The sequence below is a fragment of the Protomyctophum parallelum genome (genome assembly GCF_964188405.1).
Source record: "Protomyctophum parallelum genome assembly, chromosome: 23".
Taxonomy (NCBI): domain Eukaryota; kingdom Metazoa; phylum Chordata; class Actinopteri; order Myctophiformes; family Myctophidae; genus Protomyctophum; species Protomyctophum parallelum.
The window spans coordinates 26,861,704-27,005,882 of record NC_139715.1 but is presented as its reverse complement, the minus strand read 5'-3'; the positions used below and the strand labels follow the sequence as shown (position 1 = coordinate 27,005,882).

At 43.8% G+C, this 144,179-nt stretch overlaps 1 protein-coding gene and 1 long non-coding RNA gene across 4 annotated transcripts in view; one reads left to right on the top strand and one right to left on the bottom strand.

The window, feature by feature from the left end:
• Positions 1-1,348, bottom strand: part of LOC310854245 — a 5,325-nt gene extending 3,977 nt beyond the window's left edge. Inside the window, exon 1 of the long non-coding RNA XR_014568881.1 lies at positions 1,274-1,348. This is a non-coding gene — a long non-coding RNA (uncharacterized lncRNA). The remainder of the gene's footprint in view (positions 1-1,273) is intronic.
• Positions 1,349-49,476: 48,128 nt separating this feature from the next.
• xirp2a (xin actin binding repeat containing 2a) lies at positions 49,477-130,829 on the top strand. Of its 3 annotated transcripts, none has more exons than XM_083758532.1 (10): positions 49,477-49,720; positions 85,416-85,524; positions 103,785-103,972; positions 113,562-113,711; positions 116,014-116,103; positions 116,267-116,327; positions 117,774-117,880; positions 118,401-128,355; positions 130,221-130,354; positions 130,690-130,829. In XM_083758532.1, the coding sequence occupies exons 1-9, from the start codon at positions 49,484-49,486 to the stop codon at positions 130,313-130,315; spliced, it is 10,992 nt and encodes a 3,663-aa protein (XP_083614658.1). In that variant the 5' UTR covers positions 49,477-49,483; the 3' UTR covers positions 130,316-130,354; positions 130,690-130,829. The 3 variants fall into 3 exon arrangements, with proteins under 3 accessions (XP_083614658.1, XP_083614657.1, XP_083614659.1); XM_083758531.1 differs by having other exon boundaries at positions 130,218-130,354; XM_083758533.1 differs by lacking the exon at positions 116,014-116,103 and having other exon boundaries at positions 130,218-130,354.
• The last annotated feature ends 13,350 nt before the right edge of the window (positions 130,830-144,179 follow it).

Sequence of the window (144,179 nt, the reverse complement as noted above, 5' to 3'; positions counted from 1 at the left end):
TTTTAATAATGTTTTCTACTTTCCCCATGTGCTTCCCAACTTTACAGCCAGGTGTAAATTATAAATGCTTACTAGATTTAAGGTCACATGGCAACACAGGTTTCTAGTTTTCTAGATAAAGGGGGTGGTCCAACTTGGACACTAGTGGCTCATTTTACCCCGTTCTCCCCTATGGCAGTTTTGTTCCTCGTTTTTGTGATAGATTAGATAGCATTCCATTTTGCTATGATCTTTGGTAGCTGTAACTGTCCCAGCAATGGGATTTTCTATTTCTATTTTTCTATTCTATTTTCTATTCTATTTTATTACTTACCTTTCGGCAAATACAAGATGGGAAAAAGGTTTCGGTACACATTGTATGTGCATGCCGTGTGTGGTGCCTGGTCTCGAATGCTGTTCATATTATGACCGGATGAGGGCATGCAAGGAGAGCCCTGTGGCTGTGAGTAGCATTAATGGAACCGGTGTGAGCAACTCAGACAGATCAACTGAGTTGCAGGGAGAGAGGAGCTCTTCTCACGCCACAAAGAGTGTCCGTAATAATAAAATAAAACATAAGAGAATTGATAGTAGCTCCTAAAAGAAGCGGCAGAAGGCGCACACGGTACGTTACATGTTGTTGGTCTCTGTGTTTGTAAATAGTGTTGTAGTTCCGTCGATTGTTTGATTGTTTGTTTACGTTTCATCTTGTTTGTTTACCCATAATCCGGAAGTCATGATTGACCGACAGTTACAACAAGGACATTCACATTGCATATTTCATGGTGGTTAAGAGAATATTGTATGTTTTGTGTTACAGTTTTCACGGCGTCTAAAAGGAAAAATAAAACCACCTTAAAGACATCTGTTGGAGCGTTGTCATATTTCTGCTGGCTAGGAGCCACTACAGTAGTCTCTTTCCAGTAGGCTATGTCACTGTAGGTATCTTTCTTTTAGTTTTCTTATAATCTGGTTAGGTACGTAACGTTTGTGTATAGTCCCTGTACTGGACCAACTGACTAAGGGGGCATCCCTGTCGGGTTTCTCCATGATAGAGGGCTATATTATGGACTCTATCACAACGCGTCTTTGCATCGTCTCATCTGCCCGAGTGAAGGTACCGCTGTATAGTTGCTTGCGACTATAGCTGACCATTGTTAGCTATAGTAGCTAGCTAACACAATAACATTTATTTCAAACAACTCAATATTCGGTCAGAATGTTAATCGAAACGCAAACAAGACACCATAACAATGTATTCAACCATTCAAGAGCATACATGCTCGTTTTGTACCTGAAAAGTGGAGAGTTCAACTTCAACGAGGATTCTGGAACAATTATCTGCCTGTGTTTAGCTGCAGCCTATTAGGGCACTGTTTTCTTTTTGCAAATCTAAGGGCACTGTCTAGTGAGCTAATCTAGTGAGCTAATTTAAGACTTCCGGTGGACGATCTCTTCAAAATAAGAGTATTGAAAAAAAGATTACTTACCATACAGCGATACATAGAACTTATGTATCGCTGTATGGATTGCCAATTTTTTCTATGATAGAAGGAGTTTTTGTCCAGCGTCCACTTTAGTCCACTTTAGTCTGGAAATGGGATGGGTTTTTTTTACCTCTGACCTCGCTGTACGTACGGCCTCTGCTGCTTAGCGGAGGGTGTGGTGTTGTAGAGGAGGTCTCCCCGGACATGTGCGTATGTCACACTAGTGACTAGTCGATACATAGAAGGGATTTTTGTCCAGCGTCCACTTTATAAAGTCCATGCACTCCAGTGAATAGCATTTATCCATTTATATAACTTTTTACGTTATTTAATTACTTATTGTTACACAGAAACATAATGTGTGTCTTTACAATAACTGTAATGTAATAATAATAGGCTACTAATAATGTAATGTATTAATTATAACTGGACTAGTTTTACAATTATTTAATTATCAACATTTTTATTCTGAAAGCAACCGGGGGTGTCTTAGATTTGCTAGCTCTCACACAGGAAGCTCTAGATTTGCCAAAAAGACGGAGCCCAGAGGAGCTAGGTCAGTGTGTTTGTGCGTATTGTTGTGCATCAGTGCATGTTAAACCAGCCAATAGAGGACCGACCTACACTGTAGCTTCCACTCAAAACCATAACGCATTCATTCAGTGATGATGGCCTATATGACATGCCCAATATAGCATATAGTATAGGGATGTCTACCAGGTTGAAAGTGGTTAAACCAATGCTGTGATAGGCTATATTGTGTCACAGGGAGATGAAAAAAAAACTATTTGCTTTTCTGTTTGATATGGTAAGTAAAAAGACCTGAATTAAAAATTGACTTGAGTAAAAAAGTATTGGTATCAAAATGCACTTAAAGTATCAAAAGTAGAAAGTACTCATTGTGCAGAATATGCCCCATTTACATTTTTTTAAATAAATAATTTGAAAATAGCAAATCGATGGATGAGCTTGTAGACCGGCTATGTTCAAATGGCCGAAATGTATAGTGCTGAAGTGGGTATGTTTTGTAATATTAATAAAAATCTACAAAGTAAACTAGAAACTAAAGTTTTCAAATAATTGTAGTGGAGTAAAATTACAATATTTGCCTCTGAGATGTAGTGGAGTACAAGTAAAAGTATTGGAAATTGGAAATACTCAAGTAAAGCACAAATACCTCAAAATTGTACTAGTAGGCTACAGTATAGGCCTTCTCAAGTAAATGTACTTACTTTCCACCACTGCTATCAACAATAAACACCACAATAAATCTCTTTTCACTGGCAATGCCCTTTCAGAGGAACGTTATATTAGGTGTCCACAAATGGTCCTCTTTCACCTATTTTTGGACTTATGTACTGTGAAAGGTCAACTATTTATGGTTTGGACAAAGAGCGGCTTCTGTGCATCGGCGGGCAACGACACTTGTTTCAGACACTTGTCTGAAACAAGTACACATGCACACACGGTCGCACGTGCACAATGTGCGCTCACACGTTTCTACAGTACACTATAGGCTAGTCTACTTGTGAGGACATGAACATTTTAGGACGGCACATTTCTGAATGCCATTTGTAGTTTTGGGACATTTCTTAAAGAATCCCCAAACCGTAAATCTATATGTGCTTGTAGATCAGCTATTTCCAGTGCACCAGCACGCGCTGAAATTAGATATAAAATATAAACTCCTATAACCCACATCCTAAACCTAAGCTCTTAGATGCCTAATCCTGACACCAAAATCTATCCTTGTTTATTTGTTTACATTAATTGTGGGCTCGTTGCAGCAGCAGTGAGCACACATAGATATCCTGCATTTTTCATGGCCTCAAAACTTCTGCCACCTATCTACTCCTACATAATACACTTTCACTCAGTAACTTTGTTCAGCTTACTGTGGAATCGTGGGGGTGTACATGAAATGGAATGTTTTGCAGTTTAAAAAAAAGATTATTTGAAAAGTTCAGAAAGTAGAGCTCAGAGATAGCTCTACTTTGGTTTTGTGAGTGTGTGTTTCAGCTCCTATACAATATTTTCATATTGTATCTATTTGCCTGTTTTTTCTCTGTGCGCGCGCACGGCACGCACACACACACACACACACACACACACACACACACACACACACACACACACACACACACACACACACACACACACACGATGCCAGTGGTAAACTAAATCACTTTAATTATGTCTCCCAATGTTCTAGTTTTACCAGCAGGAGAAACTGTGTGAAAAGAGTGGGATCTGGAATAGTTTTGTTTTTCACGAGGTGAGTAGACAGAGTACCGTGTTTTTATGGATCCATTTTGTACAGTCAAGGGAGTAAAGACTATTACTTTGCCACAACTGTGTTGAACCTGATATATTGTTACATAACATAGATGACATTTATCCCTCAGGGGAAATGTGTTAAGATTCAGAGAATTACAACGTAAAATCTGGGATTCAAATACAGTACCAGTCTCCTGAACAAAAGACCAGGCAAATGATTGGGGTGGGGGATAGATTAGAGCAGTGGTTCTAATTTATCTCGCAAAATAAACTAATAAAGCATTAGAATCAGTTTAACCAGTACAGTACATTGGCTATATTTGAAAATACACTTGTCCCGTGCCATTATGTGCTAGCCGGCATCCCTCCCCCGCACATCAAACGACTTTGTATATGAACGGAGATTAGAACACAGTATAGACATTATCTGGCCACGTAGCACCCCCACACAAGCTTTGATCTAGAGCCAGTTTCGTGCAGATAGTCCTGCCCCTCCAGACACAACCAAACAACGTCTGGCAAGATGAACGGCAAAGCAGAGACACACACGCTCTTGAATGGCCGGACAGAGGAATCACACCAACAGAAAGCCTCGCTCGTGGCCACGACCTTGGCTGGACAACCTGGAAGTCACTCAGTAGACTGTGTGTGGAACAACCTCAGATAGATCAGCTATCTGAGGTTGTAGATAGCTGATCTACAACCTCAGAACACATCGCGCTTGAAAGGGTCTGGATCGCTGGCCTACAGGGCTAGTGGTATACACACAGATTATTATGGTGCGCGTACACGCCTGGGCGGCCATTCCGGCCTAACAGACATGACACACTGGACAAGAGCATAGCACAATAGTAGACACTAGACAGCCAAGAAGTAGAGGAGCAGAAGGAAGGGAGAGGGGAGGGAACTTATAGCAAAAGAGGGAATGAGATATGAAACAAGATCAGATCGATTCCTCATTGGCCGCTGCAGTTCATTGAGCAATGTGTCTCCAGCGCAAGGAGGAAGGCACGCTGGGGAAGTGACTACTGGTCAATCACAGCTCATCTTTTCCGGGATTTACTAATTCAATCCAAGGGAGTTTACATGCTATATAGGGAGCTATATCCTCCAAAGAGGATGATCTCCCACCATGAAACAGCACATCACAGGCATCTAACTCGATAGACATGGGCTTTTCCCCTTGGGCTTTCTGGATTGAATTTGCACATCGTTGAATAACTGGTTCAAGTTGTTGCCACAAAATATGCACAGCTTTCGATTGTAGCCAAATACTGAATGACAACGGCATCATTCTGGAAGATCTGCAGAAGGCGTGTTCAGCTAGCAGTTGGTCTCTGTGTCAAACACATTGATATTATTTATCAAAAGTAGGAATTGGAGAAATCCCAAAAAGGCAGAGCGCATCCAAAACGTATTATTATTATTATTGTAGACAAAGCGGTCCCTCGTGAAAAAAAAACACATCTATATAATAAAAACGTATTTAAACAACACTTTTTAAAAAGGTTTTGATAAAAAGGAAGTGGAACCAAAACCATCAAAACTCAGTACTGCTTCTCACAACAAGATCTATTTTCTATATCACACGGTTCACAGTTACACCACACTCGTGCATCCTGTTAATGCTACCGGTCTCTGCAGAAAACATTAAGCAGTGAGGTTTGTGTCTATACTGTCTATTTTGGTCTACTGATTTATGTTATATAATTACAGTTTTGGAGTAATGTGACCACCAGTAGGCTATATCTATGTACTTGGTCAGTACTCCTGGACTGTGGCATGTGCGCATTGCTTTATGTTCGGTTGTCAAGGAACCCTGAGACAAAGCACAGCATTCTACGTATCCCTTACTTGCTGGTACAGAGTTTCTTGATCCCAGAGTTTCTGGGAGCTAGCTGTGCCAAAGAGAAAACCAGAAATGACACAACCATAAGCATTACTACATCTGATACTGTGCTTTTCAAAGGTAAACTGTGGTACCAGGCCTCTAAATCCTGACCTAAGGTTTCTGAAAAACTTCAAATATTTATATAGCAGCATCAATGAATGAATTGAATGTACTCTTTATGGAATGTCCCAATTCCAGTTTTCAAATGTACGTATAAGTCTTTTGAAAATAGCAGATCTATACAAGCTTACTCAAATCTAAAATGACAAGATGCTTTCCTGTTTTCTATGGGTTAAAGTATTAGAAATCATCAGTATTGGAGGGACAGCGAGTGAACACTGCCACGGCAGAGGAAACACTGCCACGGATGTTGGCGGCGTCGCTGTGGCTGCTGCCGCTGCCGGAGAATGCACTCGCTGCTTCTGCAGTAGCCTAGTGTGTTTTTACAAATTTTAATATAAACATAGGGTTTATAACCCTTAGGCAACCCTAAATATTCCTGACACCCGCATGTCATAAATGCAGAATGTGGGAGCTGGGAGGGGTCTAATATGATTACGTGGACTGTGTGATCATCGACTGTTCAATAATGTTTAGTAGGAGGGCTGCTATCTTATTACAAATTATTACTTTCAAGGCTGTGTGGACCAGCCAGGAGATTGATGAACCACATTCATTTTCAATAAAGTTATATAGTATATTTAGACACCTGAATTTAATTTAGTACATTTTTATTTAGATTTTGATTGTTCTCAATTAAAACACATTAGCCTCTGGTGAGTTGATACATTGACACATCTCACTACATAGCTGTGTGCTCACAGTGCTGTGTGATGATCAGCGCCCACTGTGTCACAAGTGAAGATGGTTTATGCACCCTGGATGTAGAGATCAAAGGATTACAACAGTAATGCCCATGAGTTAAACTTCTTCTTCCTCAATTTTTTCTCTGACACAACTTGACATTGTGTGTTTGTTATGGTTATTTTCAGGAGCAAAGACCCCCATGTTCCCACCTACTGTATGATGGACTTCACAAGCTGATGAGACAGCAGTGCAGAGCAGTGGCATTTCCCCCAGGAAATATTAAATAATTATTTTATATAAAAACAAAACAGTCAGTTCTGACTTTTAAATGAATGATAAGACAAGACAAGACAAGTATTTGAATATTCTGAATCTGTGTTCAACTAATTATTGAGCTGGGGATATCTCCTTAGTAGGCTGGAGGGAAGACACTGACAGCGAGAAAGAAAGGTGCCATTTATTAACAGAAAGTCCACAAATAATCCAAATAAATTGGTAACTGCTTGCTTGCCATGGCTAAGTTCCAACTTACAACATCAGAACATAATTTATGATATACTGTATATATATCAAGACAAACGTGGTGTACAACAATATGTCGGTGTGGTAGGCCCCGGTCTCACTGTATGCACCAAAGACAAAAATTGGTCTATGAGCCCAACCAGCCACAGGTGCCGTGGTGGAGGAAGTAAACATAACAACCCCATTACTTCTGCTAAAATATCCACTGTATAAAAACAGTTTAGGTGAGAACTGGGCTTCTTTATTAAATGAGCTTTAAGAGCTGATGTCTCAGATTAATGTGTTGAATAAACCAAGTCTATCCATGACCCACCACAAACATGCACCGACATAAAACACACAAACCAAGGACAAATATAAAATGTTGAATTAACATGAATTAAACAGCTACTCAAGCTAAACTCCCTGTACAATTTGATTTAAGTTCTGTTGTCTCTTGTACTTATTTGTTGTAATTGTGGAGCAGGGAAGTGCACTCTCTTTCAGGGTGGGTTGAGGAAAACAGTTTAACAACATTCTTCTATATATTCTAGAGCAATCAATTTGAAAAGGAACATGGTGTCATCGTGTCAAGTCCAAGTCCCTCATTTCCCACCTTCCATTTAGTCAGACCTGCAGGGAACAGGGAACTGCTCTTTATTTGCCAGGTTTAAGAAGGCTTGTTGGAGGAATCCTTCATCCTCCTCTTCTCCATACCTACGTCTCCTCCATAACCTGTTAGGGCACAAAAGTCACTGTCAAACCCAGTTGATTGGGCTGAAAATATCCTTGCTGTAGGTCTACAGGTATTATTCGATACAGATTGCTACAAAAAATAACATCCTTGACATCTATACCGTCTAAAGTAAGGCCTTCTTCAGTTAGTAATACTACTACTAATAATACAACATGTTTTTATCTCTCTTACCGTCACCCAGACTTCAGTGGGGGTGTTTCGGCTCTTCTTCTTAGCAGGACCTTCATCAGCATTTAACTGTAGACTAGCAGAATATTGCACAATAAAGAGTATAATAATTTACAGAATATGGAAACAATCTTACACTGAATATTATACTCTCTTAAATACTATACACAAATGTGTCTTAATGCTGAACTGATTTTATTGGAGGGACATTTGGAATAGACTGTTCTAATTCGATTCATAGAGTAGAACAAATATTTATTGGTATGGAAGAAAAGACAGACATAACAGCCGAGATAACGACAGTGGAATGCCAGGCCAGAAAGGTTATTAGTGAGTGAATCTAGGATGTTGTGTAATTGTATAAGAAATAAATTACCTGCTGCAGGAAGGAACTGTGGGGTCAACAGTGGTTCCATCAACCTCCTTATCCTGCACTGCATCTGCACCTGAAGGACACATCAAGGTCATTATAGTGAATGAAAAGTAAAACAGATCTGTCTGATTTGTACTCAAAACTCTAAATTAGGATGAGCAACAATTCTGTTTTCATAATGGTTTAGGAATAATGTATGATGAAGACGAGCTGTAAACAACGAGAAGAATGAGAATGAGATGGAGCAAAATGAGATGATTAGACAACACAGAGCATTGTCATTTACATTGAACACAATGCCTCCAAATGTGCCTCAGTTTGGTAACTTCTCTGTTACAGAAAACACAGACTGAAATGCGACATAATAATTATTACTGTTAAGTGCACGAGATCAGAAGAATGGCATTTGGGAATATTTTTTTGAGTCGAAAATGCAATGCAAACAAGTTAGTGTAGTTACCATAATAGAACATAATCAGAAGGAGATAATGTTGACATAATCAGATGTTTGATTCCGTTATATACTTTTTGCATGTGTCAGCTCAGATAACTTACATGCTATAGTAAATGCATGTATGCTGTTCACCTCACAGATTTCTTTCTGTATGAGAACCCATTTCAAAAGAGTTGCACAAACTAGAGGGTAGCATGTGTCCATAAATTTAGACCCGGTCCGAAACTGGACCCAGAAACAGAGACGATTAAATTAGGATGCGATCCTAAGTAGACCGAGGTATATTCCGGCTGGGTCTTTTGGACCCATAGTGTGTCCGATGCTATATTGCTGCGATATTATGTGTATTTTCACCATGACGTTGAGACTGCCTGCCTAGGAACATTTAAAGCTCAGATCCTCCTGGGTCCTTACAGGCAAATGCCAGGAAATTCATCCTCAGTTCGGCTCTCTGACCTGTGAGCCAGTCTAGCACAAACTACAACACTTTTTTTTCCTCACCTGTATGAGTCCTCATGTGTGTCTTCAGGTGTGCATACAGACTGAATCTTTGTTCACAAACTGTACAAGTGTAGGGTTTTTCCCCTGTATGAGTCATCTTGTGACTCTCCAGAGCACCATTACGGGTGAATCTTTGTTGACAAACTGTACAAGTATATGGTTTTTCCCCTGTATGGGTCATCATGTGTTCCTTCAAATGACCATTTTGTCTGAATCTTTGTTGACAAATTGTACAAGTGTAGGGTTTTTCCCCTGTGTGGGTCATCATGTGTTTCTTCAGATCTCTATTTTGACGGAATCTTTGTTGACAAACTGTACAGGTATATGGTTTTTCCCCTGTATGGGTCATCATGTGTCTCTTCAGATCTCTATTTTGACGGAATCTTTGTTCACAAACTGTACAGGTATATGGTTTTTCCCCTGTATGGGTCATCATGTGTCTCTTCAGATCACAATTTCGAATGAATCTTTGTTGACAAATTGTACAAGTGTAGGGTTTTTCCCCTGTATGGGTCATCATGTGTTCCTTCAAATGACCATTTTGTCTGAATCTTTGTTGACAAATTGTACAAGTGTAGGGTTTTTCCCCTGTATGGGTCATCATGTGTTCCTTCAAATGACCATTTCGAATGAATCTTTGTTGACAAATTGTACAAGTGTAGGGTTTTTCCCCTGTATGGGTCATCATGTGTTTCTTCAGATTACAATCTAGGCTGAATATTTGTTGACAAACTGTACAGGTATATGTTTTTTCCCCTGTATGGGTCATCATGTGTTTCTTCAGATCACCATTTCGAATGAATCTTTGTTGACAAACTGTACAGGTATATGTTTTTTCTCCTGTATGAGTCCTCATGTGTTCCTTCAGAGTATAATTATGATCGAATGTGTGACTCTTCATGGATGGAGTATGTTTCACTGATTTCAAGTCCAGGGACAGCTTGTTGCTTAAAGACAATCTTTGTCCTTCCACATGTGTCTTGAGTGATTTCAGTGTGTTTAAAGCCGACTGGTGTTGCCTGGTCTCCTCCCACTCATCACTGTCTTCAGTGATGTCAGATTCAGAACCGTGTGAAGAAAGGAGCTGTTTCTCACTAGTTGGCTGCGATACTGAACAGTCGGCAACATCAGTTGTAGTTTTCATGTGTTCAGTTGAGATGATGGATAGAAGCGCTGTGTCTCTGTTTTCATCATCATTTTCACTTTTTACTGTTAGTAATGTCAACATGGACCCGGCAGCCTCCTCTGGTATTATAAGTGGCTCCGCGGGCTCCTCTTTAATCTGGTGGGGTTCTGGTTTCTCCTGGACCAGACTGGGGATCCTCTCCTGCTCCTCTTTACACACAGGAAGGAGTGTGACATCTAGAAGGAGGAGAGAGGAGGTAAGGAAAGGAAAGGTACTATGTTTACCCAGGGTAACTGGACTAAGCTCAAGAACTTGTTTACAGCCAGGCCCTGCTCTGAACATTTCATGGTAGAGGTTCAATGCCTTGTCCAAGGGCACTTCAGCAGTGGTCATTTTAACGTGCCGGTCCGGGGATACGAACTAGCGACCTTCCGATATCAAGACCGCTCCACAAACCGTTCGGCCACCGCTGCCTCTAAGGTGACATCAGCATCGCGCAACTCAAATAGGTGATTCTCTCAAATAGACTATGTGTTGTAGCGACTACTTCTTCCCATCAAATCAAATAGTAGTAGTGCTATGAGGCTGAGCTGTCGGCAGGAACTGTATGACGCGTTTCCAATCAAATCCAGAAAGGTTCTTATTGTAGTTTTAGATTTATTGACAAATAAACAAAGTCCAAGAATGTACTGAAAATGTTGATAAATGAAAACGTACTCTGTTGGTATAAACGATCAAAAGATAAACGGTCAAAAGATAAACGGTCAACAGAAAATATTGAGCCTAGAGCTCACCCCCATTCTCTCACTGAAAAGCCACTGCCCAGACACACAGCTGACATAAGTAAAATGATTAGCAGACACACAGCAGGAGCTCATCAACCAGGTAAGGGCTGTGGCACATCGAAAACCCAAGCGTGGGGAAAAATAAACAAATAGAATAAACAAACAAAATGTATATTTTGGCTCCTACAATACCGGCCCCTAATTATTAAATAACAAATAATAATTATACAATCATGAATGGCAATCAAATCGATTTTTTTCTTTTAAACGCAAAGTCTTCTTTCTCCTTTCTTCAAGATGTGTATGTATAGTTCATAGTGAGTGTAGTGAATCAGTGTAGTGTGCAAGGGGCAAAAAAGGGGCAAAAGTCAGCGGCAAAGGGGAAAAGGTGAAATCCAAAGTCAATTTTCTTCCGCCTCCTGTAGCAGGCAGATTTTGGTGATGGGTCTGTTCAAAAATCCAGTCTTGTGGCTTGTTTTCTTTTTCTGATACGGCTGAGAAGCAGTCCTTTAAATCTGAGCATCCATGCTGCAGCCTTCTTCAAACGAGTCCAGGATGAGAAGTGATGAATGAAGCGTGTTGTTGCATCCACTTCTTCAGATGTTATCTGAGCAGCATTTACAGTCATGCTTCTTACTTCAGTGTCCTTGGCTGAGATTTCTTCCAACCTGTCAGGATTCTGAGGCCACTCTTCCTGGGGATGAAGAAGAAACTGAGGACCGGACACCCATGTGGTTTTCTTCAGAAAGGATTTAACTGTCAAGCCTCTCGAAGCCATGTCTGCTGGGTTGTTAACAGAGTTAACATATCTCCACTGGTGTGCATGTGAGACTTTGACAATTGTAGCAACTCTATTTGCCACAAAGGTTCGAAATCTTGCGGTCTTGTTGTTGATGTACTTGAGCACAGATGTGCTGTCGGTCCAAAATACAGAGTCTGCCAGTTCCATCTGCAGCTCTTTTCTCATTAGTGTGTCCATTTTGCTTGCCATGGTAGCAGCAGTCAACTCCATTCTAGGGATAGTAGCTGGTTTTAAAGGAGCTACTCTTGCTTTCCCCAGCACAAAACTACAGTGTACCTGGCCACGGTTATTGTACAGTACAAGGTACGTGACAGTTCCATAACCGTCTTCACACGCATCGGCGAAATGATGCAGTTGAGCAGATGTCACTGTTCCAAAGCTTGTGGGTTTGAAGCATCTGTCAACTTTGAAATCTTCCAATAGATGAAGATCTTGAATCCAATTAATCCATTCCTCTGTAATAGAATCTGGAATTGCATCATCCCAACCAATCTTTTTCCTACACAACTTTTGCAGGATCTTCTTGGCAGTTAAGACTACCGGAGCCAACATTCCTAGGGGATCATATACAGAACTGACTGCAGAGAGGATTCCCCTTCTTGTGAGAGGTCTGTTTTTCAAGATGATTTTAAACTTGAATACATCTGATTGGACGCACCATTGTACTCCTAACACTCTTTCCACAGGTAAATCATCATGATCTAAATCAAGATTCTTCATTTCCTTTGCTCTTTCGGTTTCAGGTATGCCGTTCAAGACTTGACGACTGTTACTCATCCACTTGGTAAGTATAAAGCCTCCCTTGAAACAGATTGCTCGTAGTTCATGATACAGAGCTATTGCATTTTCCTCTGTAGCTGTTGATGCCAGACAGTCATCAACGTAAAAGTTGTTCATGATGGTATTTACAGCCTGAGCACTGAACTGGTTGACGTTGTCCTCAGCACATTTCCTAAGGGAAAAGTTTGCACAGCTAGGCGAGGAAGTTGCTCCAAATAAATGTACAGTCATTCTGTATTCCATCATGTTCTGACTGTAGTCTCCATCTGGCCACCAGAGGAATCGTAACAAGTCACGATCTTCAGTTGGTACTTTCACCTGGTGGAACATTGCTTCTATATCAGCAGCGATGACAACAGGCTCTTTACGGAATCTGGCCAAGACTCCAATTAATGAACTGGTCAGGTCTGGCCCCTGTAAGAGCTGAGAGTTCAGTGAAACTCCTCGAAACGTAGCTCCACAGTCGAACACCACTCTGAGCTTTTTCTTTTGTGGATGTAGAACACCGTGGTGTGGTAGATACCATTTTCCTCCATCACTGCGTCCCAAGACGTTGTCTGGTACTTTCTCGGCGTAACCTTTAGATATCATATCAGACATGAACTTGGTGTATTCAGAATGAAAAGAAGAATCTTTCTTGAACCTTTTCTTCAAGTTCAGTGTGCGTTGTTCAGCCACACTTCGGTTGTCAGGCATGAATATCTCCTTTTGCTTTAACGGCAATGCAATGCAATAATGCCCATTGACAAGCTTAGCCGATGTTGAGACTGAATTCAAGAACTGCTGGTCTTCTCTTGAGTGTTCTTGTTCGTCTCTGCTGCACTCTGGAAAGTCTGTCTTGAATTGTTGTTCCCATAGTTGATCAAGTTTCACAACTGATATCCGGTTGGCACTTATAACTGACTGGTCTTGCGCATAGTCAGTCTTTCCATCTAATGGCCCATTAACTGTCCAACCAAGCATGGTTTTTACAGCGTACGGTCCATCTCCCACACTCCGGATGACATCAATAGGTTCCAGTGCCTTGGGTACATCTGAGCCAATCAGCAGCTCCACCTCAGAGTCAAGTTCAGGTAGGTGAATATTCCTCAAATGAGGCCACTGATTGATGTCATTTTGCTGTGGTATGTTTCTTTTGTTCACAGGCATAGTCCTCTGCGTATACATGCCTGGAAGAATACAAAATTCATTGCTGTTCAATCCAGCCACTTCTAGGCCTGAAACGATTTGCGTTTCAATAACCTTCTTTTGTCCCATAGTTCTCAACAATATGTTGGATTTTCTTCCATGAAGGTTTAGTTTAGCCATGAGCCTCTCTGTGCAAAACGATGCCGTGCTACCTGGGTCGAGGAATGCATATGTATGTACTGTCGTGTTCCCTTTCCTGGCCTTTACCTGAACCGGCACGATCGCAAGTTTGCATTTATCTTCACCGGCCCCAGTTAGACCACTTGTCAGCACGGAAGCTACTGCTTTTTCTTTAGTCTCCTTCATTTCAACTGAGTCTTTGTTCCATTCCTTCGTTCTTTGGTAGATATGCAGCATTTTGGGGTGCCTTAAGCCGCAAATGCTGCAATTGAGTCTCTTTCTACATGTAGCACTGACATGTCCTTTACACATACATCCAAAACAAATTCCGTTTTCTTTTAGAAATGTGAATTTCTCATTATGTTCCCTCTTCTCAAGCTCTGGGCACAGTTCTAGAGCATGTTCACCCTGGCAGAATAAACATCTCTTCATCACAAAACGACCTTCCTTTTCCTTCTCTTTTGCAGCCGTCACTGTGGTTGAAAAATTACTTCCCTTTGTTTTGTGAAGAGGTTGTGACCTGGACCTTCTTGTGTCTTTGCTTTCTGGAGTGTCTTTGATGTCACCAAAAATGGGATCCGTTACAATCTTGACTTGTTTCTCTAGAAAAATGACAATGTCTTTGAAACTTGCTCTTCTGCCGTGGTTCTCCTGGAAATCACATACCACAGATCGCCATTTATCTCTCAAACGGTAAGGCAGCTTCTTTATAATGGTCAACAAGTTAGATGGCATATCCAGCTCGTGCATGTAGTCAACGTCCTCCATTGCATTAGAACATCCTCGTAGGAAGAGAGTATACGCTTGCAGAGCTTTAGTGTCATCGGCTTTGATTGACAGCCATGAAAGAGCCTTCTCCACATAGGCTGTAGAGATCTTATGCTCATTGCCGAAGTGCTCTTTCAGTAGAGCTTTAGCCTTCCTGTAACCTCTGTCCGACACCATATGAAGACAACTCCTCACCAGTTCCCTGGGTTGTCCTTGGGTGTATTGTTCCAGATAGTAGAGACAATCTGTCGGATTTGGGTTTTTGGTTTCAATGCTGTGTTCAAAGGATTTTATGAATGTGTGATATTGAAGTGGGTCACCATCAAAAACATGAATCTCCTTCTTCGGCATAGAAGACAGACATTGATGTTGAATGAGTAAAGCTGTGAGTTCATTTTGCTTCTCCATGACAGAATATATATTATTGCCCTGTTCAACTGTACCTCTGGGGCCCATTTGGCTTTCCACGGGTGCTGCTGTTGTGCGAGATCGTACAGCCTGATTTATAGCTCTGCCTGTGGCAGTGCCCGCTGGCGCCGATGCCCCAACAGCTCTCTCTGTAGTTGTATTTGCTGTCAGTGAGTGGAGCGGAGCCACAGCGCCACCTGTTGTTATAGGTGCTGGTGCCTGCCTGCCAACAGTGGGTTGTGAGGGCACATGAACTTGATCTTGAGTGGGTTGTAAATGTGTTGTGTAAACGGCAGCCTGCTTTGCCTTCTCAAAATAAGACATCATTCCATCTGTCACGTAAGATTGAATAGTAACACCAGATCTCTTTGAGCCTAAAACCTTCATTTTTGCCACATTAGCAGCCATGTTCGTTTCCAGCTCCAGATTTTCCTTTTGTCTTCTCAGGTGCTCCATTTGCTCCTCTAGGGCATGTCTATTCTGGATCATTTTTTGATGAACAATGAGAGCAGCCATTTCTGCCTCCGCTTTCAAACGTGCGGATTCTGTACTTGAAGCTTTAGAACCCTTTGTTTTCTTGGTTATGTTTGACACACTGTCACCAGGTTGGATTGTTTCCTGTAAGTCAGCTGACTCTGTTGCCTGTTGTGACTGCGTTACATGTTGTGATTGTGTGTGCCTTTGAGCATTAGTGGGTAGCAATTTGTCCTGCTGCCCATCAGTAATTTCCACAGTTTCCACCTCCTGTCCAACAGGTATTTCAATATGTTGTGCATGTCCAGCATTAATTTCCACATGAACAGATTCAGTAACTGGCTCGGCTTCAGTTACTGATTGTGCAGGAATTGATTCATTCACAATAATCGTTTCATGAATTGACATTTCAACCCTTGGCATTTCATTCATTGGCATTTCAATCATATCAAACCACAGTTTTACATCATCCCTGAAATCTGAATGGTGCTTTATGACACGTGAAAACCACAAATTTTGATTTTCCTGCTCCTCCTGTGGAATCAAGACAATTACTGAATTATGTGCTGCTTTTGCATTTTCATACATTTCATTCAGTTTCTCCATTGTGCTTTGCACATCCCTTACATTTGCATCATTTTTCATGAGCCCTTTTATTTCCTTTGTGAGCTCTTGCATTTGTTTCACATAAGATTTACGGTCTTTCTGATCCTTTTCAATTTTATTTGACAGCGCTTTGGCCGTGAGCTTGACCGTCCTCCTCCGTGACTCCTCCTCCATTTGATCCTCCAGATCCATTTCGTTTGTGCCTGTACTTGTAACGTTTGTGTCACTCATTTTGACATTTCCATCCAATATACAAGAAAGAATTCACGGCAAGCAACCACAGTGAAACGAGCAGCCGTAACCCCAGTCAATTGCGTCAATCCAGCGCAGCAGCGCACACACACCAGCCAATTCAATCAATAGTCCCCAATGGACCAGCGGCAGCACTTCTTCCAACTGTGTTCAATTCAACCAAATACACAGAAGGAATTGGCGTGCTAATACAATTGTATCTCACCGCTAATGGCTGTGATGCGCTGTTGCGTGTTCAAACATTTTCACTGCTGCGGCGGTTCATCTCGCTCCAATCCGAGTCACTGAGGCGCCACTCAAAGTTCAACTGTTGCTGCGATGTTCTCCATGTTCCAATGTTTCCTTCCAGATCTTATTTTTCTGTTGACAATGTTGTAGCGACTACTACCAGCGAGGTGGTCACTGTTCATCAGGTAGTAGTGCCAACTGAATATAGACCACAGGTACTTAGCATTGCCCATGATTCCAGCTTAGCTGGACATCTGGGAATAAAAAAAACATATTATCGAGTGTTGCGTAATTTCTATTGGCCGGGGCTGAAAGCCGACGTAGCCAAATACTGCCGGTCTTGTCACACTTGTCAAATTGTAGGGAAACCCAACCAGCCTGTCCCACCCGCCCCTCTACATCCAATTCCTGTGATTGGGGAGCCGTTTGAGGAGGTGATTATAGATTGTGTGGGTCCACTACTAAAAACCAAGTCTGGAAACCAATATTTGTTAACGGTGATGTGCGCTGCTACCCGATACCCGGAGGCCATCCCGTTGAAAAATATAAAAACCAAATCTGTATTGAAGGCCCTTATCAAAAATTTTTCCACTTTCGGGCTACCGATTTCGGCCCAAACAGACCGAGGAACGAATTTTATGTCTAAAGTGTTCGCACAGGTTATGGGAGAACTGAAAATTAAACATAAAACGTCAAGTGCTTACCATCCAGAGTCTCAAGGTGCGCTGGAGAGGTTTCACCAGACACTAAAGTCCATGTTACGAAAATATTGCCTGGAATCCGATAAAGACTGGGATGAGGGCGTCCCTCTTTTATTATTTGCTGTGAGAGAAACCATTCAGGAGTCGTTAGGGTTTAGTCCCTGTGATCTGGTGTTTGGACACACTGTGCGCGGCCCGTTACAACTGCTTAAAGAGAAGTGGTTGTCGGAGTCACCAAAAATTGAACATAAGGTGCTTGACTATGTGAATGCTTTCCGTCAGCGCCTCCATCATGTGTGTGAGTTGGCTCGTGAAAACTTGAGCAAGGCTCAGTCTAAAATGAAGCGGCGCTACGACAAAAAGTCAGTGCTCAGAACGTTCCAATCCGGAGATAAAGTGCTATTACTGCTCCCCTTTGCCGGTTCAAGTCTTCACCCACGATTTTCAGGCCCGTATGTGGTGGAACGAAAAATGAGTGATACTAATTACGTGGTAAAAACGCCAGATAGAAAACAAAAGGCTCGGGTATGTCATATTAATATGATGAAGAAGTATGTTGGTAGAGATTGTGAAGTACAACCACCTCCCGCAGCATCAGTGGTCCCAATGTGTGTTGCTGCTCCCCCGAAGTATAATTTGGCTGAGGATGGATTAATTGAAAAGAGTGGATCGATGCCCGTGGCTCGTTTGGGCAACTCTGATGTACTGCGTAATTTACAGTCCTTTTTGGCTCATTTGTCTGGGTCTGCTCGGGCAGATATCATTCGGTTAATCGAAAACAATTTATTACTTTTTTCCGACCATCCTCGCCAGACTTCCGTTTTGTGCCACGACATTGATATAGAAGGGCATAACCCCATTAAGCAACACGCATATCGTGTTAACCCCACAAAGAGAGCACTGATGCAGCAGGAGGTACAATACTTGGTGGAAAATAAATTGGCTGTTCCTAGTAACAGCGCATGGAGCAGTCCGTGCCTGTTGATTCCTAAATCTGACAACACAAAACGTTTTTGTACGGATTACCGAAAGGTTAATTCAGTTACCAAGCCGGACTCTTTTCCGCTCCCGTTGATGATGGATTGTATTGACAGAGTCGGTTCTGCGAAATTTGTAACAAAGTTGGACTTGTTAAAAGGTTTCTGGCAAATCCCCTTAACCCCGCGAGCGTCGGAAATATCCGCATTTGTGACACCCGATGATTTTCTCCAATATACTGTTATGCCGTTTGGGTTGCGTAATGCGCCCGCCACGTTCCAGCGCCTGATGCGTAATGTCCTGGCTGGAGTGGAGTGTTGCGAGGCCTACATGGATGATGTGGTGGCGTACTCTGATACATGGTCTGATCATATGAAAACGGTTGCTCTTATTTTCAGCCGCCTCCGGGAAGCAAACCTAACTCTAAACCTCGCTAAGTGTGAATTTGGTAAAGGCACGGTAACATATTTGGGTAAACATGTGGGCCAGGGGCAGGTTCGTCCGGTGGAAGAGAAAGTGAGAGCTGTCGTTGAGTTTGCTGTACCAAAGACAAAGAAATGTTTGCGCCGTTTTATCGGTATGTGTGGCTATTATCGGGGTTTTTGCAGAAACTTTTCTGTGGTCGTGGCTCCTCTCACAGCAATGGTTAGCCCTGTAAAACCGTTTGTGTGGTCACCACAGGCGGCATTTGAAGCTGCTAAAGCATTGCTGTGCAGCACACCCGTCCTTGCGGCACCTGTTTTCAGTAAACCTTTTAAATTAGAGGTTGATGCGAGTGGATATGGGGCAGGGGCTGTTCTTCTGCAGGAGGATGAGCAGAATGTGGATCATCCCGTGTGCTATTTTTCTAAGAAATTTAACAAACACCAGTTGAATTATAGCACAGTGGAAAAGGAGGCTCTGGCGATGTTGTTAGCCCTGCAGTATTTTGAAGTGTATATTGGGTCTACCCCCGAAACTGTTAAAGTTTTTACAGACCATAACCCTTTAGTATTTATAGCCAGGATGCAGAACTCTAATCAGAGGTTAATGCGTTGGTCTATTGCATTGCAGGAATTCAATCTGGAGATTTGCCACAAAAAAGGTACCGATAATATAATTGCAGATGCCCTATCAAGAGGATTTTGATACAACCTCGGAAAGGATTGAGCACTCTAGGGGAGTGCTAAATTCTTGAGGAGGGGGGTGTTACGACTGGGGTCGTATTCTTATACTTATTCTTATACTGTGATGTGGTCCTATATGCTGTGACATGTCTTTCTGCCCTGGTGTGGAGTGGTGCGCGCGCCCCGTGCATCGCCCAGATGAAGATGGCATAGTGAGCCTGGGCGTGATTGAGGATGCAGAGCGCGGTGGACAGCCGTGATTGGCGGAGGAGGCCTGAGTCCCACAAGACACCTCAGTCAGTGGCTAACGAGGGTGGCCTTTCCTCTACATAAGAGAGGAGCAGAGGAGAGTGCGGCACGCAGGGGACAGACCTGTCTTCCTCGGCTCCCAACCGGCCACCGCCCTTCCTTATGTTGTTATGTTTTGTTACTCTGAGTTTTGTTGCGTTGTGTCCAAACCTATATCGGAGATTTTGAGTTAAAGTCCTGTTTTCGTTAAGGAGGTAAGCCCCATGTGTTTTGTTTTGTTAGGGAAGATTATTTTGTTTCTAGTTATTTTCTTATTTAATTTATCCGTTGCCCTAAACCCCTTTACCTCTGTTGTAAATATAATTTCCGTTAATAAACCCATATTTGCTTTTCAACCTTTGTTCGAGTGGCTGCTTGGGAGTTGGGGAAGGCGGGAGCGTCATATTTCGTGTTGGGTACCAGATCCCCTAGACTGGTGCATAACACCATCAAATCAAATAGTAGTAGTGCTATGAGGCTGAGCTGTCGGCAGGAACTGTATGACGCGTTTCCAATCAAATCCAGAAAGGTTCTTATTGTAGTTTTAGATTTATTGACAAATAAACAAAGTCCAAGAATGTACTGAAAATGTTGATAAATGAAAACGTACTCTGTTGGTATAAACGATCAAAAGATAAACGGTCAAAAGATAAACGGTCAACAGAAAATATTGAGCCTAGAGCTCACCCCCATTCTCTCACTGAAAAGCCACTGCCCAGACACACAGCTGACATAAGTAAAATGATTAGCAGACACACAGCAGGAGCTCATCAACCAGGTAAGGGCTGTGGCACATCGAAAACCCAAGCGTGGGGAAAAATAAACAAATAGAATAAACAAACAAAATGTATATTTTGGCTCCTACACTATGTATTGGAAACACTGGTTACTACTGTATGGATTTGTAGGTCTGTTCAGTTTTTGCATAGCACATATGAACACCAGCATTACAAAACCAATGCAACAGGGTGGTGATCCATATTGAACGGTATCAGGCTTGGTTTTCAAAGCAGTGAGTGTAGGTTTGTTCCCACTAGTTTTCTTCACCATTCAAATAATATTCAATTAATTTAGATTTTCACAGACATATCGGTAGGAGGACATCTGATGATTTGACTACGGTTAAACTGATTGAAAACAGTCTGATGTGTGTTTCACACTCAATATGGTCAATATTCACAGCAGTGTATTCCATAAGCACTGGAATCTGGCTGAACAGCTACGTTATGTCATGTGTGAACAATATAGCCGGTCTAAATGTCCTGTTTTTAGTTCAAATTACATTATTTGGTGGTTAATGCAACACATCAATGATAAATTAAATAATTGGATAACTTGTTCATATGGATTGGAACAGGCAAAGTCACATGATAGATGTGTTTTACTAGTTTATATTGTTTTCCACGCTTGGTACACATCAGATAACCATCTGATTTATTACCACACTAGGTGTTGATTCAGATACACAAGCAGCATGAGTCATCTCATGTGCCAAATATAATTGATGTAGAAACCACCCCTAAAATATGCCAATGTGTCAGTCAGGTCATGGAGCAAACCTGATGTTGTTCTCCCTTCATTCACCTAGCCTTGTTTGCACAAGCCATTAGATCCCTACACAGGCTGCACCACGATCTCATTAATGTCCTACACCTACTGTGTTCCGTTGACCCATCAGCTTCCTCTGGTCTCTGAACAGACTCCTCCCGTTCTTCTTTAATCTGTGGAGGTTCTGGTTTATCCTGGACCAGACTGGAGCTCTCCTCCTGTTTTTCTTTATTCTGTGGAAGTTCTGGTTTCTCCTGGACCAGACTGAGGCTCCTCTCCTGCTGTTCAGGGGAAACCTCCTCTTTACACATAGGAAGGAGGAGAGAGGAGGTAATATTAGGAGAGAGCAACTCATTGCGTTTTCTGTTGGGATCAGATTTATTCTTCTACTTATTCTTCTACTTATAGTGAAGGGACAGCTAGGCTTCTAGCCAGAGCTAGGCTTCAGTTACACTCTTGAGCCAAGGATAGATTAAAAAGCCTGTATTATCTAGACAGGGCTATACATATTAAAACAAATAGAAAAACACCAAACGCCCGTCCCGATGGGATCCCTCTTCAATGCAAACTAGTTTTTAACTTCATCACATCATCACCACAAGGACTGGAGTCTTCACCTTTTTTGTATCTCAGCAGCACTCGGCTCGCCTCTGTTCTTATTTTTGTGTGTACCCCATATCGATGTTTTGATTGGCTGAGCACGGAATGTGAGGATAAAAAGTGAGGACAGAAAAGTGAGTAAAAGTTATTGGCCCCTCACTTAACACGGGTGATTTAAAAAGAATACTCAATACTTTATTAACTACACAAAACTCACATTAAAGCAACTAAGCATGCAGTACATGAAATCATTACTTAATACTAGCCTCAGTTCCATATAGGCTACACTGTATATACACTGACACGGAACAAGACAGGAACGCCCAAAAACGTCACATCCGGTTTTTTACCCTGGGCAGAATTTTCTATGGCTGCCAATGCAACTTTTTCCAATCCTTAATCACATACGGACAAACATCTATGCCGATAATATCTAACTTGCAGAAGTAGCGTGCCTTGTCCACGGGCAACAGATCTTTCAACGTATGGCATTGCAAATACGTTTGATAATCGCTACTCAATACGCAATATTGTTTTGGAAATGCCGCAAATTGCATTGCAGTGAACGAGAGCAAATCACAACTTACCCTGGGGGTGGTGACTCCGCCCTGAATACGCGTTTTCGTGTCAGTGTATAGAACCCTTACTATTTTACGGTATTAATTATATTTTATATACTATAGGCCTATAGACTCCTGTTTATAAACACTGCGTCATAGTATATACATGTAATTATTTGTATTATTTGCACAGTGTACAGTATACAGTACACAGTATACAGTTCCCCTTTTTTCCATGTTATGTTCCTTGAAAGTTCATAGATTAATAAATGATTGCTGCTACAGCTTATAAACAAAGTTTATACAGGCTGATTAGGTTCATACTCTCACTGCTTTGACCCAGTGTTACATCGGAATAAATCAGTGACTTAACAAGACCCTTTTAATTAAAGGTAGGGTAACTGATTTTCTTTGGTTAAATAAGAGTTAAATAGCTATATTCTGACAGTAAAGGCCTATTCATAGACTGGATTTTCGGTGGTGAGGTGACCACCGCTCCGGTGGTGAGCTGACCACCGGAGCTGAAATAACGTTGAGCGGTGGTGAGTAAAAACAGAGAGAAGGGCTGGAGCGGTGGCGGTGGTTTGCTCTTCACCGCGGCTCGTGACGTCATGTTGTAGTTCGGTGGTCACCTAACCACCGAAACTCCAGACTATGTATGAGCCTTTAGAGAACTCAGTCAGGAAATAGATTACATATTAAGTGAAATTGGAAGTGATGACACAAAGAAATATGCAGACAAACTTGGAACAGGAACACTATAGCTGATCCAACTCTCTCCTGATTGGTTGAACCTAAGGGAGACTGCTGTTACTGAACAAACACTGTTTTGCTGTGTGTAGAAGATCTGACGTCACTTTTGTTTATATATATATATATATAATATATATAAACAAAAGTGAACGGAGCATAATATTATTAGTGCTGTCTGCCGTGAGACCTGGCTTAATATGGTCAATAGGCTACTCAATACTGAATCAATGCTCTATTAGTTGGCTGCCAAATAAACCAGTATAGTATTAGTGACATCATCTGTGTCTGTGTGAAATACCTGGACTGACATCTATTAATCTGCTGTATCCAGTCCACCATAGTCTACTCCCTGCTCAACACATCACATCATATGATGACAGTAGAATTCAAAGACACATTCATGCAATACAAATAAATAAATAAAACATTTTCTTCTTTGATAATTTATGGTTAATGGTCCCAACCTGCTCTGTGTAGCATGATGACTGCAGGTTGTAAAAGGCAGACATCTTCTTCCTCATATTCTCTGATCATTCTTTTAACTTCACAAAATAACTCTTCGGCAACCACAGATAGTCTGTGGTTGATAAATGACTTCACTGTTTCTAGTAAAGTCATATTATTAGTCTATTAGTCTCAGAATAGATTACTAAACTAGTTTTCATTGTGTGGCCACGTTTCTGACAGGTCAAAGTTAAACACTTCCTGGTTGTGATTTGAGCTTTGATGCCAACACCGCCCCCTTCTGGTGAAGAGCTGCACAGCAGTCTTCAAATGGTTTTAATATAACATTCAGAACGCGATGGAGCAGCTCAGCTTCTTGAAACTAACTAATAAGTAGCTTCTAACAAACCGGGAGAAGAGGATATTTTTGGTAGAGTTAAGAGGATGTAATTTATATGACTTAAAGGAATGAGACAAATAATTCAGGCACAATAGAGGGAAAAAAAAAATCATTATATGCAATTGGCAATGCCATAGCCTATAGGCCTACTAACATGATAGTCTACTATACATTGCCATAGCCTTCTTCTGTGACTTGCAGCCAAGTGAATATAGTTAAAAATATTCAAATGAATAATAAACTAAAGTAATGGAACACAGGCGTTGTTATTTAGCAGTCAGGAAATTAGAGAAATATCTTTTTTATTCTGTATATTATTATGTTGCCATACATTCTCTCATTCGCTATTGCCCATGTGGACATGGTGACATTTTGTAGTTCATGCCAAAAGGAGAAATTAAGTGAATCTCAAACAACCACAACAGCAACTTGCTGAAATGTTTTTGGTAGGCTAAAGCTTGATGTCTTCTAAAGTGGTTCACAAACCTTTTCATGTAAAGGACCCCCAAAATGATACTCATTAGCCTGCGGACCCCATTAAAAAATATATCAAGGACCCCCATAAGAGATGTTTATGGTTCTAGCAGTGCCATTTTCATTTCAAGGGGCCCCCGGTTTGACCTGAATTAGGTTACAGTCCCCAATGTAATGGCATTTAAAATCTAGTGTACATTTGGTTCCATTTGTACACTCTCAGAGTTACAGATCCATAAGGGTCCATTTGGTTCCTAAGTATCATTTAGCTGGGCACCCCCTGGAACTCCTTCAAGGACCCCTAGATATATAAGATAAGACTATATTGACCCTGTGGGGAAAGTATTAGGACACAGTGCTGCTGTGCAAATATTACACGCGGAAATTACATTGTATCTAATGTATCACATGAATACAGATATGACCATCATGACTGACAGGGACATTCACACATTGCAGCATTGATAAGGAATTAACGAGTCTTTGAACCATTTAATCTGCACCTGGGCAGTTGATATTCATAAATGCAGAATGTGGGAGGGGTCTGATATTATGTGGGCCTGTGTGATCATTGACTGTTCAATAATTAATGATTAGTCCTCCGACTAATCAAGCTGATATAGGCTACATTGTTTATGTCACTATATACATAGCTGTGTACTCACACTCATAATAACTAAGGCCTATGAGTGTGACTTCACTGTGACACATAGTGAAGATATGGTTTATACACCCTGGATGTACAGAGAAGGGTGACAGACAGCGGCCTTGTGGTTAGAGTGTCCGTCCTGAAACTGGGAGGTCAGGGGTTCAATCCCCAGCCGGGTCATACCAAAGACTGTAAATGGGACCCTATTTGGCACTCAGCATCAATGGGTTGGATTGGGGGTCAACGAATGATTCCCGAGCACAGCACAGCTCACCGCTCCAAGAGATGGGTCAAATGCGGAGAACAAATTTCACTGTGGTAACTAACCGTACGACTTTGACTCAGTAATTTCCACGAGTTAAACTTCTTCTCCCTTTCTTCTGTTGTTTTCAGGAGGAAAGACCCCCATGTTCCCACCTATGATATGATTCACAAGCTGATAACAGAGCAGAGCAGTGTTGTTTCCCCTGGTCTGCTTAGTAGGCTGGAGGGAATTAAGACATTGACAAAGGTGAATGCCATTTGGCGTAGGCTATTTATTAATAGAAAGTTCACAAATAAAACAAATAAATTGTTAACTGCTTGATTGACATGGCTAAACTTACAGCATCAAAGAAAAATTATATATATATATATATATATATATATCTCAAGACAAGCATGGTGTGGTGTAGGCCTACTGTACATCAATATGTCGGTGTGGTATCCACTGTATAAAAACAGTTTACTGTAGGTGAGAACTGGGCTTCTTTATTAAATGAGCTTGAAGAGCTGATGTCTCAGATTAATGTGTTGAATAAACCAGCTCTAAAAGTCTATGTCCATGAACCACCACAAACATGCACCGACATAAAACCAAAACCAAAAACAACCGAACAAATATAAAACATTGAATTAACATGAATTAAACAGCTATAATCAAGCTAAACTCCCTGGACAATTTCTGTTGTGAGTCTATTGTACTTATTTGTTGTAATTGTGGAGCAGGGAAGTGCACTCTCTTTCAGGGTGGGTTGAGGAAAACAGTTTAACAACATTCTTCTATATATTCTATAGAGCAATCAATTTGAAAAGGAACATGGTGTCATCGTGTCAAGTCCAAGTCCCTCATTTCCCATCTTCCATTTAGTCAGACCTGCAGGGAACAGGGAACTGCTCTTTATTTGCCTGGTTTAAGAAGGCTTGTTGGAGGAATCCTTCCTCCTCCTCTTCTCCTCACCTACGTCTCCTCCATAACCTGTTAGGTCACAAAAGTCACCGTCAAACCCAGTTGATTGGGCTGAAAATATCCTTGCTGTAGGTCTACAGGTATTATTCGATACAGATTGCTACAAAAAATAACATCCTTGACATCTATACTGTCTAAAGTAAGGCCTGTGAATCTATAATTTTACTATGTTTTCGTTCTTCAGTTAGTAATACTACTACTAATAATACAACATGTTTTTATCTCTCTTACCGTCACCCAGACTTCAGTGGGGGTGTTTCGGCTCTTCTTCTTAGCAGGACCTTCATCAGCATTTAACTGTAGACTAGCAGAATATTGCACAATAAAGAGCATAATAATTTACAGAATATGGAAACAATCTTACACTGAATATTATACTCTCTTAAATACTACACACAAATGTGTCTTAATGCTGAACTGATTTTATTGGAGGGACATTTGGAATAGACTGTTCTAATTCGATTCATAGAGAGTAGAACAAATATTTATTGGTATGGAAGAAAAGACAGACATAACAGCCGAGATAACGACAGTGGAATGCCAGGCCAGAAAGGTTATTAGTGAGTGAATCTAGGATGTTATGTAATTGTATAAGAAATACATTACCTGCTGCAGGAAGGAACTGTGGGGTCAACAGTGGTTCCATCAACCTCCTTATCCTGCACTGCATCTGCACCTGAAGGACACATCAAGGTCATTATAGTGAATGAAAAGTAAAACAGATCTGTCTGATTTGTACTCTAAATTAGGATGAGCAACAATTCTGTTTTCATAATGCTTTAGGAATAATGTATGATGAAGACGAGCTGTAAACAACGAGAAGAATGAGAATGAGATGGAGCAAAATGAGATGATTAGACAACACAGAGCATTGTCATTTACATTACACAATGCCTCCAAATGTGCCTCAGTTTGGTAAATTCTCTGTTACAGAAAACACAGACGGAAATGCGACATAATATTACTGTTAAGTGCACAAGATCAGAAGAATGGCATTTGGGAATATTTTGAGTCGTTTAAAAAAGGCAATGCAAACAAGTTAGTGAAGTTACCATAATAGAACATAATCAGAAGGAGATAATGTTGACATAATCAGATGTTTGATTCCGTTATATACGTTTGTTCTGCATGTGATAGCATGTGTCAGCTCAGATAACTTACATGCTACAGTAAATTCATGTATGCTGTTCACCTCACAGATTTCTTTCTGTATGAGAACCCGGGCTATCAGCTATCAAGTATCAGGTCTTATTCTTAACTTGAGTAAACTAAAGACCTGGAGGCGTGATCAATGCCATTTGGCTATTCTGAGTGGCCAAAGAGCATTGATCACGCCTCCAGGTCTTTAGTTCACTCAAGTTAGGGAATAAGACCTGGTACTTAAGACACGCAAAATACAGCCCCCCATTTCTAAAGAGTTGCACAAACTAGAGGGTATAATAAATTTGGACCCGGTCCGAAACTGGACCCAGGATATTTGGACCGACCCGACCCGACCAGAGAAACCGTGCCTGGCCCGAAACGGCACAGAGAAGGATTATTTGGATCTGTTCAGAAACAGAGACGATTAAATTAGGATGCGATCCTAAGTAGACCGAGGTATATTCCGGCTGGGTCTTTTGGACCCATAGTGTGTCCGATGCTATATTGCTGCGATATTATGTGTATTTTCACCATGACGTTGAGACTGCCTGCCTAGGAACATTTAAAGCTCAGATCCTCCTGGGTCCTTACAGGCAAATGCCAGGAAATTCATTCTCAGTTCGGCTCTCTGACCCGTGAGCCAGTCTAGCACAAACTACAACACTTTCTTTTCCTCACCTGTATGAGTCCTCATGTGTGTCTTCAGATGTGCATACAGACTGAATCTTTGTTCACAAACTGTACAAGTGTAGGGTTTTTCCCCTGTATGGGTCATCATGTGTTCCTTCAAATGACCATTTCGGCTGAATCTTTGTTGACAAATTGTACAAGTGTAGGGTTTGTCCCCTGTATGGGTCATCATGTGTTTCTTCAGATCACCATTTCGAATGAATCTTTGTTGACAAACTGTACAGGTATATGGTTTTTCCCCTGTATGAGTCCTCATGTGTTCCTTCAAATGACCATTTTTTATGAATCTTTGTTGACAAATTGTACAAGTGTAGGGTTTTTCCCCTGTATGGGTCATCATGTGTTTCTTCAGATCACCATTTCGGCTGAATCTTTGTTGACAAATTGTACAAGTGTAGGGTTTTTCCCCTGTATGGGTCATCATGTGTCTCTTCAGATCACAATTTTGACTGAATCCTTGTTGACAAACTGTACAGGTATATGGTTTTTCCCCTGTATGAGTCCTCATGTGTGCCTTCAGATGTGCATACAGACGGAATCTTTGTTCACAAACTGTACAAGTGTAGGGTTTTTCCCCTGTATGGGTCATCATGTGTTCCTTCAAATTACCATTTTGTCTGAATCTTTGTTGACAAATTGTACAAGTGTAGGGTTTTTCCCCTGTATGGGTCATCATGTGTTTCTTCAGATCACCATTTCGAATGAATCTTTGTTGACAAACTGTACAAGTGTAGGGTTTTTCCCCTGTATGGGTCATCATGTGTTTCTTCAGATCACCATTTCGAATGAATCTTTGTTGACAAATTGTACAAGTGTAGGGTTTTTCCCCTGTATGGGTCATCATGTGTTTCTTCAGATCACCATTTCGAATGAATCTTTGTTGACAAACTGTACAAGTGTAGGGTTTTTCCCCTGTATGGGTCATCATGTGTTCCTTCAAATGACCATTTCGAATGAATCTTTGTTGACAAATTGTACAAGTGTAGGGTTTTTCCCCTGTATGGGTCATCATGTGTTTCTTCAGATCACCATTTCGAATGAATCTTTGTTGACAAACTGTACAGGTATATGTTTTTTCTCCTGTATGAGTCCTCATGTGTTCCTTCAGAGTATAATTATGATCGAATGTGTGACTCTTCATGGATGGAGTATGTTTCACTGATTTCAAGTCCAGGGACAGCTTGTTGCTTAAAGACAATCTTTGTCCTTCCACATGTGTCTTGAGTGATTTCAGTGTGTTTAAAGCCGACTGGTGTTGCCTGGTCTCCTCCCACTCATCACTGTCTTCAGTGATGTCAGATTCAGAACCGTGGGAAGAAAGGAGCTGTTTCTCACTAGTTGGCTGCGATACTGAACAGTCGGCAACATCAGTTGTAGTTTTCATGTGTTCAGTTGAGATGATGGATAGAAGCGCTGTGTCTCTGTTTTCATCATCATTTTCACTTTTTACTGTTAGTAATGTCAACATTGACCCGGCAGCCTCCTCTGGTATTATAAGTAGCTCCGCGGGCTCCTCTTTAATCTGGTGGGGTTCTGGTTTCTCCTGGACCAGACTGGGGATCCTCTCCTGCTCCTCTTTACACACAGGAAGGAGTGTGACATCTAGAAGGAGGAGAGAGGAGGTGACAACAGCATCGCGCAACTCAAATAGGTGATTCTCTCAAATAGACTATGTATTGGAAACACTGGTTACTACTTTTTGCATAGCACATATGAACACCAGCATTACAAAACCAATGCAACAGGGTGGTGATCCATATTGGAACGGTATCAGGCTTGGTTTTCAAAGCAGTGAGTGTAGGTTTGTTCCCACTGGTTTTCTTCACCATTCAAATAATATTCAATGAATTTAGATTTCCACAGACATATCGGTAGGAGGACATCTGATGATTTGACTACGGTTAAACTGATTGAAAACAGTCTGATGTGTGTTTCACACTCAATATGGTCAATATTCACAGCAGTGTATTCCATAAGCACTGGAATGACGTTATGTCATGTGTGAACAATATAGCCGGTCTAAATGTCCTGTTTTTAGTTAAAATTACATTATTTGGTGGTTAATGCAACACATCAATGATAAATTAAATAATTGGATAACTTGTTCATATGGATTGGAACAGGCAAAGTTACATGATAGATGTGTTTTACTAGTTTATATTGTTTTCCACGCTTGGTACACATGGTAGATAACCATCTGATTTATTACCACACTAGGTGTTGATTCACAAGCAGCATGAGTCATCTCATGTGCCAAATATAATTGATGTAGAAACCACCCCTAAAATATGCCAATGTGTCAGTCAGGTTATGGAGCAAACCTGATGTTGTTCTCCCTTCTTCATTCTCCTAGCCTTGTTTGAACAAGCCATTAGATCCCTACACAGGCTGCACCGCAATCTCATTAATTTCCTCCACCTACTGTGTTCCGTTGACCCATCAGCCTCCTCTGGTCTCTGAACAGACTCCTCCTGTTCATTTTTAATCTGTGGAGGTTCTGGTTTATCCTGGACCAGACTGGATCTCTCCTCCTGTTTTTCTTTATTCTGTGGAAGTTCTGGTTTCTCCTGGACCAGACTGGGGCTCCTCTCCTCCTGTTTTTCTTTAATCTGTGGAAGTTCTGGTTTCTCCTGGACCAGACTGGGGCTCCTCTCCTGCTGTCCAGGGGAAACCTCCTCTTTACACATAGGAAGGAGTGTGGCATCTAGGAGGAGAGAGGAAGTAATATCAGGAGAGAGCAACTCATTGCGTTTTCTGTTGGGATCAGATTTATTCTTCTACTTATTCTTCTACTTATAGTGAAGGGACAGCTAGGCTTCTAGCCAGAGCTAGGCTTCAGTTACACTCTTGAGCCAAGGATAGATTAAAAAGCCTGTATTATCTAGACAGGGCTATACATATTAAAACAAATAGAAAAACACCAAACGCCCGTCCCGATGGGATCCCTCTTCAATGCAAACTAGTTTTTAACTTCATCACATCATCACCACAAGGACTGGAGTCTTCACCTTTTTTGTATCTCAGCAGCACTCGGCTCGCCTCTGTTCTTATTTTTGAGTGTGTGTGTACCCCATATCGATGTTTTGATTGGCTGAGCACGGAATGTGAGGATAAAAAGTGAGGACAGAAAAGTGAGTACGCCAAAAGTTATTGGCCCCTCACTTAACACGGGTGATTTAAAAAATAAATACTCAATACTTTATTAACTACACAAAACTCACATTAAAGCAACTAAGCATGCAGTACATGAAATCATTACTAGCCTCAGTTCCATATAGGCTACACTGTATATAGAACCCTTACTATTTTACGGTATTAAAGGTTTTATGACATTCATTCATTTCTTTTTCTTTTTTCTTTTAGGTTTTATGACCTCAATTACACCCAAAAAACCTGAACTTTGAACATTCAGTGGATTTTCTGTGGTCTGAAGTTTTCTTTGGGGTTTGGAAGCCTTTTGAGCTACAATGAAAACAGGCAAACAGTGAAAACAGTGACATCTGCTGGCAAATCCCATTGACATATATGGGATTTGCAGGGTCTTACATCACTTACTGCCGGCAAATCAGAGCACCTGTTTGAGCCAGAAAACCCCAGATCACAGAAAATCTACTGAATGTTAAAAGTTCATGTTTTTTGGGTGCAATTGAGATTAGAAAACCTAAAAAAAATAAGAACAATTCCAAAACCTTTTTTTAATGTCACAATCCCTTTAATTATATTTTATATACTATAGGCCTATAGACTCCTGTTTATAAACACTGCGTCATAGTATATACATGTAATTATTTGTATTATTTGCACAGTGTACAGTATACAGTACACAGTATACAGTTCCCCTTTTTTCCATGTTATGTTCCTTGAAAGTTCATAGATTAATAAATGATTGCTGCTACAGCTTATAAACAAAGTTTATACAGGCTGATTAGGTTCATACTCTCACTGCTTTGACCCAGTGTTACATCGGAATAAATCAGTGACTTAACAAGACCCTTTTAATTAAAGGTAGGGTACTGATTTTCTTTGGTTAAATAAGAGTTAAATAGCTATATTCTGACAGTAAGAGAACTGATCAGTCAGGAAATAGATTACATATTAAGTGAAATTGGAAGTGATGACACAAAGAAATGTGCAGACAAACTTGGAACAGGAACACTATAAAAATGAAGCTGATCCAACTCTCTCCTGATTGGTTGAACCTAAGGGAGACTGCTGTTACTGAACACTGTTTTGCTGTGTGTAGAAGATCTGACGTCACTTTTGTTTATATAGCCTATAATATGTATAAACAAAAGTGAACGGAGCATAATATTATTAGTGCTGTCTGCCGTGAGACCTGGCTTAATATGGTCAATACTGAATCAATGCTCTTATTGCCTTATTAGTTGGCTGAAATACCTGGACTGACATCTATTCTGCTGTATCCAGTCCACCATAGTCTACTCCCTGCTCAACACATCACATCATATGATGACAGTAGAATTCAAAGACACATTCATGCAATACAAATAAATAAATAAAACATTTTCTTCTTTGATAATTTATGGTTAATGGTCCCAACCTGCTCTGTGTAGCATGATGACTGCAGGTTGTAAAAGGCAGACATCTTCTTCCTCATATTCTCTGATCATTCTTTTAACTTCACAAAATAACTCTTCGGCAACCACAGATAGTCTGTGATTGATAAATGACTTCACTGTTTCTAGTAAAGTCATATTATTAGTCTATTAGTCTCAGAATAGATTACTAAACTAGTTCTCATTGTGTGGCCACGTTTTCTGTCAAAGTTAAACACTTCCTGGTTGTGATTTGACCTTTGATGCCAACACCGCCCCCTTCTGGTGAAGAGCTGCACAACAGTCTTCAAATGGTTTTAAAATAACATTCAGAACGTGATGGAGCAGCTCAGCTTCTTAAAACTAACTAATAAGTAGCTTCTAACAAACCGGGAGAAGAGGATATTTTTGGTAGAGTTAAGAGGATGTAATTTATATGACTTAAAGGAATGAGACAAATAATTCAGGCACAATAGAGGAAAAAAAAATCATTATATGCAATTGGCAATGCCATAGCCTATAGGCCTACTAACATGATAGTCTACTATACATTGCCATAGCCTTCTTCTGTGACTTGCAGCCAAGTGAATATAGTTAAAAATATTCAAATGAATAATAAACTAAAGTAATGGAACACAGGCGTTGTTATTTAGCAGTCAAGAAATTAGAGAAATATCTTTTTTATTCTGTATATTATTATTTTGCCATACATTCTCTCATTCGCTATTGCCCATGTGGACATGGTGACATTTTGTAGTTCATGCCAAAAGGAGAAATTAAGTGAAGCTCAAACAACCACAACAGCAACTTGCTGAAATGTTTTTGGTAGGCTAAAGCTTGATGTCTTCTAAGACAGTGGTTCACAAACCTTTTCATGTAAAGGACCCCCAAAATGATACTCATTAGCCTGCGGACCCCATTAAAAAATATATCAAGGACCCCCATAAGAGATGTTTATGGTTCTAGCAGTTGGTTCCATTTGTACACTCTCAGAGTTACAGACCCATAAGGGTCCATTTGGTTCCTAAGTATCATTTAGCTGGGCACCCCCTGGAACTCCTTCAAGGACCCCTAGATATATAAGATAAGACTATTGACCCTGTGGGGAAAGTATTAGGACACAGTGCTGCTGTGCAAATATTACATGCGGAAATTACATTGTATCTAATGTATCACATGAATACAGATATGACCATCATGACTGACAGGGACATTCACACATTGCAGCATTGATAAGGAATTAACGAGTCTTTGAACCATTTAATCTGCACCTGGGCAGTTGATATTCATAAATGCAGAATGTGGGAGGGGTCTGAATGTGGGCCTGTGTGATCATTGACTGTTCAATAATTAATGATTAGTCGGAGGGCTGATATAGGCGACATTGTTTATGTCACTATATACATAGCTGTGTACTGTACACTCGTAATAACTAAGGCCTATGAGTGCGACTTCACTGTGACACAGTGAAGATATGGTTTATACACCCTGGATGTACAGAGAAGGGTGACAGACAGCGGCCTTGTGGTTAGAGTGTCCGTCCTGAAACTGGGAGGTCAGGGGTTCAATCCCCAGCCGGGTCATACCAAAGACTGTAAAATGGGACCCTATTTGGCACTCAGCATCAATGGGTTGGATTGGGGGTCAACGAATGATTGCTCCAAGAGATGGGTCAAATGCGAAGAACAAATTTCACTGTGGTAACTAACCGTATGACTTTGACTCAGTAATTTCCACGAGTTAAACTTCTTCTGTTGTTTTCAGGAGGAAAGACCCCCATGTTTCCACCTATGATATGATTCACAAGCTGATAACAGAGCAGAGCAGTGTTGTTTCCCCTGGTCTGCTTAGTAGGCTGGAGGGAATTAAGACATTGACAAAGGATTGATTGATTGAAATATTTATTAACAGTTTGTAGAATTTACAGTACATTTTAAGCACACACTCAATACAAAGACTGTTAACTGTGAGTGGACGACCCAATTAAGCATTACACTTGTTTACAACAGGGTCCACATTGTTCAATTCATCAGGTGTGAATGCCATTTGGCATAGGCCTAGGCTATTTATTAATAGAAAGTTCACAAATAAAACAAATAAATTGTTAACTGCTTGCTTGACATGGCTAAATTCCAACTTGCAGCATCAAAGAAAAATTATAATAATTATATATATATATATATATATATATATATATATATATATATATATATATATATATATATTTTATATATATATATATATATATATATATATATATATATATATCTCAAGACAAGCATGGTGTGGTGTAGGCCTGTACCGAAACTGAACCGAAAGAGCACATCTGTATTGGATCTGTTCTGCACATTACAACTATAACTTAAGCATTTAAACGATGCTCTACGACACACATTGTTTGTTTCTTTGTCAAAACAATAACGAAATTATGATTGGCTCATTTGGCTGCCAATCAAACAGCCGGGCACAGAGGGGGGAACTCAATGCGCGCTTTTGCGCAGCTGGTTTAGTGAACGCCCACCAAAACAAACACAACAACACACGAAACACAGCACGAGTTGCCACAAGTTAGCAACTTAGCATCCTAACGAAAATCATGATGAATGAAACAGGAGGTAGGAACTAGGAAAGGGAAGAAAATATGACTATGGCAAAGAAAAGGAAATGCGCAGGACTGGGAAACTATTTCGTTTCTGATAGTCATTTCTCAAACAGGTGAATACGACGTGAAGCGACACAGACAATGCGAGACTCACGTCACAAACAAACAACTCAAAAGGAGGCTTCACGGTGTATGGACACTAAACCAAAACAAGATTCCAACGCTGATAAGGTAACAGGGCAGCTGAAATAACTAGCCCCAATATGTTCCCTCAGCCCCTACGCTCAGCTACAGAATGAGCGTAGGGACTGAGGGGACATATTGGGGCTATTGAAATAACTGGTGTTAATACCACACGTGTGGTAAACACACTGTACAGTGCAACATTACACTCCATGCAGCCTTACAGATGAGAAGACTGTGGCAATAAGCTCTCAGTCATACTTCCAGACTGATATTACAAAGAAAATGACGTGGTGCTTAAGTAAACATTTATTTATTGGTTCCTTATTGGTATAGGTATATTGTCCAGTTGTATTAATTGTTGGTAGGTGTATTGTCCAGTTATATTGTTGGTTGGTTGGTATGTATTGGTATGAAGTGTTTTCGTTCTATTATAGTTATTATCATAGTCCTATGTCTGCTACTGAATTAGCCCTAGAACGGCTCTTGTTGTTACATACAGTATGTACAGTATTTCACATACAAGAGCCATAGAACACAGCCATATATTTGTGGTAGACCGTTGCATGTGCGGCATAAATGTGATAAATGCTCCGTTTGTACTCACCCATTAAATTATTCCAAAGACGTGGAGTGAAAAATGGTCCTCTAGTTTTATATCCATGTGAAAGTTCTGGCACAAAACGCGTATTTAGTGAATTATCTCCACTTTTTCAAGAGATGCACACGGACATCTTTCTCTCCGCGCGAGGGGGGGCACTGGAATATCGATGAACCGATTTTAGATACTTCCTGTTGTCATCACAAATTCACCGGAGAAACACAAAAGTTTGGGTCACACAATTGGCAGGTGCTTTGCGATAGGTGCTGGGTAATTAATCACACCACCTGCCAATTGTGTGACCGCAAACTTTTGTGTTTCTCCGGTCAATTTGTGATGACAACAGGAAGTATCTAAAATCGTCCCCTCGCTGGAGAGAAAGGCGTCCGTGTGCATCTCTTGAAAAAGTGGAGATAATTCACTAAATACGCGTTTTGTGCCAGAACTTTCACATGAATATAAAACTAGAGGACCATTTTTCACTCCACGTCTTTGGAATAATTTAATGGGTGAGTACAAACGGAGCATTTATCACATTCATGCCGCACATGGTAACGGTCTACCACAAATATATGGCTGTGTTCTATGGCTCTTGTATGTGAAATACTGTACATACTGTATGTAACAACAAGAGCCGTTCTAGGGCTACTACTGAATCAACCATAGCAGTTCTATTAGTTATTATCATCATAGTCCTATTATATGTGCTACTGAATCAACCAGATGGCAATAGTGATAGATAGATAGATAGATAGATAGATAGATAGATACTTTATTTGTCCTTTCGGAAATTTGTTTTGTGCACAGCAGTCATCAGATATACATAAAACATATGCAAACAAACAGATCACACGGTACATAGACAATAAAGAAACAGTGCCAACAGAAGGCCACCAGTCATAGTTCCAAGAGGCATCACATCACACTTTATGCACGGAACTGAGATGGGGCCTGCTTGTTCATAAGTCCTATACTTATGGGAACAAACGATCTTGAGGCCCTATAGCCTGCAGGGAAGGTACCATGTACCGTCGCCCTGATGGTAAAAGATGGTATTGGCTGTGTAACGGGTGTGTGTTGTCCCTAGTAATAGCTTTCCCCTTCCTGAGTACCCGGGTCTCATACATTGAGGTCATACTCTCAAATCGTACCCCAGCTATTTTGCTGGACACGCTGATGATTTTATGGAGTTTGTTCTTATTGACCAATGATAATGAGCCATACCATGAAACAAAACAAAATGTCAATGCACTCTCCACAAAGGATCGATGAAAAAGTGCCATAATATTTTTTTCAACGTTATACTGTCTCAGTCTGCGCATAAAATGCAGCCTCTGCTGACCTTTCTTGTAGATGGAATGAGTGTTGGAATTCCATGTCAGCTTGGAATCAATCGTTGTACCCAAGTACTTATATTCCTCCACAATCACTACCCCATTCCCACCAATTGCTATTTCCTGGTGTGCATGAGCACCAGTCCTAAGGTCCAATATGACCTCCTTAGTTTTTTTATATTAAGCTGGAGGAAGTTACTCCTGCACCAACCGGCAAACTCGTCCACTGTTCTTCTATAGCTTATCCTCAATCAGACCAACAATAGCTGTGTCGTTTGTGAATTTAACAATGCAGGTGTTGTCTGACTCACTCCTACAGTCGCTTGTGTACAGCGTGAACAATACAGTTGAAATCACGCTCCCCGTGTTGGTCGTAATGGGGAGAGATATTGCTTTATTCACCTTGACCTGTTGTACCCGCTCAGTCAGGAATTACTCCACCCACCTGATGATATTGGTGTTACACCCATATCAAAGAGTTTCCTCATCAAAATATGAGGTCTCATTGTGTTAAATGCAGAGGAGAAGTCTACAAAGAGTACCCGAGCATATCGTTTCTTTTGAGGTTTATCTAGATGGTAGTAGATTTTATTAAGCATAAATCAGTGCCCCTCCCTTTTCTATATGCAAATTGCAAGGGGTCCATTTCATGTTGCGCATTATTAAGGAGGTTATTTAAGATAATGCGCTCCAAGCTTTTTATTAACAATGTTGTCAAGGCAACTGGCCGATAGTCGTTAAGGACTTTGGGATTAGACATTTTCGGCACTGGAACTATAAGCAAGGTCTTCCACGCTTTTGGTATATAGTGTGTATCTAGCGATACCAGGGGGGCAGTCCACAAACTGGCCCCAAGGACCCCCCATCAGTTTGGGGGGTCCTTGACTTGAAAATATTTGAGAACCACTGGTTTAAACATTAGGAAGCAACTACACTTTAGAAACAAGAGCTTTGTTTATTTACTAAAGTCGGAAGCCCACGTACGGAAGTGGAATCTTCTTTCCATTATTATTATTATTGTTATTGTTATTGTTATTGTTATTGTTATTGTTATTGTTAATATATATATATATATATATTCTTCACATTTCTTCACATACAAAGTGACATGTGTTCCGCATGAGTCAAGGCACATGTGTAAACAAGTTCCATGGCTTTTGACCACACGAGGCACTGTTCAAAGTGTCTGTTATCGCTGCATTCACATACAAACTCTTAACTAATTAATTATCTGGTGCCATTTGAGAGTACTGCTCAGGCTGAACGTTGCGCCACAGTGGTAGGGTTTCTCTTTTGTATGACTTCTCTCTGGTGCTGTTCGAGATAACATTTTTGTAATGATGTCACGGCGCGCTCATTGCCGTCTGTTGACATCAGGGGGGCAGTCAGCCAGATATTTCGTGAAGCCTCATTTGAAATCGGTAGTTCATATAATGGCCTGTTGTGGCGCTGGACTGGACCCAAAAAGCCCCATAGCTCCATAGAGGCCCATGTATTTTGGCCCAACTTCACCTAGACTGTATTACCTTAATAAACATGGTCATGAATACTTTCTTCTTCCAGTCACTAGTTTAAAGTCTCATTTCTAATGTCATAATATTCTTTTTGGAAAATTATGGTCCCATTAATTAAAAAAATGACCATAAAGTCGCGTATGTTCTGAGGGGCGTGGCTACCGTTACAGTCTATGATCGGGATTCCCCTCCCACTCAAGAGTCTTCTCCTCCCACTCGAGTCAAAATAAAAACCAACGGAGAAGAAGGGGGGAAGTCCCGCCTCGTTGTCTGGGCAGCCAATGACCAGCTGGTACAAAACGGAGCCAGCCAATGGCCAGCTGGTACCAAAAGATGGCGACTTACATCAGGAATTAGCATATCATTACAGGCTTCATTTTACGTTCATGTTAGACCCGGGGAACGCTTTGTCCATATTTTTTACAGTCTATGGTTGACATGCACAAAATAGCAACGGCCAAAATAGCAACGGCCACAAGTTTAGTTCAAAAGTGTAAAAGGCATACTATTTGCCCTAGAAATGATGTACCACTGCCACTGGAGGCTGCTGTTTCATGCATTTAAAAGTTAAAAAACCTGACAGAAGTAGCCTCCTAACCCACCTGTTTCTCATCAGATGTACACTCCACGGACCAATCAAATCCACCCGTTTCCCACCACTCCAAGGGCCAATCAAATCCACCGAAGGATGACAACGAGCCGCCACAGCAGTCAAAGTCTGGATTCCATAGCCGAGGAGGGCAGTGGCAACGCGATTGGTTAGTTCATGGTTGTCATGGATTCATACAATATTATTTAAATTCATAATCTGCTCTGTATATTGATTGTTTGATTGAAAATGTTATTCACAGTATGTATAATGGGTACATGTAAAACGAAAGTACAGGTCAATACAACGTCTGCTGCAAGGATTAAACCAGAAAAAGCACAAAGACTCGTTTACATCAGTGTTTCAATTAATCAGAAAAGGCCACCACAAGCACAGTGGCAGTGCTAAACTGAATGTTTTAGACAAATTTTTGAGTATCTCTAAAAAGAACATTTATACTTTATAAACCCAACTGAGATTTGCCTTGCCTTGGTACAAGCAATCATGAACACACTTGTGTTCCTTTGCTGCCATGTTAAACTTCAACAAATCCATACCATTTTGTTTTAATCAATTTAATCAATGCGATTATATATCTTTAGTATCTCCAGTACCTTTTTCTTGATTACTATCACACCGTGGTGGAAAGTAACTAAGTCCTGTTCTGTACTTAATTACACTTTACTTGAGTGATATACCATTTTCAGAAGCCTACTTTTACTTCAACTCCTCTACATCTCAGATCCAAATATTGTACTTTTACTACAATTATTTGTAAACTTTAGTTACTAGTTAATTTTGATTATTACTACAAAACATACATTAACCACTTCAGCCTTGTATACATTTCGGCCATTTGAAAATAGCCGATCTATAAGCTCACAATCGTGGCGCATTGTGAGCTTGTAGATTGCCTATTTTCAAATGGCCATTTGAAAACTTGAAATGGGACATTCTGCATAATAAGTACTATTCGTACTTGAAGTACATAAATGCATACTTTTTACTCAAGTACATTTTGAATTCTGGACTTTTACTTGTAATGTAGTAGTTCTACATTGCAGTATTGGTACTTTTTCCCACCACTGACACTGTGACACACCAATGTACCAATATAGGCCTACACATGTTTTACTGCTTGGCTCTATGATGTGAATTCTACTAATGGGCAGTAGAGGGCAGTATCTGCATTCTGGAAGCAGTTTAGCCACTGCTTCTGTGCTTTGCTTGCCTGTTAGATGGATTAGGGTGTTGATAAAACCATGCACTAAATGAGCTTTGATGATGTTTTAAGTGGTGTTTTCATGCATCCTCAGCTCAGGAGGTACATTTCTAATATATCTTTGCTGTGGGACCAGGCAGTAAAGCAGAAAGCACTTTTATCTTTCACCTTTTGAACAGCTGTGTTGTTGCCAGCTGTGCTTAAAGTGAAGAGACTTTCTGCAAATGTCTTCTGCCCAGAGGAGATTTAGTGGTTATTCTAAAAATATATGCCCAACAAATGCCAGATTTTGGGTGCAATTACGTTACTGTTTTTTGGAGAGTCCTAGACCGGTCAAAACATAAGTAATTTGAAAAAGCTTTCTATAGTTTCTATTTAGCCTAAAGTAAGCAAACAAAAACAAATAATGTCCATAATGATGGATACTATTTTTGGCTACATAATTGCCAATACCGATTTAGTCAAAAGGTAACATAATGGCCGGTATATCAGCCAAATCCTTGTATGGGTCTGGCTGATCACAGCTGGTTTATTGCACAAAAGGGGGCTCTTTCACCCCTCACCCTTCCTGTGGGAGGTGTGAATTTATGCCAGCAGAAGAGACCCCTGCTGAGCAGAAGCTCAAAGACCAGCATGGGGCCATACTCAAGCATGGTGGTACTAGTGGTACAGTGTTGGCTGACAAAACTGACACACATCCAGCTGGAAAATGTGTCGCCATCAACTACTTTTACTTCTACTCCACTACTTCTCAGAGTACAAATATTGTACTTTTACTCATCTACAATTATTTGAAAATGTTAGTTACTAGTTACTTTGTAGATTTAGATTATTATTACAAGACATACATTAATCACTTCAGCCCTATATACATTTTGGCAATTTAAAAATAGCCGATCTACAAGCTCACAATGTGTCGCGATGTGACACATTGTGAGCTTGTATCATCCCCACAATATGGACTGTGATCTGGCCTAGTCCTGAACGTCACCAGAGGACGTCGTCATGATGTAATTTGGCTGTCTGCAACGTAGAGTCTGTGGGGGCCACGGGGCCACAGCCCCAATGAAGATTCCCAGGGCCCCTTTAGGCCCCCATGAAGATTTTCGTGGACATTTTACATTTACATTACATATTTTCTGGGAATTCCGAACATTTTGGACCTCTCCGCCGGCAATCTGAGAATCCCATCGTCAAATATTCAGGAAAACAGCGCCTCCCCTGTTGTTCCTCAATTGTTGCGAGACACCGGCCGTCCAAGAGGTGTTAAAAAGTGCTAATAATAGTTGTTCTTGAGGCGTGACATAATAACACTGATCAAGAATTCACCAAAGAGACCTAACCCTACACAGACTGCGGGGGTGGGGGGGGGGGCCCTTGAGGATTGATCAAACTCTTCGGCTCTGGCTGTCTGGGTAACCTACAAAGCCACCCTGAAGACGAAAACATGTACCCCTTCCCCCGTCCAGATGATGCACACTCACAACGCTGCGGTGGGAGCGACGGTAAACCCACTCAGAAATGTCCTGGAAGATGCTCGCTTTCATATCCCAGCTGTTTAAAGTGTTTTCATCTGCACAGCAAGAGGACGGAAAACAAACGCTAGGGCAGGGGTACTCAACTGGCGGACCGTGGTCCGCGACCGGACCGCGGACCACCTCTTTGCGGATTATTTTTTAGTTAATAATATAAATAACATCAGATGGTACATTTCTCATGTGAAATTGCTGCAGTGTGGCCTGCCAGGGCGTATAACTCCCGGCCTGATTTGGAGTTCCACTCCGGGCCTGTACTCTGCACCCCATTATTGGTTGGGTGGAAGGCGATCTGATTTGTATAAGCTTGGCTTGACCATACTAAACGGGCATAGAGCCCCGCTCTCCGATGGATGCCGCGCATGGGACCGGACCTCGGTCTTATTCAAAAAAATATTTGTGGACCTTCATCATTTCTAGTTGAGGACCCCTGCGCTAGGGGATTGACCTTTCACATCAACAGACGGTTGATAATCTAATACAGTGGTTTTCAACCCTTTTTCAGGTCCATTATTTGTTCAGCATTTGAGCCATGGACCACCATTTCATGACATTTAGCCTCTTAGACCCAACACTAAAGAATATTTTGACCACAATTCCATGCTGTATTGATGTTGGTACTATAGGAGAGATAACAGGCAAACGTTGATCAAAATAACAGTTACATTCTGTAATTGTATTATAGACTAAGCAACTCAGATGTTTAACAATAATTTAACTCTTGAGAGAGTAAAATGAAAACAAATAGACCCGTACGGGTCCATTTGGTTTCATCTTATGCTCTCAAGTCTCAAGTGTTGAAGATCTATAAGGGTCCATGTGGTTACCAACTCGCCATGATTTAGCTCGGGACCACCTGGAACCCCCTCAAGGACCACTGGTGGTCCCCGGACCATTGGTTGAAAACCTCTGGTGTACAGTACACAGTGGTCCCATACTTTGGTCAAAACAATAAGTCCATTCCCTTGGTGGTGAAGGCATACGATCTCTTCTTTTATTTTTTTGCTTGCCCCTGCTATATTCAGCTATTAGTGTAGATTTTCGTCTTACATTGGTAAATGGTGCATTTATATAGCGCCTTTATCCAAGGCGCTTTACAGAGATTGTGCATTACATTCACCCATTCACACACACATTCATGGCAGCGGAAACCATGCAAGGCACCAACTAGCACATCGGGAGCAATTAGGGGTTCAGTGTCTTTTGTCCTACACAAACATTAAAATCCCATTGACAGACAATGAATGGAGAAGTTTACATCGTAGTGTCTGAGCAAATATGAATAGTGTCTATTTTACGTCATGATGATAAGAGCTACCCCTCACTTCACTGATTTATTTTTGGTCACGTCACTTAGGACCGTTTATTATCAAACAACAATGAGCGAACAAATGACTTCAGAGCGCTTCATGCATTTTTTAAAAGTTACATTGAAGCACACACGAGCCGCGCCGTGTTTTGTGTTTCCTCGTTGTGGGGTCGAGTTACTACATTATGCTTAGAGTGTATTCTCTCCTGGCGGTCCTATCCGGTGACTGGATGTGTCGCAACGAACGCTAGGCGGGTTAGAAAGTAAATCTCTGGGTAACTGACCTGGAGCGCCGCACAGCTGTCACCTGATCCACCTCGGAGTGGAGTCACAGTCACAAACTGTGTTGGGCAGTAACAAGTTACTAGTAATATATTGTTGTAACATTATTACTTTACCCAGTAAAGAGTAAAGTAAGGTATTACTTTGCCAAAACAGTAATATTATACCATATTACTTAAATACATACAAAGAAAATAGCACATATCTTCTTAATTATATTTTTCAAAACAATTGGATTCAGTTTTAAAATAAGCTGACTAAACATATTGTGTACATCCCTTTTTTGCGGTTGGGGTGGGGGGGCGTAAAAGTAATATATAATATTATATACTATATAATATATTAGTCTTCCAAGTACTAAGTAATATAATATTATAAATGTTTTAAGGAGTAATATGAAATTAGTAACATTGCTCGCTTGAGTAGTATTGCCTAACTGGTCACAAAGCACTCAGTTTCTCTGACTGCGCCTAGAAAGTTATAAGTGGAACGCAGGCAGTGGTGGAAAAAGTACTCAAATGTTTTACTTAAGTAAAAGTAATAATACCGCACTGTAGAAATACTCTGTTACAAGTCAAAGTCCGGAATTGAAAATGTACTTGAGTGAAAGTACAAAAGTGTTGGCATCAAAATATTTCTGAATCTAGATCATTTCTTGCTGGCTGCTCCGCAGATTCCTGGCGTTGGATAATGCTGCGTTGAGACCTTCAGTAGAGCTCTCATATCTCTCATCCCATTCCCGCGTGACACAGTCATATAAAACTCTTCAAACCTACTAAGAGCAATTTATTGTACTGCTTGCTGTCTGTCGCTTTACTCTCAGTTACACTTTGCTGTTGTCCAAACTTCCTGTGTCTCACAACAACCCACCCCCGCCCCACCGGACTATCTGTTCCTTTTATAGAAAACCTTTCTCAGTTCATAAAGTGTCACTATGTGAACGATTCGTCAGGCTTGATGTATCGATATAGGGTGTTTGTTTGTAATGTTCGTCTGCGACGAATCACGATATTATTTACAATACACGACAAAAAAGTGAGTTCCCTTATGAGTAAAGTTCTTATTTGGCTCTTTGGTCTAAACAAAAATCTCAGACTTTATCGGCAAGAATGAACAACATCAGATTGGAGACTAAGATGTATGTGAAATGCATGTTTTGTCATTTCAGGATTCATCGAGGGAATCATGAGGACCTTTGACCCCAGAAGTGGATGCTTGTTATGTAAGCAATGACTAGGCTGGAGACGACCTACAGGCGCCCCCCGTGCCCCGCTGGCTGGAAGTCATTTCCCAAGACCTTAAAGCATGTAACGTGACTTTGGCACAAGCCCAACACCTTGCCCACGACAGACCCAGATGGAGAAACCTGGTGGCTTTGGTTGGCTGTACGCGCCCTGAAGAAGACTAAGTAAGTAATGCCTAGGCCAGGAGAACACAGTACAGTATCTGTGTTCTCTACAGCAGGAGTCCTGCAACCTTTTCGACATGAAATGCTGTGTCTTTATTTTCTTGATAGTCGGCGTGCCATATCGACGTTTAATTATGACACCACATCCAAACTATATATTTCCATCCGATTTTGATTGTTCATACACACATAGCAACCTTTATTTTTTCTCTTCTTCTTTAGAATTTTTTTTCTTCAGCATCAGCATCAGCATGTATGATTTTTAGACTCAATTATTACTTTTACCACTGTCTCTCCAGTCAGAGTTCAATGAATGTGAGTCTAAATGGATGTAGAATTATGTGCAGGATGTAATTTGCATACAGATGTGAGTGGATGTAACTGTAAACCTTTTTTTATATACATTTAAAAGAAAAATCATCTCACACTTGTTCCAGTGTGCCAGTGATCACCCTCTGCTGTGCCAATGTTGGCACCCGTGCCTAAGGTGGCCTACCCCTGAAACACAGTACAGTATCTGTGTTCTACTTAACTACAGTAACTTAAACACAGCTTCTGCAGCAGCACCAGTCCTGTCTAACAACAAGAAGCTCGTTTGCCAGTTGGCAATGAGCTCTGGTTTTGGTGACAATTTTAAGAAGCTCTGGTTTTGATAAGGAGCTCTGGTTTTGATAAGAAGCTCTGGTTTTGATAAGAAGCTCTGGTTTTGATAAGGAGTTCTGGTTTTGGTAAGGAGCTTGATTTTGGTAAGGAGCTCTGGTTTTGGTGACCAAAGACCTTTGGGTACTCTGAGAGGGGTGTGGCATATCTGTGAGAGACAGGAGAATTCCCCCAAAATTGAGGCTAGCTAGAGGAAAGACGGTAAATGTAATGCTTCTTCTTCTTCTTATAATTATTTTCTTAAAAGGATGGGAACCCCTTTTTGTAACTAAACCTTTCAGGACAGGAACCCCTTTTGGGGTAGTTGTTGCAATGGACAGTATATAGCAAGTAGCAACCTATATTTATTGTCATTTTTGAATAAATAATTTGAAGGTTTCCAGAAAACTTACTGTAGGTCAGGATTTAGAAGGCTTTTTTAATCGTCCTTAGTCTTAGTCTTAGTCTTAGTCACGTAAAGTCTAGTTGACTTTACGTGGGAGTGGATTGTGCCTGATCTGACCAACATTATACAATTAATGTTAAATATTTAAAAACATACAAGTCAATTGTATGTGTATGTGATTCGTCCTGTGGTAGGCAAGATCACAGACAGACAGATGGACAGACAGACACACACACACAGACAGGCAGGCAGGCAGGCAGGCACTGACTGACTGACTGACTGACTGACTGAGCGAGCGAGTGTATAAAGGTGTCTCTACGTCTCATGGTCTTATCCTAGTCACACGATTCCACAGGATAACCAGTCTGTATTATTATTGTGTAACTGCAGTGCATTCCTGTGTGCGTGCGTGCGTGTGTGTGTGTGTGTAGCAACACAATGTAAGCTGAGTGGATGTGCACGGGGACACAGGATCCAGCTGAAAGTGACACACACACACACACACACACACACACACACACACACACACACACACACACACACACAGTCCCTTATGAACCCTCCGCTGAATAATGGATCCCTCTACAGTTATCGGGACAGAGCCAGGTGATATACAGTGTCCCGGATGCATCCCTCAATGGGACAGAGCACTGAGGCGAGTGTGACACACACACACACACACACACACTCTCTCAATGGGACAGAGCACTGAGGCGATACCGTAGCCTGAATGATGTATTCCTGAATGGGACACAGGGGGAGCGAGGCGATACCCTGTCCTGTAGAACTATACTATCTGACACGGCTATCATGACCGTTCATTCATTAAGACTGGTTTATCTGGCTCTCTCTCCCTCAGTCCCATTCATTCTCTCTCTCTCTCTCTCTCTCTGTGTGTGTGTCCCTGTCTCCATTGTGTCTCTGACCCCGTTGTTCCAGCCTTATAATGATTCGGTCCTTGTAGCAACTCTGCAGTCCTTGTTCAAACTGACGTGCCAGTCTGTCTGGCTCATCCATCTCAGTCTTGTCTTTTTTCTGCGCGTGACATCATCATCGTGCCCGGAAGTTATGCGGGAACTCCTATACTGAGTGGCCAAAAAAAACCAAGACTTTCTGGCCTTGACAGCCCATTCATCCAAACAGAAAAGTCATTGGATTGCATTAGACGACGTTAAACAACGTTAAACTCACTTTGCCACTCGTGCATACACACACGCTATAGTGTACCTGTATATGTTCTGAGCTTTCCCTCCTCCTTGCTCGCGGCTCACGTTGGGTTTACATAACGGTTGCGCGTCGTGAACGTTTTTCATCACAATTTGATGTGGTGGGTGTGAACTCCCCCCACCTTCCCCACACCCTCGCCCAACCTTCCCCACACCCTCACCCAACCCCCGGTGGCTAGAGGCTACGGGGAGAAAAAAAAAAGTGGCATTGCGTGCGCCGGCTGTCTAAATGAGTTGGGCCTATAGCAGGACAGGGGGGGCAGCCAGGGGAATGTGTGCGTCATAATCGCACACGTTCGGGGGAAGCTGACATTGTTAATGTAGCATTTCCAACCCTCTCTCTGACTCTGACAGCACCAAAAGGCCCAGGAAAGCGCACGGCACGCCCTGCTGGGAAGTGTGGTCGTTCTTATGAACAGCAAAACAAGGCGGATGGGGTCAGTCTCGGCTGGCCGGCCGGACCCTTTCCTCGATTTGTATGGGCCAGTGGTATGAATGAAGTACATTCCTGAGCCCACATTTGCTTTTACTTGAGTATTTCCAATTCTTTTACTTCTACTACACTACATCTCAGAGGCAAACATTGTACTTTTACTCCACTACGTTTATTTGAAAACTTATTAGACTACTTATCGCAAAACATACATCACTTCAGCCCTATATATATTTCAGCTATTTGAAAATAGCCGATCCACAAGCTCACAATGTGTCGCGATGTGACGCATTGTGACACCCTCAACTCCAGACCTGTTTCCTGGAACGTCCAGAGAGGGACTTAACAGTACCTTAGATTCCAAGGGCCAGATTTGGACAGAGAGCTCATGACCTGTTGATGGAAATGTATCATTAAATTATTTGGACCTGTCTGTGAAAAGTATCATTCTCTCTTCCAGTCCAGTCCAGTCTCTCTCTCTCTCTCTCTCTCTCTCTCTCGCTCTGTCCCTCTGTTTTTGTGTTGAAGTCTTTCCTCTCATTCCCACATGGCCTCATGTAGCTGTCATCATTACTGTGGTCAGGCCTCTCTCTCTCTCCCTAAAACTCCCTCCCTCCCTTTCTTTCTTTCTTTCTTTCTTTCTTTCTTTCTTTCTTTCTTTCTTTCTTTCTTTCTTTCTTCCTTCCTTTCTCTCTTTCTCTCTCAATCGCAGATATAGCCACATGTCGCTGTCGTTACTGTGGTTTGCCTCTTGCGACATCTTAATTCACTGACTCCTGACTTGAGTACCCATGTGGGATTGCGCAGGAGTGCGTGCGTGCGTGCGTGCGTGTGCGTGCGTGAGAGAGAGAGAGAGATTGCAAGGAATGGAGGGTGGGAAGAAACGTTTTTCCTTCTCCTCCTCCGTTGGCTGTGCCTTCAGACGGAAAGCTCTTTCTACAGCGGTCCAACCTCAACCCTGCATGCTCTCCTCTCCTCTCCTCTCCTCCTCTATACCTCTGCTCTCTTTACCTGAACCCTGCTCTCCTCTCCTGTTCTACTCCTCTGCTCTGTGTCAGCCTCCGTCTCCACTCCCCTTTCTATCTTCTTTCTATCATCCCCCCTATCTTCTTACACCCTCTCTCTCTCACACACACACACACACTCTCTCTCTCTCTCTCTCTCTCTCTCTCTCTCTCTCTCTCTCTCTCTCTCTCGTTTCCCTGCCTCTATCTGATTCAACTGTACATAATAGACTTCCTCTCCAAGCGCCTCTGCTCCGAAGGAAACCAGGGGGGGCAGAGTGCGGAGGAGGGGTGTGTGCGTGTTTGTGTGTGTGTGGGGAGGGGGGGGGATTCGGTTTCCACAACAATGGAAATTCAATCAGGAAATGGAGAGGGGGCGGCGGTGGCCGCGACCTCGACGGGCCCGTCGTGCGGCGGTGGGACAGAGCAGACGGACCGGGGAGAGCTCCGAGAGGACCTGCCGCACGCAGCGCGCACCGTGGAGAGAGAGGACCTGAGCGCAGCGCGCACCGTCGAGAGGTTCGACATCCCCCTGGATAGCCTGAGGAGGGTGTTTGAGAACCCCGGAGCCGGGGCGAGCACGGTGAGTGAGACGCCCATGGATTAAAGTTCTCAGTCGCCACGACTGATTTCACTCATTTGGATTCTGTACAAGCCACAAGCGTGTCTTCTGTGAGAGCAGGCTCCGCACTGGAAATAGCCGGTCTACAAGCTCACAACACAGTTGTGAACTTGTAGATTGGCTATTTCTGGTCATTAGTTATTTGCAGTGATCAAACTAGCAATAGAATACAAGTTGTATAGTAGCATCTTCCAGAAACGTGAATGGTCTCAGAAAGGTCATGAGTTCTTCAGCTGGTCAGCAGAATTATTCAAAATCTTTATGAGCTTTGTGTGTTTGTGTGATTTGATTGGCTGAGCACAAGGACATATTGAGGATAGAAAGTGAGGGCAGAAAATTGAAGACGCAAATTGTGATTGCCTGGAATGATAAGATGTATGATGATAAGAGCGCCCCTCATTTCACACGGGTGCTTGCTCGATACAAGCTTGTATATCTACTATTTCTTTTTGAGTGGCGCTATATATATATAGCTTTTGTCCCCACAAAATATCCGCAACACAAACATTAAATGCCATTGACAATGAAGGGAAGTTCTACGTCATCTTGTCCCCACACGTCTCATATTTGCCATCGACAATGAAAGGAGAAATTAGGTCAAATGTCTGCCAAATATGACGTAAATGTGTGGCAACAGGCTTTCTGATTGGCCAGTATGAGATGATGCAAGATGATGTGCGATGATAAGAGCGTCCCTCACACAGGTGTGATTTGTTTTTAAATAGACAACATGAAATATGGATGAGGTGCTTAAAATTATATGAACACATTTTAACTCTGGAACCACCCTCAAGGACCCCTGGGAACCACTGCTGTCGACTGTAACCACTCCATACAAGAACATTTTGATGGTGAGGTTTCGGTTGGTTGGTGGTTTTGGGAGGTTTTGGTTGGTTGGCAGCTGCTCAGGAGATGGTGCATGCTGGGAGTCGTAAGGTTCCCGGGTCCAATTGACCATATGCAGACCGCGGCCATCTTGCCATTGGAGTTTGCAAGCACATACTCGTTTTCAGTAAAGCAACCTCCTGCTGCCTCCTGCGTTATGTTCAAGGAAGGCGTTGAACTAGACCCCTGCAAAGGCCCAAAATATGGACCCTGGCTGGGCCCTTGTCTGTCGAGTTCAACCCAAACCCGGCCCAGCCCGTTATGGTACCTCAGTCTTACAGCCCGAGCCCGGTCCGAAGCCCAACACCTTTTCTAGCATGTTGCTGTGCTGTAGCGCTGTAGCGCTGTCTGACGTGTCTGTCAGCAGCGCTCTACTCTCGCGACTTACATTATCTGCACTGTACAAAACCAACTGGCTCGTTTGGTAGGTTCTTGGTAATTGTTCTGCAGTATTTGTCGCTGCTTGTACTCTCCGAACTCCGAACGGAGACTTTTCATTCACCCATATGCTGAAAACTGTGCATTTTAAGATGAATATGGACAGCAAACTGTAATGAAGCATATTATATAGCCTACAAGATGAAGCATAGCAAGTTTTAGGCCTATAAAAGTTAAAAAGCATCCTTGGCGGGGATAGATTCTCTATGGACATTGGGACTGTCTGTCTGTCTGTCTGTCTGTCTGTCTGTCTGTCTGTCTGTCTGTCTGTCTGTCTGTCTGTCTGTCTGTCTGTCTGTCTGTCTGTCTGTCTGTCTGTCTGTCTGTCTGTCTGTCTGTCTGTCTGTCTGTCTGTCTGTCTGTCTGTCTGTCTGTCTGTCTGTCTGTCTGTCTGTCTGTCTGTCTGTCTGTCTGTCTGTCTGTCTGTCTGTCTGTCTGTCTGTCTGTCTGTCTGTCTGTCTGTCTGTCTGTCTGTCTGTCTGTCTGTCTGTCTGTCTGTCTGTCTGTCTGTCTGTCTGTCTGTCTGTCTGTCTGTCTGTCTGTCTGTCTGTCTGTCTGTCTGTCTGTCTGTCTGTCTGTCTGTCTGTCTGTCTGTCTGTCTGTCTGTCTGTCTGTCTGTCTGTCTGTCTGTCTGTCTGTCTGTCTGTCTGTCTGTCTGTCTGTCTGTCTGTCTGTCTGTCTGTCTGTCTGTCTGTCTGTCTGTCTGTCTGTCTGTCTGTCTGTCTGTCTGTCTGTCTGTCTGTCTGTCTGTCTGTCTGTCTGTCTGTCTGTCTGTCTGTCTGTCTGTCTGTCTGTCTGTCTGTCTGTCTGTCTGTCTGTCTGTCTGTCTGTCTGTCTGTGTGTGTGTGTGTGTGTGTGTGTGTGTGTGTGTGTGTGTGTGTGTGTGTGTGTGTGTGTGTGGTCACGTGACTATGGAGCTGCAGAAGCATGTCCAGTCTGGGTGAAATTCACTGTAATGGCACGTGGGCCCAGCCCTGGGCCCGTTGGTCAGGTGTGTGCATTGTGAGGATTGATACCAACAGCGAGAAGCAGAACCAGGGTTTGAGCCCAAAGATGGCACCCATTTATTTAAACAGAGGTTAAACAGGCAAAACAATATTTATAAATCAGTCAGCTCGTCAGGGGCAAAGAGTAACTAATAATGTTCAGTGGGAATGAACTCAAATGTTCTTCTTCATCTCGGGTAGGGTCCTTCCCCGGGTCCGCAGATATAGATACAGTCTTACTTTAGAATCCCTTTCCCTAGTGAGGGGGGTCTACTGTTATAGTCTTCCAATTCACAAGCTTCGCTTGAACGCCTCCTGTCCAGCCGAGCCCAACGGCATCAGATATCAGAGCATCAGAGCATCAGCCTACGAGGTAGGAAAACAGACAGTCAGTCTAATGCGACATTTCATTATAATGTTAGTGAGGGAATGTTTACTCGCTTACCGCTAGAACCGCACGCCACCATCACCGGAGAGAGCTGTCGGCGAGAGCAACGAGACGGAGTCCTTTTATTTGTTTGTGAGGCTGCGCAGGTGTTCCTTATCTGAAGGTTTCCGTCAGGTAATTTGGGACGTACCTGCCTCCGACTACGTGGCCCAGCCCTTGGTGCTTCGCTCCGCCTCGCTCGCTCTCTCTCTCTCCGGGGCGGCGCCGCTGTGGCGCACGGTCCCGCCGCGAGACGCCACAGCGTGCGTGCGTGCGTGTAATGGGAGGCATGGATTGTAAAGCACTTTGAGAGGTCGGAATGACAGAGAGAAAAGAGCTAACGGTATTTAAGTACAGTCCATTTGCCATGACCACTCAGTGTCTTCTTAAGTACGCTTGTAGTGTGTAAATGGTGCATTTATATAGCGCCTTTATCCAAGGCGCTTTGCAGAGATTGTGCATTGCATTCACCCATTCACACACGCATTCATACACCCGATTCCGAAGGAAACCATGCAAGACACCAACCAGCACATCAGGAGCAACTAGAAAAAGTGCCCTTCTGGGCACAGGTCTCCAACAGGAGGATAGGAGTGTGTGTGATGTTTGGCAAAATGTTTACGAGTAATACAAATATGTTTTCTTGTTTGTTTGTTTGTTTCTTACAACAATTGTCTTCATTTTGTTGAAGAAATGCAGAGCCAGATCACTCATAGCATCTCTGAGGATAGAATTTTGGATGAGCAGGACATGTGCAGCATTTTGTACAAACCGATTTGCGTGAGATTTGGATGAAATCTGTGCGAGTAACATAAACAATGTGTTTTGCAGAAATCGGCCTCATGGTGTCGCTATAACCGGCAGATGTGGAGGGATGCAGGGAAAACGTTTTTCCATGGCCTCTAGGGAGTGCGTATACATAAGTTGTATACAGATCGATGCAGTTATAGGTAAAACAGGAAATGGCCTGTTATAGCGCCACCGTGAGGCTGATTTGGGAAAGAAATAGTGGCATGTCGTCCTCGGCCTAGTGGAAATGTGCGTGTATAATTTCATGGAAATTGGACACTGTGTTTGTGATGTGTTGCATTTTGTTCGAAACGGACCAATCATGTGAGCTTTGGAAGCCAATCTTAGCCAATCAGGATGGAAGATGGGAAATTGTGCAGATCTGTGTTGATCACATGACTATGGAGATACTAGATAGTGTATACCGAATTGTGTGATGTATGGATAAAATGTGTACGAGTTATCTACAGAAATGTGTTTTGCCTAAATCGGCCTCATGGTGGCGCTATAACAGGTGTGCAAAGTTTGGCATGGATCGGGCCAACGGTGTTGATAACGGAAGGACGGACGGAAGGACACACACACACACACACACACACAGGGACGTTCAAAACATACTCTCTCTCCCCTTCGGCCTGGTGGAGACAATTAGGGGTTCAGCGTCTTGCTCAAAGACCTTGCGGTTGCCATCCGATCACTGACTCTACCCCTGAGCCACCGCCGCCGTGTGTACACTGCAGATCATTGTCTCTCGTCCAGAACTGAGGAACTATCCCCACAGGCAGCGGCAGCAGGTGTGTGTGTGTGTGTGTGTGTGTGTGTGTGTGTGTGTGTGTGTGTGTGTGTGTGTGTGTGTGTGTGTGTGTGTGTGTGTGTGTGTGTGTGTGTGTGTGTGTGTGTGTGTGTGTGTGTGTGTGTGTGTGTGTGTGTGTGTGTGTGTGTGTGTGTGTGTGTGTGTGTGTGTGTGTGTGTGTGTGTGTGTGTGTGTGTGTGTGTGTGTGTGTGTTATTTTTTATTTATTGTTCTGTTGGTAATGAACATCCTTCTACCCTAATGGACAGGGGGTGCTCCTTCTCCTACAAAAGGATGTTCAGTACAGTGTTAGCAGTGGAGTACTGTACTGTACTGTAGAAATGCAAGAAAGGGAAGAAGAGAGAAGGGGTGGGTAAGGAGATCAAGGCAGGGCAAGTTTGAGTGCTTTTCCCACAAAAAATGTACAAGTAGAGGATTTCAGATGAGATAATCCAGAAGCTTTGTTTCACAAACAGCACAGCTGTTGGGTTTCTCTTATCTTATTTACAGGCCGTACAGCCGTACAACCAAAGGGCCTCTTTTTCCACAAATAAATATACATATATATTTAGTAAGCCACTGTCACTGATGATGTCATCCTCCGTTTTTCAGCAGCGCCGTTCTATACGGTTACGCACAACACACTAGTTGCTCGAGTGGCAGAAATCTGATTCAGTGCTGCTGGGCACTGAATCTCACACACACACACACACACACACACACACACACACACACACACACACACACACACACACACACACACAGTGCAGGGCATGTAGGAGATTTTTCCATGGTTCTGTTGACTCTGGTGAAAAGCCTCCCTTCACGTGTCTCTTTCTCATATTTTGCTTTGTTTTGACTGAAGACTGACTCACCCCTTCTGGTTTTCCATCACGTTGGAGTCGGCTTGTTATGCCAGATGGAAAATGTTTAACCCATTCTGACCTGAGATCAGATTCATAAATTTCATACGAGGTTTCCACTGGACACACACTGGTCTGATGAACCCATTCTGACCTGAGATCAGATTCTAAAAAATGTCAGTCGCTCTTCGATTTTTCAAAAATAGCAGACCTACAAGCTCGTATCGCGCCACTCGGTGGCGCGATATGAGCTTGTAGATCTGCTATTTTTAAATAGCTAAAGCATAACATGATGCCAACACCAAAATGGGTGCCCGTTCAGAATGGGTTAAACCTGTTGAATGCCGTGGTGCAAAGTAACTAAGTATTGTACTTGAGTAGCATTTTGAGGTATTGTAGCCATTGTTCCCATTTCCAGTACTTTTACTTCTACTCCACTACATCTCAGAGGCAATTGTAATTGAGTTACTAGTTACTTTGATTATTATTACAAAACATACATTAACCACTTCAGCCCTATACATTTCAGCCATTTGAAAATAGCCGACCTACAAGCTCACAATCTGTTGTAGATCTGCTATTTTCAAAATATTTGTGTACATTGGAAAACTTGAAATGAGACATTATGCACATTCTACTTTTGGTACTTTTAACATTTTAATACCATACTTTTGTACTTTTAACTCAAGTACATTTTGAATTCCGGACTTTCACTTGTAACGGAATAGTTCCACATTAAAGTATTGATAGTTTTACTTAAGTAAAATAAAAAGTGAGTACTTTTTTCCACCACTGGTTGAACATAAACTGGGTCATGTCGAGACCGCCTCCCCCTTTTTTCACCAGAACCGTCTGATTGAGGAGGGTGGGGGACGAACGGCCCAGCTGGTCTGCCTCTGCTCGTTTCGGTTTTAATACCTTCGTGACATCACCCTAAATAGTTACTGCGATGACCTCATGCTTCTTCTGGTGTAAATCTCACCGTTCGCATTTAAACATTTGTGTGTGTGAGAGTGTTGAGGGACAGGAGGCAGGAAACAGCCTCTTGATGGATGGGAATGGAACTGTTTGGAATAACGTGTTCCTTCCACTTCCAAACTCCACCCCTGTCAGGTGATAAGAAGCAGCTTTTTGGACTCCTCATGTAGTGAAGGAATGCATGAGTTCAAGTCCGTTGCTCTCCCCAGGTTGGCAGAGGGAGTGTAGAGCCCAGGATTACATTAGATAATTGACACTGGTTGAAAAGAATGCGTTACAAAAATTGTGGGCAAAAAAATATTAGGCTAGCATAGATCTCAATGGAGCTGATACGGCTAGAAAGAAGAGATGCATTATGGGATGTGTAGGCCCAGTGTATACTGAAGCCAGCTGGTGGCACACACACACACACACAGACACGCGCACGATCGCAAGTACAGCACGCACACACACGCAGGCACACACACATACACACACACACACACACACACACACACACACACACACACACACACACACACACACACACACACACACACACACTGGCCTGTGACTTCTCAGTGCCATGCAGATGCACGGGGACACATGACACCCTGTTATTCAAGACCTATTTTGGGGCACTTTATGGTTAAGCCGGATTGTAAAAATAACCCTAGCCTTGTAATTGGCATGTCGGCTGTGGGCTGCAGGAAGCAAGCGAGTGCATGGCCTGCATGCAAAGCCTATGGCGCTCACTCACACCACCAGGCCCATATAGAGGGAGAGAGAGGGGGAGAGAGAGAGAGACTTTTTTTGACTTTTCTAAAAACCTTTTATTTACAAACTAAAAACCAGTGACACTTAAAAAACAAGGGCATTCTTATCCAAAAACCAAACCAAACTGAAGAGTCTCATCAACAACTGAGCAAATTACATCATTAAAACACCATTGTTGCACAAAAGTGTCCACATTTTTCATTCCCTGGTGAAATCTAAAATCGATCCAAGTCCTCGCCCTCACCAGTGAGATAAAAACACTGACCAGGTCCTGTGCTACCTTTCGATCTGGTTTCTCCTGGTCAAGTATACCCACAGAGGGAGAGAGAGGGGGGGGAGAGAGAGAGAGAGAGAGAGAGAGAGAGAGTGAGAGAGGGATTTTTTGAGAGTGCCAACGTGCCAGATAGAGAGTCTGGACCTTCGAGGTCTTTGGAAACGGCTTCAGGGCCAAACTAACACACCCACTGTGTTCTCCACAGCCTTGAGAGAGAACAAGGCTAATTTGTTCCAATTATCACCGTCAGACATGTATATTTAGTCTAGCCTGCCTGTGACCTATCAGAGCCATAACATAACTAACTAACTGGCCCCAAGAGAAACGGAGCTTGGCTCCAGATCCCCAGTATACAGCTACTGCTGTTTTCCACATTCTGCAGTGTCAAATTGTTATTAAAATGATTCGCTGACCATGAGACAAAGCACGGGGTTTTAGGTATACGTGTGTAGGCCTCTCCAGCCCGAGTCAGCATAAACGGTAGCAGCAGTAGACAAAACAAGTTATACTGTATGCTTATACAGTTACAGTATGCAGTTATACAGTCATTCTATTGTGTATTTATCTCTTCTAGCATTACATCTATTTATTTGTTTATACAGTCTGCTGGCGTGGGAGCCAAACGTATAAATGTTGACCGTGATAATTTTAGGTTAAAGCATTCCTAACAGAAAACCTTGCGTTCAGATTTTGCACACCGACAATCTAAACATGAAACGCCGATTGAATCCACCCTGTCTCTCCGATAATATTCTCATGTTGGAACTGATGGCAGGCTATCCTTAGAGGACTCTAATCGTTCAGGCAGAGAAAAGACTGCCTAAAAGAGTCATTTACCGTGGCCCCTTTTCCCTCAGTTTTAGCGCAAGCCAGGCAATCAACCTTTGTAATCAATCTCCGTCAGGTTGAACTTTTCGGCCTCCTGAATTCAGAGTGCTTTTTCTTTCTTCTCCCCGTTTCGGGTGAATATGCCGTCATCATTTGAGTCAAGGTGTCCCAACACAGGAACAGGGGGACGGTGATCTTCTATTCATATCTTGGTAGAAATGGAATCAAAGCACATGCTGCACAGACAGACAGAGCTCCGGTCAACGTTGTCTATAATGTCCAATACTTGGCATGGAGGTGCGATGCTTTAGAAGCAGTGTTTACCAATCTTTTCAGCCCGTGGGCCGGCTATTCCAAGCTAGTGAAAATCTCCACAAATAGCCAATCTCCACGCTCACAACGTGTCACTTCGTGCCACGTTGTGAGCTTGTAGATCGGCTATTTTCACTACTTCTGAAATATCCAATTCATGTCATTTCTTAGATTTTTCTTTCATTGCTGAAATAATATTTTTTTGCTTTTTGGGGGAATGTTTTTTTTTTTTTTTTATGTTTTGAAATAAATTAACAAATTATAAATTAATAATGAATTTAATAGTGAATAAAAAATGCGAAAACGCACCCAGGGGGGAAAAATATCTCACAACAGGCTAGTAATATTAACATTAACAATAATAATTAAAAACTAAATGTAGGAAACCAAGGCCGGGGGCCCACAACAATGTGTCCGCGACGCCCAGTGGTTTAGAGCGCTCGCAGAGGAATGTCTTTCTTTTATCTCTTAAAGGGACACTTCACCCTTTTTGCAAAAACATATATGTTAATGACGTTTAGAAGCTTTAGATCACTTTCCTGGGGGTATTTATGTGTGTAATATGTGGTTTTAGTTATTTTAGATTGTAGCAGTGAGCCTGTTGTCTCTGATGTCATGGACACTGGTCTCACTACCTTCCTGGACTACAATTCCCATAATTCTTTGGTGCACTGCTCCTCCTTGCGGATAGGGGGAGAGCTGTCTTACTGAGACAACATGTAGTCCAGGAAGGAAGTGAGCCCAGTGTCCATGACATCAGAGACAACAGGCTCACTGCTACAATCTAAAATATCTAAAACCACATATTACATACATAAAGCCCCCCAGGAAAGTGTTCTAAAGCTTCTAAACGTCATTAACATATATTTTTTTGCAAAAAGGGTGAAGTGTCCCTTTAACTCTTGGGGAGAGTTTAAAACGGAACAACGGTTTTTAATGTTGCACGCGGGCAGCGTTCCCAGACTCGCAGCCTCACAGCTCCATGGCAGTAAACTGCGACCTTGTTGTGTCTATAACCATCTGCGAGCTAGGCCCCGCTTAATATTTGATGATGCGTCGTATTTTCCTATTCCTATTTTCCTACTCACATTTCATAATTTAAACGACACGGTACTGTCACCGAGCGCGAGCGGTCACTCGTAAACGATGAATGATGGATGGATTCCTCCCCGGGTGGTCTGTCCGTCTCTCGGCTATAGACAGTGGTTGTGAACAAGTACTCAGATGGTTTCGAGTGGTGCAGCCACTCCTATAGACCGCTATGTGTGTCCCTCATGGGTCCCTGGCTGTGTCCGAGCACGGGAATAGCATATGTCACCGTTGTGCAGCCTAACACACCATCAAGTGTAACTTGTTGTGCAGCCTAAAGGCCTATTCATAGTCTGGATTTTCGGTGGTGAGGTGACCACCGCTCCGGTGGTGAGCTGACCACCGGAGCTGAAATAACGTTGAGCGGTGGTGAGTAAAAACAGAGAGAAGGGCTGGAGCGGTGGCGGTGGTTTGCTCTTCACCGCGGCTCAGTGACGTCATGTTGTAGTTCGGTGGTCACCCCACCACCGTAAATCCAGACTATGTATGAGCCTTAACGCACAGAGGCCAGGGAGGAGAGAGAGTGCAGTGGCAGTGCAGTACAGTACAGTACAGTACAGTACAGTACAGTACAGTACAGTACAGTACAGTACAGCACAGCACAGCACAGTACAGTGCCACTCACTTCAGACGCATCTGTTATTTACTTAAGTAAAAGTATAAATACTGCAATGAAGAACTCCGTTGCAAGTAAAAGTCTGGAATTCAAAATGTACTTGGGTAAAAGTATCAAAGTATTGGCAATAAAATGTACTTAAAGTGCCAAAAGTTATTAAGTATTGTGCAGAATATTCCCATTTAAAGGTTTCAAATGTATAAAAAAATCACACCCGTGTGAACTGAGTGGTGCAACTACCCCCCCCCCCCTCTCTCTCTCTCTTTCTCTCTCTCTCATTAGCAGGCAACAGTACAGCACTATCTCTCTCTCTCTGTTTCTGGCACAACAGCTCCCCTACTGGTACTAATAGTCATACTCCTGCTCATTAACGTCACATGTAGGTGAACAACACGGACATTGCTGTTCCTTGGAGTGGTTGCACCACTCAGAAATCTTTCAAAAATAGCCAATCTAGAGAAAGGTGGTGGTATACTGTAGTAGTAGTAGTACAGTATAGCCAGTAGCAGTATTGATGCAATGGTTCATCTCTGGAGTGCAACGACCACGGTTTCACGCTCGGTGCAGAAGAATGGCCAGCAGACAGAACGGATCCTCTTGGGAGACGAGCTTCAGCTTGTGTTTACAAGATCAGTTCTGAGGTTCTGACCGGCCGCCGGTCACAGGCAGCTGTGCACTCACAGTGCAGGCTTGTTTATACCAGGGGGGCAGTCAGACAGATATTTTGTGAAGCCTGAAACTCCTGAAAGTTCATATAATGGCCTGTTGTGGCGCTGTCATTGGACCCAGAAAAACCCATAGCCCCATAGAAGTCCATGTATTTGGGACCAACTTCACCTAGACTGTATTACCTTAATAAACATGGTCATGAATACTTTTTGCTTCCAGTCACTAGTTTAAAGTCTCATTTCTAATGTCATAATATTCTTTTTGGAAAATTATGGTCCCATTTATTAAAAAAATGACCATAAAGTCGTGCATGTTCTGAGGGGCGTGGCTACCGTTACAGTCTATGATCGGGATTCCCCTCCCACTCGAGTCAAAATAAAAACCAACGGAGAAGAAGGGGGGAAGTCCCGCCTCGTGTCTGGGCCAGCCAATGGCCAGCTGGGCCAAAACGGAGCCAGCCAATGGCCAGCTGGGCCCAAACGGATCTAGAAAGATGGCGACTTACAGTGCAGGAATAACAGGCTTCATTTTACGTCCATGTTAGACCCGGGGAACGCTTTGTCCATATTTTTTTACAGTCTATGGTTTATACACACATGTGTAGGTGTGAACACACACACACACACACACACACACACACAGGAAAATTACTATTAGTATGTGGGATTGTACATACTACATACAGTACACACGCCTATAGCTGCAAGTACTTCACTGAAAGTACATTTCCGTTCGTAGTTCCTCCAGAGTTCAGTTACATAGAACTTGCATAGTATGTTATTATTTATCTTGTACATCTTGGGTTTAGGGCTTTTCAACCTTTTTCACATCAAGGTCCATCATTTATTCGTCATTTGAGCCACGGAGCACCATTTGATGAGATTTAGCCTCTCAGACCCAAAACGAAAGAATATGTTATTATAGTTGGATAAGTTATTGTCCACAATTCCATGCTGTATTGATGTTGGTACCATTAGGAGAGACAAACGTTGATCAAAATAACAATTCTTCTACATTCTCTTATTGTGTATATATAGACTTCTTGTAAATTAACTATAAAATGCAGAGAGCGTAAAATGAAACCAACTCCATCATTTAGCCGGGGACCACCTGGAACCCCCTCGAGAACCACTGGTTGAAAACCACTGTTGTACATTATCAGCCTCTCCACTAGTAGATTATGTAATAGCTCTGGTCCGCCAGTGGGTGGCAGTGTGGTATCTGTGCCATGTTAAACATAATGATAATGGGTTATAATAATAATATAAACCCATATTATGGGTTGATGTAAATCAGTGGTTTTCAACCCTTTTCATATCAATGTCCATTTATTTATTCAGCATTTGAGCCACGCACCGCCATTTGATGACATTTAGCCTCTCAAAGAATATTTTGTTGTGGTGGATAAGAAGATTTTGTCCACAATTCCATGCTGTATTGATGTTGTATCATTAGGAGAGATAACAGGCAAACGATCAAAATAACAATTTTCTACATTCTCTAATTGTGTAGACTTCTTGTGAATGAACTAAGTAATGCAAATATTTAACAATGATTTATGAGAGCGTACATTTACACTCAATAGTTAAAGGTCTATAAGGGTCCATTTGGTTACCAACTCTCCGTCATTTAGCTGGGGACCACCTGGAACCCCCTCAAGGACCAAGGAAAATGCCATTTTACCTTATTTGGGCAAAATGACCATTTCAGTCATTTTCATAGAAGTATCATAATGTTATGACTTTCATTCCCTGAATTTCCCTCCGGGGGAACAATAAAGAGGTTCATCTCATCTCATATTTGTGTGCTAAGCTGCCATACGTAACCAGGATTTTAATATGCAGCACATTTTGCGTTATTAAGACTTTACAAAGGATCCCATTAATTTGTATGTGGCATTTTTAAAGATGCCGTGATTTATTTCCACACTTAAACATGATCATCAGGTATTACTACATCAGGAGGAAGATTCTTTAATTATTTTAATTTTAAATGTTTTCCAAAAAGTGTACAGTTTTTGTTAAAATGTCGTTTTAATGTGGACACGCCCACCAGTTCATTAAGTAGGCCTACCGGTATGCCTGGCTTGCCTGGTGGGCGGTGATGGGTGGTGATCCACCTGCACTGAAGCCGCACCCACAGCTGTTAGCTGTTGTATGATACTGGTGCAGGGGTTAGGGGAGGGGATGTCATTGTGATGTCACTATATCACAATTGTTTCATTGGCAAGTTTGACTGTACTAGTTTGACTGCACTACTGTACTTAAGTACAGTACTTTCCGCCACTGTATAGCACACGCCACAGGGAGTCCAGAACCGCCACAAAAAAAAACACTAGTCACTCAGACTCAAGAAAAAGCTTTAGGTTTGATCTAAAAGTTTTTGGGGGGGGCAGCAGCTGAGCCCTCTAGTGTCTTCCAGAACTAAGTAAAGGTTGCTAAACACATCTGGTCGGAATGACCTACAGCTGAGCGGAGGACGCTGTTGTTTTTAGTGTCTGATATCACTGCACCGTGTGTGTGTGTGTGTGTGTGTGTGTGTGTGTGTGTGTGTGTGTGTGTGTGTGTGTGTGTCATCAGTGCACCGCGTGGACTGTGAGGACTCTCTAAATATACAGATGACCCAAAGCCTGAATGACTAATGGGGAACGCTGCTCCACACGACGTCATGCGCCCCTTTCATACTGACAGGTCTCCATGGCCAGGGACAGGTTTCACACACGCACACACACGCGCGTGTAAAAGAAAGAGAGATGATGCATGTGTGTTTTTGAGTTTGTGACGTGTGTTGTGTTGTGTGGGGGTCAGGGAGAGAAAGGGGGAGAGTTTGTGTGTGTGTCCTTTTGCATGTGTGCGTGTGTGTTGTGGTGTGTGTGTGTGTGTGTGTGTGTGTGTGTGTGTGTGTGTGTGTGTGTGTGCGCGCACTTATGTGTCAAGAGGGAATGAGTTTGCTTGTGATTTAATACTTGAGGCTGTATTTGAGTGTTACCGTTTTTGTGTGTGTGTGTGTGTGTGTGTGTGTGTGTGTGTGTGTGTGCATGAGTTTGTATGTCGGAGAGGTAAAGGCAGAAAGCAGTAACCCATCAAGACACAGACAGAGAGACAGTGATAGTTTTCTGACAGCATACAGGAGCAGATATCATTGTGGTGGGGCCGGGGTGCTCTCAGCATGGGAACTCCTTTTATTCTCATAGTCACAGAAGCTGTGGTGGAAAAAGTACTCAAATGTTTTACTCAAGTCAAAGTATCAATACTGCAATGTAGAAGTACTCCGTTACAAGTAAATGTACTTGAGTAAAAGTACAAAAGTATTGGCATAACAATGTACTTAATGCACCAAAAGTAGAAACGGACTGCCCCATTTCAGATGTTGAAAGATCTTGTAGATCTGCTATTTTTAAATGCACGAAAGATGGGGCTGGATTGCTACAATATTGTATTACTGGATGTTTTGTAATAATAATCTAAATCTACACGTTAACTAGAAACTATAAAGTTTTAGTTAATCGTAGTGGAGTAGAAGTACAATAGTTGCCTCTGAGATGTTAGCGGAGCAGAAGTACTGGAAATTGTAAATACTCAAGTAAAGTACAAATGCCTCACAAATGTAGTGCAGTACCCATACCACTGCTCAGCAGTCACAGACTTGTCGCTGTCTCATGACGCTCTTCGTGCGTCTCGATCGGCGCTGTGTACACATCTGTCATTTCCCTGCACGCCATTACGCTCTCCCGTAAAGGCGTTCGGGTTCAGAGATTTCACTCGGGGGGTCAGCGACATCTTTGACATGATCAAGTGCCACGTTTTAATTTCCCCTGATAGTCAGCGTGCCAATATCAACATTAGGTTTAATTGTGACACCGCATAATTATGTCCAACTGACATTGACATTGATTGCCCCATGGGCTATACATAATTAACAACCTTTATTTTTCTCTTATCTTTAGTTCTTTCTCATCAAAATGTAATGATCATTAGACTCAGACTCCCTCCCCAGTCAGAGTTAGGACAGTGAATTAATGTAGAATTATGCGCATGATGTCATTTGTGTATACTGTATAGGTGTGAGGGGACTGTTAACCCATTCTGACCTGAGATCAGATTCATACGAGGTTTCCACTGGACACACACTGGTCTGATGAACCCATTCTGACCTGAGATCAGATTCTAAAAATGTCAGTCGTTCTTCAATTTCTTTCAAAAATAGCAGACCTACAAGCTCGTATCGCGCCACTCGGTGGCGCGATATGAGCTTGTAGATCTGCTATTTTTCAATAGCTAAAGCATAACATGATGCTAACACCAAAATGGGTGCCCGTTCAGAATGGGTTAAAAAGAAAAAAAACCTCTCTCTCTCTCTCACACATGCCAGTGATCACCCTCCCCTGTGCCAATGTTGACATCCGTGCCTGCGGTTGCCTTGTAACCCCTGGATTACATAATGCTCCGCGTTCAGGCGGTGTCGGGAGGAGCCCGCCGTCAGGTTAATTGAAACGTTGCATTTTTGGTTATTTAAAGTTAAGCCTCTCAGTTCCACCGGTTTTTATCTGCTGCTTAATGGTGTACACGCCGGTGGATGTCGCATTGGAAACCTTGTATGTCCAAACCCGTTTCGTTTTCAGGAAATGGAGAAAATAATTTAGGTCGCATTCACTGCTACTTCGGTAGACTCCATACGAGAAGTTGCATCATTCTTGGATATTTAATTAGCTGTGTTTTGCCGCAGCAGGGAACATTATCAATGTGTTCAATTCATAAACTACACAGTGAAATATATGGTATTAAAAATATATACTTTTAGTAATAGTTAAGGGACGTAAAGTGAGGGTCACGTGGATGCAGTGTGTCATCAAGGAGTCAAGGACTAGGTGTGTGTGTGTGTGTGTGTGTGTGTGTGTGTGTGTGTGTGTGTGTGTGTGTGTGTGTGTGTGTGTGTGTGTGTGTGTGTGTGTGTGTGTGTGTGTGTGTGTGTGTGTGTGTGTGTGTGTGTGTGCGCGCATGCACGCCACTTCTTTTGGGCACATGGCCGAGGCACAGTGGAGACCGGAGTGCAAAATGATCTGAAGTTTACAATCTGTACTGTATAGATCATGCTGAGCTAAACATGGGTTTATTTATTTTATATTTAAACAAGATGTCTCCACTCGGATCCCTACACACAGTGACAGCCCTCCATGTTTACGCACACTTGCACAGACAGAATATTCTGTACACTGCAGTGTTTTATGTGTTTGATTAATATGCTCATCTGACCATATTTTGATGAGGGCTTTGGTCTCCTTATTTTGACCACATCTATCCACGGTAACGGCCCTAAGGGGACAAAATATGCCATCTCCGTCTCCAACTGTACTGCTCATTCATCCGCCACTATTCTTCTGGCACCTGAGCATGTGTGTTTGTACGCGTCACCAGATAGCACAAACACTCGTCTTCTTCGTTCAAAACGTAATTTAATAAATTATTAAAGTGTGAAACTGTAAATACAGAAAAAAACTTATCTGACAAACATGAAATGCAATGTACTATGACAGCAATGCAAAATACAAACATAGATTTATCTAGCATCAATAAACTGCAAATGTTTTTACTCACGCATGATGAAATAGTACATGAATTGTCTCTCAAAAGCATGGTGAAATAAACTCACATGAATTGTCTCTCAAAAGCACAATGAAATAAGCATGATGAATTGTCTCTTTACAAAGATAACTATTAACATACACACAACACCAACATGCCAAAAGCACAAACTAGTGTGAAGCTGTGTGTGTTGCACTCAACTATTTGATTGTCTTCTTTAATGTCCGTTTGTTGTTGGATGCTGCAGAGTGTCTCCCAACGACCTTGCCACTGATCCTATCAAACCATGATGTGATGTTGAAGGTCATTATTCGCACGCTCTTGATGATACTTTTCAGTGGTTCAACTTACATTGACAAAACCCACAGATACTCAACAACGTTCAAAATGTTTCAGAGATCTTCGCTTATATGGAGAAGTAGGGCATTCATTAAAATGAAGAAAACACTAAAATAATGGAGATGCAAGGTTTCTTGCCCAATGGCAACGACATATTTATTTAATTATTTTAATTTTGTGATTGTTTTCTGTAACAGAATTCCAGCCACACGAAATCTCCTCCTTAATGAGAACTAAATTACCCACCGAAGCGTGGCAAATGAGATAGCTCGTTGACTAATTTCGCAGTGCTATAAAAAAACAACAACAGAGTTAATATTCACGACAACCAACCCTAAACTGAGCATTAAGCTAACCGGCGTGGCTTCAGCCAAATTGATTGACGAGAGTGTCCTCATTGAGCTCTTAAGACGCCGTTAATATTTGCCAGGTGGCGTTTTCCATTTCGTCTCGGTTTCAAAGATTGACATCTTTTAATGGAGCTGGCTTCGTGCGCTGCAACGGGGTGATTGACGGCCCGCCGTAAAACAATGGGTCGTTGAACGAGTAGAGTACCCGCATAGAGATACATACCCTCTGTACTGCTTTCAACATACACCCTTTGTTTCTTCAATTAAAGGTATAGGGTAAGATGTCATTTTGTTAAAAGGTTAAATCACTAGAGGTGTTCAGTAACGGGGGTCTCCCACTCTCCCTGTCTCTCCAGCTCTTTAATAAACAGAAAATACATTATAGGACAGGTGATACAATTTCAGTCAATCAGGAGAAAGTAGCCATTTATCAGCTTAATTTTATTGTGTTCCAATGTTGATAGAGTAAAAACTTCAGCTCTACATTGCGGCCATTTGACAATTCCAATCTACAAGCTCACAATGCGTTGCGTCTGCCATTTTCTAAATATCTTTATACATTTGAAAACTTGAAATGGCACATTCTGCACAGTGAGTACTTTCTACTTTTGGTAATTTAAGTACATTTTTGATGCCAATACTGTAAGTACAGACAGTTCTGGACACTTATTTATAATGGAGTAGTTCTGCATTGCAGTACTGCTAGAGTGCCTTTTCCACCACTGTTTTTAACACGCCATTTCTTTCCTTCATTCAACTTCCACAGCCTGGGTATATCTGGACCGTTCTCTCTCTACACCAGTGGTTTTCAACCTTTTCAGGCCGTGACGCCTCAAGAATGTTGAGGCATTCACTTGTGGCATTCACTCGGTTCCACAGATCTGCTTGCAGACCGGCTATAAGTTGTGACTCTTTTTTATATAATTTGGCAATTTGGCCAATCTTTGACCAGTTTTGATTTTGTCCATGCTAAACCCCTTATCCCTAAATTATTATTATTATTATTATTATTTTTTACTATTTTGAAAATACATTTTGAATAGTTCAACTAGCCGATCTACATCGACACATTGTTTCAAAATAGTAAAAAATGGCAAACAAGTTTAGGGATAAAGGGTAAGGGGTGGTGCAAGATATAGCCCACAGTACAGCACTCTGTATGTCGGTCGGTCTGTGTCTCTCTTTCTTTCTCTCTCTCTCTCTAGTTCAGCGTGGCCTGCACACAGAAACAGAGGAAGTGATGTCTCTCTTTCTTTTCGAAGGGGCAGTAAATGCAAATGGGGCTCTCTGTGTGTGTGTGTGCGTGTGCGTGTGTGTGCGCGTGCGTGTGCGTGTGCGTGTGTGTGTGCATGTGCGTGTGTGTGTGCTCTGTTAATTGTTAACTAGTGCTCAAACAAACGGAGAGCACATGAACTGATATGAAGCAGTCGGCAGCAGTAAACGGTTTGAGAAGGGAAGGTTCCTCCTGTACAGCTCAATGTAAAAGATAACATGGAGGCCTCATGTACAGCCTCATGTATAGATCAATGTAAACGTTAACACGGAGAAAGGTTCCTGTACAGCTCAATGTAAAAGATAACATGGAGGCCTCATGTACAGCCTCATGTATACTGTAGCTCAATGTAAACGTTAACATGGAGAAAGGTTCCTGTACAGCTCAATGTAAATGCCTAAAGTTATTTTTTGAGACAGATCGTATAGGAACGTTGAGGCAGGCAGGAAGGTTTGATTGATTGAAATGAGTGGCCAAATCGCATCGGTCACATGTCTTAATTTAAGTCATAAGACCGTACCTAAGACACGCAAAATAGAGCCCTTAGTCCAAATGCATAGCACAAAAAATGACATGAAGAATAACAGCGAAATTCAATATCATCACAGGAAAAAACTAAAAATTATAAATATCATCACAGTTTAGACTAGCAAAATGGGTTGGAAAGAGGTGGGTCATGGGCCCCAGGCCGAGAAGTAGTCAAATGTGTTTGTTTTGGGAGGTCTGAAGCTTATAGACTTAAGGTACATTGTTGGAGAACCAAGAGGTGGAAGCATAGTCAAATTAAGGAGGGCTGAATTAGAGTCCTGGAAGAGTTTTGAGAGCACTTTTGTTGACAAAAGAGGAATATCTGCCCAGGAATGTTGTTCTTTAGGTGTTAGTGTTTGTGCATGAAGTATGGGGGTTCTCTAAAGATGCTGTATCTTGTCGTATGACTGTTGTGTTGTACGGTATACATGGAACAATATTAGTGTTCCATGTTGAACAGACTGTGAAACCAAACGTCCCAATGGGACAATAAAGGCTAATATAATCTGGTGTATGCTAATCTAATGGTGAGGCTCAGGTTGGTGTTGACAAAATCACATAATCTTCACTTTGCAATATTATCTCGGGTGTGCCACTTTCAGCTGCTCGTTCTAAGACAATAAACAATCAGCTTCTTCTCTTGGTAATAACGCAATGTGGAACGTTTGCTACAACATTATAGTTGTAACTGTGTGTCTCTCTGTCATTCACACACACACACACACACACACACACACACACACACACACACACACACACACACACACACACACACACACACACACACACACACACACACACACACACACACACACACACACACACAGTAGCACTCTATACACAATTATAGACCGCGTCCCAAAAATATCGACCGGTGACAGTGACAGCGGATGATGGCACATCCGATGCCACTTCCTACGATCCCTGCGTGTTGCCAGAGACATTTTGAGAACATGAAAACGGAGATGGATCCCCAACCAGTTTAGGCTCGCCACGTATAAATAGAGAGAGAGAGAGAGAGAGAGAGAGAGAGAGAGAGAGAGATGGGGAGGATTAGGAGATGGAGCGGCCTGATGAAAGAGAGTGTAACATGATTTGCATTTCATAAGCACATGGCTGGATGGTGATACAGAGGAGTGAGAGTGTGTGTGTGTGTGTGTGTGTGTGTGTGTGTGTGTGTGTGTGTGTGTGTGTGTGTGTGTGTGTGTGTGTGTGTGTGTGTGTGTGTGTGTGTGTGTGTGTGTGTGTGTGTGTGTGTGTGTGTGTGTGTGTGTGTGTGTGTGTGTGTGTGTGTGTGTGTGTGTGTGTGTGTGTGTGTGTGTGTGTGTGTGTGTGTGTGTGTGTGTGTGTGTGTGTGCGTGCGTGCGTGCGTGCGAGCGCGATCCAGGCACTCAGAGTGAACCGACGGCACAGAATGATTTATTAAAGGGAGAAAAAAGCAGCTTCATGTCTCGAGCACTTCCGTTGCTGTATTTGACGCTGCGTGTGTATTCGATGGCATGATGTAACGAAGGGCTGAATCAGCTGATCCTGCCGGTTGTCTGTTGATGCAAACCGATCACAACGTCGCCACAGTGCATCAGCAGCAACGACGTTAATCGCTAGGCGTGCGTCTGTGCGTCGATATTGATGCATGACGAGCAGGTTGTCGCGTCCAAACTCCAAAAATGATAGGTATATTTGCCTTACTTCACAGTCAATAGTCAGTAACCTGTCACCAGTATACTCGCTGGCACTGCATGGGGTTTTCTGTCTTTTTAGCAGTTTGAAAGCTTTCAGAGAGAGGGGGGAGGGGGAGAGGCCCCCTCCCCCCCCCTCTCTCTCCCCCTCCCCTCCCCCCCCCTATCTCTCTCTCACCCTCCTCTTCATTTTCCCCGAAGTCTAATTTCTGCTTGACAGCTTGAGCCATGGTAAAGAGCTCTTCCCAGTAATCGAGAGATAGAGACTGAGAGAGAGAGAGAGAGAGAGAGAGAGAGGAATATATATTATTTTCGAGTTGGTGTTTGTATCAGCTACTGTAGGAGTACTGCACAGGGCCCGGACGGTTAGCTCAACCGTCTGGGCACCTAGGCTACTGAGCCAGCCTGACGGTTAGCTCAACCGTCTGGGCACCTAGGCTGCTGAGCCAGCCTGACGGTTAGCTCAACCGTCTGGGCACCTAGGCTACTGAGCCAGCCTGACGGTTAGCTCAACCGTCTGGCTGAAAAAGCCACAAAAATATCTTTAAAAAAAAGGAGTACTGCACAGTACATCCACACACGACGAGAAATATGCGCTGCCGGATATTTCTACGAAATTTGTATTCAGAACGAGGTTTGATCTTTTTCCCCCATATGTGAATATTTAAGCATCAACCTGTGCACTTAACCTGTGCACTGTATAAGTGCACTATTTTCATTTGACGTATAATCAAATGATCCAGATTGCCGTAACTAGTATTACTATGTTCAGATTTTTATGTTTTAATATTCTATAAACAGATCCTGTCCACACAGTGTCTCTGCATCCGACATACTGTATGAGTGTATGTGATTACCTTAGCTCACATCTGCCAGATTGTAACCTGCACGAATGAAATGTCAACTATGTGGATAATTTAATACAAATTACAGCGCTTGCAGTTGCAGTTATCCAGGTAATTAAAACACATACTGTACAGCGCCGTTATTTTTTATCGTAACACTGAAAGTGTTAATTGGTGGTGGGTGGTTCCGCAGCGGTTGGATCCAACAGGAACATATGGCGTACAGTAGGGGATGGGATATGGCATAACTTATATACTGTAACTGAGATGTGTTCAGTTGGTTCTGTTCCCGTTTTTTCCTCTGTTTTCATTTGGCTTCAGTAATTGACCTGAATTAACCCATTTTGGGCGGGAACCCCTTTTGGTGTTTTAACCCATTCTGACCTGAGATCAGATTCATACGAGGTTTCCACTGGACACACACTGGTCTGATGAACCCATTCTGACCTGAGATCAGATTCTAAAAATGTCAGTCGTTCTTCGATTTTTCAAAAATAGCAGACCTACAAGCTCGTATCGCGCCACTCGGTGGCGCGATATGAGCTTGTAGATCTGCTATTTTTCAATAGCTAAAGCACGACATGATGCCAACACCAAAATGGGTGCCCGGTCAGAATGGGTTAAACATTATGTTATAATTTAGCTATTGAAAAATAGCAGATCTACAAGCTCATAGCGTGTATAGGTCTGCTATTTCTGCTATTTTTGAAAAATTGTGAAAATATTTATTTCTGAAAACTGGAGGATTTAGAAGATTTTTTTTATTTTTATGTTGAGGTCAGGCCTGACCTGAATTAAAGACCAGTGGATGCTAATGTAATATTTAACAGTACCATAGGGGCTTTACACTGACTGTCAGGATGGCTTTGGAAGGCAAGAGGTAGCGGTACGCTCTTCTCTAAATCCTCTGAGGAAAGCTATTTCTTCAGTTCAGATTTCTTCAGTTCAGTTATACAGAGATGACTGTGTGAGAACTAGTGATTTTGATTTGTAGAATCGGCCTCAGCTCTTAATGAGTTAAGTCATTAGAGACAACTTTATTCCACAGCACTGTACTGAGGAACAGTGTTGGGTGCATTACTTTATATCTGGAATATATTACCTTCATTTTAAAGTCATATTCTTCGTTACATATTACTGTCTGAGCAAGAGTAATATATTAATATTGCTTTACATATTACTTTAAAAAAATGCTCAAATTGATCACTTAAATATGTAATGTTATTATGAATTATATATTGCGTAGATCCTGCTCAGCTATGCACGGTTAACACAGGAGTTAAATGTATTCCTTGAATTCATGGAAGCCAATACTTAACGAGATACCACACACACACACACACACACACACACACACGTGCACACTCACACGCACGGACTGACTGACAGTTCATAGAGAATCTTTCCCCACCAAGGATGCTTTTAAACTTTTATAGACCCACACACACACACACACACACACACACACACACACACACACACACACACACCGGACTGACTGACTGACAGTTCATAGAGAATCTTTCCCCACCAAGGATGCTTTTAAACTTTTATAGACCTATAACTTTCCTGGTGGGCCATGCTTCATCGTGTAGGCAATAATATGCTTCATCACAGTTTGCTGTCCGTAGCCTATTCATCTTAAAATGCACTGTTTTCAGCACATCTCTTACTCTTGCTAAACTAGCCAACAGAGTCAGCCATCCGTCTATCTGCACAAGTAGCAGCTGCAATCAATGTTATTTAACGACCCATTTACGCTCCTACGTGTTGCGTCCCCACTCCCGGATATATTTAATATCCTGGATTAATTTTTTGTCGCACAATGGTGTCCTGTAGATAGCATTATTCGATGTATAAGACCACAAGTGACGCCCGCTCTAAACAGTGTATCGTGGACGGTAAGACGAAGCACAAAGAAATCAGGCATCCATCTACTCAATCCATCCATCATCCAATCATCCATCTAATCAAATCTACTAATCAAATGATTCCCGAGCGCGGCACGGCTGCAGCTCACCGCTCCTTGGCTGCGGCTCACTGCTCCAAGAGATGGGTAAAATGCGGAGAACAAATTTCACTGCGGTAACGTGTGTGACAAATCGTATGACTTTGATCTCTCTCTCTCTCTCTCTCTCTCTCTCTCTCTCTCTCTCTCTCTCTCTCTCCCTCTCTCTCTGTGCGCGTGTGTGCGTGTGTGTGTCTGCTGTGAGTCATGTGACTGTCTGGCTGCGGCTATAATGTGCATTGTGGATACATTAAAGGTTTGGTCGGTAACGTGGAAAGTAACGCAGAATACTACATTTTGGTAATATATTACGCAATATATTGTTACCTAACGCGCATTTCCCGACACCGCTGAGGAATAAAGTTGTTTACCCATGGACGCCCCATCCCCCCCCCACCCCATCCCATCCTCCGCACAATGGAAAGGCAATGTTACACCATAAGCAACAATTAGAGCCTGGAGAGGAGACACACACACACACACACACACACACACACAGTCACACACACACACACACACACACACACACACACACACACACACACACACACACACACACACACACACACACGCACACTCATCTTAATCCCTTCTTCAAGCTTAGTGTCCCTAAATTACCTCATCTCTCTCTCTCTCTACTCTCTCTCTCTCTCTCTCTCTTTCTGTCCTCAACCCTCCTTTCTTCCGGGGACTGGCCATAACTCCGACATCCCGTTATTACGACTACGCTGCTTTGCGTGTGCTTAGGCTTATAGGCTTTGGGTTGGGGACAGGGCCAGTCGGAACAGACGGAACAGACGGTATGCACATGCATTGGGTTAGGGACAGGGCCAGTCGGACCAGTCGGAACAGACGGTATGCACATGCATTGCTGAGTTGCAAATCGAGTGGCAAAGTGAGTGGCAAAGAACGTTTTCTTATGCAATCAGATAGGACTATTCTGTTTGAATGTATAGAATGTATGCCACTCAGTAAGCGTTCCCGCATAACTTCCAGGTATGTGACGCGCATATAACCCTCTATAATGACACGGCACCCACACTCCATCCATCCGTATGTCTGTTAACCCATTTTGGGCAGGAACCCCTTTTGGTGTTAGCATTATGTTATGCTTTAGCTATTGAAAAATAGAAGATCAGCTTGTAGGTCTGCTATTTTTGAAAAATCGAAGAACGACTGACATAGAAACATAGCTTTTTCAGAAAGCTGTCAGGATGTAGAAGACATTTATAGAATCTGATCTCAGGTCAGAATGGGTTAACAAGCATGTCCTGAGGAGGGACACGGTGGCACAGTATAGTGCTGTCGCCTCACAGCTAGAAGGTCCTGCAGGGTTCAATTCCCGCCGTGGGCGCTGGGGGTGTGTTCTCTCCTCTGTGTCGTCAGTGCCCATACCCTATAGGTGGGGTTGGCGAAAGGGCCTTTCTGTGTGGAGGTCGCACGTTCTCCCCGTGGTCTCTAAAACTGCCTCCCCCTGGCCAGCCTGATGGAGGGGAAAGGATTGCATTGTAGGAAGCATGAGGTCAGTCCGTCGCTCTCCCCAGGTTGGCAGAGGGAGTGTATAGAGCCCAGGATTACATCAGATAATTGACACTGGGTGAAAAAAGGGGTTACAAAATCGTGGGATAAAAACAAAACAATAACATGTCCCGGCTTGTCATTGCTCTGCTGTCTTCATATACAGGGCTTCAGTACAGACATAGGTGGAAGCAGCTCCATTTGGACCAGGGACCACCAGGGGTCCACCCCCAATGCATATTTATAAACTACTCTAATGCATATAAAATGTGATGCTCTTTATTCGACCTCTCCTTCACTTGGTACTTTGCTGCTATATTCACTCCAGGTACATCACTCTCTCATGGGTTCTCTCTCTCTCTCTCTCTCTCTCTCTCTCTCTCTCTCTCTCTATCTCTCTCTCTCTCTCTCTCTCTCTCTCTCTCTCTCTCTCTCTCTCTCTCTCTCTCTCTCTATCTCTCTCTCTCTCTCTCTCTCTCTCTCTCTCTCTCTCTCTCTCTATCTCTATCTCTATCTCTCTCTCTCTCTCTCTCTCATATAATGAATAGAGTCGATGGGCGATGGAGTGAGCGTTTGTGAGTTTTCATGTTTCTGTTGAATATACGGAAGAAAATGAAAGAGACGGCACTTGAAAGGAGGTCATGTCAACATGTTCTGTCCAAGCACACACAGAGAGAGAGAGGCAGAGGAATGAACTTTTAAACGAGGCAAAGTGTTGTCTAGCGCCAACCGTGTGTGACATTGAAATTCGCGGCCAAACGGATAAAATAAACAGTGGGAACAGTGTGTGCCAACCTGTGACGTCAATCGTCTATATGATGCATTTGGGCAATATTTGGTTTCAGCCTGATTTGAACCCAATTTACTTTACATATTTATAATGTTAAAGAAACTAAAAGAAATGTGTGGAGGTAGCGCTATAGTTGGATAAAGGTCCTTTCAAACAGGCAGTGATTTAACCTGCCTATAGTTGATTTTCAATGAGACCTATATGTTTTCTTTGGGATGTGGGCGCGGCCCGTGAAATTGTCGCACACGCGCTCGTTTCGCACACACGCCCACGACTCATCAGACCTGGATTATGTGTAGCTTTTTCTTTTTTTCGCGCCCCTCTTCAGCAGACCTGTCGTCTGCGTTCTACGTCTGCGTTCATCGCTGCCCATTTAAGAGGACCTTTAGCTTTGTGTGTGTGTGCGTGCGTGGGTGTGATGTGTGGATGTGGATGTGTGGACGTGCTCGCTGCTTGCCAATTTAAAAATGAAATTCTACTGCCAAGTTATGCATGAGTGCTTCACATTGTTCCTCTGGCAGTGTGGCCTCCTTCAATTACACATCTCTCTGCAGAGAGAGAGAGAGAGAAATACAGGAAGATAGAGAAACAGAGAGAGAGAGGAATAAAGGTATAGAGGTTGACAAAGATGAAGAGGGGAAGTAGCGAGGAGAGGACAGCGAGGATGGAAAGAAAAGTGGTCCAATTGGCCAGTTGATGGTCGGGCAGTTAAGACCTCAAGGCCTGAAGAAGTATAAGAAAAAACAATAAAATGAGATCCGTTCTCTTTTTTTGTAAGAAGAACATGGAATGATGCAAGAGAGTGGAGTAAGGGAGAAACCGAGGGTCTCTCTCCTCCATCCGCACGACTGAAGCATTTATAGCCGTATTTTATAAACTGACGCGCAGGGATGTTGTCAGTGTTGGGTAAAGCTCGTTTGCAAAGCATGGCAGCATCGTGTGACGTTAGCACGGCTGTAGTCCTCGCCAAAATGCCAAGCGGCTGACGATGTGCAATTAGCATGAAACGTACAAGAGATTTCACACGTGTCAAGGAGATCCCCAGCAGCCTCTCTGTCGGTGACACACTCCTGTAATAGGCCCCAACCTGTGTGCGGTGCCGCAGTGCAGTGCAGTGGGGATGGTTGGATCCAACAGGAACATATGGCGTAGGCAAGGGGTGGGCGACTACGTTTCCACTCTCACTCCGGAGGGCCACATATATATTACTGTGGTAGTAAAAATAGCCGATAGTTACCAGTATGTTAACTTTATGAACTAAATGCAAAATACATTGGACATAAAAAAAAGACAATAACATCTTACTACTTATTAAGCTACCAATTTAGACTTTTAGCTGAAATGAATAAGACACCGGTATTCCAATATTAACCTGAGGGCCACATTAAGTGAAGGTGGGGGCTGCATGTGGCCCCCGGGCCGTGTATGGTGTATGGTGATGGGATATGGCGTGGTTTAACTTACATGCTGTAACTGAGACCTGGTCCTGTGTGTTCAGTTGGTTCTGCTTTTTTGTCTGTTTTCATTTGGCTTCAGTAATTGACCTGAATTAACCCATTCTGACCGGGCACCCATTTTGGTGTTGGCATCATGTTATGCTTTAGCTATTGAAAAATAGCAGATCTACAAGCTCATAGCGCGCCACCGAGTGGCGCGCTACGAGCTTGTAGGTCTGCTATTTTTGAAAAAAATCGAAGAACGACTGACATTTTTTTAATCTGATCTCAGGTCAGAATGAGTTAAAGACCAGCGGATGCTAATGGGATATTTAACAGTAGCATATGAGAAGTGTTGTCGGGGGTCACTCAGTCAACCACAGAGGGAACACCAGGGTGAGATTCTAGCTTATTTGGCATGCAGGCTGTTGATGAGAGGGTTTATGACACTGTGTGTGTGTGTGTGTGTGTGTGTGTGTGTGTGTGTGTGTGTGTGTGTGTGTGTGTGTGTGTGTGTGTGTGTGTGTGTGTGTGTGTGTGTGTGTGTGTGTGTGTGTGTGGGGTTATGCGCGCGATCCCGGATCGTCCTCAAACCACGTATTGACTGAAATGTCAAAGGTCCCCTTTGCGCATATAACGTCCACAAAGCAGCATCTTCACTTGACACTGTGACCTTGTGATGACCTTGTGACCTCGTGTTCAAGTACACGTTGTGTGTGTGTGTGTGTGTGTGTGTGTGTGTGTGTGTGTGACACCATGTGTTCAAGTACAGGGTGATCTCACAGTTCATTATCTATTATGGTGGTCAATGGTTGACCCTCTCTAACTTCCCCCTAAATCCTTTATCTGACACTAATCAATGATCCCAGTTCACCGCCCCCCCTCCAACCCCCCACCTATATACCCCACGCTGTATACGCTCCGAGTCTGTTGTCATTCAATGCAGTGGTCCTTGGCATGGGTCAATGCAGTGGTCCAATGCAGTGGTCCTTGGCATGGGTCCAGGTGGTACCCAGCTAAATGCAGTGGTCCAATGCAGTGGTCCTTGGCATGGGTCCAGGTGGTACCCAGCTAAATGCAGTGGTCCAATGCAGTGGTCCTTGGCATGGGTCCAGGTGGTACCCAGCTAAATGCAGTGGTCCAATGCAGTGGTCCTTGGCATGGGTCCAGGTGGTACCCAGCTAAATGCAGTGGTCCAATGCAGTGGTCCTTGGCATGGGTCCAGGTGGTACCCAGCTAAATGCAGTGGTCCAATGCAGTGGTCCTTGGCATGGGTCCAGGTGGTACCCAGCTAAATGCAGTGGTCCAATGCAGTGGTCCTTGGCATGGGTCCAGGTGGTACCCAGCTAAATGACGGAGAGTTGGTAACTCTTGAGAGTGTAAAATGAAACCAAATGGACCCGCAAGGTCCATTTTACACTCTCAAATAGTTCAATTTTTTTTAAAACATCTGAATAACTTAATTTACAAGAAGTCCACACAAGTATTAGAGAATGTAGAAGAATTGTTATTTTGATCGTTTGCCATGTGTTATCTCTCCTATGGTACCAGCACCAGCTGTACCACATTAACACATTGAGTACGCCGACTGCCTTCAAAATATAGGCTATAGAATACCGGAGGTGTCTGATCGCTTTTACTTTGAAAGCCATGAACCGGAAACACTTTCCTAAAAAAGTTGACTTTACAAAGTGACCTCAACATCCCCGATCATCTTAATATATTGTTTTACGCTCCAAAAAGCGTTCATATTTTGCGGGAGAGACGGATGAGGAGCAGAAAATAAGTGCCAGCATATCGCTCTATTCATCACCACGGAGAGCGCCCTGGATTAGGAGCTACGAGTCATTCTTTCCGTCTCGCTAACGTGGGAGTCAATAATAAGCTAATAGTTGCACTGAGCGTTAGCATACGGCAAGCGAAAAGCGAAATGCCAAAAAAATAAATAGGAAAAATTCTGAATATTAATATCTCGCCCCGCATCGCTGGGATGTCGCTAGGACGTCCTCAGACGTCCTTAGAACTCTACTCTACTCTACTCTATGACGTTCTCAGGCGTCCTACGTGCTGTAAGTGTTAATAAACCATGGAATTATTAATCTTATCCAACAATCGTCCATCAAAATATTCTTTAGTTTTGGGTCTTGAGAGGCTAAATGTCATCAAATGGTGCCCCGTGGTTCAAATGCTGAATAAATAATGGACCTTGATGTGGAAAGGTGTTGAAAAGCACTGATTTAAAGTATCTGCCCTGTGTCCCAGTCACTTATCAATGACATCGATCCAAAAGAATCACTTGGGTAAGCACACATGCACACACACACACACACACACACACACACACACACACACACACACACACACACACACACACACGCACACATGAACACACGAACACATGAACACACACACGCACCAGAAGCTCACTCCTAGGAATTGGGAAAGGATGATGAATGTGTTTGTGCAAAGGCGGATGAAAACAGAGAGATATGATTGTTTCCACACACACACACACACACACACACACACACACACACACACACACACACACACACACACACACACACAGCGCTGGGTCTGCGCTATAGACTAAATTGCTTTTATTATTTGAGCCTATATTGCATTCATAGTGCATTATGAAATATGAATAAAGTATTGATGATTGTCAGCCTGAGAAGAAGAATAAATGTATCTTCTTTGCAAAGCCTCTTAAGTCGCTCGCATTCACCGCAGTTTCGCTTCTGCAAATTTGCACACACCGTTACGTGCATACACATTGCATGCATGTGCACAAGTACACTACACACACACACACACACACACACACAGAAACACTGAATAATCATCGCTACTGCTCAAAGCGTTTTTAATCTTTCTCCAGAGCCAGGTTGCAGGAGGTCGCAGTCAGACTGTGTGTGTGTGTGTGTGTGTGTGTGTGTGTGTGTGTGTGTGTGTGTGTGTGTGTGTGTGTGTGTGTGTGTGTGTGTGTGTGTGTGTGTGTGTGTGTGTGTGTGTGTGTGTGTGTGTGTGTGTGTGTGTGTGTGTGTGTGTGTGTGTGTGTGTGTGTGTGTGTGTGTGTGTGTGTGTGTGTGTGCGCGTGCGTGAGTGCGTGTACATGCGCATGTGTCGCAGTCAGACTGAGCTCTCTGCCAGCTCATTTTATTGACGTACTCAGTACTGTGGTGGCATCATCTCCCGGGGGGGGGGGGGGGGCAAAATGTTTGGAAAGTGTCAACATTTTACTCTAGACTGAGGCCATTCTGGTCCTCACGTGTCAGACAGACAGACAGACTATAACCAAGGACATTCTGGTCCTCACGTGTCAGACAGACAGTGTTAAAGACAGTGTAAAATGAAACCAAATACCATTTTACTCTCTCAAGAGAGGGCTAAATCTCATCAAATGGTGGTCCGTGGCTCAAATGCTGAATACATAATGGACCCTGATATGAAAAGGGTTGAAACCCACTGTCCGTTGGGGAGCATGAATGTGTTCAATCAGTTTCGTGGCAATCCGGCTGTGAGATTGTCAGATGGCTCACAACGCGAGTGGAAACGGTGCCCACAGGGCGACGCTAAGGGAAAGGTCATGAGGTCAACGTACAATCAGTATAGGGTTTTGTCAATGTAAGTTGAACCACTGTAAAGTATCATCAAGAGAAGAGCGTGCGAATAATGACCTTCAACATCACATCATGGTTTGATAGGATCAGTGGCAAGGTCGTTGGGAGACACTCTGCAGCATCCAACAACAAACGGACATTAAAGAAGACAATCAAATAGTTGAGTGCAACACACACAGCTTCACACTAGTTTGTGCTTTTGGAATGTTGGTGTTGTGTGTATGTTTATAGTTATCTTTGTAAAGAGACAATTCATCATGCTTATTTCATTGTGCTTTTGAGAGACAATTCATGTGAGTTTATTTCACCATGCTTTTGAGAGACAATTCATGTACTATTTCATCATGCTTTTGTTAGAGTAAAAACATTTGCAGTTTATTGATGCTAGATACATCTATGTTTGTATTTTGCATTGCTGTCATAGTACATTGCATTTCATGTTTGTCAGATAAGTTTCTGAATTTTTTTCTGTATTTACAGCGTACAAACACACGTGCTCAGGTGCCAGAACAGTGGCGGATGAATGAGCAGTACAGTTGGAGATGGCATATGTTGTCCCCTTAGGGCCGTTACCGTGGATAGATGTGGTCAAATAAGGAGACCAAAGCCCTCGTCAAAATATGTCAGATGAGCATATTAATCAAACACATAAAACACTGCAGTGTACAGAATATTCTGTCTGTGCAAGTGTGCGTAAACATGGAGGGCTGTCACTGTGTGTAGGGATCCGAGTGGAGACATCTTGTTTAAATATAAAATAAATAAACACATGTTTAGCTCAGCATGATCTATACAGTACAGATTGTAAACTTCAGATCATTTTGCGCTCCGGTCTCCACTGTGCCTCGGCCATGTGCCCAAACACACACACACACACACACACACACACACACACACACACACACACACACACACACACACACACACACACACAGCGCTGGGTCTGCGCTATAGACTAAATTGCTTTTATTATTTGAGCCTATATTGCATTCATAGTGCATTATGAAATATGAATAAAGTATTGATGATTGTCAGCCTGAGAAGAAGAATAAATGTATCTTCTTTGCAAAGCCTCTTAAGTCGCTCGCATTCACCGCAGTTTCGCTTCTGCAAATTTGCACACACCATTACGTGCATACACATTGCATGCATGTGCACAAGTACACTACACACACACACACACACACACACACACAGAAACACTGAATAATCATCGCTACTGCTCAAAGCGTTTTTAATCATTCTCCAGAGCCAGGTTGCAGGAGGTCGCAGTCAGACTGAGTGTGTGCGTGTGTGCGTGTGTGTGTGTGTGTGCGCGTGTGTGAGTGCGAGTACATGCGCATGTGTCGCAGTCAGACTGAGCTCTCTGCCAGCTCATTTTATTGACTGCATGCAGGCCACGGCTGCATGGCAGCACACACCATGCAGGGGGTCGCAAGGATGAGGATGAGGAGTGGGCAGGTAGGCAGGCAGACAGACAGACAGACAGACAGACAGACAGGCAGGCAGGCAGGCAGGCAGGCAGGCAGATGAGTGCACAGAGATATAGTTTTCATTACAGTACTGTGGTGGCATCATCTCCCTGGGGGGGGGGGGTGTGTGCATATTTTCCAACTTAGTGAGGACCACATATTTCCTCACAATGATAGTGTTGGCAAAATGTTTGGAAAGTGTCAACATTTTGCTCTAGACTGAGGACATTCTGGTCCTCACGTGTCAGACAGACAGACAGACTATAACCAAGGACATTCTGGTCCTCACGTGTCAGACAGACAGTGTAAAAGACAGTGTAAAATGAAACCAAATACCATTTTACTCTCTCAAGAGAGGGCTAAATCTCATCAAATGGTGGTCCGTGGCTCAAATGCTGAATACATAATGGACCCTGATATGAAAAGGGTTGAAACCCACTGTCCGTTGGGGAGCATGAATGTGTTCAATCAGTTTCGTGGCAGTCCGGCTGTGAGATTGTCAGATGGCTCACAACGCGAGTGGAAACGGTGCCCACAGGGCGACGCTAAGGGAAAGGTCATGAGGTCAACGTACAATCAGTAGCGTCCATACTCCAGAGACTATCTCTATGTGCACAGCAGTGTTGTTTTCGTCGACTACCTATTTTCACTGACAAAAACAAATGGAAACTAAATGAAAACTAAGCTACGATGACTAAAACTAAGACTAAATATACTGACAATTTCGTCGACAAATAAAAACTAGACTAAAATGTTAGGAAGGAACTAGTGGACAAGAGATCCAGTAAAAGTCATTTTACCCTTGGTTTCATGCTGAAAATAGCTGATCTACAAGCTCACAACGTGTCGCAACGCGAAGCGTTGTGAGCTTGTAGATCGGCTATTTTCAGCAAGTGTAAAAACACTCATTACGACGGCATCAAGACCCGCCAAAATACATTTTAGTCGAATAAATCAACTGTAGATTTAGTCGACTAAAATCTTATGACATTTAGTCAACTAAAACTAGACTAACACTAAGACATTCCAGGTGACTAAAACTAAATTAAGTTTCAGTCCAAATATGACTATATTATATTATGATAATATTAATATATTATTATTATTATTACTAAACTAAAATAGAAATTTTCTGCCAAAAACAACACTGGTGCACAGCAAATTCTGTAGCAGCCATTCTCAACTATATAGTCGAGTGCATTTAAGCGATATCACACGAGAGGGTGTGCTTTGCTGTCGTTAATGGCACGCCCGCGTCGCTGCAGGAACGAGACGATAGGCGAGTTCCGTAGGCGGCGCAGAAGTGCCATTAATCCATTTTGAGCGGTAACCCCTTTTGGTGTTAGCATCATGTTATGCTTTAGCTATTGAAAAATAGCAGATCTACAAGCTCATAGCGCGCCACCGAGTGGCGCGCTACGAACTTGTAGGTCTGCTATTTTTGAAAAATCGAAGAACGACTGACATAGAAACATAGCTTTTTCAGAAGACTGTCAGGATGTAGAAGACATTTTTTTAATCTGATCTCAGGTCAGAATGAGTTAATGACGCTAAAGCACCACCCTAACAAGCACCTTGTAGGCGAGGAGGGAGCACGGTTTGTTCATTGTAGGAAATTATATCATAATGGCTCTGCATCAATGTAATAATAAACGTATGCTTTGTGAGCCAGCCTGAGCCGTGATGTCACAAGTTTTGCGGATTTCCCGCTTTGCCTGTTTACATGGAGACGGGAGGAAAACGGCGTTTTCAAAGACTTCCGCTCTGAAAGGAAACTTTGTTGCGTTTTCACCCCCCCCCAAAAAAGTCTGTTCTCGTTTAAATGGACCCCCGCAAACGATACTTTATTTTTTGCCGTTTTCTATGATCACCGTTCTCGTCTAAAAGGGGCCTAAGACTGACTAAATCACTGTAATGTATAAACATCTTTTGAAAATAGCAGATCTGCAAGCTTGTAGATTGGCTATTTTCAAACGGTTGGAATGCATATAGGGTTGAAGACGTTAATGTATGGTTTGGAATAATGAGCAAAATCTACAAAGTAACTAGTAACTAGTGTTGTCAAATAATTGTAGTGGAGTAAAAGTATAGTAAAAGTGCGGACATTTGGAAATACTCTGGTAAAGTGAAAGGACCTCAAAATGTTACTTAAGTACAGTATTTTAGTAAATGTACTTAGTTACTTTACACCAATGGTTTTTGAGGTAATGTTTGGGAGCAAAGTGTTGGACAAACAGATGTTGGTGTGTGTGTGCGTGTGCGTGTGTGTGTGTGTGTGCTCGCGTGTGCGGCCACTCTCTGAGTTCTACTAAATTGTGTGTGGGAGGTACAGTACTGTGTATGTATGATAATTGTTAACGGCGTGTGGAGTATTGTACAGTTTTATGCAAATGCAACAACCACAGACTTTGACATTGACATTAAACAGTGAGGAAGGAAGGACAGTGTTTTCATTTCACTGTGTACTCATAAAATGATTGGGTAGGAGAACAAGGGTGTGTGTGTGTGTGTGTGTGTGTGTGTGTGTGTGTGTGTGTGTGTGTGTGTGTGTGTGTGTGTGTGTGTGTGTGTGTGTGTGTGTGTGTGTGTGTGTGTGTGTGTGTGTGTGTGTGTGTGTGTGTGTGTGTGTGTGTGTGTGTGTGTGTGTGTGTGTGTGTGTGTGTGTGTGTGCGGCTGTGTGCGTGTACGCGTGCTTGTCGTTGAGTTGATGCGCTATTGGAGCCATCGAGGGAATGTTAAGAGTAATTTATTTGATTTGCAAATACTGTGGAAATGCACACACACACACACACACACACACAAGTGTTTGTTCTGTTGGTGGTAGATGATTTACATCTGCGTGTCTCTCTCTCCACTGTCTCTCTTTTCTAAATGTTTTCAGGAGAAAAACAACCTGCATTATACAACCAAGGACACATCATTTCAGCATGGACCCACCCCCCTTCCCCCTCCCCCCCCCCCCCCCCCCCACACACACACACACACACGTCATTGGCTTATCACATGCATGTATCACACACACACACACACACACACGCGTCATTGGGTTATCACATGCACGTATCACACCATGTTGTTTTATCAGGACAGCTCTTTAGTTGCACACCAGGGTTTTCCTTTTTTACCATTTTAAATTCAACTTTGTTTGCCGTTCCCTGCCACGTCGATTCCTCGCCTCATTGTCAAGGTCATTTCTGTTTGCGTTCTTTGTGCTGTATGTGTGTGTTTGTGTTTGTGCATGTGTGCGTGTGCTCCCTAAAGCAGTATGGCGTTCTGCAACAGTGCGGTGCTTCAATGTCACTCATTTTGTGTGTGTGTGTCTAAAGGCATGTGGGGGGGGGGGGGGGGGGGGGTTGTTGGGCGAAGCCATCCCAAACTATGAGTTTTTGACGACCCAAACTCACCTCTGCACAAACAGCACCTCCCCTTTGAAAAGCACAGCTGTTTCCTCTGATTGACCTCTCTGTCTGTCTCTCTCTCTCTCTCTCTCTCTCTCTCTCTCTCTAACCAGGAAGTAGCAGCGGTCCACTGGTCCCCGTCCAGAAAGCCGCCGTCCAGTCACAGCGTGTCTCAGACCTCCACAGGAGCCAACATGGCCTCCGTTCACCACGGCGGACACTGTAAGTACGAAGTTCAAGTTTGTACGTTATTGTTACATCTTGTGTACAGAGTCAAACTTATTTTTGTTTGGCTTCCTTCAGACATTGTAGCAGCATAGATAGCAGCATCAAACAGCAAACAAAGGGATAGAATATAGAGTGCAAGAAAGAGCGAACGATGCAGTAAAAGATTGTAACATATGTACGTGTTAGGGCTGCGAATCTTTAGGTGTCCCACTATTCGATTCGATTCCGATTCTTGGGGTGACGATTCGATTCAAAAACGATCTTTTCGATTTTTCCGATTCTCGATTAAAAAAAGATTTTTTTTCGATTCTAAAGCAGTTTATTTTATTTTATTAAAAACAATTAAATTTAATTTTAGCATGATCTACTCCAGTCTTCTGGCATGAAAGCAGAGTACATTTAGTAAAAAGCTTGTATAATTGTAAAGGTTTTATCAACTGAATGATTTAAACACACAAAGGTTAAATCCAAGAGTAAGAACATGTCTCATTTATTTAGCTTGCACAAATTTGAACCAGTACAAAAGTTACAAAATCTCTTCTCACTCAATACCAGAACAATACTAATACTAATAATAATTAGTATTAAAACAGGTGTAAAATAAATACAATTGGCAGGCTTAGCTTAGCTGGTAGTAAATGCACTATGCAGAAACCCAGGCCATAATGCATTGCATGCACAGGTACATTTGTGCAACAAACAAAAAAATTCGATTTTTGAAAAATGAGAATCGATTCTGAATCGGACGGCATTAGAATCGCGATTCTAACTCAAATCGATTTTTTTTGACAGGCCTAGTACGTGTGCATGTCTTCCCTGTAGTAGCAAAGTTAGGTAAAGTTCTTGTGAACAGCTTCACCGTATAGGTTATGTTCCATATATACAAAGCAATTTGTTGTTTAGAAAGGTGCACAAACCTTAGTTTAGAAAGGTGCAAGTTGAGGCTATGTTCCATGTATACAATAACATTTGTTTAGAAAGGTGCAATTTGAGCATAATAGTGCGAGAAGTGGGCGAGGGAGAGAGGGAAAAGCGTTTTCCCTTGCCCTGTTTCACTCTTCTTATCAGTTCGTTCATGTATCTGATTGTTCTGACTGGGAAAGAAGCTTTTTTCTCTCTGTGCCCCATGCATGCCTGCCTTTGTTAACTTCTGTCAGTGGTGGAAAAAGTACTCAGAAGTTTTTTACTTGAGTATCAAGTATTGGTATCAAAATGTACAAAAGTAGAAAGTACTCCTTTTGTAGATAATGGAATGCAAGCAGATATACAATGACTTGAGTCATTGACTACTAGCATGCGCATATATCGCATATATAGCGCATATCTCCGCTCCCTCCATTGGCTCCCAAGGTTGCTGCCCGCAAGAGTACAAAACTCTGATGCTGGCCTTCAAAGCAACTAAAGGTATATGCACCCCCATATCTTCAAAGTCTGATCGGACCCTCCAAACCCTCCCATGCGCTCACATCAGCCAACGCAGGGACTGGGGCTGGCAGAACATTCACTGAAAACGCAGGGACAGAGCTCCACACGTCCCAAACTCTTCTCCCTTCTGGCTCCAAAACTATGGAATGCACTTTCCATTGCAATCAGACTCACTCCAATCTTTCGCCGTAGTCTTAAAGCTCACCTCTTCAGACTCCATCTTAGCCCGTAGCACTTGTCGTAGCACTTTCCCTATAGCCTCGACGACCTTACAGGCGTATGCAATTTATGTAATTTAGATAGCATTTTTTGTAGACATACGTAGCACTCGAGTGTATACGCATAGTTTCATTATGATATTCCACTGTTTGACAGTACGTATATGATTCTTGACTATTTCTATGTATTTGATGTATTGCCATGTGTTGTTCTTGCTTACTGTAAAACACTCTGGATTAAAGGACTACTTTTCAACCTATCTTCATATAATAGGTCCTCACTAATAATCATGAAACAATGGCGCAATTTTTTTCTATTCAGTCTGTGTCTCATAGGAGGGCTGTGGGCAGTTTAGAAACCGTCTTCCAGTGACATCATCAATGGGGAATCCAAGCTAATAGAAACTGCAGGCTTTCTAGTCCTGAAAAGTTGCAATGCGAAAATGGAAGCCATCGTTCTCATGATAATGAAAATCTAAACATTTCTGTAAAAAAATCTTGTTTAAAAAGAAATCTGCCTAATGATGATGTCACTGGAAGACGGTTTCTAAACTGCCCACAGCCCTCCTATGAGACACACCCCCTTTCTGAAACCAGCTCCTCGCCACTCGCCCTACACACTTGCCCTCGATATGCGCGTTCACACGAGGCTGCGCCATATTAAGTGTTGTCCGAAACCAAGCAGCCTTGAGTGGAAGTGGCTTATAAAGCCCTCAAGAGCGAGTCTGTGCCGATCTAGACTCGATTGCCTTGTGCAGCCCTGCTTTCTGTCCGCATGGAAATCGCGACCTACAAATGGTACCACTACAAATAAATGATAAATAAACTCCTCCTAAACAATCTTCATCTGATGCAGAATAGACAATGCTCCAACTGATGTTCACAAGGGCTCTTTATTTACCCCACCGTGAAAAACTATAAATGAAACCACACAAACAAAACAACTTTTAACACAATGATTTATAAACACCATGGATGTATATGTCATTTTTGACAGTCACGCTGTATTTCCTTTTTCCATATTAATGAAATCCACATGTCACACAAACATACACGATACAATGCAATATAACTGTACAAACAAAATAACAGGTAACACAATTGCATGATGGTAACCATGGCAACGAATAGTGTCTGTTTCCTGTTTCTGCACAAGGAGGGCGAGTGTATCTCCAAACAGTTTTTTAAACCCAGCACCCTAATCAAGGGAACTTGATTCAGCTGGAGGGGCACTTCCTGACGAGGGATCCTCCCGAGAGCACTTCAAGTCAAGGGACTGGTTTCAGATTATTAGTGAGGACCTATTATATGAAGATAGGTTGAAAAGTGGTGAAGTGGTCCTTTAAGAGCGTCTGATAAATGCCTGAATTGTAAAAAAAAAAAAAAAAAAGAAAAAGGGAAAAAATGCATTTATAACATCATCCAAGGGTTTCATATGATCCCTTTTTTGAAAGTGACAACTTTGACAATGTTCCAAACTCGAAGAGGAGGACCGTGGGTATAGGAAACTCCAGAACAGTGTTAGACAGTCAGGCAAACACGACGTGTTTACACAACTCATAGATCCATGTCGGTTCCTGCTGTCTGTCTGGATGACATGCTGTACATCACGTGACATTCGAGGCCCCGGGGGGGCGCAGCAGCGGCTCGCTGCGATTGCACCGCGGTTGCACCAGCACTTCAAACGCTCCTCATACAGCTATCCGCACAATTCCCGGGCTGTGTGAACGGAATCATGCGGCTCCCATCTAGTGTAGGCTAGGGGAGGCGATAACCATTGCTGTGGCTGAAACGAAACCCCCCCCGTCTCTGATTGCGTTTCCGTGGTCAGATAAGGCCCCCCCCCCTATGTTCACTGATTTGGCAGCTTTTTAATGGGAACGGTATCGCGCGCCGCGCGGGGTGAGGTTGCCAGATACTGGTCTTCCATTACTGCGATAGCGGCACGCCGTGTGTGTTTGGTTTTCCTTCCAGAGTGGCTTGCTGCAGAGCACACAGAGATAGGACCTGTACAGCCAGAGAGGCTGTGAGCACCATTATTGCCTCACACGTGTGGCAAATAAAACACACACACACACACACACACACACACACACACACACACGCAAATATTAAACATTTGAATAGGGGAGTGAGTAGAAAAGACAATGACTGTGTGTGTGCGCACATATGTGTGTATGTGCGTGAGAGTGGCGTGCGTGCATGCATGCGTGTGTGTGTGTGTGTGAGAGTGGCGTGTGTGCGTGCGTGTGTGTTGGGGGAGGACATGTGTGCATGTGTCTGCTGTGAAGCGCTGACAGTGTGAATCCACACTGATGGACATGATGACAGACCATGTGCCTTCACAGCGGCACAACACACACACACACACACACACACACACACACACACACACACACACACAGACGGCCTCTCCTCCTGTCTACATGGCATCAGCAAGTGTTTAATTTTGGTCTCTTTCCCCCTGGTCCTAAATCACGACGATCGTCCAAAAACAGAAGCTTGTTGTTGGGTCTTAGCCAGCCACCCGTTTGGGTTAGCCCCCCCCGTCCCCCCGTCCCCCGTCCCCACCCCCACCCCCACCCCGGCCTGTGTGTCAACGCTGTCGCTGGCGCCGTGATTTACTGCAGGGTCACATGACAACCGGAGGTGGCGGAGGGAGTTGTCTGCCCTCCTCACCTCCACCTCTCACTCCAACGCTCCCCCCCGACAGGCGTTTTAAATATAGAACGACTCCTGATGAACGGGACCACCACCGTACAAATTAATATGTTTTTTTTTTTAATGTTTCAAAGGTATTAAGCTCACAATGCGTCATGACGCCAACTTGTAGATTTAATTTCTTTGCTACTTTCAAAACAGTATTGTGTGTGCCTACGTCCTGACGTCACTCGCTCATCCCCTGGTTCCAAGGGTTTTGCGGAAGTTATAACAACAAATCGTCTCATATAAGAATTGTGGTCCAAAACAAACTGTCTCAGCGATATATTGTTGGGGAGGTGTCTCTGTATCTGTGTCATATTTGATACAGCCCGTTTCTAGTGAAAATGTAACTAATTCAGCATTATAGCGTTTTCTCGCAGTCAGTTGATTCTTCATATCCATATGGGCGAAACGGCCAGGATGAACACAGTTCTTGTACGAGGCGATCTAATATATATACAGTATATACTGTACCAATGAGACGTAATCATGTTGCGATTTGATCGCGCCACTGAAGGCCATGTTTGTATCAGAACATGTCAAGGCGAAGGTTGAATGGCACTGATATTTTGACTGTAATTAGAGCCCTGGGAGCTCAGTAGATGGACTGTAGCATAGTATAATTATTATTATACAGCATAACTCCAGTCACGTAACTGTAAACATCCCTAACCCCCCCCCCCCCCCCCGCATGTCTTCCCTGTCTTGAATGAACCAATATTAATACAGTATTTGATTTATTTGCTTTAAAGAACCTCTCTGCCCCACCACACACACACACACACACACACACACACACACACACACACACACACACACACACACACACACACACACACACGCACACATAAGAGAAATGAGCCCTTAAGGCATTATTGATTTGCTGTTGCAAAGGAGGACGGGGTAACATTGGCAGGGCGAGGTGTTGTAGCCCCGAGACAGCAGTGTCTCTCCAGGTGACTTCAAAACACCAGCTGCTCTCTTTCCTCCACACATTCTGATGAATGCCAAGTGCTGCTTTGATGAAAAAAAAGCAGTGGTGGGGAAAGTAAAAGTCGATTGGCATCAAAATGTACTTAGGGCTTAAGGGCAAGAGAGAATATTTTAACATCGACGACGTCTGCCGTTATACCGCCGCCGGTTCTGGCTGCCGGTGCCGTCTTGTTTTCCGTTTACCGTCCTGCTCTCCCGTCCACTAAAATGACTCCCGGTTTTTGCCGGCGTCTATTACCGCTTGCCTGATCCCATGTGAATACAGCATTATCCCTACATTTCTTTGCAATTTTTTAAAAATCTACATCAACGACTAATTTTGAGCTTATAGATCTGCTATTTGAACTATTAAAAAATAGTGAACTAAGCTTAGGTTTGACACACCGAAATGTCGGCACCCGTGTGAAATTCATCTCCGTAATATGTCAGTGTGGACGGATGGACGACGGTCTCCGTGGGGCGGGGTGTGTGTGTGTGTGTGTGTGTGTGTGTGTGTGTGTGTGTGTGTGTGTGTGTGTGTGTGTGCACGCGCACATTGTATACACTGTATACACCGTATACCAGGGAGAGGTTCTGTGATCCTATCATTAGCTATCCTAGTACCAGAGCATGTTTCCCCCCCCCCCCCCATGTCAGGAAGGGGAAGAACAGGAAATCCATGCACAATTTCAGCAGGATTATCAGCAGCCTCTGATAACCATGCAGGGCTTCTCTTGGCTGGTCGATGAGCTGCTGCCATGGGGGGGCGACTCCGCAGGGACCCGAGGGAGAGGAAAGGAGAGCATTGGGTTGGAAAGAAGGCAACCCAGAAGCACTGTCAATGCATGCTGTCTGGCCATAACACTGTGAGGTCTGCCTGACCCATTTTGAGATTTTGAAGTGGATTATCTTTGCCCCGTGAAGCTCTCAGAAGGTTCCCCTTCCATGACGGGGGGGGTCAAAGCGTCTGGAGACAGTAGCCAAATAGCATTTTGTGAGCAGAAATTAATTGGAAAATGAGCTACATTTCCTGACCATCTGTCCACTGTACCAATACATTAGAGACACATACTTCCCACTGATTATAATCACACAAGGAGAGTTTGAAGAAAAAAACCTCCCATATCTCCTGGGCGAAGTACAACAATGTGCTGCTGTGATAGGAGAAGGATATCAAATGGAACACAACAATGACCCTAAAGACTACTAACCATCGTGCGTATTCCTGCACTATCTGCATCAAGTGATCTCGGTACATATAGAAATTGATTTGTTGAAGACTCTGACTTTCAATTTGACATCAATTTAGTTTTGATTGTATTGTTCCACTTTTTTTGCTTTGTGGAAACATGTAAACATATGTTTGCTCATGCCCATGAAGCCATTTGAATTGAATTGGGAGAGAGACAGACAGACAGACAGACAGAGTCCTGGGATTCTATTGTCTGTAAGAGTAATGTCTCCGTCTTGGCGTGGTGACAGAGTGGAGCGGTGCAGGGGGGGAACCAGATACGAGCTGAAGGAAGGGGTTATATAAGCATTGGACACACAGCCTACACTTGGTGAAAACAATGACGTTCAGGGTTTGGGGTCACGGTCAAAATGCGATGCGGCATGGAAATGCCCCCCCACCCCCCCCCCCCCCCCACCCCACCCCCAGGGCAAAGCATGCAGTGGGCCGTCTGTGATTTAAGCTCAACACCCCGCGGGAGGTCACCAGGGGGGTGTCAAGGCTCGGAAGCTGCATGCTGTGGAGAGAGATAGAGATAGAGAGATATAGCGGTGTTAAGCTGGCGGCTACACAGCTCCAGCCTGCGCGGGCACACCGTGGTCACGGCTTGCAACAGCATGACAGTCTGACCTTGATAATCCATCTGGAGGAAAAAAGGTTCTGAAAAGCAGAGCAACACCAAGGCATGATACGATTCCCCATAATCATAACCCCATATAATGATAACCAATTTTTCACCTGTTAGCTTTCTTCTTTTCTTGCTCCAGTGTCCTTTTCTTGCCCTCGGCGCTGCCTGCCTGTTTCTCCCACAGAGGTTATCGGCAACATCACGGCTATCATCTCTCCGAGTGACATTGCTGCAAATCGCAATGGTTGGACAGGTTCGAAAAAGCAAAGTTATAACCCAGGGTTTGAATCTTCACCACGTCCACGTTTACTACATTCACAAGGACTAGGTCGGCTAATTTCACCAAATGTTTGCTGATTTCTGCCGAATGTATGCCTATTATGATATGCCCAGAATAGGGATGCTATAGGGTTCATGTGTAGTTTAATTAACAATCCGGGTTTTACTGGAGGGTGAGCGAGTGCATTTTCCGGCAGCGGCATCAGCCGCGGAGTCTCCGCCATTTGCCGACAGCACCCGCGGCAGGCGGCAGTGTTTCTCGGCGGCATCAGTCCGACACCCTACCCCAATACTATAGGCTAATAACTTAATAAGTAAGGCTGCATGACATGATCGAATATATCCATTGTACCTTCATCAGAGTGGAGAATATAAGTATAAATCAAGTTGATCAAAGCCACTCTTCTCTGCCCCTCTCTCTAACAGACACAGTTAACGATCGCTTGTTAAGTGCCTGCCAGACAGACAATCAGATGAAATGAAGGCAGTTGTAGAGTAGAGTGTAGACTAGTGAACTGAACGTTTTCTGTTTATATCAAGTACTTCATACCAGCCCCTTATGAAACTACTTCTCCCCAAATCCAAATGGATTTATTTTTCCATCCTGACAGTAACTAGCATACAATGAGAACTGAGAAGATCTCCACAAAGGTTTACTCATCAAAACTAATTATAAAACTGTAACCATCAAAGCATGCGCTAATGGTGATGTGACCATGGCATGTGCATAATATCAAATCTTAAAAGTTTTATCTATTGATAAAAATAAAAATAAAGTTTTATTTATTTATTATTTATTATTTTTGGGGGGGGGGGGGTTCAATTAATTGATTATTAATCGGCAGAGCTGTCGATTATTTGATTTGGCTGATGGTCACTTTCTGGCATCCCTAATACCGTTATGCATATCGGCCCCATCTGTGAAAGACGGCGAGCGTTCGAGGCAGTTGAATATCCGATGTTCGGAGTTTCGTGACTTCTGCCGCGCGCCTGAGAGAATCAATGGGAACTGTGCATCCTGAATTGCCTCTCTCTGTCGTTCGCTCTTTTCTCAAATCTGCTCCAGACAGACGATAACAGGCTCTCGCATATCGACGCTGCGTGAGAGAAACGGACATGTTTTCAGATAGTTAGGTTCTCTCTTTTTTTCCTCCTCCTTTTTCCCCTGAGATGTTGCGGGGGGGATCAGAGCCTGCAGTCGCTCGCTGCAACTTCAAGCAAGGAGTCCTTATCTGAGCCCAACGTTCTGACAGAGAGAGCGGTGCGATGAAAAGGCTTTAGTATGAAAAGATTAGTATGGTCCTTTGTCAACAGCATTAGCATTGCTACTGGCAGGCAGCCGTACCTCACAAGCAGTGTTGCTTTTCTCCACTAAAACTATGACGAAAAATGTTCATGGACTACATTTATTTCACTGACTCGAAATAAATGGAAACTAAATTAAATCTAAGCTATGGTGACTAAACTCTAAAACTATGACTAAATAGATTGACAATTTTGTCAACAAATAAAAAAAAACCTAGACTAAAATGTTAGGAAGGGACTAGTGGACAAGATATCCAGTATAAGTAAAAGACACAAGTCATTTTACACTTGCTTGCATGCTGAAAAGTGAGAAATTGAGCTTGTTTTGATCCAAAATGCAGCCTGGAAGAAGAATCCGAGATGTTACCATTCTAAAAAAGCTGCGTTCACATAGACAGCATACGCCAGTGAAATGTTTTTTTTTTTATCGCAGCGGAACCAGAGTGTTATATGAACGCGTACAGAACAGAGTTGTGTCAGAAATCAATAACATGTCCAAAGGTGATCTCGGTGGTAAATAAGTTCAGTGCTCCTGACGAGCAGGTTGGTGCCTCTCATGGTTTCTTCTGCCATTTGTTAAAGCACATTGTGAAAGCGCTTTGGATAAAGGCACCATTTATCATTGACTAGTATTTGATGTACTGTATATATCCCCAAACAAGCTATATCAGAATGTCAGACCTATACCGGTGGTGTCCCGGGTTCCATCCATCTATTTGTAAAATGTGCGTGTGCAACTATATGTGTACTGCATGACCACACGGCTATAATGCCTCAATGTTTATGTCACACGCTAACGCGCCGCTACCTCATTCTCCTGCTATGTTTTTAAACATGCGTCCATAAGACCACTAGCTGTGACTCAAGGCTAAGGGCATGTTGGGTACTTCACCTAAAAAAAGCCAAACCCCCCCACCCCCCTCCTGTTTTCTTTTCGTAAGATGGTGGGGGGAGGGGGGGGGGGGGTTTCTAAAATAAAAATCAGCTGTCACTGTACGCCTGGGCCTCAATAAGCTCAGTAAGCTGAGGAGAGCACACTAGCTGGAGCTGGTCTCCCCCACACCCACCCACCCCCTCGCTAGCTGTCTCTGTGACCAGGATTGGGCTTCCGTGCCCCGGGCAGAGCTCGGTGATCACTCACCCCCGACCCCCGATCCCCAAATCCTCCTGGAAGCCACAGTTTTCTCTCTTCCTTCACTGGGATTCTATTGGCATTGGCGGTACAGAACAGCAGAGAACCACACAGAAGAACCTTTAGGTGAGCCTCACATGCTATGCGCTGTTGATTTAGTTTGACTAACACTATGACAAAAAAAATTCTGTCGACTACCTTTTATCAGCGACGACAACTAAATGAAAACTAAGCTATGATGACTAAAACTAAGACTAAATATATTGACAATTCCGTCAACAAATAAAAAACTATACTAAAAATGTCAGTATTGTTTTTTATTCATCTCTTGTCCACCTGTCCCTTCCCTTCCTAACATTCAATGTTAGGAAGGGACTGGTGGACAAGAGATCCAGTATAAGTCATTTTACACTTGGTTGCGTGCTGAAAATAGCGCTTTCAGCAAGTGTAAAATCTGTCATTACGACGGCATCAAGGCCCGCCAAAATACATTTTAGTTGACTAAATCAACTGTAGATTTAGTTGACTAAAATATTATTATATTTAGTCGACTAAAACTAGACTAACACTAAAACATTCCAGGTGACTAAAATGTGAGTAAAACTAAATGAAGACTATTCAAGAGACTTGTATGACTAAAACTGTCAAAATCAACACGGCATGCTTGTTTGAAAGTAGCCTTGCGTAATAATAATGGCTGACGCACTCTGAATACCTCACTGACTGATTGAGACTGTACAGTAGGTGGCTTTTTTTGTTACAGATTCCTTTTTGCCAACTTTGTGTGACGTTACCAGTGTGGGCTGGTAACACGAAATATCATCTGAATAAATAGTTATTTAACCACTTTAACTCTATTTAACTGGGGTTCCCCATGGCTCTGTATCTGGCCTGCTCTTGTTTCCTCTCTAGACCGAATATCTTTTTTTACATTTCTTTTTCGTTCATACATTTTTTCATTACATTACATTACATGTAAGCAAGTAAACACACAAAACACACAAACATATACGACCCCCCCCCCCTCCCCCCTAGGCTAAAACAAAAAACGAAAATAAAATAAAAATAAAAAGTGGTGGGACAAAGCAGTGGACAATCATAGATCAAAAAAATAAAAATAAAATAGTCAAGACAGGGACATAGTCGAGCACAGTCGGACACAGTACGGATTACATTTCACTGAAATGAAAAGTCTTCAACAAACTCCACAAAGGCACTCCAAGCTAGGACAAAGTTTTTTTGGGCTCTGTCTACTTTATATCTGAGTTTTTCCAGAGGCAGGAATGATAGAACTTCTTTCAGCCAATGTTGAAAGGAAGGCGCCTTATCGGACTTCCAATTAAGGAGGATTAGTCTACGGGCTAATAGGGATGCAAATGCCAAAGCATTTGCTTGCGGAGATGTGAGTGTACAGTCTGGGGGAATTATGCCAAAAATGGCGGTGTGAAAAGAAGGGAGACCGAATATCTTTTGAATGAAAATAGCTGTGTTGTGAGCTTTGTAGATCTGCTATTTCCACAGGCTAGGATGTGGTTAGGAGTATTAATCAAAAGTTCCTGTATACGTATTGTCATTGAACTTTTTTGGTCGGGAACATCGTGCCTGTGAACGTAGTTCTTATACAAAATGACGTGTTGCGTGGGGTGGTTAAGTTCTCATAACACCTGGACTGTCACAAAAAGGCGCATCCCCCCCCCCCCCTCCCCGCATTTTAGAGCCGACCAGACTTGACCCGCTGATATCTTAGCCAGAGTATATTCTGAGAACATGACAGGCTGGAGACAAAGTGCTTAACCTAGCTAGGCACTTAGGGAGCACTCGAGGGCACCAGGAACATCCTCTTTTTTATTTATTTTTTATTTCACAGTTCAATTATTGTGCTGTTTTTCTTTCTTTCTGTCTTTCTTTTTTCCCTCTTCTTTTTTTTCATGCCCTTTAAATCACCCCAATGCGTATAGATGACATTTCAATTACTGCAGATCATTTTTTTTTTGGGGGGGGGGGGTGTTTCCTGGCTCCCATCATGCCTCAGCAGGGAAAAGCCCCGCGGGCCACCGCTTTGGCTAGTGGACAGAAAAACGTGGGCTTATTTCAGTCACCAGCGTGGGCAGAGAGGACATATACTGTACATGTCATGTCACACACCAACTCTCTCTCTCTCTCTCTTGCCCTCTTTCTCGCCCTCATTGTCACACTCTTGTACGTACTCTCTCTCTCTCTCTCACTCTCTCTCTCTTGCCTCTCCCTCAGGCTTATATGTTCTGTTCTCCTTTCTCAGACAAGCACCTTCTCCAATATTTTTCCGGCCGAGTCAGTCTGTCGAAAACAAAAGAGCGAGAGAGCTGAATATATTGGGTCTCTCTTTCGCCCACGCAGTGGGCGGTCCACCTTTTTGAGCACTTTTAAGTAAAGGAAAGCGGGTATACAGCAGGGGTGTCGATCGGTATACATGTGGCCCAATATAGCTCACTGAACCAACCGGCCTCACGGCCTGTCTGCCGGCATGTCTGTCTGCCTTCCCCATCGACTAACCCTCGCCAATATCCCTCCCCTCTCCTCTCTTCCCTTCCCTCTCTGCTCCTCCTCTCCTGTCACCGGTGCCAGCTGAAAGAAAGCATGGCAGTCGAAGAGATTAGCAGCTAATAAGAATCAGCAAAAATGAGGTCGGGGGAGGGGGGGGGGAGAGAGATATATCAGGTTTTGGCTCCGGAGAGGAGATGTAAGAACTTCTGTATCAAAAGGCAAGGAGTTGATATCAGCTATAAGTGTTTGCTCGAGGAGTAGGCGTAGAATTTAGGATTTGTCTCGTTTGTGTGTTGTTGTCGTCGTCGTCGTCCCCCCCTCCCTCCCCCCCCACAAAACAATCCCCCCCCCCCTCATCAATATCACAAAGGTGAATAGAGACTAAGCCCCTCATTTAGACTGGGGCGTTTTAGGCGATGAAGCCGTTTAAGAGCGTCATTAAGGTTGACGTTGCCAACATTGCTAATTAAACATTGGTTAGCGACAGTGCCAATAAAACGCAAGTTATCACGAGCGAGTAAATGTAGTGAGTCTGTGTACTTTTGAGATGTCCTTGACATCTTTTTTTATTACTCTCTTTCTCTCTCTCTCTCTCTCTCTCATTCACGTCCTCTCTCTATCTCTCTCTCTTACACACCAACTTTTGCTAACTCACATCCGCTCTCTCTCTCTCTCTCTCTGTCTCACTCTCTCCTCCCCCGGCTGTAACAGGGAAACATGACTCTGCAGACGGACAGGGCCGCTTTATAAAAAGACAAGGACATCTTCACGCTTCCATTCCTGCTCTCCCCGCTCATGCGTTACCTCAGCACTCTGCTATGCCAAAACTCTGCACCCATTGGAGCCGCATGCCTTCTGGGAAGGCCTGAGATATCTGAGATGCTGCTGTTGTCACCGCGACCGTTGTGGCTCTTTGGCCCCGAAACCCCTCGTTCGCCCGTCTGTCCCTCCCTCGCTCCGTCCCGGCGGCAGACAGACGTGCGTGACGTGATCTCTCCTCTCACTGCCCGGTGATAAACGAGAGGCATTATTATTCCCCCGCCCGGCCGGTGTTTTTCTGTTCGCGCCGGTGTCTGGTCTCGCCGTGACCTTCGGGGTGTAGGATGTCTGACCTGTATTTATGGGACGCAAAGCGGTTGGGAGTGTGTGTGGTGGGGGTGGGGGAGTAAAATGGTTTATTTTCGGTTGTTGCGGTTGTCGTTGGACGGTTTCCGGAGGCTCCGCCTCTGTCTCTCTCTCTCTGCGTGGTCATTGGTTGCGCTAACTAACATGCCTGGCGGTGGTTAACAGGGAGGCTAAAAGTGGAGGAGTGATGGGAACGTGGTTTTATCACATGGTTTATAGTCTTGCCGTATAGCCAGACGACTCTGCCACAATCTCCCAATGCTATATAGAGTCTGGAACGACACCTCCCCAAATCAGAGCTGCCCTTTCTGTTCACTCATCATACATTCATTAATTAAAAAAAGATATCTTTACCTTTTATTGTTTACTTCCTTTTCTGCTAAGCAGCAATTATGCTTAGGTGATTTCTATTTCTATACATTTGTGCGACTCATGATCGGAGCTTCCGTTGCTCCAGACTGTATATGACATTTAAACACTGACAACGCGAGACTCCATGGCTTTGTGGTCGAGCACGTCTGACTCATGTCCATGAGTATCCATGAGGCATAGAACCCCCCGGCCCGGCAGGAGAACCCATTACCGCGGCCCGGTTTGAGCGTGGCGGATCAAACCAGTGGGCACTCGACTCCACTCCACTTGACTTGACTGACTCATGCAAATGCTTAATCCATTCTGACCTGAGATCAGATTCATACGAGGTTTTCCACTGGACACACACTGGTCTGATGAACCCATTCTGACCTGAGATCAGATTCTAAAAATGTCAGTCGTTCTTTGATTTTTCAAAAATGGCAGACCTACAAGCTCGTATCGCGCCACTCGGTGGCGCGATATGACCTTGTAGATCTGCTATTTTTCAATAGGTAAAGCACAACATGATGCTGACACCAAAATGGGTTCCCGTTCAGAATGGCTTAATCCACGTTCTCCAGGAATAGGACGTATCCAGTGAGAGTAGCTCCGGTATATTCATAGGAAGCTCGCTATGCACACGGACGGTATAACACATGAGAGGTATGTAAGGGGTCTAGAGTACCAAGCACCCTATTCTTAACCTCGGTAGTATTCTGTGGAAGCAAATTGAGATGTTCTGTGTCTATAGAGGCAAGGCCCAACGCCTCTGCTGTAGATATCCCTCCACTCTCTTGTCATTCTTCTTTGCCATTCACATTTACGCGCGCCACTACTGCACACGACCGTGAAGACGACTCTAAACATGACCTACAGTAGTCATGATTGGCTGCCGCTTAATTAATTAAGCCAATGGGAGTCTGAACGGCATAAAAACCCATACTCTGAACACCGCAGTGCGGAGCAAGTGCCCACAGCAGCTAATGTTATGAGTTATGAGCTAACTGCAGCTAGAGGAAAGCCATAACAAAACACCAACAAAAGAACGTCAGAGTCGAACGAAAGCGGCCGCTACAAGAGCTTGTTGCACCTGGCAGTTATGACTGAGTAATTATCTTTTAATGAGTATAGCCTGGGGTCCACCTACTGTATGCTTTCTATGGCATAGGCAAGATCCGCCGGGAGAATCTAGACGCAGCTGCACGACATGAGACTAATTAATTAGAGCGACAGAGAGAGAGAGGAGAGTGTGTGTGTGTGTGTGTGTGTGTGTGTGTGTGTGTGTGTGTGTGTGTGTGTGTGTGTGTGTGTGTGTGTGTGTGTGTGTGTGTGTGTGTGTGTGTGTGTGTGTGTGTGTGTGTGTGTGTACGGGTGTGTGTGTGTGTGTGTGTACGGGTGTGCGTGTGTGCGTCAATTTAACAAAGGTGCAGACGAATCAGCAGAGAGTGATCAACGTTTGCGCTACTCTATGCCGAATTGATGTGGTCTCTTTCCCATTACTTTTTTTGTCCTCCCTGGAAATAAAAACGTCTGGGTTTCCGAGGCTATTTAGTGCAGCCACTGTACAGTACAGTACAGTACAGTACAGTACAGTACAGTACAGTACAGTACAGTACAGTACAGTACAGTACAGTACAGTACAGTACAGTACAGTACAGTACAGTACAGTACAGTACAGTACAGTACAGTACAGTACAGTACAGTACAGTACAGTACAGCACAGTACAGCACGAGTATACAGTACAGCACCACTCAGGTCAGACTGGTCTGATTTTCCATCATGTTTGAAAATGTAGCAATTTAATAACCATGAAAATTAGCTGATCTATACATCCTCACAACGCACGGCAGTGGCAGTGCCACGTGTTTTGAACTTGTAGATCGGCTATTTTCACAATCCACACACACACAATAATTAAGTGGCTAGGTAGGAAAACGCCTATAGTTCCTTTTTAGTTAGTATGCACAGCATTGTGCGTCTGTGTGTATGAGCACGCTACCCAGTCCCACCCACACACAGTGGAATACCACGGAATTGCAATTCTGTACATACACGCCTATAGAAAACCCAAAGATCTGTACATTTGACACTGAAATCCTCCTCATAGACTGTGACGGAGCTATAGGGGCCGTGTTTCTGTGAGATGGGCTTGGGGCACGGAGGAATGTGCTCAGCTGATTGGCCGAGCACAGAATGTGATGTATGATGATGTATAATGTATAATGCATAAGAGCTCCCCTCACTTCAAACGAGTGTGAAACGAGTGGGGGGGGGGGGTGGGGGGGGTCTGATTTCACATAAACATTTCAGCTGGTATTGAATTAGTGTGTTTAATAATCACACAACAACCTGTCTGGCAAGAAAAGCAAGAGAAACAACACCGACCACATCTGAGCGATTCTGAAACATGCAAAAGGTTTACGCCGTGAGAGCCAGGCATTTGTGTTGGACTGCATGCTTTCATCCCACAGCAGACAGTCCACAGAGAGATGTGTGTGTGTGTGTGTGTGTGTGTGTGTGTGTGTGTGTGTGTGTGTGTGTGTGTGTGTGTGTGTGTGTGTGTGTGTGTGTGTGTGTGTGTGTGTGTGTGTGTGCACGTGTGCGTGTGTGTGTTGTGTGTTGTGTGTGAGAGCTTCAGGGTGTACTATGGGTGAACAACGGACCCTGACGCAGCCTCCTCAGATGTTTAATGATGCTTTGTAGCATACAAGAGTCAAACGAAAAACAAATCAATGCTCTCCTCTAATTGGCTCTCCGCAGGGACGCCCCGCCAACCAACCGATGCGCGGAACCGCTTACGCATGGTTTATACTCGGCGGAGCGGGCGGGGCGGGCGGCGAGCAAACTGGAAGTCACTGATCAGCAAGCTCACGGCGCGCCGCGACACGCCCTGAGCTTCTAGATCGACTATTTCCGGTGCACCAGGCATCAGCCCGCAACTAAGTGTATAAAGCATTGTTTATAAATGTGTTGCTCTTCAGTTCCCTGACAACATTCGTTAGCACTAGCCCTCTGTCCACCCCCCTGCCAGGCTTCAGCGTAGAATAGATATTTCACGGTCTATACAACAATTCAGAGCCCTGTTATTGTCTTTGATCTTCAGTCCTTCTGCCCTTACGGTCGGGGTTTGGTCCTCGGGGTTAGTACAAGAAAACTTGCGCTATTGACAAAACTGAGATATTTCCTTTGATGCTGTTTTTCATCTTCATGCATGCGTGGTGTGAATCGGTTGAATGACATTCAGGAGTACATTTCGACCATGACTGACTGACAGGAATCAGGGAAATCCATCTTGTTTCTCAAATACGATCTTTAGGATTGACTGATTACAACTGTTTACAACTGATCAAAATCGGATGTGTGTATCCACGACAAAACCAATATTATTCCATTGTGGTCAGAAAAAAATAAGAAGAAGCGCTTTGTGGATTCTTAGAAAACTGTAAATAGGTGCTTTTTGGAGAGGGTTTTTATAGATTCAGGAGAAGAGTTCTTTAAAAGTTCTATATCTTTGTAGAAGATCACAGTGGAAGAAAAAAAAATGATGGTGGCAAACTTTAAAAGATGGTCCAAGGCAAAATCCTTTGTATTATTCGACGTGTGGATATAGGCAAATTGGAGCTGGCAGCTTCAACACCTAATACAGCCATGTCCCTGCAGCCCAAACAACTCTTCCTGCTTGATCCAGTCTCCCCCGGCCGCCGAATGATGGGCAGGACATTTGCATATTGTACATTACGTTGCACGGAACCATTAATTATAAAAAAGATGTCCCATAAGTCAAATTATGAAATGTCAAGGTCTGGTCCTGCCGTCTTCATTGACCCCCCCCCCCCCCCCCCCCCCCCGGGATGGGTGGATATCACACTAATGACATGCAAATGAGGCATACTGTCTGAGAATGTCTCGCAAAGTGGAACGGGGGGGTTCTTTTACTTTTACTTCATTTTTTTTTATCCTACGAATTTGCAGCACATTTTTTTACTCTGCGTTCAACTGTATACACATTCGCTTTCTGAGTGTTACATTGATGCAGGATTTGACAGTTCTGTAGATTGGGGTCGCTCGCAGCAGAGATACAAAAAAAAGATCGTAGTTTAATGGAAATCAAAGTTGGGGTCCTTGAAAATGAAAAGGTTTTTGTATCACTGTCCTAGGAGGTATATTCCTGTTTTGTGTGTTGACTGTGTGTGTGTGTGTGTGTGTGTGTGTGTGTGTGTGTGTGTGTGTGTGTGTGTGTGTGTGTGACTGTGTGTGAGTGTGAGTGTGTGTGTGTGTGTGTGTGTGTGTGTGTGTGTGTGTGTGTGTGTGTGTGTGTGTGTGTGTGTGTGTGTGTGTGTGTGTGTGTGTGTGTGTAGCTGCGGGCAGCGCGGGCGTCCCCAGCAGGTCAGTGCTTCCAGAGGAAGGCGTCCAGAACCAGAGGAACGGGGTCTCCGGGGCCGAGGAGCAGGGGTCCAACGGTGAACCGGTGTCGGTGAAAGAGCGTCTGGCACAGTACCAAGCAGCAGCCGCCGCAGCGTCTAAGAAAGACGCGCTCAGTTCATCGGTAAGCACTGTTGACTTTGTCGACTAAAACTATGACGAGAAATGTCCGTCGACGTACCTTCGCTGACGAAAAACTAAATTCAAACTAAGCCATGATGACTAAAACTGACTACGGTACAATGGTATAGGGAGAGACTAGTGGAGAAGGGATCATTTTACGTTTGTTTGCACTCAGGTTGCGCTCTGAAAATAGCGATCTACAAACACACTCTGCGACGTGTTGTGAGATTGTAGATCTGCTATTTTCAGCATGCAACCAAGTGCAAAATCAGCCATCGCAACGCCACCAATGACAATTGACAAAAAAACCAACTGTAGATTTGGTCGACTAAAATCATATATTTAGTCAGCTAAAACTAGATTAACATTTCAGGTGACTAAAATATATGACTAAAACTAAATGGATTTTTATTCCAAAGACTATAGACTAAAATCTAAATCAACACTGATCGGTGATGACGTCACCAGTTCATCGGTAAGACGACACTTCCACACGGATGCTGTAAACGAGACGCCACCCAGGATACTGTTGGCAGATAACAACACCACGAGTTGACACACACACACACATACGTGCACGGAAGAGCACACACACACACACACACACACACACACACACACACACACACACACACACACACACACACACACAATAAGTATGGTATTTAAGTAAATTGTATGTACTTTTACTTTACTTTTGTTTATACTGTACATTACATCTCAGAGGCAAATACTGAACTTTTTATTCCTCTACAATTATTTGACAGCTTTAGTTACTATTTATACCAAACATACATTAACGGATACATTATAGCGCAAATGCTTTTTATTTGTACACTTTTTACTTTATTTATTATTATTATTATTTCAAAATTGTGGTTTTGCGACTTTTACTTAATAACATGTTCTTCACTTCTTCCACCAATGGCACGCATACTGTACGTGTGCACGCATGCATGCACGCTCAAATAAAACACAATACTGTACAGCTGCACTAATACTGGAGATTCACATTATTTGCAAAGAACGGTACAATAATTGTAGTCCAGACAGTAAAGAATTGTACTCCGTGCCAAAGACGCATTACTTCACATTGTGTTGCTAAAACCCTGTCCATGTTCTTTCTTTTAACCTATTCTGACCGGGCACCCATTTTGGTGTTGGCATCATGTTATGCTTTAGCTATTGAAAAATAGCAGATCTACAAGCTCATATCGCGCCACCGAGTGGCGCGATACGAGCTTGTAGGTCTGCTATTATTGAAAAATCGAAGAGCGACTGACATTTCTAGAATCTGATCTCAGGTCAGAATGTGTTCATCAGACCAGTGTGTGTCCGGCGGAAACCTCGTATGAATCTGATCTCAGGTCAGAATGGGTTAAAATAACATAAAACAAAGAAATCCTCTGGACAATGAAAGCATATCAGCCAGTTTGAGAAGGCCGCCTGGCTGCACTGATGCACTTTGTGAAAGCCATAATTGAATGTACACGGGGCGTGCATTCAGTCATGGCTTTATGTCAGGCCTATGCGGGGGAAATAAAGAGCCCTGAACTGGAACATTTATTTTCTTCTGCAGCTTTTACTGCTAGATATGCCGTTCAATTTCACCGTAGGCCTATTTTGTATGAGGAGGACTCTCTCTGTCACACCCACCCACCCACTCACCCACATGCGTTGTAGCGAACACGTGTGCACGCTTACTTGCTTGCTTGCTTACTTACACACACACACACACACACACACACACACACACACACACACACACACACACACACACACACACACACACACACACACACACACAGATGTCCTTGCGTCTTTAGATGTGAACAGGGTGGTATAGGAGGCGTGCCTATATTTAATTCTCTAACCACTTGGACCCTGACATTGCTATTATTGGGGCAACTTTCGATCAATAAGCTATTTGATCTGCAAGCTTACATTCAATCTGCAAGGTCACAACGCGTGCCACTGCAACGCGCTGTGAGCAGCAGGCCCGGATTAACAATGGAACTGGAAGGTGCTGGAGCTAAAGCTCCAGGGCCCGCAGCATGCAGGGCCCTGTGCGAGACCATTTCAAATAGGTAGAGCTGTTGTTTCCGTCAAAACCGTATTCATAATACTGTACGTCACCGATTTGTAACGCAACACAGGAACCCCAGGTAGTGCTTTTGGTCATCCCAACAGTTTCTTTTTTTTTATCAAAGTTTTTTTATTAATGTTCACGTGAAAATATTATACAACATTTTTCGAACATTTCTTTCCCCTTTTTTCCCTCCCCTCCCCCCAGAGTTCCCGCTCTGAAAGAGCCACAACCCCGGTATCTTGCACCATATGAAATAAAAGGCACATACAAATATACATAGACATAATAGAAGACTAATAGAAGTATGCAAACAAATAATAATAATAATAAAAAATAATATGTATAAAAAATAATAATAATAATAATAATAATACAAATAAAAATAAATTACAGTAGTTTCAGTATAATAAGTTAAGGATTGTTGATGTCAGCCGCGTTCATCCTCTCAATGTGTCAAAAAAGGTTGCCAAATGGTGTAAAATTTTAAAGCACCGGCGTACCCTCTTGTGGAGTAGCGAATCTTCTCCAATGTCAGATGATGTAAAACATCATTAACCCAAGATTTAAAGGTTGGTGGTATTTTCTCCTTCCATTTAAATAGTATTTGCCGCCTAGCCAAAAGAGATGCAAAGGCTATCATATTCTTGTTTTGCCGGCTAAGATGTAGATCTTGGGAAATAACTCCAAACACTGCAACAGTGGCAGAGGGTTCTATGGGCACTTCTAATACATCTGAAAATGTTTTAAATATTGATTGCCAAAATGTATATAGCTTTGGACAAAACCAAAAAGCATGCGCAAGGGTATCCTGATCTTGATTGCAACGATCACATAAGGATCCATGGTAGGAACGAACTTTGTTTTACTTTGGACCAGTGGAGGCGATGTGTAACCTTAAACTGAATAATAGTATGCCTTAGACAGATCCCAACAGTCTCTTGACCACTTGGTGACTCAAAAATAGCTGATCCAGCGTCGGGGAGCAGCCTTATAACTCTATGGGAGCAGCGGCGATAGTGCTGGCGGTGCGCCGAATGCAAAAAGATTGTGTTACGCCGCGCGCAAATCACATGCATGGGGCCTTTTGATTTGGTGTGGGGTTGATTCGGGCACTGTGTGAGCTTGTAGATCGGCTATATCTTCGGCGAAGAGATTTGTTGTAGAGGGGGGGGGGAAAGCACGGACCAAGTACCGAGCAGACCCCGGTCAAGCTGATCTATAAGCTGTGAGCTTGTAGATCGCCAGAAGAAAGGTGGTCCAAGTACAGTGCCCAAGGTCCAGTTTACTCATTCTAGAGAGTTTAAGTGGGGAAGTATAAGTTTACAGAGGGTTTAAGTAGTGAAGTATTAGTTAGTTTACTACATTAAAACACATTTCCTGCCGGCATGTTTTCGGGCACCTAGGTTTAAGTGGAAGTATCAGTTTACTACAGTAAGTATTGATGTTTAAGTGGAAGTATCAGTTTACTACAGTAAGTATTGAGGGTTTAAGTGGAAGTATCAGTTTACTACAGTAAGTATTGAGGGTTTAAGTGGAAGTATCAGTTTACTACAGTAAGTACTGAGGGTTTAAGTGGAAGTATCAGTTTACTACAGTAAGTATTGAGGGTTTAAGTGGAAGTATCAGTTTACTACAGTAAGTATTGAGGGTTTAAGTGGAAGTATCAGTTTACTACAGTACGTACTGAGGGTTTAAGTGGAAGTATCAGTTTACTACAGTAAGTACTGAGGGTTTAAGTGGAAGTATCAGTTTACTACAGTAAGTATTGAGGGTTTAAGTGGAAGTATCAGTTTACTACAGTAAGTATTGAGGGTTTAAGTGGAAGTATCAGTTTACTACAGTAAGTATTGAGGGTTTAAGTGGAAGTATCAGTTTACTACAGTAAGTATTGAGGGTTTAAGTGGAAGTATCAGTTTACTACAGTAAGTATTGAGGGTTTAAGTGGAAGTATCAGTTTACTACAGTAAGTACTGAGGGTTTAAGTGGAAGTATCAGTTTACTACAGTAAGTACTGAGGGTTTAAGTGGAAGTATCAGTTTACTACAGTAAGTATTGAGGGTTTAGATTCGACCCCTGATACGGTTAACGCTGATCCAGGGTAAGCAGCAGCATGCGCACTCACTGCAACAACAACCCCTGAACTGCAAACAATAACATTTAGCGATGCCTCAATTTTCATAGCTGTGCCATTTGTTATTCCGGAGGTTGCCGTCATATTTTACTGCGTAAAAAAAAGCATCTTTGGACGCTGAGTGAGTGAGTGAGTGAGTTATCCATCCCGGCAGGCCTCAACGTCCTGTCCTTGAAGCTAATGTACCTCGCCAGTGCCGCGATGTGTGATGGACTGATTTAGCGACGCCCCCGTAGCTTCTCCGTCGCCCCGCGAGTCATTCATCAGACGGCGCTCTGGCGCTCTCTCACGCAGAGGTGACACACCTCTATACCGTCAGTGGTGGGAAAAAAAGTACTTTTTTTTACCAAGTACAAGCAAAAATACAGCAATTTAGGAATACTCCGTTACGTCCGTAAACGTCTGGAAGTCAAAATGTAATTGAGTAAAAGTACAAGAGTATTCGCATCAAAATGTACTTAAGGTACCAAAAGTAAAAGTACTCATTATGCTGAATGTTCCCTTTCAAGTTTTCAAATGTAATACACATATTTTGAAAATTGCAGATCTACAAGCTCACAATGCGTCGCATCGCGACACATTGTGAGCTTGTATATTGGCTATCTTCAAATGCCCCGAAAACTTATATAGGGATGAAGTATGTTTTGTAATTGTAATCAAAATCTACAGTAACAATTAACTAAAGTACAATATTTGCCTTTGAGATGTAGTTGGAAAATGTTGGAAATTGGAAATACTAAAGTGAAGTTTAAATACTTATATACAAATTGTACCGTATTTAAGTAAATGCACTTAGTTACTTTACACTACTGTCTGCCGGGAGGCTCCTCTGCGAGCGCTGCCGCTGAGGCAAATTAAGCGCCTCACGCGTCAAATCGAGTCAGGTCCACTTTAGCAACTTCAAGATCTTCAGCTTCAGGATGACAATGTGAGACTGAGGTGTGTGTACATGTGACGGTGTGGACGGTCCTGTTCATCACAATGTGAGACTGAAAGGTGTGTGTACATGTGACGGTGTGGACGGTCCTGTTCATCACAATGTGAGACTGAAAGGTGTGTGTACATGTGACGGTGTGGACGGTCCTGTTCATTACAATGTGAGACTGAAAGGTGTGTCTACATGTGACGGTGTGGACGGTCCTGTTCATCACAATGTGAGACTGAAAGGTGTGTGTACATGTGTCGGTGTGGACGGTCCTGTTCATCACAATGTGAGACTGAAAGGTGTGTGTACATGTGACGGTGTGGACGGTCCTCCTGTTCATCACAATGTGAGACTGAAAGGTGTGTGTACATGTGACGGTGTGGACGGTCCTGTTCATTACAATGTGAGACTGAAAGGTGTGTCTACATGTGACGGTGTGGACGGTCCTGTTCATCACAATGTGAGACTGAAAGGTGTGTGTACATGTGTCGGTGTGGACGGTCCTGTTCATCTCAATGTGAGACTGAAAGGTGTGTGTACATGTGACGGTGTGGACGGTCCTGTTCATCACAATGTGAGACTGAAAGGTGTGTGTACATGTGACGGTGTGGACGGTCCTGTTCATCACAATGTGAGACTGAAAGGTGTGTGTACATGTGACGGTGTGGACGGTCCTCCTGTTCATCACAATGTGAGACTGAAAGGTGTGTGTACATGTGTCGGTGTGGACGGTCCTCCTGTTCATCACAATGTGAGACTGAAAGGTGTGTGTACATGTGACGGTGTGGACGGTCCTGTTCATCACAATGTGAGACTGAAAGGTGTGTGTACATGTGACGGTGTGGACGGTCCTGTTCATCACAATGTGAGACTGAGATGTGTGTGTACATGTGACGGTGTGGACGGTCCTGTTCATCACAATGTGAGACTGAGATGTGTGTACGTGATGTGACCGTGAGGACGGTCCTATTTATTTAGGACCACCTTTGGCTCACCTTTCTATAAATATAATGGTACGGTGAGGTCACTTCTATATTTCTAAACAAGAGCTACAAGCTGGCTTTGCAGTGAAGCATTAGAACAGGAGAAAACAATACACATTCAAAATGCCACAGACTACACAAACATTTTATAAATTAAAACAATGTGCTATAAGATCATCAAATGAGGGGGGGGGGGGGGGTGCACGGTGGCACAGTCAGCAGTGCTGTCGCCTCACAGCTAGAAGGTCCTGGGTTCGATTCCCACTGGGGATGCCGCGGGCACAGCCTGGGGGGTGTGCTCTCTCCCCCACGCCATAGAAGGAAGCATGAGTTCAGTCCGCCCCCCCCCCACCAGGTTGGCAGAGGCAGTGTAGTTCCCAAGATCACATTAGATAATTGACACTGGGTGAAAAAAAGTGAGTGCAAAATTGTGGGGTAAAAAATGTAAGTAAAGTAAAAAAAGAAGGCGGTTCCATAGAGTGATATAATTGACTAGAATACAAATGAAAGAATATATCTGTGTTTCTTGGATGCGCACCAAGCTATCCTGAGTGCCAATTAACACTTGTGACAGTTATATGCCTGTGGTTAGAACACCTGTGGGCGGTTGGATATTTAACTACATAAAGCCTATAGAGTCATTATTTTATTTAATGAGTACATTGTGCAAAATGGGCGGGCGAACATTCAGTGAACATTGTACACCTGGCAAGCTTACAATGCATCCCACGCTACTTAACACTCTGCATTTTGCCTCCTTCTTGGGGTATTATTAGATGCTGGCTTTAACCTCCTTGACCTCAAATCATGTCCCCGGGAGTCTTTCTCATTAGGCATTAGTTGTGTGTGTGTGTGTGTGTGTGTGTGTGTGTGTGTGTGTGTGTGTGTCTGTGTGTGTGTGTGTCGTGCGTGCGGCCTGGTTGTCACTCTGTGTTGCTTCACCACACTAATTGACAGATGATGTGTTTGCATGACGGATGTTGTTTCGATCTCGCTGGCGTGTCACATGCTTGAGTCTGCTGTATACCTCGACATGATCAATGACTCGCTGCTAAGCTTTACTGGCTTACGTGTTTACAGGAATGCTATAGGAAGCCTATATGTGTGAAAACGGAGCCAAGGACACACTGGCACATGCAGATGTTTATATAATCTCACGTAGCCAGACAACTATTCCAACACTCTCCGAATGCTATATAGAGGAACTACACCTCCCGAAAATCATTTCCGTTCACGAAAATACATTTTAAAATATCTTTATCGAAGAGGAGAAGGGAAAAGCTGAAAGGAAAAGGACAAGGCGAGGTTTAGACACTGTCATACAACCATGTATCAAATTGGGCATTGATTCATAAAAGAGAAAGAATAGAAGAAAGATGATATATGGAAATTCGATATGGCGCATACCAGTTACACACCTACAGCAAGCATCTGTGAATTAACTTCACCGTCTGTGTTTGAAGTGGAAAACTGAGGGGATGTAATTGTGCTTCTGCAGAAAGACAGAAAGAGCTTGACTTACTGGAGACTACAGTACTTTGTTAGATGATAAACAGAAAGGAGCTTATTATTAGCTCTCGTTCAGATGTAGTTGTCATACACCCATTCTGACCTAAGATCAGATTCATATGAGGTTTCCACTGGACACACACTGGTCTGATTAACCCATTCTGACCTGAGATCAGATTATAAAAATGTCAGTCGTTCTTCGATTATTCAAAAATAGCAGACCTACAAGCTCGTATCGCGCCACTCGGTGGCGCGATATGAGCTTGTAGATCTGCTATTTTTCAATAGCTAAAGCATAACATGATGCCGACACCAAAATGGGTGCCCGGTCAGAATGGGTTAAATAGGCCTTTTTTTTTTATAGCTACAGTAAAGTATTAGGAATGAAACTTTCACTAATTGTGTGTTCATCTGTTTTGTGTTTCGGGCAATTTGCACTGCACATCGGGTTTTGCGAAAATGTAATGACCTCAAGATTGGAGCTGCCCAATTTCTATTGCATAAATGCTACCAATTGTTGTTGCGTTGTTGTTGCTTTAAAGATGGAGTGCCGTGTTTTTATTGATATGATATTGTGATGTCACTATATCACTGTCATTTCAATTGGGCCTTTTGACCTGGGCCTCGATTGGGCCTTTTGAGATACCAAAGATACACAGGGCAGACATATTTCAATATTCTAACCACACAGGTCTATTAGAGTAATGTTAACTCCATAGACACATACAAAATTAATTTACAAGAGGTCTATATGTGTAGAGAATATAGAAGAATTGTTATTTTAATCAAAGTCTGCCTGTTATCTCTCCTATGGTACCACATCAATACAACATGGAATTGTGGACCAAATACTCCAACGACCAACAAAATATTATACCAATATTATACTATTCTACTAAATGTGATCAAAAGGTGGTCCGTGACTCAAATGCCAAATATATAATGAGCCTTGATAAGAAAACGGTTGAAAACCACAGTTATAGTGGGCTGGAGTGGATACTAGATAGTTTTCTTCTGCACAAATGTACTTGTTCTTGTCTGCTTGCATAGAGACCTAATTATGCACATGGACCCAGGAGTAAAGCCTGTAGGTTATGAGCTAAAAGTAATCTTGCCCAATGCTTTTTACTCCCTCTAGAGGATCAGATTGGAACTACCCCCCACCCACCCGGTATCTCGTGAACAAGTTCAGTATAAGTTGGGCTTTCAATGCCAGCTGGCAGCAATGTTCGGGGGACATGCATATACTGTATGTACACAACAGTACATAACATAATTTTGCTCTTGACCAAATGGCCATAAAGACAAGTGAACGTTTTCCACATGCTAAAAGACACCATTAGGATGGGAGAGATCAGTTCACTTTGTATTACATCCAATTACCTCCGTCTGCTCTATACGACCACAGCCCAGTGGTTCTCATCTCCACTCCTCAGGGAGCCACTGGGCCGCTGCTGCTTTTCATTCTAGACACTTAACCCATTTAGGCCTGACGTCGAAATTTATTAAAAAAAAAAAAATTAATGTATTTTTTTCAGTGGTACTCAATATTTCATGTCAAGGACCCCCAAAAATATATGAAATTGGCAGCTGACGCCCATCTGAAAATGTGTTGTTTCAGGGACCACCTCCCAGAAGCAAAGATTTGAGTTAAAACGTATATATTCAAAGCTTTGCACCACATGTTCATGATTTTTCAAAAATAGCAGATCTACAAGCTCATAGCGCGCCACTCGGTGGCGCGCTATGAGCTTGTAGATCTGCTATTTTTCAATAGCTAAATCATAACATAATGTTTAAAACAGCAAAAGGGGTTCCCGTACAAAATGGGTTAATAAGGTACCAATTTAGACCTGGGGAAAGTTCCCCAGGGTACCGCGTGGCGCCCATTAATAACTGTATATACATTAATGATGAAATCTTATGTACTCTTCCTTTTTTTGTTTTCTATAGGCAATGGATGAGTCTGAGGCGTGTTCGCTGCCAGGAGGCCTGGCCAGTGTCAAGAAGCAGTTTGAAAGCCAGGAGTTCTCCTCCTCTTCCATGTCCACGTCGTCCACGTCCCAGAGCACCGTCACCCACGTCCAGCAGAGATCTATGCAGGTACAGTACAGTGGCAGTGTCTCTGTCTGAACCCATCTTACTGTTTAGTAGCCATAAATGTCAAGACGTCTAATTGCCTATTCTTGGGATTCGTCTCTCCCTTGGGATTTTTTTTTTTCATCCATAATTTTGAAACTTCCTCTAATCTGGTGTACAGGTGATGACATGCACATTACATGCATAATATAATTACAAATTCTTTCTTTCTTTATAATGGGAGAATTGGCACTCAGAGCCTAAACTGGTGACCACCAGGTGGCGCTGAAAGAGTTAACCACATGGCCCACAGGTCATCAACATGTCCACACGCGGACACACATGTGTCTGTGGCAAAGACCTTTATGGTCCAGCTTGTCCGTGGCAAATGTTTGATTTTCTTTTTTTTAAACACACCATTATAAATGATACACAACCCCCCTACCTCCCTGATATGAGCTATACTACGTCTCACATTCTTTTACATTATGTAAAAGTATCAATACTGCAATATAAATATACTCGGAGACAAGACGGTTTTAGTGTTCGTCCCAGCTGTGTGATATGTCCTGTTGCGTGTCGACCCAAGTCGTCCCAAGTGATTCAACTGGTTCAATTCAATGGGCCGAATCACACCAAAGGGTCATCATGCAACTCCTCGCAACTGTTTGGAGTTGCATGGCGACCCTTTGGTGTGATTTGGGCTTTACAAGTAAAAGACCAAAATGTACTTTAGTCAAAGTACTGGCATCAAACATGTACCAAAAGTAAAAGTAAGTACTCATTATGCAGAATGTCCCGTTTCAAGTTTTTATTTTCAAATGGCCAAAATGTATAAAGGGCTTGAAGCGGTTAATGTTAATAATAATCCAAATATACAAAGTAACTACAGCTGTCAAATAATTGTAGTGGAGTAAAAGTACAATATTTGCCTCTGAGATGTAGTGGCGTAGAAGTAAAAAAAAAAAAAAACTATTGGAAATTGGAATTACTCAAGTAAAGTACAAATAACTAAAAATTAAATTGTACTTAAGTACTGTACTTAAGTAAATGCACTTAGGTACTTCACAGCGCTGGTCACGGATGGCTGATGGGTGGGCTAAAGGCAGCGCTGTGGTCTCTCGCCAGACCTGGGCGAGGGACGAGCTCACGGCCGCCATGCCACTCACCCCACCTGCTCGCTCAGGCGAGAGGCAGAATGGGCTCATTGAGCATAGGCATGCGAGGGTCTTTTCTGAATGCATTTGCAACGGGGGTTTGGGATAAAGGATAAAGGAATGTCTTGTCTTTTTCTCCTTTTCTTTTTTTTTTGGTTTTATAGTGTGCCACTTCTTTTTTTATTTTTACTTATATTTTTTATCCCACGATTTTGTAACCCATTTTTCACCCCTGTGTCAATCATCTAATGTGATCCTGGGCTCTACACACCCTCCGCCAACCTGGGGAGAGCAACGGACTTGAACTCATGCTTCCTTCATGCCTGAGTGTCCAAGTTGCTCCTTTACACCTGACAGGGGGGAGTTTCCCTGGTTGGACGTAGCGCGTTGGAAGGAACACGTTATTCCAACCAGTTCCTTTCCCCTCCATCAGGCGCCCCGGCTGGCCAGAGGGAGGCAGTTTAGTGACCAGTTCCTTTCCCCTCCATCAGGCGCCCCGGCTGGCCAGAGGGAGGCAGTTTAGTGACCAGTTCCTTTCCCCTCCATCAGGCGCCCCGGCTGGCCAGGGGGAGGCAGTTTAGAGACCAGTTCCTTTCCCCTCCATCAGGCGCCCCGGCTGGCCAGGGGGAGGCAGTTTAGAGACCAGTTCCTTTCCCCTCCATCAGGCGCCCCGGCTGGCCAGGGGGAGGCAGTTTTAGTGTGCCACTTCTCAATGCGCGGACACTTCCAACCTGCACACTCAGCTCAACAACGCAACGTTTATTTCTCTCCATCACTTCTCATAATCTACTGCTATTTCTTTCCAATAGTGCTCTGTCGTCACCTCAGTGGAACTACAGCTACACTTCTCTCTTGTCTGTCTCTGTCTCTCTCTCTTTCTCAGAGGAAGAAGAAGAAGCTCAAGAACAGAGACAATCACACTGGAAAAACATGGATCTGTCACAGATGTATTATTTGGACTACACTTAAAAACAATAACACACTCTTTCTCCAGATGAAGGCAGCTTCATGGTGGAGAAGGTGTGTGTGTGTACGTGCGCGTATGTGCACATGCGGGTGTGTGACTGTGTGTGTGTGTGTGTGCGTGCGTGCAGCCGTGCACATGCATATGTGTGTGTGTGTGTGTGACACGCAGGGATGATTTCTAAGCAGTGCTTTATATGTGACAGGAAGTGTCCAGCAGCTCCTCAGAGGTCACGGTGAGAAGCAGCGAGGTCATCCCTCCCTCCGCCAACACCCTCCTTCATGATCAAACAGAGGTACAGACACCCATGGCCGCCGCCGCGTCCCGCCGTCCGTCTGCGTCCCTCCGACCGTGCCATTTGAGTTTTACTGATTGAAATCAAATGGGGGAGCTCCATGCAGTACCGCTGGCATAAAGAAACGCTAATTTAATTTAATTCTCCTTTCATCTTTTCAAAGGTGTCTCATCATCAGCAAAAGGAGGTGGCCACCAGTTATGGAAACCATTACAATGAAACAGGTGGGGCGCAATGTTCAATTCTCTACCTTTTTATCACACTTTTTTTTTTCCATTACACAGCTGCTGTAAATTGATTGTGTCCAATATACAGTAAGCATTAAGAGTCCCAGTCTTGGAAAAAAGTACTCAGTATCAATACTGCAATGTAGAACTACACCGTTAACTAAGTAGAATTCAGAATTTACTTGAGTACAAAAGTATTGGCATCAAAATGTAGGCTACTTAAAGTACGAAAAGTAGAACGTAGTATTTATGCAGAATGTCTCATTGCAGGTTTTCAAATATATACAAATATTTAGAAAATAGCAGATCTACAGGCTCACAATGCATCACATTGTGAGCTTGTGAGGCTATTTTCAAATGGCCAATTTTTGTTTTTTTATATAGGGCTGAAGTGGTTAATGCATGTTTTGTAATCAAAATCCAAATCTACAAAGTAACTAGTAACTATAAAGCTGTCAAATAAATAGTGGAGTAAAAATACAATATTTACCTCTGAGATGTAGTGGAGTAGAAGTAAAAGTATTGGAAATTTGCAAATATAGCATAACCCATTCTGACCGGGCACCCATTTTGGTGTTGGCATCATGTTATGCTTTAGCTATTGAAAAATAGCAGATCTACAAGCTCATATCGCGCCACCGAGTGGCGCGATACGAGCTTGTAGGTCTGCTATTTTTGAAAAATCGAAGAGCGACTGACATTTTTTTGAATCTGATCTCAGGTCAGAATGGGTTCATCAGACCCAGTGTGTGTCCGGCGGAAACCTCGTATGAATCTGATCTCAGGTCAGAATGGGATAAAGAGTCCTATGTAGGCTATAATATAAGCGTAGGGAATTAATTGACAGCACCAGTGATTCTGCTTTTCAGTGCATAGCAGTGAGTCTAATCAGGGATAACTGAGGAAGCTACAATATTGGAGAGTGGAAATTGGGCAATCACAGCTGCATGGTTTTTGGAAAATGAAAACTACTCAGCTTTTTAATGAAATGATTTTATTTCCCTTTCCAATCCCCCCTGAGCTTCCCTTTTTCTGTGAATGACTTAACCCATTAAGACCTGGAACGTACTTTAGCTTTTGAAAAATAGCAGATGTACCCGCTCATAGCGCCCTACGTCCGTCCTTGTAGATCTGCTAGTTTTGAAAAATAATGGAAATGTGTGTGCAATTCTTTTAAGATTATATTCTTTCACAGCGAACATTTTTAACTCATTATCTTTGCTTCTGGGGCTCCCTAAAACAAAATAGTTTGAGATGGGGGTCTGACTCTGCAGCCAAATAAATGTCATTCTGGGGGTCCTGGACATGAAAAGGTTTGAGAACCACTGGCACAGAAACATAGGTTTTTCAGAAAACTGATTCAGAAGACATTTGTAGAATCTGCAGGTCTCCGGTCTTAATGACTTAATGAGGCAGTCTTGGTCTTCTTTGTGTTTAATTTAGTCACAGTCATCGGAGGAGGAGAGGACCCACCAAAGGTTTCCATGCAGGCTTTGAAGCAACAGTACGAGAAAAGCGTGGAGGAGGCCGCACCAAGCAAGCAAATTAAGGTAATGAATGTTTGTCTGTTTATCCAAATGGAAGATATTATGGTGATTTCATTAAGTTGAGATGAGGCCGCATCAGAATCATCAAAGCCTGGAAATTGGGCGCGCTAGGAAGTGGCCGTGCATACATTTGGAATTGGATGAAAGGCCCTATAGACGAGGGTGTGTGTGAGGTTTTTCATGAATTAAATAAAAAGGAAATTGTGCCTAAATCCTCCTTTAGACACACGTCGGGCTATTGCTGTAAGCTCACATATTCCAGGCTCTGCTAATACTTACTGTATGAATATTAACTGGGCTCTCGTGTTTATGTTTTGAGAGAGTTTTCCGTCCACTGACCAAACTATGAGTTATGTTTAAGGTGGATTCCTCTTTCCTTCTTTCCGTCATCAGTCACTCTGCTCATATTCAATATTTTTCTAAACTCTATTCAACCCTTTTCTATGCTGTACGTTATCTAACTGCAACACAACTTTCCTTGCCCTCTCTCCTTTTCACAACGCTGCTCGTGAATCTACTCTAGATTGACGTGGATTACAGCCAGTTTCAGTGGGAGCCTGTTAACCAGTCGTCCAAAGGTTCCTCCACCATGACCAGCCATGAAACCTCGTCCACCGTCAAAACGGCCACTGCCTCTTCATCGGCTGTGGTGTCGGCAGCATCCGCCTGTGAGACTGGGGTGCACTTCCCTCCCCCGCCCGCAGACTTACTGCCGGTGCCCCAGGAGGCTCCCACAGAGTGCTGTGTCTCTCCCCAGCCGACCGACTCAGCCTCTCAGCAGAAACACACCATCGACAAGGAGCAGTACTTCAAGCAGAGGAGCATGGCCGAGCTCAAGCGGCTCTACAAGCACATCCACCCGGACGTCCGCAAAAACCTGGAAACTGACTTCTTGAGCCAGGTCACGGAGGGGGAACGGGCTCACTTTGAGAGTGAGGAGGCCGTCGGGAGGGATGTGCAACAAGCGTGCTACGTGTTTGAGAGCGAGGGAAGCGGTGGCATGAGCCCCGACCGGTGCCTGAGCCCTGACAGAGAGTACCTGGAGTGGGACGAGATCCTGAAAGGGGAAGTGCAGTCCATGCGCTGGATGTTTGAAAACAAACCGCTGGATAGCATTAAGGATGAGATTCCGGATGAGGATGAGGTGGGGAACATCGGCCAGCAGGAAATCATTGCTGGCAAAGATGTCCGATACACGGCGTGGATGTTCGAGACTCAGCCTATGGACGTTCTGGGGACAGAGACTCCCGATTCCACGGAGCAGACAAGAAAACAGGCGGAGCTCGCCAGGGGAGACGTCCGCACCGCCACCTGGCTGTTTGAGACGCAGCCGCTCGACTATCTGAACAAGATCTACCAAGAGGATGAGCAGACACAGGAAATCATCGTGGCGAAAGACATCACAGGGGGCGACGTTAAAACGGCCCGGTACCTGTTTGAAACCCAGCATCTGGATTCCCTCGGCAAAATGGAAACCATCGAAGAGAGCCACTTCCTGAACCTGAAATCAGAGCTGGAGGAGATCAAAGGGGAGGTGAAGATGACCACCCGCATGTTCGAGACGCAGCCCATGTGCGTCATCCGAGGAGATTCGGGGGAGATGCTGGAAATCACCACCATCCGCCGGGAGGAGACCGAGAAAGGGGACGTGAAGACTTCGCGCTGGATGTTTGAGACGCAGCCTCTGGACATGATCAGCAAAGATCCGTCCCAGGTGAAGCTGATCTGTGGAGTGTCCATGGAGGATGACGCCAAAGGGGGCGTGAACAAGGGCAGGTGGCTCTTTGAAACCAAGACCCTGGATACCATCAACCAGGAGGAATGGGGAAACACCAGGAGGCAGAAGGAAGAAGTGATCGGAGCTGACGTCCGGAGGCACTGTCTGGTTTTTGAGACCCAACCAATGGACACATTGAAAGACAACGCCAATGCCAGGCCTTTGCCCTCTGCGGAGGTCGTCGGTGGTGACGTGCGGTCTGCGAAGCACCTGTTTGAAACCGTGCCCATGGAAAACCTGAAGGATCTAGCTGAGGTAGGGAAGCTTCAAAAGACAGTTGCTTCCGAAGAGGAAAAGGGTGACGTGAGGCATCAAAAATGGGTGTTTGAAAGCCAGCCGCTTGAAAACATAAGGGACGAGAAAAAGGAATACACCCGGACGGTGAACATGGAGACTCTCGACAAAGGAGATGTAACAAACTACAAGGAGAGGTTTGAAACCATGGACTTAAGCAAATGTGAGGGGACACAGAAAATACAAGTTGAGGGTGTTACGAGTGGATATGTCAAATCCAACAAGGATCTCTTTGAATCCACGCCCATGTATGCAATGCAAGATAGCTCTGGCCATTACCACGAGGTGAAAACGGTGAGGCGCGAAGAGATCGTGAAGGGAGACGTGCGGAGCTGCAGGTGGATGTTTGAGACGCGTCCCATCGACGAGTTTGACGAGAGCGTCGATAAGTTTCAGATCATAAAAGGCATATCGAAACAGGAGATTGAGTCGGGGGACGTGAAGACGGCCAAGTGGCTCTTTGAAACCCAGCCGCTCGACGGCATCAAATTCTTCAGCAATTTTGAAGACGAACAGCACAAAGCAAAGGAAGACATGCAGATCGAGAAGGGAGACGTGAAAACGTGCAGGTGGCTCTTTGAGACGCAGCCCATGGACGTGCTCCACGAAAGGGAGAAGAGCGAGACCGACGTGATGAAGGAAGTGCAAAAGGGTGACGTCAAAACGTGCACGTGGCTCTTTGAGACCCAGACACTGGATAACATCCGTGACCACACAGAGTCAGAGACCGAGACCATCCTGAAGACCTGCACCGTGAAGCAGGAGGACGTGCATGGGAAGGACGTGCGCCTGGCTCGCTTCCTCTTCGAAACCGAGAACCTCGAGAACCTCACGGGCGACGACACTGCCGGATCCTTCAGGAGAGTCACGGAAATCGACATCCAGTCCGGCGACGTGTCCAGGATGAAGTTCATCTTCGAGAATCGTTCCACCGACATCATGAGCTCCACCTCCGAGCAGACGATGCTGAAGCTGAAGACGGAAAAGGCGGAGGACATCCAGAAAGGAAACGTGGTCAACTGTACCTGGATGTTTGAGAATCAGTCGATCGATGCCATCCGCGACGACGAAGCGGAGGCGAGGGAAAGCCGCACGGTGACAGACGTGCAGGGAGGCAACGTTGACAAAGGCCGGTTCATCTTTGAGACATACTCTCTTGATCAAATTCAACGGGAGTCCACCGATATTTCAAAACTCACCAGCACCATCCGGGAGGAGATAGAGAGGGGCGACGTAAGGAACTACACCATGATGTTTGAGACACAGCCACTCTATGCCATCTGTGACAAAGATGGCCACTACCATGAAGTAACCACCGTTACCAAGGAAGAAATCATGAGTGGAGATGTAGTCGGGGCTCGGTGGTTGTTCGAAACCAAGCCTCTGGATTCAATCAGAGATTCAGAGGAGGTATATGTAATTAAAGCAGTGACTGAGGAAGGCATAGAGAAAGGAGACGTTAGCTCTGCCAGGTGGAGGTTTGAGACCCAGCCTCTGGACGAGATTGCAGAGGACATGAAAGTGAGATCCAAAATGGTGGACGACATCAAAGGCGGCGACGTTAAGACAAACAAGCAACGTTTCGAGACGGACGAGACGTCTCACAAGTACGTCAGGACGGTCAGCGTGAGTGAAATCCAAAAGGGAGACGTGAGGTCGGCCACATGGATGTTTGAAACACGCACGATGGATCAGATTCACTGCGAAGGCGCCGAGTACGATGACATGGAGAAAGTGACAAAAGAGGAGGTGATGAAAGGGGACGTCAAGCAGTCAGTGTGGCTCTTTGAGAAGCAGCCTCTGGACACGATCAAAGAGACAGAGGGAACAGACTGCATGGTCCAGAGGGAGGAGATCCCCAAAGCCAACGTGAAGACGACAACTTGGCAGTTTGAAACAAACGGCCACCAATTTAACGAGACGAGCAACGTGGAGAAGACTGAAATAATTGGCAAAAGCATAAAGGAGACACTCGAGGAGCTTTACTGTCGGAAAATGGTCGATTCGCAGGGAATACTCATTGAGGCAGACGAGATAGGCGACATCAGAATGGCCAAATATAAGCTGCTGAACCAGGAGGCGCCACAGATCCAAAAGGAGGAAGTCATCAGGGGGGATTTAAATAACATCATGGTGAACCTCCTCAACCGGCGGGACGCTGCAGAAAAGGGCATTACTGTTGACGAGGAGGAGAGGGGCAACATCACCACCACGGTGAAGCAGCTGTTCCACCAGGAGAAGGGAACCAACAAGGAGAAGGAGGAGATTATCCGGGGGGACATTCAAGAGGCCATAAGCAACCTGCTCAAGGAGGAGGGCTCCTCCAGGCGCGGCATTCTCATCCAAGAGGACGAGAAGGGCGACGTGCGGATGACCATCTACTCCCTGCTGAATAAAGACCAGGGAGGCGGCCAGGAGAAAGAGGACGTCGCGCAGGGCAGCAACGTCGTCAACAGAACGCTGCACAGGCTCCTGTCCAACACGGACGCAGAGAAGTCGACAAAGATCCGCGTGGCAGACACGGAGAGAGGCAACGTGAGCTTTTATTCCACCTGCATCGAGTCTGGAGCGTTGGATTACCTCAAACAACTTCAGTACGACGACGAGGCACAAGAGGGGAAGACGGAGAAAGAGTGCATCATCGGCGGGGACGTTGAAGAGACCAAGAGCATCCTCAGGAAGAACCAGCACCAGATCGGACGCACGGTGGCCGAGGACGACATCTTGCCCGGCGACGTGCACAACACAGTCCAGGTGTTCATGACGGAGCCCGCCGTCACCTACAGGAACCTGGAGAAGAGAGACATCGTCAAGGGGGACCTGAGGGCGACCCTGCATTCGCTGACGCAGGCTGCCAATCAGGCGGTGGTGGTGGAGAAGGAGGAGGTGGTCAAGGGAGACATCCCCACGACGCTGAGGTCTCTGGAGGAGGCCCAGCGTCAGGCCAAGGAGCTGGAGAAGCCAGAGATCGTCCGAGGAGACATCTCCATGACACTGAGGTCTCTGGAGGAGGCGCAGCATCAGGCCAAGGAGCTGGAGAAGCCAGAGATTGTCCGAGGAGACATCAGGGGAGCGCTGGAGTCGCTGGAGAAATCCACCGCGACCAAAGCGGAAGCGACCGTGGACGATTTGGTTCCGGGAGACATCAAGAGCACCCTGAAATCCCTGGAGGAGTGCACGCAAGCGGTGAAAGGCATGGACAAGGAGGAAATCGTCAAGGGAGACATTTACACGGCCATGCAGAATTTACACGAGGTGTCGACTGAGAGAAAGGTCTACCAGCATCAGGCGAGTGAGCAGGGCGATGTCAGGGGCACCATCCAGATATTACTGGAACCCTCTACCTCCCCGAGGATGCAACGCCGGGGGAGCATGGAAGGAGACGTGAAAACCTCCATAAAGTCGCTCTACGAGGGACAGGAGACATCGCAAATGGAGAAAGAGGAAGTTTTAAAGGGTGACGTTCAAGGCACAATCAAGTGCCTAATGCAGAAAAAGCAATATTCAAATCCAAAGCGCATGTATGGTCACAAGAAGGCAAAGGTGACTGCGAGGAATCCATTACCCCCGAAGCAAGTGGAGCAAAGCAAAGCAAAGCAAGTGGAGCATGAAAGCACACATGCGACTAAGAATGAGAGTGTAACAGTCAATCCGGCCCCCGCTGTGCGAAACCTCCCTCAGGGTGCTGAGTCACAGTGGCACGCGCAGCAGAGGTGCACGGAGAGCAAAGTGGTGAGAATGAACGTAACCCAGGAGGAGCATGCTGCGCTCACTGCAGTCAAAACAGAAAACACACCCGAGGCCCCACAGCAGCCCAACACCAAAGAGCAGAGTGTGAAACAGAAAACGCCACCCCCGCAGAAAGCACAGACACCTAAGCCCGCAATCATGAAACAGAAGCAGAGCAATAACGAACACATGGAGACGAAAGTGGTCGACGCGAACGCGACAAAAGAGGCGCAGAGCACGTCACAGATGCACGTTTCCTCTGCCACGCAAGGCCATGAGTCCATGATCACCAAGAAGAAACAGGCTAGCAATAATGAGCAATTGGAGAAAAAAGTGATGAATATGAACGTGACAAAAGAGGCGCACGGCGCATCACAGATGCATGTCTCCTCCGCCAACCAAAGCCATGAGTCCATGATCACAAAGAAGAAACAGGATAGCAATAACGAGCAAACAGAAAATAAAGTGACTAATGTGAACGTGGCAAAAGAGGCGCACGGCGCATCACAGATGCATGTCTCCTCCGCCAACCAAAGCCATGAGTCCATGATCACGAAGAAGAAACAGGCTAGCAATAACGAGCAAACAGAAAATAAAGTGACTAATGTGAACGTGGCAAAAGAGGCGCAACATGCATCACAGATGCACGTTTCCTCAACAAGGCAAAGCCACGAGATGAAGACAATCAGGCAGGTGCAAACCACGGTAATGGAGCAGACTGTCGTGCACAATCAAAGTGTGACGACGTCTGAGCACATGGCGGCCTCCCAGAAGCAAAGCATCTCGGCGGTCACGGGAGACAAGGGCGCCACCGCTGCGCAAAATCTAAACATCAAACACATCAAGAGTGTCAACCGTAACCTCGACATGAAAGGGAAAGGCGGCATCATGACCAAAAAGGGCAAGCCCGAGATTCACTTCCCCCCACCTCCGCCCACCTCGCCCCCTCCGCGCTCCGAGTCCGAGTTCTCCCTTCCCCCGCCTCCGTCGCCCGTGGGGGAGAGCCCTCTGCCCCCCGTCCTGAGGCAAGACAATGACCTCCCCCCTCCACCTCCACCCCCGCCGCCGCCGCCCGTCGAGCCTGAGGTGGAGTTTTTCCCCTCTCCTCCACCCCCAGATTTCCTCCCCCCGCCTCCCTCACAGCAGGAGCTCAACGCCATGCCTCAGCCTCCGTCCGACAAGCCGGGCAAACCCGTCAGCAGGCCCATGTTCAAAGTCCCCATAAAGCCACCTGAGCCAGCCAAGCAGCCGATGCAGGTTAAACCCAAATGGCAGAGAAAACAACCCACACCTCCACCTCCTCCCCCTCCCCCTCTTGCAGAGCCAGTGGCCGTGTCAGCTGATATTAAAGAGGACACTTCAGTCCAGGGAGTGAAAAGGGAAGTGACTAAACAGGCAGACAGTCTGCTTCAGTCGGAGTCGCGTTCAATGGCGGCGGCTGTGACAAAAATACCATCGGCGGCACAGACTCGGCAAGACGAAATGCCACAGCCACGCAAAAAACCCTTTGCCTTCAAACTGCCCCCGCCTGAGGATGTTGCTGCGCCGAAGCCCAAAGCATATGCTCGCAAATTCAAAACCCCCCTCATGCTTGCAGAGGAGAGATACCGTCTACAGAGGGTGGAAAGTGAGGAAAAAGAGAAAAATATAGTTATTACTCCCACTTCTCCTCCGCCTGCTAATATGCAAGCGCATGCACCATCCTTCATCACCAGCACTGAGCCGTCTGCAGCGCAGACAGCTGAGAGAGAAGAGACTGCAGCAGCAGCAGCCGCACAAATTATGGTTGAAAAATCTAAAATCATTACCAAAGACACAATGTCAGCACAAGAGACATCAGCAAAGAAAACCGCCCCCAACCTCCCTTTGAGCAAGCCTTTTATCTCTGTGGTAAATAGAAAATCAGCCCCCGGATCACCAAATATTAACTTAGATAATAAAAAGCACTTGGCCAGCGAGCACTCTGCTTCAGTTTGCACAGAAAAAGCGCTCGCCTCCTCCGATAACGTCGCAGCCAGTCAAACGATGTCTTTGGATGGGAGTCACGGTGCCTCTGTCTCGGTCGCAGAGGCTTGCCGTGAGGCCTCCTCTGTGACTAAATTCCAGTCAAGTTCCAGGGTGGTCACTTCCGTGGCGACTGAGCAGCAGCAGGTTGCTACGAAATCAAGCTCCAAGTCTCTCACTGCCACACAGAGTGCTGTCCAGGGAAATGTAAATCTCCAAAGTCAGCCTGCGGTCACAGTGAAAGCAGAGGAGCAGAGGAATATTAATGTGGCTCTCACCCAGGAGGGGAAAAAGGCTCCCTCCCAGCCCACTAAAATTCCAAAGGTTACTCCAAGTTTCAAGGTGAAAACCTTCAAGATGCCAACAGAGAAAACACAGGAGAAATGTGATACTGAGGGACAAAAGGAGACTGTGAAAAGTGAATTAGATTTACAGCTGGGCAGTGATAATATTTCACAGACAAGTGAAACGAGAGGCGTTCAGGAAAGCAGCCAGGTGACCGTGACGAGGAGTGAGGTGAAAATGGACGTGAAAGAAAAAGAGGAGAAACGTCATATAATGGCTCCGCCGATGAAGGGAGCTAAATTGGAGGTGCAGGTGAAAAACACAAAGAAGATGTCAAAGACAGAAAATGACGTAAAGCAGACCTCTTCAATTAACGTAATGCCTAAAGACTCAAAGACAATGCCTACGGTGGCTCCTCAAGGACAGGGCCACGTGTCTGTCTCGCTCGGTCAGCAGAGCGTGAAGGCAGAGCACAGTCACAGGCACGAGGAGCTGATGGTGGCGGAGAGCATGGTTCAGCACAGTTCCCACAAGCAGGAAACGGTCCAGATGCACAAACAGAAGGTGACGGTTTCAAACCAGCAGCAAAAAGCAACGGAGACTGCCAAAATGCAGGCAGTGGCGGGAAAACCTAAAGGTGAGCCCGAGGAGGGATTGATGAGAGACACCGGCAAACAACACACCCACGCAGAAGGAGCACAGCTTATTGTGGAGACCACAGTCACAGAGAAATCCCAATTAATGCAAAAGCTCGTCGTTCAAATAAAAGAGCTTCAGGGCACTCCGAGCAAAATTGACTCAAATGCTGTCAGGACGATTATTGTTGAGCTCCCTGACTGGATGATGGGGCAAGAGGAGAGAAGTAATTTGAGCCAAATTGCTCTTCTGCAAAGTAAGAAAAAGTTAAAAGAGATGCTCGTCTATTTGAGGAATGTCGCTCAGACAAAGCTCACTTCTTTCGAAGAAAGTGCGACAGCCATGGCACAAACGCAGGACAAAGAGGTGTTGCTCCCAGTCGCACCACCACCCACAACGCCGCCGTTGCTCCCAAAACCTGACAAAAAAGCATTCAGCGGCTCCACCGCCAATAAGATATCTAAAATAAGCATTGGCTCCGCTAGGGTGGAGACGCAGAAGAAGCAGGTTGAGGAGAGAAAAGCTTGTCACGAGGAGCTGAGCGAGGCCACGAACATCGAACAGAGGGTGTCCTCCCCGCTGATGAGCATCCGCACCCCGTCGCCCACCTTCATCAGCATCGAGTCGGTGCGGAGGTTGGACTCCCCTCTCTGCGTGACCCCCTCCCCTCCGCCGTACAGGTCCGTGGGCACACCTCCCCCGCCCCCCCGCAAGACCTACACCCCTATGTCTCACTTCAGCCGCGCCACGCCCTCTCCCACCATGAGCCGCCGGACCACCGTGCCGAAACCCCCACAGGTCGCGACCCCTCCGCCTCCCATGCCCGTGCCGGTCGAGTTTTTTGCAGAGCTGGCTGCCGAACGGGAGCTGTCGTCCCCGATGAGTGAGACGGAAATCAACATGGAGGCCTCAGGCTCTGAGCAGGACGTGATGGACGTGTCAGAAATGGTGGACTCCATGAAGAGCGTCAGAGATAAGAAGTCCTTCTTTGAGGAGGCCCAGAGGGCAGAGGTCAACCGGATGTACATGAGAAAGGACCCCATCGACATTCCGGAGCGACTCAGTGCCGAACTAGAAGAGGTGCCAGAAACGGTGCACGTAGATTTGCTGAAGGAAGATCTCCCCAGGGTCGACCTGTCGAGGCTGGTCAACCGATTCGAATCCCCGAAACCGAAGGTTTACACCCGGAAAGACCCCATCGTGATTTCCGAGCGGCTCGAGGGAGACGCGGACGACGAAGAGGAAGAGGAGGCGGAACCCAAAGCTCCGAAGGGCGAGGACATCACCACGTTCAACGTGAAGGCCATAAAGGACGTGTTCGAGACGGGCGAGCACGGCTCCCAGGCCGCCCGCGAGCTGCGGGAGCAGATCGAGAGACGGGAGTCGTCCGAACCGACGGTGACGGGGCACTCGGAAACGACGTCCGTCACGGAGCATTTCTCCGGCGTGGACGACCACGGAAACTTCTTTCAGGGCGTGATGAGTGAGAGCGGCAGCCACGCCGAGAGCTCTGCGCTCCTCCGCGGGAACCCTCCGTCGTACGCCGACGTGGTGAAGGGGAGTGACCTGGTGCCCCCGGGGCCGGACGCCTCCGCCGAAGACCTGCTGAGGAGCTTCCAGCAGTCGTGGGCCGAGAGCCAGGGCGTGTTCCAGAACCTGGGCTTCAGCCAGGTCACGTCGGAGCAGAGGACGACGTCGTCGTCGTCGCATGTCGTCACAACGTCACACCACCAGCAGGAGTCTGTCGTGACGGGTAAACGGCGTGCAGCATGAGGAATCTAACTGAGTGACGGTGTGTTTAACATGCTTATTGTGTGTGTGCGTCAACTACACGTTTGCGAACTATACGATATCAGCTGCACTTTGGACACACAAACGCATGCACGCACACACACACACACACACACACACACACACACACACACACACACACACACACACTGTTGTTGCGACTGTCTTCGAAAACGTACTAATCCTTCTGCTATCCAATATACTTGTTTAGTGTCTTCTCTTCAACCCAACATTTGTATTAAAGTCGTTTTTCTTTCTCTTACCTAATCCGGCCTAAAGCCTGAATTGTCCTTCAGTTGTGCCCGGTGTCACACACCGAAAATAGCTAATACCCAAGCTCACCACGGGTCACACTGTGATGCTTTGTGAGCCTGTGGTTCTGCTCGTTTTGGTGAGTGACACTGTACTGCAAATCTGACATGACTCTAACTCTAATCCCTGAATCACTTACTGATTGTAATTCTGACTAAAAAGGATTAAACAAGCATTTATCATGTGAGGACCAGGAAAATTATCCTCACAATGTCTGTTTCCAAACTTTTACTTTACTTGTGGGGACGTTTGACCCTCAGTCACAAGTGTACTATACGCACACGCACACGCACACACACACACACACACACACACACACACACACACACACACACAAGCACAAGAATAATTTACTCTTTAAAGTATGCGTATGTATAAGGTGCTTAATTTTCTTTCATGGTCTTCTCATCGACTTTTCTTTATTTAAAACATTTATTTCAATAGCTGCTTATATCTGCCCTAAGTAGTATTATACAATCTTCCAAGACTATAAACACAGTATACTCGTTAATCCCTTAATTGTAATGTGTGGTGTGAGGCTTGGTGTCAACAAGGATTAACAACATATTGCTCTAATTTTGTAATGCTTGGTTGCGTGTGTGACATTATTGTTTTTCTTGGAACAGACTGTTGACTTGATTCCCAAGGGGGGGCACTCAAACTTTGGATGCATGCCAGGATTAGGCATCAAGGGGGCTTTAACAAGGTTTTCCCTAGAAAGGAAGGTGGGGTGGGGGGGTTGATATGTTGTTCTCTAAGAAAGCACAAAAGCCTTTTTTTCCCCACAGGCTCTCAGATTGTAATCGTTCATATTGTTGTCAAATTGGGGGAATTAACCAACTGTTCATGAGAAAGTGGGCTTCAACAAATCAGGGCATTAGAAACAATAATATGGCATTATATATTTTTAGTAGTTATTTTTTAGAAGTAGACATCGGCCCCTTATTTATTCAGATGATGCCAATAATATTTCTCATGTTCCCTTCATAAACAGCAGTCGCATTATACCCCATTCTGACCTGAGATCAGATTCATACGAGGTTTCCGCCGGACACACACTGGTCTGATGAACCCATTCTGACCTGAGATCAGATTCTAGAAATGTCAGTCGCTCTTCGATTTTTCAAAAATAGCAGACCTACAAGCTCGTATCGCGCCACTCGGTGGCGCGATATGAGCTTGTAGATCTGCTATTTTTCAATAGCTAAAGCATAACATGATGCCGACACCAAAATGGGTGCCCGTTCAGAATGGGTTAAGAACATTCAAATGGGTTTCACCGACAATCTGCATTGCTAAGTGTGCTGGTAGATAATTTTAACTGTATACTTAACAGCATGTTGAGTTCAAGTGTTACTGAAAATGATTGCATTTCAAGAAGAGAAAATGCTGTGCGGTGTGCCACCATATTACTTTGCTGAATCATTGCTCTCATCTTTGACATAATAATTTCTAAAAGAGAGTTCATAACAAACAACAAACTGACATGTATATATGTCTTATCTTCCATAGCAGAAAATCAGAGTTCCAGAGTCCGAAATGTGCACGGCGTGCCGGAAGAGGGTGTACCCCATGGAATCGCTGACCGCAGACAAACAAAACTTCCATAAAACCTGCTTCCGCTGTGAGCACTGCAAAGGCACACTAAGGTAAAACTATTTCACTGCACCGCTATTTTTATTTTACACGTTGTACTGTACTTTAACCCATTCTGAACGGGCACCCATTTTGGTGTCAGCATCATGTTATGCTTTAGCTATTAAAAAATAGCAGATCTACAAGCTCATATCGCGCCACCGAGTGGCGCGATACGAGCTTGTAGGTCTGCTATTTTTGAAAAATCGAAGAGCGACTGACATTTCTAGAATCTGATCTCAGGTCAGAATGGGTTAATCAGACCAGTGTGTGTCCAGTGGAAACCTCGTATGAATCTGATCTCAGGTCAGAATGGGTTAATACAAATCTGTGCTGTTATCTTTCACAGCCTCGGCAACTATGCCTCTCTCCATGGACAGATGTACTGCAAGCCACACTTCAAACAACTATTCAAGTCCAAAGGCAATTACGACGAAGGATTTGGACAGAAACCACACAAAGAGTTATGGAACACTAAGAACCAGCAGAACCCGAGTGAAAAGTCAAAAATAAAATCACCGGCACTCGAAAAGAAAGTTATGGATTCCAGAAGTCCCACTGCTCAGAGCAGCGCCGTCCCAACGAAGGGAGATACATCAGCTGTACATGACAATGAAACAGGCAAATCCCAACAGCCCAGTAAGGTTTCTGCCATGTGGCCGCCACAAACGGACTCCGCAAAGAAACCATTCAGCATGGAAGAGGAATTGATGTCGGCTAAACCTGAATGGCCCCCTCAGGAGAGTCCGGCACAGAAGGATGTAGACGAAGCTCAACGTCAGCCTGTCGAGCCTACAGCAAAAGAGCAAGATAGTCCAGCTGCCAAAGCAGTGAATGGTATCCAGGAACATGTCCCGGTGCAGGAGAGCCCTGCTGTCGTGGATAATGTGAAGCCCAAGGAGACTGAAGCAGTTGAGGCACCAGCTAATGTCCCTCCTCCCCCTGAAGAGCCCAAAGAGTCAAACCGTGTCATGGAAGTTGACAGCAAATCAGATGCAGAAGGAAAACCAAAAGAGAAAAGCGCTGCCAATGGCGCCGGCACAACGGAGAGTGCAGAAAAGACTGAGAAGGCTGAAGTCGATGGAGCAAAGGAGAGAGCAGAAGCGACTCTCGGCACAAGGAGAGTGCTGTTGGCGCTCTCCTTTCACGGTGTGAAAGACAGTGCAGATGCGACTGCAAAGGCAAACTGTAATGGCGCGCAGGAGAGTTTAGAAGCGACTGGGAAGGCCGAACAAGAAAGTGGAAAAGTGCATGAGGAAGTGAAAGTAAACGGGCACAACGGAAGTGCACCGGGTGAGAGTGTGAGCCGGGAGGAATCTCAGAAAGCAAGTGATGAGAGCGTCAACAATGGAGAGCCTGTAAAAGTCACGGTAATAGATGGGGAGACACCAGCAGAGCCGGTTGTGGATGCAAACACAAATAACAACAACAGTAATATGCAGTCACTGCTTGACCGTAAAACACTGCTTCAGGGGCTCGACGAGGTCAAAGGAGATGAAACTCTGCTGCTTTGCTTCTCAGAATCGACGCCAGCAGCGTGCTTTCTGCAAGGTGATCAGCATTACGAGGAATGCAAATGGATGCCAAGTGACGTGCTGCGATTGGCACAAAGGGAGGATGCGTTTGTGCCAGCTGGTGCCAAATCGCCGGAAGCCACAGACTACCACTCAGACACAGACATCTTCACAGAGGGTGCCGAGGGAACGTTCCCCTTTGAAGGCCAGGCCGCCGGGCCAATAACGATTGGCACGTCAAGCTTCCTTGAGGACATATTCGCTGACCTCAGCCTGCGGGGCTCCAGCCTCCTGTCCGATTTGAAGTCAGACATCTTTGGTCAGCCCGTTTCGGAGTCGGGGCTCGACGACCGCTTGGATTTTGGAACCGAGTTGCAGCAGGGACGCACAGAAACGCCCGGGCGCATCATGTGGGAAATGAACAATGACAGCGATGGTTTTCTTGCAAACGTCAGCACACGAAGAAGGGACAGCGCGTCTCTGTGGACAGAGGATGACGCATCCCTGACCGTGGAGGAACAGATTAAGAGAAACAGATACTATGATGAGGACGATGATGACGACACCTGCAACTCCTAAATTTTTCTCAGGGCCTGCCTTTTCACACAGCAAAATTGAGTCACTTTAAAAACAAATTATGTAAATGTTTTAACTCTCAGAGCTGATTATGCTGCACAGCCAGCCATGCAAATTCGTAATTATATTCACACATATATTTTTGTTCATATTCAATTCCACACCGACGTCCATGGAGAGATGAACTCAGCTGATTAATTCAGTTTTTGTACTGAGTTTTAAAGTTATATTTTAGATTTCAGTATCTAGTTTCATTTGAATGTGGTTTGGATGCACCTGGTGTGCAAAGAAGAAGTTAATGAATTGTTTTCTTTGTTTTTGTTTTATGTTTTCTTGTCTATGTTACATGCATTTCTCAGTTATTATTTTGTTCTCTGATTTCATTGAAAGTACCAAAGCAGGGCCTAATATGCAATACTGTGTGTGCATTCATTTGAGATGATAATATTGATTCTCTGTCGCTCTTTTGGGTCTGAATAAAGACTTTTTCTTTCTTTTTTTCCAATCCTCCTATGTATGTATCTCTTGACATAAATAAAGCCTTGTAAAGTCTATGTGACGACTTTTTTATCAGTTGGGGGTTATCGGTGGCTGCCAGACAGTGGCGGGATAGTTTTGACGGTTGGGGTTCTATAGTAGAATCTTGGCTAAAGTCGCATTGATTTTCATTGAGGGACCTATAGCTGCCTGGCTATACACACTTTTCCATGCCACCTTTGTCAGACGGATCCATTTTGATTATTACCGGTACATCCTGCTTGATGGCTTTGGGTATATGCAAATAAAGCCAAAGGCATAGCCCTATGGACCAGGAGGGAACCCCTTTTGGTGTTAGCATTATGTTATGCTTTAGCTATTTAAAAATAGCAGATCTACAAGCTCATAGCGCGCCACCGAGTGGCGCGCTATGAGCTTGTAGGTCTGCTATTTTTGAAAAATCAAAGAAGAACGACTCACATAGTAACATAGCTTTTTCAGAAAACTGTCATTTTCAAACTGTCATTTTTAGAATCTGATATCAGGTCAGAATGGGATAAATATGCTGTGTGCACACACACACACACACACACACACACACACTTTGAATGGAGCAAAAGCACCCAATTGACAAACCGCTCAGAATCTGTAGCTCGGATCTGTTACTGTTGACAATTCCTGTTTGGGAAGGGGGCCCACTGGGGGTATAAGCCGGGGTTTGCACTGATGTGCTCTCAATTATTCAACAATCTTAGCTGTAATGCTGCTAGCAACCTTTTTTTTTTAATTGGTCTACTTTGGAATTGCTATGATATATAATATATTTTTATGTAGCCTACATTTATATTTTTGGCAACAAGTTCCAAGTGGTTGATAGAACTGTGATCTGAGTTTTCCTATTGAGGCTAAGTCCTGCAGACCTGCACAGTTGGTTCCTGCTGCAATCTATGCAGTGGTGTAAAGAAAGTACATATACTTAAGTATTGTACTTAAGTAAAATGTTGAGGTGTTTGTACTTTTATTTCCAATTTCCAATAAAACCTACATTAACCACCACAGACCGTCCTATATACTGTGCTTTTGGCGATGTTTGCTGTTGTTCAAATGGCCACTACCACTGTGTGTAGCTATGTACTACAATGGTATCAGCGTATACTTTTTTTTATATATATATTTTTTTTTATCCCACGATTTTGTAACACATTTTTCACCCCTGTGTCAATCATCTAATGTGATCCTGGGCTCTACACACCCTCCACCAACCTAGTCCCCATATATGGGGGACAAGGGGAGAGCAACAGACTTGAACTTCCTTCATGCCTGAGTGTCCAAGTTGCTCCTTTACACCTGACAGGGGGGAGTTTCCCTGGTAGGACGTAGCGCGTGGAAGGAACACGTTATTCCAACCAGTTCCTTTCCCCCCCATCAGGCGCAATGGAAGAGTAGGAAGACCATGTCCAATCACTACAGTATCTCCAAAGAATCCAAAAACGGATTAAAAAAATACTTGATGAATTGGAGATAAGCAAATAAAAATATGAAAAATGCTCCCACAGGATTTCCATGCAACCTGTCAGTCATATTAGCCAGTGGTGGACAAAGTACAAATATTCTCCTGGTATAAATATTTTCTCAGCTGCCGGTCTGGGCCGGGCCAAGGCTGGTAATTCTCTATCCCGAGGGGGGTAGGGGGACAAGGATTACAGGTGTATAATAATAGCCTACAATATCTGGGTACCTACACATCTGTGAGAACTCAATGGCTAAGTTATAGAATATTAAACAACTAAATATGCAAGTACATATGGGTGCTGCCACTCCAGCGTTGTCCGTCCCTCCCTCCCTATTATTTGTCCCTCCCTATGTCTGTCTGTCTGTCTGTCTGTACAGTATGCATGTATTTGGTACCAACAGGGAGCGCTGTTGCACCACTCACTTCAGACAGGTCTGATTTTCTAGACACTATGATTTATTTGGAGCATACTATAGGGCCTATAGTATGCTCCAAATTGCCTATAGTATAGGCAATCAGCCTGTGTCATGTCAATAATGTAATGTTCCAAAACTGTTCATTACATATAGGCCTATTAGGCTCCATCAGAAAACATTGACACACTGAATTAAACTTGTTGCAAAGTCTTGTTGCAAAGTCTTTTTCAGTGAATAGGCTACTTTATTAACAGTTTGCAAAAAAGTACAGAGGTATAGGCTAAATACATTTATTTATGGCTGGCAGCTGGCTGCCATAAATACAAATATCAGAGCTACAAGGGGGCTACGAGGTTTGCGACACTGTCGTGTGTAAACATCAACAGTTGAGTGGCTTCAGCCGTGTTTGTTATCGTTTTGGCGCTGCACACATTTCAACATGGACGAAGAAGACGACTCAATTCTACTTAACGACTTCATGAGTTATTTTCAAGCGACCACTACCGAGTTAATTATGAATGTTATTTATATAATGTGCATTATTATATGAGCTATATGAATTAAGTAGCCTATAGCCTATATGAATTGTAGTTATATTGGGCTTCAGACGTTGTGAAACAGCTGAGGAATTAAGTGAGACATTACGAGGAAGAAGATAACAAAAGGTGAGAAATGTAACTTTCTTGGCTTAAAACAACTACCGAGTTAATTATGAATGTTATTTATATAATGTGCATTATTATGAGCTATATGAATTAAGTAGCCTATATAGCCTATAGGCTATGAATTGTAGTTATATTGGGCTTCAGACGTTGTGAAACAGCTGAGGAAGTGAGACATTACGAGGAAGAAGATAAGAGAACTGTAACTTTCTTGGCTTAAAACAAATATTGCATTTTAATCTATTAAATAGACCTTTTGTAGGCTACACGCACACATGCATCCAGTAGGCTCATATAGCCAGGTGGTACCAATAATAGCCTCGCTACTAATTACAATTAACAATAGCAGCATGCAGTCTGGATGTGAACGCAAATATAGTCATCATAGGATATATATAGCGGCCTATAGTCAACTCAACACACCTGTGTGATACTCATACAGTATCTGTTTACACTATAGCTGCGCGCCACTATCTGCAGCCTTTACAATGTATTAGTTAGATTAGATGATGGATATTATAATAATACAAATCAGTGTCAAGTAGACTTTAATTGTATCACTCATGCTGTCGCTCTCTCTCTCTCTCTCTCTCTCTCTCTCTCTCTGGGTGCTGATTGGATAGCTCCTTCTCCGTCCACGCTGATCCGTGCTGTATCGAGAGAGAGAGAGAGAGAGAGAGAGAGCAGAACACACTACAGCTACAGCCGTACGCACGCACCAACACGCACGGAGCGTCGGAGGAGCAGCGAGCAGCTACCGTGCGCACACATCCTTCTAAAGGACCAAGGACGGACGGACGCGACCACAATTTAAGCACCGCAACAACTTCTTCCCCCGGACCACGTATAGTGCACAACAACACCAACAGCCGGTAAGGTTCGTCCAGTCAGCGCTGCATCACGCATGCATTTCTTCTCCTCCGACATGCTGCTTCATGTCTGTCTGCAGAAAAGGAGGCTGAATGAATGATCGTGGCTATTAATTTAACCACCGGCTTGTTTCTTTGCTGCAGTCGCGTTTAAATGCCGCCGGAGTATAGCCTATAAGATTGATCGAGTCTGACATTAAATGTCAGAATCGATCAAATACATCTATACGAGAGTCTAAATCTTATATCGGATGTACTGCCGGGGGATACAATTTCATGCAGGACAAAACGCCCGTATAGTTAGTTGGAAGTGAAATTCCATCATGAGCCATTGACGAGAAGTCATTGCGGTTATGTGGGTTTTGTATACATGTCTGTATGAATGCAGATATAGGGTCATTGGAGTCCCATGGAGAATTTGGACAATATATGCGCTATATATTAGCGCATATTCATATATAAGTGTCACTCACTGCACACACCCTATAGTTGCAACTATGCGTGGCTTTGATGGTTATTGGTTGAGTTTTACTTTGTTTTTTTCTACAGCTATATTATTAAGGCTTTATTGGGATTATTGTTGGGATTTGATTAATGGGATTTTTTGGAGTCTTTGTGGTTTATGATTATGATCTATTTAGGCTGTATAGGCTATATTTGGTTGTAGTGCTTTCACCATCATTTCAATGTGAAGTAGCCTATAGCCTTATTGTCAGTGACTCATTTTGACAATGCATTTGAAGAGACACTTGCTTGCTTGGAGAGAGAACGAGTAGTCTAAACCCAGAATAGTGTTAAGTAGCTAGATGAGTGTATTAATTCATTGTGCATTGTATAATAATGCTGCACTTAGCTCAGTATCATGCAAAGTGATTCAGCTGACTCTGCCATAATCCATGATGACACTTTATTTTTTATTTATTTTTAACTCAATGCATCTTCCATTCTCTTCCACACCCGAAAGGGAAGCTATATCATTATCCCAGCATATCAACTCCTGCAGTCAGAATCAGATAGCCTATATACTGCCGTATAGCCTACTATTGTAAAAGGTGAAAAGGACAGTGACAATTTACAATTTAGGCATTTAACGCTCTTAATCCAGAGTGATTCACAGTAGGCAAGAACAACACATATGGTAATACATCAAATACATAAAAATAGTCATCAAGAATCATACGTGATCTGAGAACCTAACCTCTTTCAAACAGTGGAATATCTATACATATAATGAAGCTATGAGTATACACTATAGAGTGCTATATGTGTCCATAAAATGCTATCTACATTACGTACAGTAAGTTGAGCCTTTGCATTATGCCTGTAAGGCCGGGGACGAGTGGAACGGTGTGTGCTGGGGGGGGGGGGGGGTTATGACTTTCCCGGGGCAAGACTCTGTAAGGGTTTTAGTTCTGTATAAGGCGACTGGTCATAACAACGATTCACAGCCCGGTGTGACGGACTCGTGTGGGCAGTGTGTGTAAACCTCCGAAAATCCATTTATTTTGACAGTGCCTCTTTGGAACGAGAGCCTCGACCACAGAGGAATCTCAGAGGAATCCCCCCCCCCCCCCCCCTTTGCTTTGCTTTCCTTTCCTTTCCTGCAGGACTGATCCTCTCCTTTCTTTTCTTCTGTGATTAGCCTACACAGTTTGCTTGCTGTCGTATTCCATCAATACTTTGTTTCTTCACTCGGTCTGTTGTCGGGGGAACATTAGCAGAGGAGAAGCCATGCCTCCTCCTCTTGTGTGTGCCATCTCACTCTGTCAGCGGTGTCACATACAGTCCTGAATGATGCCATGGCCGTTAATACTGCTGGCTGGGCCAAATTCTCTCATTTAAGAGTCTGCGTGGCTGGCCGGCACCCGGCCAGAAAACTGCTATTGTGTGAGAGGCGGAGAGAAGGAAAAAAAAGAAAAGAAAAACACTGTTTCGTTTAATTTGAAACACACACAAGAGGACCCCATTCATCTTCCGTGACAAGGAATACAGGGGCTTTAATCTAAATGAGATGATGATGACACACCTTATCAAAACGATAGGCCGATGTGCGGTGTCGGATGACAGTGATGAAGTCAGCCTAGGATCAGAGGCGGCATCGGGAACAGAATAGATTTAATGATGAAGTCAGCCTGGGATCAGAGGTCGGGAACAATCGGGAACAGAATATATTTAATGATGAAGTCAGCCCGGGATCAGGGTGCCGTGTCATTAGTCAGAAGGTTAATTGTTCCGAAATTACTATCCCTATCTCTAACCCTAACCTAAACCTAACCGCAAGCACGGGAGCAAACCTAAACCTAACCGCAAGCACGGGAGCAGTGCATGTTCGGACTAACGGGACTTCGGATCTATGGGCAGTTTCCGGGATCAGAGGTCGGGAACATCGGTAACAGAATAGATTTAATGATGAAGTCAGCCTGGGATCAGAGGTCGGGAACAATCGGGAACAGAATATATTTAATCGAACTGAAAAAAGCACGGCACCGTGGCGTCCATTGATCCCACATTGATCCCAAACGGACGTGGATGTGACGGCTTCCGGCGACTGTCTTATAATTCCTGCCCCTGGCATGGCCTGGCGGAGTGTGTGCGTTAGTGATGACTCGTCTCGAGTTCCGCTCTCGAGTCCACATTCTCATTTACTCGGTCTCGTCTCTGCCTCGCCCTTACTTTGACTTGGTCTTGACTCGGTCTCGGACCAAGGGACTCAGGACTCCTCCCCCACCGAGTCCACTGCAGTGAGTCACTGCAATGAAATCATGTCGTTATGCCCAGATTATGAGGAGCCCATTCACATTGATAGATAAGAAGCTGTCTGGCACTTATAGGCGGTTATCTCGTTGAGTAACGGAGCACAGCTGATGCGCTTGCCTGCTCTTGCAGTGTTTTCTGTACCTATATAAAATGAGAAATCGACTACAACACCTTTGAAGCTTATACACACTGTCATAGTGTCCTGTCTGAAGTTATACCTCATTGTCTAGCGTGGCTCTCTCTCTCTCTCTCTCTCCCATTAGGATGTTCCACCGCTGAAGCACTGCGCGTTGCTAATTACACCACAAATGTGCTCGCGTAGCTGCATTTTAACAATGTTCTGTCTATGCTCTTCACACTTCATGAGTGCTGAGTATCTCTCACTGCCGTGCACAGCTGTTTATGCGTTCTGAAAGTGATTATGGTGTTGATGATTGATCAATCATAATGTTGCTTCTGCCACTGCGTCATGCAACAGACCGCGCAAAGTGCCTTGTTGCCCATTATCATTGTAAAATAATAATAATAATAATAATAATACAAATTATACGCCAATGATATGCTTGTTATAGCTATATGCTTGCATCTTCATTGCTATATGCTTAATCTACATTCCATTGACACGTTCTTAGCCTCCACGTAATGCATGCAATATCTATGGTAAGGGCTGAAATAATGATTAATTGGACACATATTAAACGATTACTCGATTAATCGGCTTATGGCATTTATATATAGCTATCACCTTGTAAATTTGATGTTCTGACAAAAGACATTTAAGATGAATAATTATTATTATTTATTACATTTTGCTCAGCTACTGATTAGGCTACTATTCAAATAAAAGACAAATTCAATTCAAATAAATCAAAGCCACCATTTACTCCTATTCTGACTATACATTTGATTAAAATCTTTAAAGGTATATTCAGTGATTTCACTGGGACCTAAGCCTTTCGTCCAATCAGGATAGAGAGTCAAAAACGAAACCTAAGATTTTTTGACCCCCAGGGGTTAACTGGGGACAGGGAGGAACTCCTTATATGGTCAGCACACTCTATAGTAGAGAGGATTATCACAACAAAACAAAAAAAATAAGTGATATTTGAATTAAGTGAAATCACTGAATATACCTTTAAACTCAAATAGGTCATTTTAAAATACATATTCAAGCCATAATATTGTTTTTGATCCTATAATCCTACACGCAGGTACAGTATGGTACAGAGCCATTTCTGCCTGGCCAAAATCCATACACTGAGAAAAAAGAGAGGACAAACACCAGACCTGAGAACTAATTTAGTGGACAGCGGATTGGCCGTTATATCACCCATATCACCCTCAATCACCCATTGGAATGCAAATGCATGCCTTTCAGCCTTCTTTGAAAACCTTTAGTGCTCCTGATTGTGCACGACACACACACACACACACACACACACACACACACACACACACACACACACACACACACACACACACACACACACACACACACATATATATATATATATATATATATATATATATATACACACACACACACACACAACACATCTCGCCTCTGGTACAGAGTAAGACGTAGTTGTAGTGGCTTTAACCCATTCTGAACGGGCACCCATTTTGGTGTTGGCATCATGTCGTGCTTTAGCTATTGAAAAATAGCAGATCTACAAGCTCATATCGAGCTTGTAGGTCTGCTATTTTTGAAAAAAATCGAAGAGCGACTGACATTTTTAGAATCTGATCTCAGGTCAGAATGGGTTCATCAGACCAGTGTGTGTCCGGCGGAAACCTCGTATGAATCTGATCTCAGGTCAGAATGGGTTAACAGTTCTACTGCGTAACCCACGTTCTCCGCTATTTAATCCAATATGCTACGCTGCCTATAGATTGTCTTATTACCTTTGGAGCATACACCAAAGTATTTGCAGCACAGATATTTAGAGCCTTTTATTTAGGTGCTGAGTATACAAAACGACTAACGTTTCGACCTTGCGGTCTTCACCAGTCTCTTCTCCTTATGCAGCCTCCACAGCATGTTGTAGTCCAAACTTTCACTTGCAGTGGGCTCATTTTCCCAGAAGCCCTAGCAGCCCCAGAGGATGGCTTGATTTCCGGTTTCGTCATCATAAGCGACGGCCTCGTCACCAGCTGGTCCGGGACAAATCCGCTCTTTTCTTTTTATTAATTTTTAAAATGGCGGATTAAACAAATAGCGGGTTTAGCGTATTAAGCAGGGGGGGGACACACTGGATTAAACCATTTAAAGCCCTCAAGGTGTTTTAATGGTAATGTACGATGGAAACTCCACCTTACCCATACATACTGCAGGTGAGCCCTTTCTCTAAGATAGGCCTCAGACTTTAGATGTTTTTGGATACCATGTGATTCTGCATAGAGCGCCACCATTGTTATGTGTCATTATGTGGCTTTGCAGTCGCTGCTGTGTATGCTCAACTATCAGCAGATTGTAAGGGAAGAGAGAGATGGCTCACTCCTCTTTAGCTTAGTTACATTTATAAGCCTTTGAGTGGGTGACAGACGTGTGTGTGTGTGTGTGTGTGTGTGTAGCCTTGTTGTACTTCCGCACAATGTTGTGGTGATGGATCCTTTATTGTAGGACGCATGAGTCCATGTGAATGAAGGCATTACTGGGGGTCCTGGAAGTGACTGAGATTCCATTCACGGTTCCACATTATTCATTCACAGATGAGACAAAGAGTATAATATGACATTGAGGAATTTATAGCAGGTCCTCCTTAGAAGCGTTATTCTCAGGGGTGCACATACGGTTTTTGGGGCTGGTTCTCGGAGGACCACCTGGAGATGTACAGATAAAATCAATTACTCACCTAATTACCCTGTTCAACGTAATTCCAAAAGTTTGTACATTAAATTGTTTAAGTGACAGTTGCGTGATTTTTCATATTGTGAATATATGAACTTTGGCTAAAAGCTTGTGTTTAATCCACGTTGCTTCTGGTTTACTTGGTTAGACTAGCGCTCCAAATGGTATCATAACAACTTTCCCTTGCAAAAAACTGTCATGGCAGCTTGGTTACAACTGAAACAGACTTCCTCTGACTTCCTCTTCAAAATAAGAGTCACCTGTATTGATTCGTCAACACTAGTTTTTAGAAAGGAAAACTACACAGCTCTCATTACTCTGTATTGTACACAACACCTCTTGACAGCAACAACTCGGATAAATACATGAAAATAACAATATAAATAAAAACTCAAACTAAATCAACCCAGAGGAGATATTGAAGGTAGAACCTCAAAGAACCTGCCCCATATTTTTTCAAAAGTAGCAGGCCTTCTTCTTACATTGTACAGTATCTTTTCAGGGGTACAGTATGAAACTAGTTTTATTTCTAAGTCTACTTACAGGACATGGATCGACATTTGTAGTAAACTCTAGTCCCAGCGGCCCCAGCTGTTGGTACGCAAAGCGCCTCCGTGCCTTTGATCTGCCGCGCAGCAAGCATTTCCACGACTCATGCACACCACTTATGTGCTCCCCTTTGTTGTCTCCACCAGGCCGAAGGCATGTGGGGAGAGTATGTTTTGCACTCCGTCCGTCCGCGTGTGTGTCCGTGTGTGTGTCCGTGTGTGTGTCCGTGAACAGCTAATCTCGGCCACCGTTAACCCGGTCGATGCCATATTTTGCACACACACTCCCTGGATGCCAACCATGAACCTCTGCCCCAAACTTTCCAGAACGGCCTGTTATAGCGCCACCAGGAGGCCGCTTTGTGCAAAACAAGTTTTTCAATGCCATATTTTGCACACACACTCCCTGGATGCCAACCATGAACCTCTGCCCCAAACTTTCCAGAACGGCCTGTTATAGCGCCACCAGGAGGCCGCTTTGTGCAAAACACGTTTTTGCACAGTACACCTACAGATTTTGTCCAAACATCACGCAAATTGGTACACAGTCTCTCTAGAGCCATTCAACGAAACGGGTCTTTCAGATTTATCAGACTCCATCCTGATTGGTTAAGATTGGCTTCCAAAGTTCACAGGAGTGCTCAGTTTCAAACAAAATGCTGCAAATCATGAACACATCGCGTGATTTCCGTGAAATTGTGCACCCACATTCCCACTAGGCCGAGGACGAAATGCCACATTAACAATTTCAACTCAGCCTCAAGGTGGCGCTATAACTGGCCGAAAAGTGTTTTTACCTCTAACTGCACGGATCTGTGGATAACCTGGTGGAGACCTGTGCCCGGAAGGGCACTTTTTCTAGTTATTGTTTGCATTCTGCATGCGCCGCAACGTGTTGCCACACTGTTGTTCTTGTCCAGACAAATGTTGAGAAGAGATCCTTCATGTCAGTGCTCTGTGTTAACCCATTCTGACCTGAGATCAGATTCATGCGAGGTTTCCGCCGGACACACACTGGTCTGATGAACCCGTTCTGACCTGAGATCAGATTCTAAAAATGTCAGTCGCTCTTCGATTTAAAAAAAATAGCAGACCTACAAGCTCGTATCGCGCCACTCGGTGGCGCGATATGAGCTTGTAGATCTGCTATTTTTCAATAGCTAAAGCATAACATGATGCCGATACCAAAATGGGTGCCCGTTCAGAATGGGTTAAAGCGGTCTATGGTATTTTGGTGCCCTTGGGGGAATATGTATGTATGCTTGTCAAATGTCATCGTATAAGGAGTGTGTTTTATGAAGAAGACCTTTTGCATTTATACGCTCCTCCTTTATTCCCCGGCACTGTGGTTTTTATTTTTATTCGTTTCATGGGAATTACCAGGTGTTTGAGATTGCGTGCTTTTTTACTTCTAAAGACATAAAAAACGGTCTCAAACCTACTCGTATACCTTTGATCAGACTGCATGGCACTTTAACACGTTGGTAATTCATGAGTGTGCCTGGATAGGATACATTTACGGATTTGCCACAAACATTCTAAGTTTAGCCAATGTCATTCTGCTACAGTACAGACTGTGAACCAGTGGCGTGCACAGACATTTAGAGGGGCAGGTGCTCAAGTGAAAAAAAGGGCACCTTGTGCAGCGCATTTTGG

What these genes read in the sequence shown, in the direction of transcription:
- xirp2a (XM_083758531.1), top strand. Translation starts at nt 49,484, where the DNA reads ATGGAAATTCAATCAGGAAATGGAGAGGGGGCGGCGGTGGCCGCGACC. An exon ending in CGTTCACCACGGCGGACACT is followed by an intron (nt 85,525 to 103,784) that starts GTAAGTACGAAG and finishes GTGTGTGTGTAG; the next exon opens with CTGCGGGCAGCGCGGGCGTC. An exon ending in AAGACGCGCTCAGTTCATCG is followed by an intron (nt 103,973 to 113,561) that starts GTAAGCACTGTT and finishes TGTTTTCTATAG; the next exon opens with GCAATGGATGAGTCTGAGGC.